This window comes from Eubalaena glacialis, chromosome 16, assembly GCF_028564815.1.
Source record: "Eubalaena glacialis isolate mEubGla1 chromosome 16, mEubGla1.1.hap2.+ XY, whole genome shotgun sequence".
In the NCBI taxonomy this organism is placed as follows: Eukaryota; Metazoa; Chordata; class Mammalia; order Artiodactyla; family Balaenidae; genus Eubalaena; species Eubalaena glacialis.
Window position 1 is genome coordinate 5,434,231 of NC_083731.1, and position 144,179 is coordinate 5,578,409.

Sequence of the window (144,179 nt, forward strand, 5' to 3'; positions counted from 1 at the left end):
TATTAAATTTAAATTTGCATTTCTCTAGTAATTAGAGAGATTTAGATGCTTTTACCAGTGGGTTTTTTTTTGTATCAGCTGTATTTGTTCTGTATATTGCTTGTTTATATCCTTTGCTTATTTTTCTACTGAGTTGTCTTTCTCTTATTATTAGAAACTCTTTCTATACTAGAGATATTAATGCCCTGCTTGCTAAATATTGCAAACATTTTCTCCCAAAGTTTCGTCTTTTATTTATGTACACATATATATTAACCTATTCATTTACACCACTGTTTCTCAAACTGTCGTTGATGGAGTGCCTGTAAGAGAATCATGTGGGGTGCCCACTAAAAATGGAGATTCTGGGGCCCAAGCACTCTATGAGAATCTCTTGGAAAAGGACACAGGATTTTGTATTTAAAACAAATATCTAGATGGTAGAACCACTGTTTCAGTCACTTATTTTTATTACTTACATAATTATTAAATACATGACATTTTATGCTTTTGCATATATTTAGACTTCAATCCATCTTAAATTAATTTGCTTCCTGTTATGATGCAAAAATCTAAATTAACTGTATTTTAGTTTTAATGTCCTTATTTTAATTATGCCAGCAGCATTTATTAATAAACCATTCTTTTCCCACTAAATTAAAGCATCACCCTTACCATAGATTAGATTGTAGACTTTCTCACATTTCCGTACTTTTAAAAAGACACATCCCTTTATTCTTTTTGTAAAATATTATGTGCTTATAATAGAGAATTCGTGACATGCAGAATAATAAGAAATTAAAAAAAAAATCCAGCTGTAGTAGCTTGAATAGTATCCCTCCAAAATTCATGTCCACCTGGACATGTAACCTTATTTGGAAATCGGGTCTTTGCAGATGTAATTAAGATGAGATCATACAGGATTAGGGTGGGTCCTAATTAAAGAATTAGTATCTATACAAGAAGAGGACAGATGCACAGTGAATGCCATGTGAAGACAGAGGCTGAGATTGGAAGGCACAGAACGTGAAGGAAAGCCAAGGCTTACCGGCAACCACCAGAAGGTATGACAGGGGCATGGAACAGATCCTCCCTCAGAGCCTCCAAAAGAACCAACCTTGCCGCATCTTGATTTTGGACTGCTGGACCCCAGAGCTGCAAGTGAATAAGTTTCTGTTGTTTTATGCCATCAGTTTGTGGTGCTCTAGGAAACCAATATACCAACTAATCAGAAACAACTAGCTTTAACATTAGATGGTCCTCATTACAGATGTGTGTACATATGTATATATACATGTGTACATGTAATAGATTGACAGAAATATTTCCAGTAAAATGAGGTAATTCTGTACATTCTGCATTATTAAACATTATTTTACTTGAATTTATCTGAAGAAAAAGAATAGATTTGTCCTATTAGTCCAGTGATGGTTTTTCCTATTTCTGTGCTAATATCTTGGTGTTTAGTTTAATTTTTTATAGGACAAACGCTTATCACTCTTCTTTTTCAAGGTCTTTTTTTTTTAGAACTCCACAGTGAAAGTGTGGAGTCCTAACCACTGGACTGCCAAGGAGTTCCCTTCAAGGTTTTCTTCATCATTCACAACCATGTGATCTTCCCTTCAAAATTTAAAATTAGTCAGTTCTAACTCATCCTCAAGAGAATCTGGAATTCTGATGGGAATTGTGCTAATTTTCAAATTTGGCTTGGGAAGAATTGGCATATTTTTGGTACTGATTTCTCATCCACAGATATGGCAGGTTTTTCATTTTTTCTGGTCTTGTTTCCGCCTTTCAGCAAAGAGCAAGGGATTTCATCATCAGGATCTTGTAACTCGTTAAACTTTATTCCCAATTATTTTATAGTTTTTGATGCTGTTGCAGATAAAATATTTTTATTTTTAACAGGTTATTGCTTTTTCAAAAGGAAAATTGCTAGTTTTCCCTCTGCTTCTCTCCCTTGAGTTTTAAGCCTTTTACTGAACTCAGGTTTAAAGCGGAGGCATTAGTTTTCGCACTTGGCCGTTGAAGCCCTACATAAGCACTGGCCTCCATGTATCTCAGTCTCCTTTGTACCCTGTGAGCTTCACAACCACGTCATAAAGCGTGGTGTCTGGTGTCTCCACTGCGCAAATGAGGGAGCTCAGCTCAGAGAGGCAAATGATCTGCCCAGGGTCTCTCTGACACCATTTTGGCCTGCCTGACAAAACCAGTTCCTAGGATACAATGCAGTCAGGAAGTTGGTACCGAGGCACGATTTCATTCGCACCAAAACGGGACAGGTACATGCTTACGGTGTCAGCATCTTACCAGAAAGCAAAAAGTGCTCTAGAGCTGAGGCGAAGGACTCCCGCGCCCGCGCGGCACGCCGGCTCGAAGCTGGCGGAAAGAGCCGAGCGCGCTCGGAAGCGCTCGTCACGCCTTCCGCAGGAAGCGTCAGGGGGCGGGGCTCGCGTGACGGCGCGTTGCGCGCGGGGCCTTGTGGGAGGGGCGGCCGGTGCAGCCGCGGCTGCCATCTTAGCAATTCCTGGCGTTGCGGCCTTGTCGTTGGAGGCGGCCTTCGTGGCGGCCGTCGGCCTCAGGGGGAGGCAGAAAGTCAGCTCGCTGATAGCTCTCCTTCCCCCGGCCTCGACAAGATTGCCAGCCCGCTTCCGGAAGCGGAGGCGAGGACAGCCGGGCACGTGCGGGGCCCGAAGCCAGCGGTTAGTCCCAGCGTCGCCCGGAAGGATGGGCCGGTCTCGGAGCCGGAGCTCGTCCCGCTCCAAACACACCAAGAGCAGCAAACACAACAAGAAGCGGAGCCGGTCCCGGTCGCGGTCTCGGGACAAGGAGCGCGTGCGAAAGCGCTCCAAGTCCCGGGAAAGTAAACGGAACCGGCGGCGGGAGTCGCGGTCCCGCTCGCGCTCCACAAACACGGCCGTTTCCCGGCGTGAGCGGGACCGGGAGCGCGCCTCGTCCCCGCCCGACCGCATCGACATCTTCGGGCGCACGGTGAGCAAGCGCAGCAGCCTGGACGAGAAGCAGAAGCGAGAGGAGGAGGAGAAGAAAGCAGAGTTCGAGCGGCAACGAAAAATGTGAGCGCCCGCGGGGGGAGGGGCCGGGAGCCGGGGAGGCGGCGGCGGGTGCGGGGTGGCGGGGAGAGGGGAGCTGATTGGGCCCGGGGGGAGTGAAGGAGGTGAGCGGGGTCGCAGGGAGCGGCCCCGAGCGGCTGCAACCCTGGCGTATGGAAAGCCTGGGGCAGGACAGACCCACGAGTTGCCGGGGAAGGGCAGTAGTGGGGATGGAGCTGGAAGGGCTTGGAGCAGAGCAAGCGTTTTGGCGCGAGAAGAGGAGGAGCGTCCCGGAAGTAGGGGGTGGAGTTCCGTGTGGGGTTGGAGGGTGAGGAGCAAGCTGGCCCCGGGAAGGGGACGGAGGACGTTGGCGGGCCCCCTGCCGAAGAGCGTTCTCGCCTTGCACCCTAAACGCGGGACAGGGATTCTCGGAGGTGAATCGCTTCAGGTGGTTGACACGTACACGCACCCAAAACAAGTCCTTTTACTTTAGTGTACTCCTGCTGTTAGAGACGTCGCGGTCGCTTTTCCTGTCTCGGGCCTGCTCGTTTTGTTTTCTGAGGTGTAAAAACAGAATGCGCGCAGCTTAAGTGTGCAGTGAGGTAACTGAATGTTGACGCTTGAGTTCACCTGTGTAGCCAATCGAAGCCTACTCCGTCTTTTCACTCTTTATTAGTTATGGTCTGTAGGTCTCCGTAGCACACTTCGGTGCAAGACTGTAACTCGTTTGCCTTTGTGGAGTATACGTGCTGTTCAGAAGATAGACTCTTCGCTTTTACTTTTGCATTGATCACGTGCAGAAGAGTCACCTCTCAGGTACCTTTTGGTCTAAGAGTAGGTGCAAATGATTCCAAACGAATGAAATTTTGGTTTTAAAGTGTGGAGTTCTGTTTTGGTTCAAGACCCTGGTACTCTGATGCGCTGGGTATTCTTTCCCAAAGCCACGTTGAAAGGTAGATTTGCTAACTCTCCCTGTTGAACCAGCCATCTTCCTCAGTTCTTCAGTGCATATTTAGAAAGTGCTCATAAGGCAGGAGAGTTACTGAATGTAGAATTTTCCTGAGACAGATTTATGAGTACTGAACTGTGTAGGCGTTTTCAGTCTTTCTGCAGTGTAGTTTGTGTTATGTTCCAGCAAAGCTTGTTTCTGAAAGGAAATCATTAAGAGGTAGGGGACTGGAAAACTAACTACTATTAGTGGAGGAAACAGTACCTGGAGAGCTCTTTCACTGCGTTTCTTTAAAACATGCACCACGCTTGCATTTTTCCTTTACTTAGAACTGTCGGTGGGAAGTATGAACACCGAGTACAAATAATTGTGTCACAAGAAACCTTGATTATATAGAATCCAGTTTTTTTGGTCTGGAACAAGATCCTTAACTGTGAAGATATAGCTCTCAAATAACTGTCAACAGATGAACATTTTTAGAAATTACCTAAGATAATTCTGAGGTAGTATTTCCATGAGAAAACAAAGAATACCTCCAAAGAGTAATGATTTGCCATTCATTAGAGAGCTGAGACTTACGGGGAAGAGTGAAAGGAAACTTGGTATACAAGGAATAGATAGAAGCATTTAGCAAGCTACACACGAATAGCAGAGAAGAAATCCAGGGATGAAATGAGAAAATAGAGCAGTTATATTGTCCTAAGTTGACAGAGGAAGCACACTGCCGTTAGCATTTATGAAGGGAGGAGGGGGCAGAGCTAGCAGCCACCTGTACACTGAATTCATGCGTGTTGTGCAGTAGGCACTACTGAATACGGTCTAATGCCTAATAATGCAGAGGAGACGATTGAAAGATCTAGGTTTTGCAGTCATGGGAATGGGCAGAAGTAGTTGTCTATTTACAAATCCTGTTGGTTAGTTCATTCAACTGATACTTATGGAGCATCTTAATAAGTGCCAGACACTATGCTAGGAGCTGTTAATCTGAAGATGATTGACCCCTCCAAGGTCTCGATCTAGCTTGAAGACAGGTAGGTAGATAATAATACAGTGTGGTAAATTCAGTGATAGTGATGTGACTGTAAAAAGGAAGCATCCTGGATGGGTAAACACCTTAGTGCTCCTCAGGAGTGAGTGGCAGGTAAAAATAGGATTCTGTCAGGCTAAGCGTAGGAGGATGCATGTGGACCAAGGGAGGGAGCCCCCTCCACCCCTGCCAGAATAAAGGGAGGGGTGCAGTATGGTCTTAGGTGGAGTAAAGAGGTGAATATTGACCGGAACATGAATTTCTGTAAGTATTCAAGTCATGGAGTGGCTGGAGAGGTAGGTAGAGGCTGGGAATCATGGGAAGGGTCTTGCCATACTAAGGAGCTTGGATTTCATCATAGAAACCAGAAGGGTTTTAAGCAGGCAAATGGCGTGGGATTGTAGGTTTGTTTTTAAACAGAGCATGTACTGCTGTGTAGGATAGAAAGTTACAGTAAGTCCACATAGGAGTAGTGAGGGAGCAGTTGTTGGAATGGAAAAGAGGAGCAGATTTAAGAAGCATTTAGGGCAAATAAAATTGGATGTGAAACGTAAGGGAAATAAAGCATTGTTTTGGTTCTCATGTTTATATTGTGGCTATTGCATCTCAGCCACCAAATGTTTAAGTAACTGCTGTCGGTCAAACACTAGTTAAAACGTCAGAAACCTAGACTTGGCATTTCCAATGTAGGCACTAGATTTTGGATATAGTGAGTTCATCCAAGGTTGATACGGGGGACTGAAGCCTGGGGGAAATCTTGAGAGTGGATAGAATGGCCCAGGCAGAGAGTGGAGGGAGAAGAGCAGTTGGTTCATGGGACTGAAGGAACCTTAGGGAATGTCTGGATGTACAGCTGGACAAAGGGAGACAAGCGCGTGGTGGGGCAGAGAGCAGAGAAGGTACCACAGGAACACGCACTGTCAAGTGTACCTTCTAGAGGTCCAGTGTGAGGTGAAGAGAGACAGCAAAGTTACAATCTCTTGGGCTTAACCAATTAGAAAGTCTCCTTAAGGTTGGAAACCAGGTTGTTTTGCCATTTACAAGTCTGAGGCCTTGAATAAACTACCTACCTGTGAGCTTGATTTCTTATCTGTAAAATGGAGATACCTGTTTTGCTTATTGTGAAGATTAAAAGTACTTAGGTGATACTTGACATGTATGTAATGAGAGTCAGTAAATAATGTTGTTTAATTTTTTTACATGTAGGCAGATTGAACCTGGTGATTTTAAGAAGTGATCTTACAAGTTAAAATCTTGATGCAATAAAAGGCAGACCTTAAAATTTATAAAAATTTTTTTTCCTCACTTTTGAAAAGTTCATTCCTGTGGTTGAAAATTTAGTTCGAAAGATTTCCTTCTCCTCCTTATGTCCCAGTCATTCAGTGTTGCGCTCTCGTTCCTCCTCGGCACCCTTACCATTTTTCATATGTATTATTTTGAGACTCTTTATGCTTGTTGTAATAACTGTTGGAAAAAATGAGTGGCTGAAAATGACTTGCAGAACATCAGGATAATATTAATGGCATAATAACTTACTGTAGCCTGTGGTATCTAGGGTCGCGTATACTTGGTGTTCAACTGCATGGCAGATCGAGAGCCTTCTAAATCAGTGTCTAAAGTGAACTGGGATCTATGTGAGTGATTCTTAGAAGAATGCTCATTGTGAGAGCAAATTCATTATATTGGAACTACGTACCTCAGGGAGGGTAGGGCTTTGAGATAAAACATTAGGGCATAAGATCAAGCTGATGTTGGTAAGAATTTTATCAATTTTTTAGGTAATTATTTTGGTAGCTAAATTTTTGTGCATACCTTTTGCCTTTAACGTTTGTCGTGGAGAAACAGTGCAGGGTAGTAGCATGCTTAAGGTCGTTATCTTTAGAGTTGCCTAGGTTGAGGGTCACCTCTCAGTCACCTGTTTAGCCTCAGGAGCCATCAGAGCTGTACATGATGCTGTAGAGTATAAAGCTTTTGGCAGAGTAGTTGGTGTCTATTCAGTACTGAGTCAATACTGTTTGCTAGTATTATGAAGCAGTTCCTAGAAGGACACTCCTAGGGTTGAGTTTGTACATTTCAAAGACTTAAAAATACTATTAACCGATGCTCTGTACAAAGTCACACTTGCATTTAACGATGGACCCTTGCCGTTTAATAGTTGCCATTTTAAAGTTGATTGTGATTAGTGTTCTGAGAGCATGGAGAAAATGAGGACCTACTCTTATCTATTGAAAAACTTCAAGATTATCATTCAACCCTTTCATCAGTGTCAGAGATTGTTTGTTTTGTTTTTGGTTGCGTTGGGTCTTCGCTGCTGCACGTGGGCTTTCTCTAGTTGCTGCGAGCAGGGGCCACTCTTCCTTGTGGCACGCAGGCTTCTCATTGCGGTGGCCTCTCCCGTTGCGGAGCACAGGCTCCAGGCACGCGGGCTTCAGTAGTTGTGGCACGTGGGCTCAGTAGTTGTGGCGCACGGGCGGAGTTGCTCCGCGGCATGTGGGATCTTCCCGGACCAGGGCTCAAACCCGTGTCCCCTGCATTGGCAGGCGGACTCCCAACCGCTGCACCATCAGGGAAGCCCTCACAGATTCTTAGCAAGGGGATGGATTCAGCAGAGGAGCCTGAGGAAAAGATTAGAGAGAGAAAAGAATATCAAGAGAGTGACAACTCCTATGACAACAGTTTTAAGGAATGGCTAGGTAGTCATTTTAGATGACGGATCTCTCCTAAGATACTAGTGGCAAAAATGGGTTGTTGGTTTTTTTTTCTTTTCTGAGAAAGTTTCAGGGCCTCTTAAGAAAGTTAGCCCAGTAGCTGCCTTGTCATTGATTATGGTAATAAGTTTGTCATCAATAAGAATGCCCTTTTTTTAATTTTAAGAGCCACCTATCCCTCCCACCCTCCTTCGGCTAACTGGTAGAGAAAAGCTATGTTGTACTAAGTTTCATTCATTTCTATACATTATATGTTTGTGCTTTTGTGGGAAAAGACAGACCAAAGAAGAAAGACACAGGGATACAGAGATTGCTGAAACAGGCGGAGAATTTTTACTTATCATGTATGTTAATACTTATATTTAGCTGTAGAACAGAGTCACAGAAGTATAGGCTCTATTAGTAGGTATTAGCGGGGTTCAGGTTTCTAGCACAGCATCTAGTGCATAGTAGGTGGTTCAATAAAGACTTGTCATATCTCTCAAGCGCTTAATTCTGTTGTTCGTGTGCCCTTGGTTTTCTGGATCCAGGTGTGTGGGGGGAAGGGGATTAAAGCAATATCCGGCTCTTAACTTTTTCAGCACTGGATCTAAAAACTGATTTAAATTTTTTTCTGAGTGCTGAAGTAGCAGTTTTAACCTTACCGAAAATAACAGCGACAACAAAAATTACATCCTTGATCGTGCTTGTAGGGGAACAGCTCTGCTGTGGTGCCCTGGCCTTGCCTGTCTCCTTGTGTAGGGTGCAGCAGCAAGGCTTAATTACAGTCCTGGGGGTGCCCCGTGGTTCCCTCAGGAACAGAGGGGGATGAGCAGCCTTGTAAGAAACTCCACAAGGCCACTTCTCACCCTCTGGGCTTCAGCTGGGCTTGGGAGTTCCCGCTTGCCCTCCCCTTTAGGCTGGAGAACTGCTGAGCCGTACTTAGAACGGACTCCTTAGCAGCAGCCACCTGTTGCCTGCACTGCTTATCACCCTGTACGGCCTGTCACACGGCCTCTCTGGTTTGGTGTCCGCCAGTGGGAGCAGAGACACAGGGAGCTGACAGCATGCTGACCTGGCTTCTGCTGTAAGTAAGAAACCGGATTGATGCGAGCTCGTTTTCTCCTTGCTGACCAGATCTGTGGAGGTGTGGTCCCACTGGCCGTTGTGCCGTATTGCTGTCCTTTAGGGACTGTTTGCCTGACAGAAGCCCTGAGCATGTATCAAGTCTCTTCCACCTTTGCCAAATTCCTGAGTTAATTAGGCAGCTTTTCTACTGATACACTAACCCAAAGCCTTATCCCATTCTTTTCCCTCATCTTTTACTTTGTATGGAAAGTTTTAACTGGAACTTGGTTTACAGTGTTCTGCTTTAAGAGTTGTACCATTTTTGAAATTTTAAAATGAGGTTTCTTTGTAGACATCGCTACATTTACTAATTTTATAAGAACCAACTAACAGAAGAAAGCGTGGGGGGGGGGTGTGTGTACGCTTCTGAAACTTCGTGTCATGAAAGCTTTCCAATTCAGCAAAATAGGGTATTAATCCTCATACAGCTGTCATCCAGGTTCAGCAGTTGTTAGCTTGCTTGTTTCATTTCGTATTTCTGTCTTTCTCTTTGGATGAAGTAGAGAAACAATATTTTTATATTTGGAATGTAGTTTAATTTCCATTGAAATCGCTGCCTGATTTCTTTTAGGTATTCCTGGCCATTCATTTCTAGCGTTGGGGTGGATATCTCTTCTCTTTTACTAAGCTGCTATAGGTAAAGGCTTATTGAAACTACCCTAATACTATATTTTATTCAAAGTTAAAAAAGGAAAAGGAGTATAGATAGAGAGTACATGTTAGGCTTTCGTGGGGTTTTTTTCCCCCAGTGAAAATCACCAATAATTTAGTGTTGGGGAGGAGATATTTAAGAAACAAGCAACAGAGTCTTCAGAATGATTATTGCAGATATTTAGAACCTAACAGAAATTATGACTTCTCAAGTAGTTACTATCTCCCTGACAGAAATATGTAGAGATTATAAATGCAGAAACAGATATGAATCAGAATACTAGAGGGACTTCCCTGGTGGCGCAGTGGTTGAGAATCTGCCTGCCAATGCAGGGGACACGGGTTCGAGCCCTGGTCTGGGAAGATCCCACATGCCGCAGAGCAACTGGGTCCGTGAGCCACAACTACTGAGCCTGCGCGTCTGGAGCCTGTGCTCTGCAACAAGAGAGGCCGCAATAGTGAGAGGCCCGCGCACCGCAATGAAGAGTGGCCCCCGCTCGCCGCAACTAGAGAAAGCCCTCGCACAGAAACGAAGACCCAACACAGCCAAAAAATAAATAAATAAATTAATTAATTAAAAAAAAAAAAGAATATTAGATACACTGGTGTCAGTATGGTAACACTGTGAATAAATAACAGGAGTTGAGAATGAAAGCACTTCAGTGGGAATTGAATCACCCCCCAAAGGAGAGTTGAGTTGAAGTGGACTGGGTGTTTAAAGGTCACTTAGAAACTGTGAAGTCTTTACTAAACAGATAAATTGAATGATTCTCATACATATTTATGAGTCATCAAAAGATAGAAGGGTTACAGATTCTGTTTAATTTCGTGGATTGTGAGACATATGCAGCATTAATAGATTGACCTCTTAGGATTTAGGTATATTTTCAGAGTCTCTGCATTCATTCCAGCACAAATTATTGTCTCAAATAATGCCATTCAAGAGAAACACAGTGTGAGACACATTAAAAAGGAACTAGTGAAATTGATTTTAATATATTCCCAATCTGTCTCAAAATACTGTCATTTTAACATGTAATCAAATAAAAATACTTGAGATCTTTTATATCTTTTCTTCTTACTAATCTTCAATTCAAACTAGACACATGTGGCTAGTGGCTATCATATTGGAGATCACTGGTATAAAATGTGCAAGGTTTCCACTATAGTGCCTTGATAAATGTCAATACCTTCAGCACAGAATTTCATTTTGAGTGAAAAAGTTCATTTATAATACCTAAATGGGATTAAAATAATTAAACAATATCATACTTCATTGAACTTTTTAGAAGTGATACTAATATATTTCATCCACTTTGCCATATCTAGAAGAGCTTTGAATTGAAAGTCAGTTAACGAAAGAAAAGGTGCAGTAAAGGGTAAAAGTTTAGAACCTGAATAAGTTTGTCTGTATTTTTGCTAAAAACTACAGTGTGTTGCTTTAGCAGTCTTAATCTCTTTGAGTCTGTCTTTATTCTGATCTTGCTTGGGGTGGGGGAGGGGAGAATGAATTTAGCTGGTCTGAACTGCTTGCTACATCATAGTTTCTCCTGACTTCTCTGTAGCTCAACCCTTAGACTGAATGGATTGACAGATGAGCAAATCATAAATTTAATAGCTTGTCCTTTCCTTATGAAGCTGGTAACGAAAGTAGATTTCCTGTTTCAGATTCACTCTACAGTTCCTAAAACTACTGCATTAATAAGCTCTTTGTATATACTAGTCTTTTTGTATTTACTTTAGAAAGTGACAAAAGAAAAAAACCATGATTTTATATTTATTTGAATTTCTGTATCACTTAATCTTTTGGTATCTATCATTTCCTTGAATGTTACATGAAAATGAGTTGTAAAATCTTAGAAATATGTAAGCAGACTCAGTGTTTTACAGACTCACAGCTAGTTTTATTTCAATTCTTAGGTTTATTTCTTACATTATCTAAGTCCTTTCCCCACTTTGTTTGCTAGTCGGCAGCAGGAAATAGAAGAAAAACTCATCGAGGAAGAAACGGCACGAAGAGTGGAAGAATTGGTGGCAAAAAGGGTGGAGGAAGAATTGGAGAAAAGGAAGGACGAGATTGAGCGAGAAGTGCTCCGAAGGGTCGAGGAGGCCAAGCGCATCATGGAAAAGCAGTTGCTCGAAGAACTCGAGCGACAGAGACAAGCTGAGCTTGCAGCGCAAAAAGCCAGAGAGGTAACGCTCGGTCGTTTGGAAAGTAGAGACAGTCCATGGCAAAACTTTCAGTGTCGGGTGTGCCTCCTGCGCAGTTCAGAAAGAGATGGAATGCAGACCAATTCCTTTCTCATCTAAACTTAACATTGCTGCGAAAGTTAATTTTTTAGCCTATTCAGATGTGCTGACTGATATTTAAAAGCTATTTTCATAAAACTATCCAAGGATACTTTTTGATTTAATGGAGCTGGCTTACATATTTGAGAAGTGTTTGAAACTTTTGCCATGGCTGCAGGACTTACATTCTTTTTTTGGGAGGGTGGGGGGAGACAGGGAGTGGTAAAGGGAAAAGGTTAAAAATCCACCTGTGGTTACGTGTTCTTCTTTTCTGTTTATCTCTCTTATTGCCTAGACTGTGAGAGGCTTTTTGCCTTCATTCAGATTAAAAAGAGCAGGGCCTAACATTGAGTGATAGCACCTGCTTTTGATAAGTAGGTTTTCTTGCTCTTCTTTTATCCCTCACCCCCCTACCCCAAATCCTGCCTCAACACAACGGACTAATTCTAGCATTCTGATCATAAGGCCCTCCATTTTCCTAATGTGTTTCAAAGATCTTTTTAGGAAAAATGTCCAGATTATTCGTCCACTTTTTTAGTATCTACTAACAACTCCTTTTTTTCTCTAGAGAGTTATGAAGGAACAGGTTGTCCTTGTCTGGAGTCAAGCTAAACACATGATTTGTTTTATCAGCAGCTGGAGCAGAAGTTGAAAATGTCTTTCTGTGAGACAGTAATTTGCTACTGAAGCTTTATGGCTTATTTGCACTGATTACTCCAGGATCCTAAAACTTACTGAAAGTCACTGGAACACTCAAGGCAAATTACTTTACAGCACTGAGTGTCCCTCAACATAGTTTGCATAGTGACTGTGAATTCCATTGGTGTGTGCCATAGGAAATCCCGTGGTTATATTTTCTTGAAGTTCAATGTTTGACTCAAAATATGTGACTCATTGTCATTTTTAATCTTGGCATTATTATGGACAAGTTGACATCTTATTAAATCTCTTGTTTCCCAGTAAGCTTAGCTTTTCAAATGCATTTTCCCTTGTGCTGTCTTTAACTAGATACACATGTCTATATTTGGTGGATATCACAAACTCTGTGCCATTGAGTATATGAAATTTTTGTTAGTGCCTTTAATAATGATACTTTTGGAGTAATGGTGCTGTCTTGTAGCGAGTTATTAATCATAGGAAGATTTTTTTCTCTTCATTTGCTTTTTGTTTCATATTAACAATTTTTTTTTTACACGGACACAACCCTCTGACAGTCTTTCCAAATATTAAAATCATTTGAATATGTATGCTGTGATCTGAACACTGCCCAAACCATCAAGCAATCTTCATATAGTTTGCATTATAAAATCTCATTAAATTCTCCAAGAAAAAATAAATTACAGAATTTTATTTCGTGACCATGCACCCCCTGGATTCCTGAATTTCAGTTCAGATTGTAGATGACAAGCTGCCTTTAGAAATTGTCAACATCTGAATGTTAAGTCCATTCTCCCCATGGAAGAAGCCCTTAGTTCCATGAAGTATGGATTACCATTTGTATTTTTCACTAACAGTAAATGTATTTTTCTTATTAATTGTTTGCCTTAGGAATGATGAATTACATTTTTTGTTCCTTCTTACCATAAACATCTGCATTCCTCAGCTCAGCCTTCCTTGTATGTTGTTTCTTTATAAATGGTTGAGCTGCTGATGCAGGTATTGCCAAGCTAACAGTACAAATCATTTTAAAGAGGAAGCTGGCGCGTATGGCAGCCGAGGAGCACACTCTGCAGGACACTGGACAAGACAGTAAATATTCAACTTTTAATGCTGATTAAAGGAGTATAGGTAAAGAATACGTAGGTATACATAATTGGTGAGACAAATATTCACTTTATTTATATTTTATATATTATTTTTTTAATTTGGTAAATACTATCCAGTTTTGTAGTTGTCCTTGTTGATTTGTGTGATGTTAAAGTATTAGTAATAATTGCCAGGAAACTGTCATTAGGGAGGGTTTAGTTGGTTGCTGTTTGGACTGGGAGGGATGATTTAAATTTAGTACTAGAAACAAATTTTAGTGGCTGCGCAGTTTATCATTTGTCAGACAGAAGGTAGCTATAAAGCTACCCTGTTTAGTCAGATCAAAAAAGTTCAGAGGAAGATTAGTAAATATTTTATCAATAAAAAAAAATTTATTTTTCTAACATCTTAACATGTCCTCCCCTTTAGGAGGAAGAACGTGCAAAACGTGAGGAGCTAGAGCGGATACTAGAAGAGAATAACCGAAAAATTGCAGAGGCACAAGCCAAACTGGTATGTATAAAGCATTCATGAAAAATATTTTAGAGTTCTCGGGACTATTTTAAGGGATTTGAGGGAAGAGTAGGAATAGTTGACTAGATTTTAGCTACTATCTTCTAGAGGAATCTGTTTGGGGCAAGCCAGAAATTCTGACTAATCTGGAGAAAATTCCAAAATTCACAGTGGTTTAAAACAGGTTTCCTAGGGGAAATTGTACTATCCCCATCCCTAATTTCTTCTGCACCTAAAAAAACAAAAACGTGAAGGTTCTTAATTAAGCCTACTACTATGCAGCGTTTCACTTGGCATTAGTTGCTTTGTTACCAATTAGTAGACAGAATAAGTAGAGAGTATGTATTTGATAGTAAGTATACCAGATTAATAAATTTTTTTCATATTTCATGTTCATAATCTAACAAGGAACACAGAGACTTAAATAATTACAATATGAGATACAGGTGTAAAAGGAGATACAATTTTTACATTTTAATAAAGAAGTCAGTATAAGAATATTGAAGTAAATTTTTTAAATAGAAAAATGAATACATATCACTTCTATTTTTCTTTCCCATTCTGTATTTTAGTACTTCTGTTTGTTTGTTTGTAGCATATACTAACATTTAAAATAGAATTTAAAAATAGAAAATATTTTTGGTGTAGTAGGGTTTTCCCAATTAAGAGTATGAATATATTTTGCAGCATTCTCAGTATGATGAAAAAGAAAGCTAGAATTAAAGGACTATGGATATAAATAAAAAATGAAGGCTAGTCAGACATTATAAGGGAAAATTTTCTTTTCCTTATGAAGATGGCATATAGGATTCTACTTCAAAGTAAGAATATAAATCAGAGATAGAGGGAAATTTACTTAGGATGAATGAGGATTAGTGGTATTTACTGCCCAGCAATGAAGACATGACCCTAGAGGGACTCTTGGTTATAGACAAGTTTTGTCTAGTTAGAAACGTGTTGAGAATAATGCAGCCATAGGAAGACATTTGCTGCTAAGTCATACTCTTGACGGGGGGAGGAAAGCAAGATGTAAGCTCCAGTTAAGTGCTTCAGAAAAAACAAATTCTGTGACTGTGTTTATAAAGGCACAGAAAAAGATCTGGGAGGATCTAAGTAATTAACAGTGGATCCCACTGGGGGGTTGGTGAAGGAGGACTGTAAATAATTGTTTTATAGTGAATAAGAATGTGAAAGTTAAAACCACCAGCAGTTGGTTCTAGAGTATGATCTTTTAAAAGATAATCTGCCCCAGATAAGAGCCAAACTAGAAATACCCTAAACAACTTACTGAGCATGACGCAAGGGATTCTTAGTATCACTGTCCTGGTTACCGTGAAAGCCACAAGGAAAGGGGAAGACCTGCTCGTGCTTTACCAATGAAAAGACCTTAAAATCTGCTTAGGTGGAAGAAGCACCATGAATATGAGGTGGGTGAGAAGTCATAATGAGATGTATCAATACATGCTGATTAATACATACGTGATAATGCTTTTTTTTTTTAAGTGATTCCACATAAGGAGAAAATCTCAGTGCAAGTGCGAGAGAAAGTAAGATGGGAAGTGTGCATCTTAATTTTAGTTTTGAAGGTTGAGCTTTGAAAGGTAGATATAGTCTTGTTTGTAAGGCCATGGATATTTGCAGGAGAGATGAACAGTATAGTTGCTGCTAGAAACATTGAAGCAAAATTACCCAGTACGTGGGATAGAATTCCTCTTAGAACGTGGTGTAAGAGACTGTATAGAGGGAGTTCAGTTTGCGGATGTCCTGAAATGCCAGATTGTGACTTCTAGAGCAAAGGTTCTAAACTTGGTGTACCCTGCCAAAGTCTTGATCCCTTCTGACCCCGGGGTAGCTGTCTGAGTGCCTAGGGACAGCTTGGCCTCCTTATGTTCCTCCAGTAGCCTTCTTTGTGTACCCAAACGAACCATAAAAATAGGAGAAGATTAGCAAAGCATATTCAAAAGCAGTGCTTTTCAAGTGGTGGTAAAGTTGCCCAGATTTTGTTTTTGTCTTTTAATCCCAGTTTGTCTCAGACCTCTACTCTTGCAAAATACAGTTAAGATGAATTATTAGAAAAATGAGGTCAGATTGCTATAGAAGTTTCTAAAATGCTTATTCTTGGCTTCTGCATATCTTATTGTCCATCAGTTACAGTTTGCACTGTCATTGGTCCATGGGCCATACTTAGAGTAGCACTGCTCTAGAACCCTTGAATTTGACTTTGTATTAATAGACTGTGCAGTGACGCTGCTCTGACTGCATGTTATCAATAAAACTTCAGTGAAAAGGTATCTTAGGGAAAAAGAAGCTTGAATTTGAGGAAAATTGGTAAAAATCTGGACATAACTAATTTGCTTCTTGTATTCAGTAATGTTGGAAGCATAAAAAATTATTGTTCCTGTTGGAGAGAATTAATTTTTATTTGGTTCTGTTGGTGGCCATGTCCTTGCAGGGAAAGTAGAGTACCCTTTGTGTAGGAAGAGACAAGAAAATGTTACTGTATAAACATGCAAGGCACACTATTGCAGTTTCTCTCATTTTTATCGTCCTTTCCCCTTCCTCTCAATTTTGAGCACAGTTCTTTAATCTTTATACACGTTTCCTAGTATTTACACTAGGAAATACTACATAGAATATATTGAAAGTCTTGTTAAAATAATAGACATATGAATAAAAAACAATTTGGAGATAAAAGTAGCCAAGATGTTAAGTTCTCTTAAAGGCTTTAGTGTATTAATTGTGGAGACAAGGACAACTCCAAGAAAAGTCAGCTAATGATATGGAACTATTTGGTAAGTGGTATGAGTTACATGAGGTAACTGACATAATTGCCCTGGGAACCTTCCTGGAAGAGATACCCTTGCTCTGGACCTTGATGGACAGTTAGAAATTGAATTTAGGGTGAGGACAAGAGGGTGAGGAAATGAAGAAGGGCAGAGACCTTTAGGGAAGTAGAATTAGAAAACAAGCAAGAATGTGTGGGATCTCTTGGGATAAGCAGTAGTAGTTGTAGTAAACCCACTTTATGTGTAGTCAGAAGTTCAGGTTTTGAAAGCAGATTAGACAGGTTGGAAAAGAATGTACCCTGGGGGAGATTTCTTGTCTATAACCATGAAAGAATAACACAATGATCTCTTGTAAATCAATAAAGGAGACCAACTTCCTGAAAGGGGGGGAAAAAAAAAAAACTACTTCGAGATGTAAAAGAGGTAATTTCACACAAGTAAAATGAAAAGTAGCTGTCATAAATTCCTGAAAATAAATCCCAACCTTAATGGGAAAGCAAAGAAATGCCCCCTCTCTTTTCCTTTTTCTCTAATACTACATACCAAATTTGAAAAGACTTTTTTTTTCCCCTGTTAATACCAAGTGTTGGCAAGAATATGATATAAAGAGACCCTTTATATAGTGCACTGTCCTGGAAGTTTAAATGGATGTGACCATTTTAGAAAATAACAATAAATCAGTATATACCAGGAACCTTAAATTTTAATTCTGCTCTTAAGAACTTACCTAATGGAAACTGAATCCAATACAAATCAATTCACACACAAAAATGTTTTCCCCTTATTTGAATAGTGAAAATTGCCCAGGTTTTTAGATAAATTATAACACATACATACAGTGGATTTTTCTGTAGTCAAAAAGCATCTGATAATACAGGGGAAGTAGCTAAATACAAAACTTACATATACATTATGATTTTCCTAATTTGAAATGTATATTTGTACATTTAATAGAAAAATATGCCAAAGTACTGAGAATAGTTATCTAATTGGTAAGCCTATAAGTAATTTTATACTTTTCTCCAGTTTCTACTTTTTTTTTTTTTTTTACAAGTAATGTGTGTCACCGTTATGATCAGGTAAGAATAACTAGTAAAGAAAGTAAACTTAAGCCACACTTAGACTCACTTTTAAGTAAGCCCTCATGACAGAACTTCAAAGATTGCTCCCAGTAATGTCTGTAATAAGGAACAGATGAGCTAAGCCATACGGACTCTCATATATGATACATGTTAAGTGGTCTAGACCAAGAGTAGTTTTTGCTCATTTTAGTTCCAAGTTGTTTATCAAGATACTTGATTTTGGGCTTCCCTGGTGGCGCAGTGGTTGGGAGTCTGCCTGCCAATGCAGGGGACACGGGTTCGAGCCCTGGTCTGGGAAGATCCCATATGCCGCGGAGCGACTGGGCCCATGAGCCACAATTACTGAGCCTGCGCGTCTGGAGCCTGTGCTCTGCAACGACAGAGGCCGCGATGGTGAGAGGCCCGCGCACCGCGATGAAGAGTGGCCCCCACTCGCCGCAACTGGAGAAAGCCCTCACACAGAAACGAAGACCCAACACAGCCCAAAAAAATATATAAATAATATACTGATGTAGTGTTATTAAAAAAAAAAAAAAGATACTTGATTTTATCTGTCCATAAGGAGGCAAGAAAATATTAACGAATATACGTATTTGATTTATAAAATCAAACAAAAATTAATCCAAATGTGGATTGGCTTGACTTGGCTTTTTGGCAGATTGGTTCCTAGTTCTTGGGTTAGTATTGGCATTGCACAGCTATCATCAAACATTTGAAAGGCTGTTGTTAGTACGATGGAGAATTTTAATTTTCTTTAAAATGTTAAAAGTAGTACTTAAAATTTTTCAAAGTCCTCTTCTTCACACAGTTTTTAGCGATGCGTCTGGGAAAAGCCCAGATACTATTCTGAAATGTATATGAATCTTATTCAGAACGGGAAACAGACTAAATGAAGGTGGTAGGTGTTGCCATGGAATGAAATGTTCTAGGAGGTTATGTCAGTAGGAAAAACGACCCCTCAAACTGTCCCCTGAAATTCTGGGTCTATAGTATATTTCCTCTCTTTAACATTGAAATAACTTTCCCCTTTTCCCTTGCCAGTTAGGGAGATTTAATGTGCTCATTGTGCTATGTAACACGTGGTATCTCACCAGTTTGAGAGATGAAAAGATAGTACCATGTTTACAAGTTGACTATATATGAAATGTATTCCACATACTTAAGTTTCAAGTAAACCAGAGTTCACTTTGCAATTAAGAGATAGCTCTGAAAAGAGTTCTTAGGGAGATGTAAGAAAGAATTTTTTAATGTTTGTGTAATAGACAGAAAAATGTCTCCTGCCCCCCAAAAAAGACATCCATGTTCTGATCCCTAGAACCTGCGAGTGTTACCTTATATGACAGTTAAAGAGTCTACACAGATGTGAATAAGTTAAGGATCTTGAGGTGGGGAGTTTATCCTGGATTATTACTGTGCCCTAAGTGCCTTTACATGTATCCTTATAAGAGGGAGATGGAAGGAGATTCTACCACAAAACACACACAGGAGAAGCCAAAGACAGAACAGAGAGAGATTTGAAGGTACTGGCCTTGAAGACTGGAGTGATGTGGTCAGAAGACGAGGAATCCTCTGAGCAGCCACCAGGAGTCGGAAGAAGCAAGGAACAGACTCCCTTAGATCCTGGAGAGGGAGCACAACCCCTGCTGACACCTTGCTTTAGGTCCAGTACTCCTGATTGTGGACTTCCGGCCCGCAGAGTAATCTTGTGCTGTTTTGAGCCTACCTAGTTTGTGCTAACTTGTTACCTAAAAATGTGGAAGTTTTTTTGGTATTGGACAGTGGGTAGAGGCTGGAAGAATTTTGAGGTACATGATAGAAAATGCCTAGACTGTTAGTAGGAATATGGACTTTAAAGGCACTTCTGGGGACTTCCCTGGTGGTCCAGTGGTTGAGAATCCACCTTGCAATGCAGGGGACGCGGGTTTGATCCCTGGTCGGGTAACTAACTAAGATCCCACATGTCGCAGGGCAGCTAAGCCCACTCGCAGCAACTAGAGAGCCCGCGTGCCACAACTACAGAGCCCACGCGCTCTGGAGCCCATGCGCCACAACTAGAGAGGAGCCCGTGTGCTGCAACTGAGACCCAACACAGCCAAAAATAAAGAAAGAAATCCCTTTTTTAAAAAGGTACTTCTGGTTAGGGTTAGGAAGAAAATGAAAGCATGTTATGCAAACTGGAGGGAAGGAATTCCTTGTTATATAGTGGAAGAAAACCCAACTGAGCTGTGTCCTACAGTTGTGTGAAAGGCAGAACTTATCTAAGCAATGAAGTTCATATATAGCTGAAGATATTTCTGAGTAAAGTGCAGTCTGGTTTCTTCTCAATATTCATGTAAAATGCAAGAGGAGGGTAATTGAGGAAAGAACCAAGAAGTAAAATAAATGAGAACTTGATGTTTGGAGAAATTTTTAGCCTATTTAGATTGCAAAAGATGGTAAAATTAGATTCACTATTAGAAAAACTTGTTCTGGAAAGAAGGCTAAGGGTATGATTGGACATCCTTTTGCTAATGCTGAAGAGTTTATGCCTGTGACCCATAGGTTACCTCAGCCATTTTAGCAAAAGCCAGGATTAGATGAGATTATCCAGAAAAGACCTGTGGAAGAGCCAGGTCTAGTGGCCTGTTGTCCAGTGGTCTAGTGATATACATGGGAGACCTACAGTGTTTTTGAGGATGTTATATCAGCAGAAACACTGCCAACATGGACTGAAAGGGAGAGAAGGCCTAATGATGAAAGGCTTTCAGACTCCACTAACATAGGAAAAGGTGATATGAAGTCAGAACAGAGATACGAAGGTACTGGCCGAAGGAATGTGGCCCTGGAATATCAACACCTTGATTTTGTTGCAGTGATACTGATTTTGGACTTCTTGCCTTCAGAATAAACTTCTGCTGTTTTAAGCTATCCAGTTTGTGGTAATTTGTTACAGTGGCTACAGGAAACTAACATAGTTGGAAAGAGAATGGGGCATTTATGCTAGAGTGAGTGTATTATGTAAGTTGAAACAGCACAGTACTTAGGATGGCTAGTAATGACATATTTATACATTTTAAGAGATAGGAAAATATGGTATGGCATCAAATGTAAATGTCAATTAAATATTTTAATTTGGAAGAGTGGGCAAATTAGGTAAGGATTTTAAATCATTGAGGGGCTTGTTCCCAGTTGATAAGGTAGAAAGCTGATTTAATGATGTTAATGTATTCTTGGCAACAATCTTTTAAAAACTTTTTGGACATTAATGTATTGACATTGTGTGGGGTGGTGTGAAGGATGGAGACTAGAAACAAGAAAGCCACTGAGGTCAGTGAAAAAGATGGGCGCTTGATTAGGTGGGAGTAGAAACAGTAAAGAGAGAATAGTTGAACTTGGTGAGAGATAAGGGTGTACAGAGGGAGGGAGAAGAGGGAAAAGGAAGGAAGGTAAAAGTCTATTGTGGGAACCAGGGAAGACCTGATGTAATCGTGCTAAGAGCCAAGGATCACCAGGCATTTAACGAAAACTTTCACAAAAAGGAATGAATACTGAATAAGACAAACAAAAGAACTGAGTAAAAGAACAGAGAATTTAGGCTACAGAAGATTAAAAGAACCACATCTAGAAGAGTACAGTTTTTTTGTGAAATTTATAGGACGTGAATGGTAAAATCCTGAAGGTATCAGATTTCTCTTTTGGCGGTAACACAGAGCCACTCTCTCCAGAGGTCTGGAAGGCAGGGAGTTTTGTACCCAATGTTTCCTTTCAAACCAAGCTCAACTATCAGTCAGTTCCTTCTTGAAGCAATTGTTTGTACTTTAAGTAAAATGGAATTGCAGGAGATGTTATCTAATGTTGAAGTTTCAAAAATACATTTGTTATAAAGGTAACAAAGGGGAATTAAAGTAAATTGAGAAGAAAGGGGGCTAGAAGGAGTGTGGTGGTATGATTTCTCTTTAGATGAGTAGCTAATGATATCCGGTAATGATAGTTAGTGTATATCCTAAGGAGGTAACTATCAGAATAACTAAATTGCCATGGCCCCTGGGGGAAAAGAGGGAATTGCTTTTTTCAGTCCTTCTTTGTTATTTTCTTTTTTTAACCTTGTACATGAATAACATCATGTATTAGGGTCAAAACTAATTACATTAAATTTCCTTTTAATATTTTTTTTACTCATTGTTTATCTAAAAGGGGGCATACATTATGCTTGTTATGGAGGGGAGGGTGCATTAAAGAAACAAAATTGCAGAATGGCAGAGTGAAACAGGAGGTATGTTTTGGGAGGTTAAAATGCAGAAATTCACATTTCGGAGTAGGGGCATGATTCCTAATTGTAAGATTTTTCAGTTCTTCCCATCATCCCAGTAATCACTCCTGATAAATATTTATATCTTTAGATTTTTGGGGGGGTAAAAATTCATACATATTCCACGTAGAGAGAGTAGTAGATTTCAGCATCACCATTTGCTAAAGAAACTGCTGCTAAGGACCTTGATCTAAAATTATAGACAATGTAAGGAGAATGCTTAGAAAAGAGTAATTTTTCAAAAGGCAGTAGGATCTCTGGGTAAAGTGGGAGGGGGAGACAAAAGATACTGGGAAGGGGGTTAAGTAGACCCTTCTACTATAATGGTATGTTTTGCTCTTGTGTATTTCATCTCAACAGTCATTCTTTTTGCGTGGGGTGCAAGGTTGAAAGCCTTTCTGAGACCAAACAGGGTCCTGGGTGTAGTGGCTGGGAAGGACTGCCCCACTGTAATGGCTCTAGTATGGTGGGTGTGTTACCTTTCTCTTTGGCCTCCCTGATGTCCACCACATTAGCCTTGTAGGAGAATTTAGTGTTGTTCACCTGTATGAATACGAATGTGCATACCCTGCCCCCATTTGGAATAATGCTTTCTTTTGCATACATTTGAAACGAGGGGAGAGGAACAGTGTGTATGTGCCAGCAGATGGGATCACCAGGAACAAAGCAGCCTATCAGACAGTTAACTGCAGAGAGAGGTGGGAGGCAATGCTTTAGAAGAATACCTAGCAAGTAAGGTGTAGAGTCATTTCACACTTACAGATGGATAAGACAGTTTTTCATCACTTGAAAGCCACTGTATTAAAATGAGAGACGGGTTTGGCTTTTCTCAACTAGCCTGTTTTTTTTTTTATATATAAAATTTACTTTTATTGTCAAGATTTATCATTTTACCAAGACATTCATTAACTTCCAGTTGAAAAAGTTTTTGTAACTTTCAGTTCAACATAGTTTTCTTGTTTTATTTATTTTTTATTTATTTATATTTGGCTGCGTTGGGTCTTCATTGCTGCGCGCGGGCTTTCTCTAGTTGCGGTGAGCGGGGGCTACTCTTTGTTGTGGTGCGTGGGCTTCTCATTGCTGTGGCTTCTCTTGTTACGGAGCACGGGCCCTAGGCGCGCGGGCTTCGGTAGTTGTGGCTCACGGGCTCTAGAGCGCAGGCTCAGTAGTTGTGGCTCACGGGCCTATTTGCTCCGCAGCATGTGGGATCTTCCCAGACCAGGGCTCAAACCCGTGTCCCCTGCATTGGCAGGCAGATTCTTAACTACTGCACCACCAGGGAAGCCCCAGTTTTCTTACTTTAGAGCTAAAATAATTGTTTTCCTTCTCTGGTCACTGTACTTAGGCCCTCAGATGTTTTTTGTTTGGTTTAAAAGGTAATTTCCAGCATTTATAAAGTATTGCACTTTACAGTGTGTTCTCTCATAAGTATCTTATTTCATCTCGTAATTACGCTGTGATATAATTAGTCTGTGATCATTTCATTGTTATTGTCATTGCTATTAGAGCCACTCTTTATATATATAGTAAGGGTCAAAAAAAATAAGATTTTCCCAGGATTATTGAAGTATTGAAACTTAAAGACCAACTATGCATGTCATAAAATTCTTCTTTGTTTTACAAAAGCATTATGAGTGTTAGTTTTACAAATAGGGAGTCCTCCCCTGATGTATTAGAATTGTTAAAAACTTATTACAGGCTACATTTTAGGATACATGTTTTTTTACATAAAGTAAAGACACTTGTATCTGCATCATTCTTTTTACTTGAAAATGTCATTTTTTGTTATTCTTATTTTCTGCAGTTTTATTGAGATATAATTGACATAACAGCACTGTATAGCATAAAGATTTGACTTACATATGATTACTGTGATAAGTTTAGTGAAAATCCATCATCTTTTTTTTTTTGCCAAGGTGTAATTGAATATGCTTAGTTTAAAGCTGTAATAGAACAAAATACAAATATTTATATATAAAGACAGGAAAGACCTGCTTGATTTCATTTTTAAAAACCATTCCATTGTCAGGTACTTGTAATAGGCACTATGTGCTTAGCACTGGGGATAACACTTAGCTATAACCCCTGGTTAATTACAGCTCTCCCTCTAAACACATAGACACGCTTTTGTCTCCTGTATTTGTAGACTTCAATGAAACTGAACCTTTTTCTTCACTCAAATCTAAAGATAATTTCAGTGCAGTAGAAATAGTATTTTCTGTCTGTGAAGGAAGTTACTTTTTAAATCTTGTTTAATTTTTTGATCAGGTAATATCACATGATTCAAGATTTAACAGCTAGACAGTATTTTCTTTTATATATCTTCCATAGTGTATTTAATAGTCCATATTGATGAATATTTGGGTTTTTCCAGTCTTTTACAAACCATGTTGGAATAAACTTGTTCAATTTTGCATGTATGCAAGTATGTTTATAGTATAAAATCTAGAAAATTAAATTGCTGGATATAAAAGTACTGTGAAATGTAGTTTGGGGTGGATAGTGCCAAAGCAGTTTTCATAAATTTCTCAAATGGGTTGAGGTTGTGATGTTCAAACCCTTTAGTCCCCAAGCTTCTTTCTAATCTGCTTTCCTAGGGGCTGAGTTAGAACCTTATGGAAAAGTGAGTCTGGGGTGTTTATCCTGGAAAGAGTGTCCAAAGCACAAGCGTGCCCCCTAAGAGTCTTTATTATGTCTTGATTCAGTTGCATGTGCCATGCTCTTACCCCAAATGTGGGATGATTTATTAAAACTGGATAAATTTGCATATGAATTTACTAATGGTGATCAGAAGCAGATGATTATTTCTCTTGTAATTATCAGTGAAAGTCTAAACAAGAGAATGGTGATGTGCAGTGGACTTTGACACACAGGTGGGATTGTTGTAGGAAAGAATGGCGTGAGCTGAGCTGGGGGGGGGGCAAGAGAGAAAGGATATGGGAAGTCATAAATAGTATGCTAATCCAGCAAGTTAGGCCATGTCTGTGCACAGTGGAAATCATTGGAAGTCTGAGGGCAGGAGAGCACAGTGCCCAGGAAGGGTGAAGCCAGCGGCACTGTGTAGGGTGGACTGAAGGGCAGAGACTGGAGACAAGAGCATTTTAGGTCTGTGGGGGGTCTGGGGCCCTGAACTGGCACAGTGGCAGAGGGAAGGGACAGAGCTCTAGGGGAGAGAATATAAAGGAAGAGAGGATATAAGGGGAGAATTGACAAATCTGAGAGCTGTTTGGTTGTGTCAAGGGAAGAGGGAGGAGGGGAAATAAGCTATACTAGATGCGTGGCAGTAGGGAGGCTAGAAAGGGCTGGTTCAATTTAGGGTTAGGCTTGAAGAATTTAAATCTTGAACATGTTGAGTTTTGAAGGTATTGAAGAGGTTTCCCAGTTGGATGTTCATCAGCCAGCTGGAAATGTAGCTTAGGAGAAAGGTATGGGAGAGGTACTTCAGCTCTCTGTTGGGTTTCCACCTTATGAGAATACAAAGATACAGAAGTTTGTGAAAATCCACTTGCCCATCTTGCCTGCCCACCTAATTCCCGCTTCTTCAGTTTTGGGTCTTCCTCACCTCTGACCGTACTTGGTAACAGTGGATTTGGCCCACTGTCTTCCACCTTTTAGGGTCATTATCCTTCCCCTTACTTGCTCCCCACCCCACCGGCCTCCATCTTAAAGTAAAACAAACCTCTTTTTGGTGTGACTTATGTATTTAAAAGTTGGGTTGGTTTTTTTTACCTACAAGATAAAATGTAAACGTTTTATTAAGTTGAATACCAGAATTTGTTACCTTTTCCATCTTCTGCCGTAAAGCCTATAATTCAGTCACATTGACTTTTAGTACTACTGAAAAGAAAAACCTATCCATGGAGGACCTTAACCTTTTGAACCTTAGTGTTTCATTTATGGGAGGAGAGAAAATTTTTAAAAGACAAGTTCAAGTGAACAGAAGAATGAGTAAAGGGAAAGGCCACTAAACTTATTGTTAGTTTTTGACCATCTAGAAAACAATTTAAGTAGAATAATGGAGATGGAAGCAATGAATTTTTAAAATTTGCCTTTGGAAATAAGGCATTCGAAGGATGCAGTGCGTATTTTAAGATCAAGGTCAGATAGGGGGGAAAAAGGACAACTCAGTGATAGCTGAGATTTAAAAGTCAAGGGTTAGAGCAGGTTTCCTAAACCTTGGCACTGTTCATCTTCGGAGTTAGATAATTCTTTGTTGTCGGGGAGGGGGACTGTCCTGTGCCTTGTAGGACGTCTGGCGGCCTGTTCTCTGCCCACTGGGTGCCAGGAGCGCCACCCACACACACGCCACACGGCACACACACACGCCACATGCACACACTCGCACACAACACACGCGCACGGCACGCACACGGCACACGCACACACGAGACAGCACACACACCACACGCATGCACACGACACGCACACGTGCACACGCCACGCACACACGGCACACACGGCACACAGACACAAGACACAGCACACAATGCACGCACACACCACATGCACCCGCACACACCACACGCACACGCACGCACATGGCACACGCCACACACGACACACGAGACACGCCACACGCACACGACACGCACACACGAGACAGCACACACACGACACATGCACACGCCACACGCACACACACGAGACACATGACGCACACACGACACGCACACACGGCACACGCGCACACACGGCACACACATGCACACACACGACACGCGCACACAACACACACGCACACTATACACACGACACACACGCCCGTTGTGACAACCAACCACACACTTCCTAATGTCCCCTAGGAGAGGAGTAAAATTACAGCTGGTTGAGAATTAAGGGAGTGGACATGGAATCTTTGGGGAGAAGGAGCAACTTGATGAGGACGGAGCTCGTGAGAATGACCTGAATTTTCTTGGTACAGAGGGGAAATCTTCTGTAGAGAACACAGGAAGGAAGTTGGTTGCTTGAGACTGAAGGAGTTGTGAAGGAGTCAAAGGCATTGCAGGAATTTTATTGGTTATCTATTTGAAATTAGATAGCATTTTATAGTTAGCCAGGTCAAAAAGGCATCATTTTTCTCTCCAGAAAAAAACTTATTATTTCATGGTTGTATATTGACAATATAATGTAGCTCCGTTGAGGATTTTTGTCTATAATTTTTGTATGCCTTTCTAATTATAAATTTAGTTATAGTAATTGGTAATAACATACTCTGAAAAATTCATGCCTTGATTCGTAATTGACAGTTTGTTAATCTGGTGCACCGAGGGTGTAGATAAAATAAAAATAGGTAATAGGACAAAAATGTATACTGAGCTCGACATGATTTGTAGAAACTTCTTTTCATTTTCACAATGTTGAAGTGCTTTCCTACAATTTGTTCATATATTTTTCATAAAAAACAAAATCAGAAAATGTTGGAATAATTAATAAGGAGTTCTTTTCTAATTCCTAGGTATTTTTTCCTGGTACTTTCTGTGTGATCTTAGGCAAGATTTTTTAAACATATACTTTTGTGTGCTCCTGTTGATGAATTTGTCACCCAGTTTCTGGAATATTACTAATAGAAGACATGAAATTCTAATTTTTTACTTTTACCTTTCAGGCTGAAGAACAGTTGCGAATTGTTGAAGAACAAAGAAAGATTCATGAGGAAAGGATGAAACTAGAACAAGAGCGACAGCGTCAACAAAAAGAAGAACAAAAAATTATCCTGGGCAAGGGGAAGTCCAGGCCAAAACTGTCCTTCTCATTAAAAACCCAGGATTAAATTGCAAACTCTGAACTTTTTACAAAGAAAAATGGAAAAACTTTGTATGGTAGCTTCATGTTGAAGTGGTTTTTTTTTTTGTTTGTTTTGTTTTTGTTTTTTTAATTTGGAAAATCTGGAAAGTTAGCTTGTTCTAATAGGGGCTATGCTCTGCAATTCCTTTTTTTTCCCTCCCCCCCTTTAATGTCCATTAAGTCAAATCCTTATCAGATCATTGTTATCTTCCAAAAAGCGATATTTTTTCACCTGTTGGATTCTGTATTAGTGATCTGAAGAAGAGCAGATCACTTTGTAAACTATGGATGGTCTGATAAGGTTTTTACTGACCCACTGACTTCAGAGTTATACTCTGTTTACTACACATCATAATGCTGGTTTTGCTGACTTTTTGTTTTTTTATATATTTATAAAAAAAGAAAAAGTTGGTAATTGCATTGGAAGCGCCCAGGGTGTTACTGGACCTTTGTGGTGTATTGTTAACCAGTGTCCTCGTGATACTGTTACTCTTGATGTTCCTGACACAGGTAAGGAAACAGTTGGTCAGCTCTGATACAAAATATATATACAGTTCAGTATTGTCTCTGTTCAACTTGTTTTTATTTCATTGACGAAATCAAACCAGCATTCCCCATTGTGTAAATAAATGATTTTGCTGAATAAAGTAAAGTCTTAAATTCATATGTTGAAGCAATTTTTTTTAAAGTTCTGTTAAGTCTTAAAAGAGGGTGGTTTACTTTTTGATGGTCAACAATCTAGAAATCCTAGGACTATGCTGTATATTTCTTTTCACTTTTAACATAGGATTTATATGTACATTAAATATACTTGAGAATTAGTATTTAATAGCTATTTTACAGATATCTAATTTATGCTGATACAACAAATTATGACAACAGTATTACCGTTAAGAAAGACTGAGCACCCAGAAAAAGATTTAAATTCTCAATCCTGTGCCTCTATTTTAGGATATAAGTATTATTACCACAAATTATACTTAATAAAGACTAGAAGAATGATTCTAAAAATTTATAGTATTTTAGATTATTTTCAGAGTGGGCCATCAGAAAGAACTTAGCTTTGTACTTTTACAGAAGGCTAAGGTAGTCAAATCATCTTCAGTGTAGGATACCTGCACGTTTTTTGGGGGGACAAACACATTTAAACTTACAAACTTTTGTTTTGTTTTTGCATGTTATATCTTATGGATGACTTTGATACACTAAAATCTGCCTCATTTATCTTTACATATGTTTAAGTGAACTGGTATTAAAACATTTATTCAAGAAAAGGATATGGATATAAAAATGCTACCTGAGATGCATAGACATGTCATCAAAGTAGAGAAACTTTCCAATGTTTTTGAGACAGTTTGATCAGTCTTTTAAACGTGAAATCATAAGTTCATGAGATGACTAAATGGTAGATTATTTTGTTTGTGCATGCTAAGAAAAATGCTGTTGCTTTAGTTTGAGCTCTTCCATAAGTCTAATTGTAAGGAACAATAAAATAGGTTTAAATATCTTTAAAGATAGAATTTTAAATAGGCATGAACTCTAGTGAGAACTGACTTTTAGTAAACATGATACCTATTACTCTAAAACATTCACTTTATTTACCTGAAGAATTTAGGTTAGCTTTAATTATTTCATGATTCTTACACTTTTTTTTTTAATGTAACCTTTTTTTTTTGGTGCAGATCCATTGTACCTAAGTTGTATATGCAAGTTTTTGGAAATGTTTATTTAAAAGTTGTTTTGGTATACAAGTGTTCTAAACATTGTATCTAAGAGAGTAACCTGGACTTAAAAATATTAGAAATCAGCTTATGCCTGCCTTTTCATTTTTAAAAAATTTCTTCCTGCCACATATGGTGTGAAATCACAGTAAGTTGCTTAGTAACGGGCTGCAGTATCTGCTTGCTGTTGGAGACTCACATCAGATAATGGAACTGTTCCTGTGTCAGGCTGCAGGAAAGAGGATGTCATGGTTAATAAAACGCACCCAATCCTTTCTGTGCTATGGCGATGTGTAGTCATTTGTTTTCTTTGTTTCCACTGCTTTTGTATACATATTATAAAAGTTCAAATTCTTTCCCAAACTATTAGCAGCTCAGATGTTCCCTAATTTATTAAGTATGCCTTTATTCACAATTTGTTTTTTAAAGTTGCTCTTAATGCATTATAGAATTAACTAATGACTGTTTATTTTTATTACAGTATTTAATATATGTAGTTATTGCCATTTATATTGTGGAGTTTGCAGAATTAAATCAATTGTATAAACTAAACCTTTAAATTAGCTATGTGTGAGGACTCTTTAATGCTTGCAAAGAGGGGAAGGGGATTGTAGTTAAAGATTTACTGCTCCAGTTTCTCTTACGAAGATGTAGCAAATTAGGCTCTCTGTGTCCTCAGTTAATTTCTGAGTTAGTTGTGCTAGTAACATGTCCATAGCTTTTCTGTATGGCCACCAGTACTTCAAGAATTTCCCCCAAAATAACAATAGTTTACAAAAAAAAAAATTGCAAAAGGAAGTTTGTACTTTTTAATTTTCTGAGGTAAAATAAGTATAGAATCCTGGCCAATTGAACTCTATATGTTGTTTCTAATGCCTCATTTTATATTCGGGTCCTTCTTAACTAAAATTTCTCCAAAGCTGTTAATAAAACCAGAGCTTCTGTTATCAGTTGTCCCAGTTTTCTGCTCCTTTACCCCCAGAACCATCCATCTGTTTTGTATTGGCCATAAGAAATTCTGAGAACAGTGTATTTTAATTTTTGAGACTTGCCAGTCCCTCCAGGGGTCTTATAAACACTCAAATACCAGAGTGTTATTAATTAGCAGAAGGAAGGTAAAAAATCTAGGACGGGTGTTGAAGCCCAAGCAGGAGGCCCCAGTCTTTCATTTGTTCAATTGCCACTAGTGGCAGTATTGATTCTTCACCATCACCTTTGTTATTTGTAATGTTTCTTGTTTACTGTTATGTTTTGAGGGTGGGTTTGTTGTTTTTTTAATGTTCTGTTGTCCATAGGGAGTTGCTAGTGGTGCAGTAATTTGCTAATAACACTGCACTGTTTTGTAGCAGATTTGCCATAATTGGTTTTTAGATGATTAGATGGCATTGTCTGATCTATTATATATGGTGTATCTATAATTACTAGAGTAAGTGACTTGCAGCTAGGAAGCAATGGAAGGGGGATACAGAGGGCCCAATAGAAATTAAAGTTGGTGTGTGTATGATTGAAATTCATGAGAAGTCATTTTAAAAGAAGATTGTTCCTTACTTGAGCCTCCAGTGGTTGACCAGAGGATGTTGGAACAGTCTTGTTTTTTATACATATTTGTTTATCTTTCCACGTCTGAAGCCAGTAAGTTTCAGAGTAAAAGAGTAAAATCAACGTTCAGTAGTTTTACTGTCACTCAGGCAAAGGTGTGTGTTCAGTAGTGTCAGCATCTTCTAAGATTGATAGAACTGCTGATCACTAAACCTGGTTTATTAGGGTTCGAGTAAAATGGGCTTGTTCTTTGTATACATTTACATGATGATTGTTGCCTTCCTCATTTTCTAGGCTTTCACCATCAATTAAATTTATGACAACATGAATTAACAAAGGAATATATAATTGCAGTTGGTTCTGTTGAATAGCTTATTGTAAGGTGGAATAAAGGAGTGAAAATGGTTTGATGGACCCATAATAGGAGATGGGTCGTCTCCTTATGACTGCTGTCAGTAATGCCCCTTCTATGCTAAGAGCAGAATTTAACTTTATTATAACATACAGTATGTCTATATCATATCAGTCCACAAAGTGGGAGTCACAGAAATGCTAAAGTTAATGAGTGATAAAACTGCACAGCTAGCTGTTACCTGTGTGTTTATCGCCACTGAACTACCTAGGCCAATTTGGAATGGTGACTAGAAATGGCTGGTCCTCTCAACTTGTTGGTTTGCAAATAAGGAAATGAGGTCTTGAGCCAGGTACCCTACCTAGTTGGAGCCAAACCTGTGTTCTTTCCACATAGGCTGCTTTTGCATTAATAATGTTATAAAAGCAATGATAATTTGAGCTAGAGATTTAAATTACTGTAGTGGAAAATAATGGTTATTTTGATTCCATAAAGAATAGGTATGGTCTGTAAGGTATGAGTTACGAAACTTCCCAAAGGGAAAAATGATTCTTTTGACCAAGAGCCCCGTGTAATGACTAATACTTTTCCTACCAAACTAATAAGTAGATACTAACATGCTACAATGTGTAATAATAGGAATTTTAGAAGCAGATGGACAGAAATGTATGGCGAAGTTGATCTAAGAAAGAGTTTTATTTTACTCTTGTTTTGAAAGGTCTTTCCGTGGAATAAACCGAGCAAAGTGTCATTTGTGGGAGAGTTCTAAAAACTTCAGTGACTTGTATGAGGTAAACTGCATGCAGTTTAATAGTCTTCCAGCTATGTAGAAAGTTCATGGCTTGGACAAGATTTAATCAACATACATAAATCAAATGACAATTTTTCTGTAATGTTACATTTAGATAAGGCTTTTGTTATTTTTATAGGAGTTAAAGATGTCTTTCGAAGTACATCTTAGAATCAGTGGATTACTGTACAAGGAATATGTAAGAAACAACTATAAGTTCTAAAGACCAAAGCTTGCGTATGGATTCAAAAGGGGCAGAAACCTGACTAGTAAGGCACACTTACTTGGGCAAAATACATTGCCCTCTTATTTTTAAAACTGGAACTATCCAACTTTTACATTTGCCACTTCATTCTACATTTATTCAAATTTATATCCATCAACTTTTATACTTGGCTATGTCTCTGAAATCCCCCCAATTTTTATTAATTAGGCTTTTAGAAATTTCTTCCTTAACTCTGAAAACAGTTGAAGTAGCTTTCTTTGCTGAAATAAGATCTCATTTTTTGATGTCGGGTTAAATATGTGATGGTAGAATTACAGATTTTCAAAAATAACCACGTTTCTCCAACAATTGTAAAACAAAAGTCCAAATACAAAGAGGTATTCAATTGATATGACTGAGGATTTAAAGTTTCAACTTTGTCTTGTACACGCAGATGTTGATTTTTTTTCCCAGCATGATATACGTACAATAGATACAAGTGGCTTGAGGTGATGCTTTTAATTACTGAAATTACTCTCTAAAGAGCAGTGGAGTTGCTACTGCTGATACTTTTCACATAGTTTCTACAGCTAATTATATTTACTGAAAGTAAGTTAATACATATTCACACACTAAAGTTATGCAATAGGAATCTTTGTGTAGGGTTTTACTTTTTGGTCAAATACTTTGTTTTAAAAAAAGGAAGCAGTTTAAACATGTACATTTACATTTTTCCCAAGGTAAAGTGCTTTGGATTTGAGAGTATCAGATTGACTAAAAATGGGAGCCAGTGTTATTTTCAGACAATGCAAATTTCCTTTATTTCCTCCAGTTTACTTGGCGAGAGAGGATGTAGGTGCTAAGAGTTCACAACTTAAATTTCACAATATAGGTTTGCTAAATGTGAAACAGCTACTGAGATACACTCAGTTTTAGTTCTTTTAAGAGTATATTAAACTAGCTTTATATTAAATTTCAAATGAATCCCTTAAATGTTGTAAGCTTATTAGAAAACGACTCTTTTGCCTTTGTGAAATAATACCGCCTGCTCCTTCCTGGTTTTTCAGTCCTCTGGGAATCTGACGATGACTTCGAATCGGTTTACTGTCTTCGAGCCTTTAAAGCAAAATGTTTCTTCAAAGTGGAGGCTTTCAGTTAAAACTAGAAATTGCAGAAAATAAAGTTGTTTTCTTCTTTCACAGATCTACTTGGAATAATGTGAATGTATTCGGTACCTCGCGTGCCTTAGTGTTTTCGGTCTTAACAAACTAGTCTTCACAAGTATGTAACACTCCCAGTTGAAATGTACATTAACTTACGTTTAATGTTCAAAAAACGAATACTTAACTCACCATAAAGCCCTTCAAAAGGTATTACAAAGAAGAGTGAAAGGAAAACTAATAAGTATCTAAACAAGATGTTTTTACCATATATATTTTCTCTTTTAAATTTAACTTCGTGGATAATTTCCCTTAAAAACAAAAAGAATTCATAGGAATACTGGCCGGTTCTTTGCTTTTAAAACATTAAAGAAACCCTGGCGTAGAAAGGAATTTTTTTCAAGTATGTTGCAGGTATACGGCATACTGTATCTTTTTTCAAACTGCGAACTGTTACATTTGTACTGTGCCTTATTTCTGCCGAGCTCTCCCTGCTGTTGGTCAGGTCATTTCTGCCGACTCTCCTTCGGACCCTCTGCGCGGTTAGCTGCGCGGGCTCTGGGTCCGGGTGGCCCGAGAGTCGTGCTCTCGCCCGCAGAGCGCGCAGGCCGGCCGCTAGCGGGCGCTGTGGGTCCGCGGAAGCGGCGGCGCGGTGGCGCTCGTCCCAGAGGCTCTTAGGCGGGCGCTTCGCCGGGAAGCCAATGGAAGAATTCCTGCCGCCTCTCTGTTTCGGCGCTATTCGTCACGGTCACCCCTAAATTCCCGGTCACTCTGGGGAGGTATGAGCGCGGCCCTGAGGCTAATTAAGGAGAAGATCCCGCGGCGGGCGCGGGTGTGCCGCCGCGCACTCGGGGGAGAGATGCTGCCTTCGCGGGAAGCGAGGCGCGGAGGGAGCGGAGCCCGGGCGGCCGCGCCCCGCGAGTCGGCTGCCCCGGCGGCGCCGCGTCCCCAGGAGTCGTTTTGCGTCTCCCGGCCCCACTGACTTAGGTCGGGCCCCAGCCGACGTTCGGTACCGAAACCAGGTGTGAAACGCATCACTGAGAGGCCTGGTGGGCGCGGCGAAGGGCTGCGCAAGCGGGGTGTGAGCCAGTCTACGCAGAGGGGGCTCTGCAGTGAGGGAGGAAGACCCACGGGAAGCCCACTACCTTCCGCTCCGCAGGGAAAGTTTCGCCCTCGACGTTGTCCCTCTGCTGAAGTTTGGACACTGGCCGGGCAATGAGAGCGCGTGCTGGGCGCGGGGACAGGTGGCCCGGGCTGTCCCGCTCCCCACTCGCCCGCCCCTACCAGCTCGGGGGTCGCCGGGTGCACGCGCAGGCCCGTCTCCTTCGCGGGCTCCCCCGCGCGCCGCTCGCGCCGCCGCCCGGGACCGGGGGCGGGGCTCACCTGTCAGCCGGCGCCCCGCCTCGCGGCGCCCAATGTCGGGCGGGGGCGGCTGACGGACCGGCCGGCCGCCCAACCGGCTCGCGGCTGCCGAGCGGCGGGCCAATGGGCTGAGCGGTGCGGGGCGGGGCCCCGCGTTTATAGTGCTCTGACAGCGCGCCGGCTGAGCTGACTCTCCTCGGCGGGGACGGTGGCGCTGGCTGGGGCGAGGAGACGCGCGCGGAGCTGGTCCCGGCGCCCTCCCCGCACACAAAGGCCCGCGCGCATCCGGCGCCCGCGGCGAGCACCGAGCCCCTCCTGCCTGCTCCGCGGGCTGGGAGCCGCGAGGACTGTGGAGGCTCCTGTGCGCCCGGAGACGCCCCTCGCCGCCCGCGCACCGCGCTCCGCGCTCCGGGACATGGAACCGCGCCGAAGCGGCGCCCGCGCGCTCGGGCCGCTGCCCGCCCCCCTGGATCTATAGTGCGAGGCGGCCCGCCGCCTCCGCCGAGCCGTCTCTTGGCCTTTGTGTCCCGGCCGAGCGCCCTCCCTGCCGCCCCGCGCCCGGCACCCTGGAGCCGCACGGGAGCCGGCTGTCCGAGCTGCGTCCGGCGCGGCGCCCCGGAGCCCCGAGCCCGCCGCGCCGCCGCGCCCCTCGCGTGCGCTGCCGCCCCGCGCTCTGAGGGCCCCGAGGGGAGCGCCACCGGCCTCGGCGCCCGCTGGAGCTGCTCGGCGCGCCCCGGAGCTGCCTGCAGTCTCTCCCTTGTCTGCCCAGAGGATTGGGGCTCCCGGCCCGCACCTTGTTCCTCCGACGCCAGGAGTGCGCGGAGCTGGGAGCGGCTTGGCCATGGCCGTGAGGAGGGACTCCGTGTGGAAGTACTGCTGGGGAGTTTTGATGGTTTTATGCAGAACTGCGATTTCCAGATCGATAGTTTTAGAGCCCATCTATTGGAATTCCTCGAACTCCAAGTAAGTCGCGTCCACGAACCCCCTTGATCGCCGCCCCGGGGTCCTCCGCGTCGCGCTGTCCCGGCGGGAGGAAGGGTCGGGCCGCGGAGCCTCGGAGCCTGTTTCTGGACCCTCGATTCCTCGCGCCCCCGGGTCCCCCACCACATTTTACTTCGTGGAGACTCCGCTCGGCCTTCCAGCCGGAGCGCCGGCCCTAAGGGGCGCTCTCCTCGTCCTCCTTCCCCCGGGAGCTCCCCGGCGCTAAAAAAAAAAAAAAAAAAAAAGCCACTGTTGACTCGGGTGTCGCGTCCGGGAAGGTGTCCGATGGCGAGGCCTGACCCTCACTTCCTCCAGAGGACGGGAAGCCGGGCCACCAACAGGCTGAGCGGCACGCAGGGGCTGGCGGGCTCCGGAGAGGCAGCGATGCTGCGCTCCCGAGGAGCGGCGGAGCGCGGGCCGGGGGCAGTGGAGCGCACCGCGGAGAAGGGAGCCTGTGCTCCCTGGCACGCCCGGAGCTCGCGCGCCTCGGCGCCGCGCCGCCTGCCCGCGGGGTGCGCGGGCAGCTCGCCTGCTCGGGACAACTCGGGCGGCGGGCCCTTTCCTCCTCGCCCGGGAGACGGGCCCTTAGGCGGCTCCCGGGGAACCCTCTGCAGGTCGGCCTCTCCCTTCGCTTCTGAACCGATGGCCCCGAATTCTGTGGCCCCGACAGCTAACTTGATTTTTTTAGGAACGTTTTCTGCAAAAGCTTAATTAAGGCCCTGCCCAGTCGAGGCAGCTCCTGAAGCCTTCGCGCTTGGGGAGCCTGGGCGGGAATGGGATCCTTGGATCCGACTTGCTTTTATCAAACAGTGCAGCCGGGAGAAAGCCAGGCCTTGCGGAGATTTTCAGTCCGAGCAACCAGAGTACATTTAGAATTTAGAAGAGGCGATCCATCCATGAATACATATGGCTGTGACTCGTAGTCATCTGTGCATTCAGGGTTGCATATTACCTCATTCTGGGGATACATTTCGAATCCTAGCCAAAAATATTTTACAGAATCATGGAATTTTAACCTTGGGAAACTTGGGGAAAGTATGAAGACATTGGCTGTTCATACTTTGTCAGAAGCAAAATCAATGACTTAATTTAAGTTGAGCAAATCGGCCATGGATTTAGAAATAAAGGGATGGGGGATCGATTTAAAGATCACATCGTAGTTAAATAATTACATCCACTCTTAAGAGTAGTCAGTTTCAAATTCACCAACATGTTAAGCAAGAATTCCCTATTAAAGGGCGAAAGACGTCACCGCTGTAAATGGGATGAAACAGAGATTCTTGCAGGATGCTGGTTGGCACTTCCCAACACTGCTCCTGTGTGGAAGTTACTTAATGCAGCCTCCTTCCCTGGAGCCTGATCTTGGATGGACTTCTTTTTTTTCCCTGGGTGTAAGATCATCGTAATTGCTGAGAAAGTCGCGGCAGTGACGGCTCTCCTCCACCACCGCAGCGTGAGGCGCCGGGTGGTGCGGGAAAGCGCGGGGCTGGGACCTGCGGCCCGGGAGCTGGGGGAGCCGGGCCGGGAGCCGGGCCGGGAGCCGGGGGAGCCGCCGGCTTCGCTTTCTGCCTCCAGGGGTCACTCTTTCCTGCGCGATGCTCGCCGCGCCGGCCGCGCCTCTGCCCCCCAGGCCTCCTGCTCTGCTCCGCTTGGCGCTTTCGCTTGCCGAATGTCTTCGGGAGCCGGTTTCTGGTTTGGGGTTTCCCTCCCCGCCCCCCAACAGGACTTAATTTTTACATTTCTATCTTGTTTAAAGAAATTCCCATTAATCCCTTCAGCGTTCGGCTCAGTAGACGTTATCTGGTTTGTAGGATCACAAATACCTACTTGGAGAAAAAGAAAAAAAAAAAAGGTAGAGCAGTCATTATTTCGGCCTCAGGTTTCGACACGAATGTCTTCTTTCCCTCGTGCGCTGGGGGAGGGGAGTGCCTGATATTTACTCACTAGCCTCCTGTGAGGGTCGGGCTGTTTTTCTGAGCTGTGGCCACTGATTTAGACCCTCCTGGAGGCCTGCTTTTGGAGAAGCCTCCCTCCCCGCGCAGACGACGTTGCCGTTGGCGTGATTGCTCCTGCCCTCAAGAGTAGAATTTCTTTTAAAATTCGCACTTAATGGCTGGCCTAGAGGAAGGGATAATTTGTCCCCTGGAAAAGGTCCGCTTAACAGAGTTATGCAGCTGAATGCTAGCTTGAGAGATCAGAAAGATTTCTTCCTGGGGGAATGATATGACAGAGCCTTTTCTAAGTTTGAGAATGAATTTTTAAAAAAACCCAAAAAACCCGGTGCCAAGGAGTTGCCCTATTTGTTGGGGGAGTTTCATGTTTATTTCCAGGAAAAAGTTTCGGTCAGTAAATGGGATGTGGCAGGAAGGTAATCAAAGGCATTGAAGTTGCACATCAGTTCCTCGGAACTGTGGAACAATTCATTTGTAATGAAGCAGCCATCAGTAATTAGATTTGTTTCATTCCGAGGTCAGCTTTTTTAGCAGGTGGTGGAAAGAGGGAGCGAGCAGCAGCTGTTTGGATACAGGGTCCAGAAAATCCTTTGTAAATTCACCGTCTCCATAACTACTTTAATCACACTGTCTGCCTCTCCCACCCCCGAGAGTTTTTGCAGTAGTGGGAAGAAGTTCCAAGTACTGTAACGGTAATCACTGCACCCATAGGTTCTGGAAGAGTTGTGTCAGTTGTAGCCATTCAGGGTGTGTAGTTTGTTGTTTTTTTTCTGTTTTTCTGGGTTTTTTTTTTTTTTTAACTCTGTAGAGAAAAGCAAAGCCTGGCTTAGCATTTCAGTAGAACAATTTTTTTCCAGCACGATGTTTTTGCCAAAATAAAATGGTTGGCTCTTTTTAAAAAAAAGTATTGGTATGGTATTCTAGAGTGAATTACACTGACTTTGTTGAAAATTTCAGCAGAGCTTTCATTTCTTATGTCTAGGGGTGCTATTCCCTAGGCACCATATACTAGTTAGCCAAGCGTTTTGCTTTTCCCAGGTCATTTTTTCCTACATAATGGTGAATTCCTGGTATTGATTGCCTTGATACAAAAGAATGGCTGGATAATATCCAGATAACCTGTAATACATGGGCTCCACCACAGTCAGGCTCTGAATAAATACGGACCTGTCAGAGATTGATAAAATAAACTACAATGGATAGTGCTGTTTAAACAGTCCATTCAGTACCATATATAAGCCAGCCTGCCTTCCATTGTGTCTGAAATTCTTATTTTTGTAGGTAAACAAATGCACATTCAGCACGGATTGAATAGCTCCTTGAACTGTGCTCCCCAGTTTGCGTTTGGGTTAATCTTGTCGGTTTTAATATAGAGAGAAAAAAAGCCCAAAGCACCAAGGGGTGGAATTGTTAGTGCTTTCACATCCACATTCCTCACATTTTGTCAGGATGATAAACTGTAGGTAATGGACTGTCGCTGTTCCGCGGGACGACTGAGCGGGGAGAGCACAAAGGCAGGGCTGCCGCGAGGTCGCACAACATGTTTGGGAGCCGTCTTTTCAGATGAGGACAGAATTTATTTGGGAATCGTGTGTCCAGGGACTGTACTTTGTAACCTCAGCAATTACAGCTTCGAGCCTCAGAAACGGGGAGCTGGAGGTTAAGATGATTCTGTCAAGCACTTGCTTCTAAATCTTTCACAAAGCGCAGCTCTTGACACTTGTCCCAGGATGCAAAGAAATGCAAATGACTCCAGCATTCCGAAGTGTCCCTGACTCCCAGGCTGAAGCAGGGAGACAGGTAGATTAGCTATCAAGCCCCAGACCAGCTGAGAACTGCCGATGGGCATGGTTTCTCCATACAGAGTCAGCTGGAGAGTAAACGGTATGTTTAGAATCATTATCGGTAAAACCTCTTATCTGGAAATTTACAGAGAGGAATCCTTTGGTCGGTGGGTCAGCGTGATAATTACCTGCAGAGGGGCATCGCTACCTGGCCTTGCACTGAAATGCTTCAGGTAGCGCCAGGGAGGTTGAGGGTGACACCCACCATCTGGCAACGGTTCCCAGCGAGGTCACCTAATGGGAAATGATTTGAGATCCCAGCATGACTGCAGTGACGCGTCACAGGAATAGGAGTGGCGGGGGAAGGAAATACAGACTGGAGACCCTCGTCAGAAAAGAAAAAAAAAAAATCTAAGAAGGACATTTCTTGAGCATTTCATGAAAACTTTATTCTTAAACTCTCCCACTGCAAATTAGACAAAAAGAAGGGCTCTTGTAAGGAAAATAATCATTGAAATGGTACTCGGGCCCACCCAATCTCCGCCTTTGCTGGCTGCTGACCTAAAGAGCCTGTTTTTCAGGTCATCTATCATATATCTACATAGATTTGCTTATGAGCTCGCCCTTTGTGTGGTGGAGTAGAGCCTTAAATAGGAGTGTTCAACTGTTTAAAATATTTTGGTTAAAATATGCAGAACCCATAGAACTAGAAGCTTCTAGTCGGGAATTAGTTCTTTCAGGGAAGAGCTCCCCCCCACCCCAGTTTTTTTTTTTTTTTTTTTTTTTTTTAGGGGAGGAATTAGAATGAGGCTGGGAGAAGAGTAGAAGAAAAGCAAAGAGGGAAGGGTAGGGTATGGGACAGGGTTCCGAGCAGCTTGGAAAAAAACTCCTGTGGCTTCATTGTCTCTCTAAAGCCAAAGAATACAAAGACATAAGCAATTCAGCCCTTCTCCCATGATGGAAAATGTAAACCGTGGACATGGCTCTCCTGTTTGACTTGTTTAATTCTCATTTTAAATTCAGTACTATACGAGCCGTGTGAACTCTGAAGATTTCTTTAGTAATCCATTTTGTAGTTCCGAATCAAAAACAAAGTGAAAGGGTCTGACACAATTTGCTTTTATTTTTAGGCAAATCAACCCTGGTCATAGTTAATAAGGGGATTACAACCCAGACTGGGTCTTTACAGATGTAATGTAAATCAAGGGCAGAGTATAAAGAAACTGATCCCTTTTGATTGAAGTATGGTAAAAAGGCATAGAGAAACTAGCAGCGGTAATCTGATTGTATGGCAATAAAACCACCATTTTCTGTCTTTCAGATAAAAATAATGTGGTAAATCCATGCAGTTCATAAGATGTAAAGGCAGATAAAGGGTGAAGCCATGGCAACATATAGATTAGCTGGATGTGGGCAATGACATGTCTCTGAAAAGGGTGTAGAAAGGAAGGCCCTTGCTCCAGGCTGTTGGCTATTATGTGTGAGCCACACAGACTTGGAAACTCGGATTAGAAAGTATGAAAGCCCCACTTGTGGCCCGGGATGGTTGAAGCCGGGAAGAAAAGATGCTCAGTTCTTGCTCATTGGTGGCGGATAATATGGCAAAGGTAGATTCCATTGACTGCCTTTTCCAGAGGTTGAGACTGGGGGCTGATTAAAACTTCAGATCACTGCAGTTAGTTCAGGCCTGCAAGGTTTTCCTTTTTAGCTCCTGGCCTGACAGTGGCGGCCGTTCTGTAGGATTAGCTGCAGTTGGCGGTGCTCGCCTTCATCTCTTTGGGCTCCAGGCAGGGACCTGCTGGGAAGGAACAGAGCCCAGAGGGGCTAGGTAGGCCCAGAGGGATCCGAAAAGAAAACACAGACCTTTTGATTTCAGCCATCTTTCAGCCCCGGAGAAGCCGAGGTAAACATTATACATTGTCCCCCTCCCTCTGTCAGAGAGCTCTCCTCTGAGTTTTGTCTCTCCCACCCTGGAAAAAAACATATAATAAAACAAATAACAGGGGGAATTGAGTTTTCATTCAAATCGGTAGTAATCCAATATGCCCAAACCAACGGGCCCTGTGGAGATGGTGTTTCGCTGCTGTGAGTTAAGCTGAATGGGACAGGCCCCCTTCGTGTAAACGATAGGATTATAAAAGTGTGAGTGCTGCCAGCTTGAAAGTTAAAAACAGCAGAAGCTCGCCAGGCTGTTGAATCTTATTGCCCTCTGTCCTGGACAACCTTGTAAATAAGCTGGGCTTTTGTTTTGGCCGTCCACACTTTCCATTTTAGTCGTTACCCAAAATCAGCCATTGAAGCTGTCATTGGGTTCCGGGCAGAGTGGCATTGCAGTTGCGTCAAGCCGGAAAGGAGATTTGTGCTTTATTGCCCCCTATTTGGGGCCTTAGAAAAGTCCCAGCGTTTCTTTAGGAAAGTCTGAACTCTTTAAGACGCTGACAATACTGAAAGCTTACAAACACCCCAAGTGTCTGTCTTGCTGGCGTGGATGGAGGGGATTCAGGGCTGGTCTCTGAACGGCAACATGGGGACTTTCTAGAGGAACACATTCTATGTCTGAAGATCTTCACTAAATCCTAAATATTCTATTTCAGACCCATTTCGTGGATTTTGTTCCTAATTCTCAGAGAGCTGACTCAACTGTTTGGAGCTATGGATTTATTGCATTTGTTGCCTATTTTTCTGGTCATTACTGTGTCGCTTTCACCATTTAAAAACATTTAAAACATTGCACAGAGACCTGCCCTACACAGTGCTAGCTACTTTACCTTCCTTTCTAATTTAATTCAGAAAACGTATCAAAAGATCCAGTGCATTTGTCCAGATTCATCAAAGAGAACGGACACTCCCTAATTTACAAGCTGGTCACATCCCAGCACCTTGCATTCTACATCTGACAATGATTGCTAATGGTCCATTCAGCCAAAGTATTTGCTTGTTAGCAGGGAACAGAGCATGATAAATGTCCAGCAAGCTTGCGGCCTCCTTCCGCCTTTCACATGCAGACTGGTGCATATTTATGGTAGGCAAAGGACAAAAGGAGGGGCTGAATTGCCCTGGCCTCCAGCTTTCTATGAGGGACAGGGTTAAAGTGATTAAAGAAATGATATAGGAAAGTCCTGCCACTTGCTTACAAACCGGCGTCCAACACGTAGCTTTGCGTTCTACCTGCAAGAACCTATTGCAGGAGCATTAGGGATAAGGATGGTTGGATCCGGCGAAATGTTTTCCATGCACACTGAATGCCAGATGCACCAATTTCTGTGGCTCCTGCAGAGAATCAGCAGAGGCTCTTTATTTCCCTTTTCATGTATAGATATCAAATATGTAATTCTAGTCCAAAGCATTTTGTGGTTTTGGACACAGACATGCTGGTTTCAAATGAAAAACCATAGTAGGAGAAAGCGCCATTGAAGGAAAACAAGTTGTTTCTGCTCTTAGTAATCCTACAAACAAAATATGAAGAAAAAATTGGCAGTAGTGAAGTGTTAATAGTTTGCTGTTTCCATTCTCGAGAGCATGGGTAGGTAAATGTTCTAACTGCTCAGTGGTGGGCAAGCATTCAGGAGGCTATGCGTGAACCGTGCTTTGAAAACTTCATTTTCTTCATGTTTTCTATATGAAACTCGTAAACAATCCAGTTCATTTTCTCAATTCACGTTTGGTTGCATCCAATTTTAATTACGGTCCTTGGATCCTTCTACCAGTATTTGCTAGTTACGTCTCTCTTGCCTCTGAGGCATTACTCTGTGCTTTTCACATACTGATGACTCCCGTATCCCGCCAGAGTAGTGATGAGTGCTACCCACATACCCCTGTGCACATCAGAAGCTCTGACCTGCGGAGCCCGTGTCTGAAATGCCACCTTCCAGCCTCACTCCAGCCTCTCGTGTTCCAGCTGAGGAACCCGAGGTCCAGCGTGACACCACCACCTGCTGAAATGCTTCTGAATCTCGGCCCTTGCTTTTTCCCCCTGTTAAGGTGGCTCACTCTGGTCTGAAACGTTTGTCCTGAATGAGAACTGTCTGATGAGTGAGTGGGGCTGAGCCAGTTACGTTCAAGTCCCACTCAGAATGCATCTACCTGCAGAAGTTAGAAAATGCCAGTTTTCACTTAGCTTACCGGAACTATATTTGGGGTACATTTTAGATAAAAACAGCCTCTCCTAAGCCCTGCATCCCCCTTTGTCTATGGGAAAATGGATCTTCATGAGAATGGACTGTCCTTAAAGTTCACGGTTTCCCTGAAATGACTGCTCTCTCTTTATGGTGTAGATCAAACATAACTTCTTTAAATCTTTTCTCTGTGATCCCACGGCACTTTAGTTAAATACCGAGGGCATTGGAGGAACATGGTACATGGCGCTGTCATGATTCATATGCAAGTCTTAATCCCCTTCACCACCCTGCCTATCCCTAAGAGGCAGGCACCAGAAGGCTTTCATGTCATCGGTCTCTGCCGGCGAGCACTGACATCCAATGAGTGTTACTTGGAAGAGCAGACACAGCCCAGATGTCTGTCTCTGGCCGCTCCCATTAACAAATCACCTGCTACTGGAGCCCTACCTCCAGCCCCGCGGCTCTAGAACTTTAGGGCATCAGAATCACTTGTGAAAACAGGCTTGCCGCCCGCCCCCAGAGATCCAGATTCCTGAGGTCTGGGTGGGACTTGAAATTCACATTTCTAACAGGCTCTCAGCTGATGCTGCTCTGAGACCACACCTTAAGAACTGTTGCCCTGGATCACATTTTCTTGGGTAACAACTTTTTTGGGGTAACAACTCAAGATTAGATCATCATCCTCTTAAAGGCTGCTGTGGATTCCTGAAGAAATCCGTGGCCCTTGCCTCCCTACTCTCGGCCTCCGTTCTTGCTTGGTTGATTGTTGTTGGTAGATAATTCGTCGATTTGTTGGACAAGCATTTATGAACTGTGACCTCTATTACACTAAGCTCTGAGAATACAGTGAAGAGCGATCTCTACCCTCACAAGACTTAAATCCTAAGGGAGTAGGGGGACTCCCTGGTGCAGGAAACACATTCTGTGCCGTGGTGCTTGGCAAGTGTGGCCATGAGAACAGAGGAAGGTGGGGAATGGAGTTCCTCCCGGGCGAGGGGAAACTGAGGCAGGAGAGACAGCGGTCCAGGGAGAGCTCCGAAACAAAAACCACAGTAAGCAAGTCAAAGAAACACATTTCAGGTAAGGGAGGCGAGTATCTACACTGTACTTCTGTAATCATCTACATTGTTTCCTACAACTGAGCAGAGCTCGAAGACAGATTCCCACAGATGAACAAATAGACCCTGTGGGAGAACTACCCCAGCGATTTCAGCCGCCTTATCCTCACGAGAATTAGCAGTACCTTTTGGTTTTCAGAAGGTCTGTGCTGATAATGGAAAAGGTCAGGTAGGTCAGTTGAGCAAAGCGAGCCGGGCCAGTGCTATTTTTGTTTAGTGAAGAGGACGTGCCTTGGAATCTGGCTGTATGAGCCTACTCCCAGGTTTGTCATTTTTTTAGCTGTGTAACTTTGGGAGCAGAATCCTCCGTGTCTCTCACTTGTCCCGTCTCTAAAATGGGGACAGTAATCTAACAGGACTGAAGAAAAGCAATAAAACTGTGGTCAGGATTTAAAGACCTTAGCTCTGGACTTAGCACAACAAACCAATAAATGTCACCCCTTGCTGTTGAAAGTTAATTGAGCATCTACTGTGTGCCTGTCTCTGGTTCACTTTGCCTTCTACATACAAATGCAGAATAAATAAAATGCTAGTAAAGATTATGCCGTGGCACCTGCACCTTTTCAAGCCCCTGATGTTATATGGTACCTTGTTTAGCTGCCAGACTTCCACTCATTCTTGCAGACCTCTCTGCTACAAGAGGCACCTTTTTATTTCCCTTCAGCTGCCAAATTAGATGCTCTCTCCTCTGCTTCCTACCCTGATGATTTGTTGTAACATTTGTAACCCTGAATTCATTCAGCTTCTCCACCGTGGACGGGGGAGGGCCTGGGCTGAATCCCCTTTATGTGCAGGGTACAGTAAGGGCTTGGGTTGTTCAATGAATACACGAAGGCAACCCATAGGGATGAGCAGTGTAGCCTTTTTGCATTAATGTCACATGCTGTTTCTTATTAAGAAACCTCCTTACCTGGTGGACACAGTTTGTTTCATTTAACAGCGGTGGTATAGAGCACATACTAGGGACCCGTGGCTGTTCCAGCTGCTGCACAAATACTGACTCATTAAACCTTCATAATAACCATCTGAGGGAGATACTTTCATGATCCCCAATGGGGAAACCAAGGCAGAGACTGGTTCATTGTCTTGCCCAAAGTCATATAGCTAATAAGTGGGTACCGTCTGTATCTGAACCTGAGTATGCTGTTTCTGGGATCCTTCCTCGTAATTCTCCAGCTCTCTTTCTTATGCTGTTGCATGGAGTGATTAGAAATCACATAATTAAATGAAGCCTGTGTTTGCTCAAAGCAGTACATACGAGGTGGATTAAAAGAAGGTTTTGCGTATAATTCTTCCCTTGTCCACCTTGATTTATAATCTTTCCTATGATGGGCATGCGATTCTAAATGGATCCTTTGAATCTTTGATAACGAGGTTCTACCCGGTGGAAACTAGATAGTTATGAAAGTCTATCATATTAATGCATTTATTGCATGTTATTCCTTTGACCCTTAACATTTTCCTTTTAAAAATGGAAACATCTGACTGTTTCTTTGCTGGGAGAAGACAGGGTCAGGTTTCGGAGGAGAGTTCCATGAGGTTCGATGCCACGCGTGTGTCAAGCTAAGGAGATAGTATGACATCTTTTTTAGAGTCCAGTCACAATTAAATGCCATTTTATTTTGGATTTGGGGATCTGTGCCAGCTTCCAGCTTGTCAGAGCTGAGAAGACTCAAATCAAGTCCAGGCCTATTTCTACAGCAAACTGGGCTTCTGGCTCCCTGCCTGTGGATTCATTCAGTGTAGCCCATCTGGCTTTTGATGTTCTGCGAGTTTGGAGCAGTTTGTTTCAGGAAGCAGGGCGGGGAGGATAGGTGGGCCTGGGGTGCTCTTGACTCCTGAGCAGCCGCTGGTTGCATCCCCCCAGGGCTTAGGGTCTGCTCACCTGCAGCCCTCAGGGGTCTCACACCACCAGGTCCTCCTTCCTTTCGGAGCCCAGGGCCTCGGGCATCCTCTTACCTCCTCAGGTCCAGTTCCCCTCCCTGAGTTCAGTAGCAGCCTGAATAACTCCGTTGTGTTTGTTTTTTGGTCAGGCTCATTCCAGGCTGCTTGTGGCAACTGAGCAGGAAATGTATTGTCCCCAAAGTTACAGTGGCGCACCATTCACATTTTTTTTTTCTGCTTTATGCAGTTTGGGGACGATCTGTGTAGGAGTCAGTCTCCCAGTCCGGGTTTTCCTCCTTTTTGACGTTCACAGCGCAGACCTGACTTGTGGAGCTGCTTTCTTTCTTCTGTCTCCTGCCCCTGCTCTCTGGGCTGTGGCAGAGCCAGGAGAGGTCCAGGGGAAGGGCTGCTGTCACCCGCCCACAGCAGACCCATCCCTGACCCTCTCTGGAGCCAGGAAGAAGGAAGTGTCCAGAAGGCGGCCGAGTAGGTCGCTGTGAAGGGCTAGTGCACCACCGTATAAATTGTGTTGGTAGATTATGCTTGCCTGGCAAGGGGGATCTCCGCTTATACCAAGAGAGAACTAGAGTCTTGTCTCTTTTTTAAACCTTACTTACGAAAGTGCTCCTTCTATGATTCCACAAACACCCGTTTGACGCAAGGCACTGGGGTGGGGTTCCCGGGGTCCAACGGGGAACAGGACAGGCTCAGTCCTGGGGTCACACTCCAACCTGGAGAGCGGGCATCACATCCCCTTGGTACTTGTACTTTCTTTCAGGGCTGTTTTCCCCACCAAAAGGAGAGGTGTCATTCACCCATAAAACATGGATGAATGGCCTGTCTAAATAGGCAAGATTCTTTGAAGTTTAAAAAAAAAAAAAAAAAAAGTGTTGATGGAAATGAAAGGGATGAGTAGTGTTGATGGAAAAGATGCTCCTGAGCGCTCGATTGTAATACCACGCGAAGATCTTAAGTCCATTTCTTCAGGTTCTTAAAACGCCAGTCCGTTTCTTTCTGTATGATGTCCACATGCTTTTCCTCCCTGCAGGGCTCCCACTCAGGTGGATGAGCACAGGGGTGTCCACACTTAGGTCTAAAACAGCCGAGAACCAGCTCTTTCTATAGGAAAGCCAGTTTTCTTTCTGGGGCCTCACCTATGAATAATGAGAGTTCCACCTTCCTTTGTAGACTCTTGCTAAGAGCATGGTTTGGTACAAGACAGTACAGGTGCAAACAAATTACACTTGGGAAAGAAGCTTGCACCGTCTCTTACCTCCGAGGGTTATGAAATCCCCGTTTGGATGATGGGGGTGCGTGGTCAGGCCAGCATGACAAAGGTTGGCCTCCGGGATTCACTCCCCAGCCACTTTCCCAGTGCACATCTCGGCATCCCAGCCCTCCTTTTCCAGCCCCCCCCCCCCCGACTTTTGCCTCAGCTAGCTACGACATTCATGGCATGATTTTTTTTTTTTTTTTGCAAAGTTTTGAGGGAGGAGATGTTTGGATCACTTTCACAAATAAAGACCTTGATTTTTTGTTTTGTTTTGTTTTGAGGTAGGTGCTTGATTTTTGTTTTTAATTCCATGCCAGAGATTAACTAGTCTCTGTGAACCTGGGAAAAGAAAACGATGATCTCTGCCCATCACATGCTTAAAGTCTGACTTACCAATGAAGATATCTATTCCAGCGTCAGCTCGTTACAGGCGATCCCTCTGTGAATTGGAGGGTTTTGTTACAGTGGAAATTATGGTACGAATAAAAAATTAAATACATACTTGTGTTATTTTCCTGAACGAAAATTTAAACAGTGAGCATCTTATTTATCTTTGAGCATTGGAAAATGAAATTTACTTTAGCCACCAGTGTTTTGAGCATCATATCGCAAATAACAAACAAGATTAACATCACAAGGAGTCAGCTTCCATTCCATTGTGCGGCATTGTAGGCTGTGAAATTTGATATTATTTTGACTTGTATGGTAATTGTAGAATGACAGAGGGAAATGGATTAAGTTGAAATAGAAGGATACACCGCAGGGCACAGAGACTGCCCAGTGCAGGTGGAGGTCATTGGGCCAAGAATGGGGCCCCTGAGCGCTGTCCCTGCAGATCAGAATTTTATAAATAAAACTTTGCTTCATACTGCAGCTTACGGTTCTTTCACGTGTCTGCAGAGATGAAGAGGCCACCTCCCCGGGAAGAGTTGCAAAACCGGATCAGGGACCTAGAGGCTCACAACACCTGTGAACTTCAGTGCTTCTCATCTTTCCTTGCCTTGAAAAGATGCTGCTTGTCGGTGTGAAGTTTGAAATGCACCCTGCCCCCCACTCTCAGCTCTCAGATTTGGAACCCTGTAATGGTCTAAATTGTAGAGCCTGCTTTTAGGCACCTCTTCTTTTCCTTGAATACATCAGTTTCATGTTGCAGATGATATTTGTTTTTAGAAAAGTGTGAAAGAAGGGGCACCTGTGAAAACAGACAATTGTCCCAGCACCCATACAGCAGAAAATGCCAATTAAAGCCTCCAATTACTACCTTATTTCTTGGAGCTTTAAAGCCACTGAGAAGATAGTGGTGCATTTACTTGAAGTTTTAAGGTAATTACTTGTTCCTCCAAGCGTGGTGTCTGGTAACCTAATTCTGTATCCGCCTGACACCCTATAGCGACACCCCACTATCTCTCTGGTTTCAGAATAAGTTTGGGCAGAAACTTGTTCTGATATGAAAGTGCAAAAGGGGGCAGTAAAGTGCTATCCACAAAAACAGAAAAATTGTTTCCCCCAGTATTTCTTATGGCCGATATTACCTGAGTCTTTCTTGGGCCCCAGTTTTATTCATTTATGACAAACTCCTCTGTTTGGGGCATTTGGAGTTGATCTTATTAAACCATAGCAGCAATCTAATGTTAAACAGAAGTAAGGCAAGCCCAAGTATCCTGCCTGTTTATGAAATATGCCATCAAGTTCACATACTTGTGAATGTAAGTCATTTTTTTTCTGGGGGATTTATGTTCCCAAGTGTACAGAGCATTTCTGAAAGGAATCTCGGGCTTCTGTGTAAATGTTGTGTTAGCTCCACATAGAGCTGGAAGGCCCCAAGTGCATGGGGAGGTTATGGGGTCAAGGGTTTGGGCTCATCCCTAGCGGCGAGCATCTTTTGTCAGGAAGGAACTGGGAAGATGAGCCTCAGTGACAGCAAAGCAGCAGTGGCTTGTCCGCATTCAGAATTTCAGACGAACCAATTTACAAACTGACTGCTCTTCCTCCGCAGCCTTTGACATTTAATTAAAACTAAAAGCATTTTCTGGGAAAAGTGCATGTTTTCCAAAGTGTGGTAAACTCAAAGTGTACTTAATACAGAACTCTGGCTTGAGAATAAACCTATTCTTTGGTATAATTTGGGGTGTGCCAACTGCTAGGATAATAAACTTGTTCCTAAAGCTGGAATTCAGGGTCCCTGAAATGTTAGCCAACTCCCAGATCTGTGCAGTTGAATGATTAAGCATAAACTGTACCCCATATTTTTCATCTATTTGAATAAACTAGTTGTGTGTTACTACAGCTTTTGTAGACTCAAGAGTTGATTTGTTAAATGGACCACAATTCAGAGAAGAATAATTTTATTTAGTTGCATTCTCAGAAAATACATCACAAAACAGTTTAAAAAGTCTACAGGCCATGAATATTCTGTTTTAAACCAGAGTGATGAAAGATTGCTCAAGAACACGATGGTTTGTTCTTTGAAACTGTACATTGAAACGTAATGTTCCAACCTGATCGCAAGAGCATTTGATGTTTATTGCAGAAAATTATGAAAAATACAGAGAGCTAAAAATTACCCCAAGTCTACCATCCAGTAGCCCAAAGCAGCCGCAGATAAAGGCTCCGTGTCTGACCAAATCTGTGTCTGTATCGCCAGCAAAATGAGCAGAACAACACACCACCTACTGTGTATGTGTGTATATTTTCAACTGAACTTAGCCATTTACTTCAAATAATCATGTACTCTAATGATGGAGTTTTGAAACGAAAGGAGAAATCAGTTCTCCATGGAAAAGTAAAGTCTGTTCCCTCAGACACTGAATCTTCTTTTGCTTAGCGGTTTGCTCCAGAGGGAGAAGAGTAGCATCTGTAGGTCTCTTTCCCCCCAGTTTGCACATTGGCAGGATTTGCATTGGTCCTGTTACGTGAGTAAGATGGTCCTCTTTCTCAGGCGGATGATACCTGCCATAAGTATGCGGAAATATTAGATATTTAAATAGATATTACAGTTGTACGTGTACAACAGTGCACAGAAATGGCTCTGGATCTGAGCTGACACTCTTTAAATGAAAAGCACTGTGACCGTGTCTGTCTGGAGGGGGTTTACGTGACCCATTTATTTGTTTGGACACAGAAAGTGGTCATTCCTGTCTACATCCTTTCATTCTGATCTCTCTCATTCTGTGCCAGTTTGATATTTCTGCATTTGGCTACAATATATTGATTTGCCCTTGATTATATGGTAGTTTGGCATATCCTTCAATTATATATCTCCACGTAGTATTTCCCTCAGGAGAACAAGACTTCTTACTTCAAATCTCCTTTCACAGACTCTTTCAGCATCAAGGGACCATAGTGATTTGGCTGTTCTTCTAGGTTCACCTACATATTTTTGGCAACCTTGAAGAAAGTGTAAGAAGTCATTGCACGTTTGTCCTGAGGTGCATGTGTTATGATCAGGTGCAGATGCAGGAGCGGGAAGGGGAAAAAAGAGAAGCAAGGAAAATGGGGCATCCATGGGGGGGTTGGGGAGAGCAGCTGTGGCTCCACTACCCAGCGGGCCCCAAGCATCTCAGCTCCTTGGTCCTGTGGATCTTGCTGTTCCATTGGGCCAGGTTCAGAAGTCAATCAAGCAACCATTGCCCCCATCTGATTTACCCTGTGACACCTGGGGATGCGATGCTGGTCAACAGAAGGGTCCAGACTTGAGATCAAAACATGTGATGTTCTGATCAGTCAAAGACAATTGTGTGTCGTGACCCCTGAACTCTTTAAGTGGCAGGTTTTGGCTTTAAATGCATATTATGCTAGTTTTTGAAACAAGCATGTGTTCCTAGAGTGGGTTAAAACATTAAAGAATATTGTGTCGCCAGGGAACTCTAGTCAATATCCTGTGATAAACCAAAATGGAAAAGAATCTGAAAAAGGATGTATATGTATGTATAACTGGATCACTTTGCTGAACAGCAGAAATGAACACATGGTAAATCAACTCCAACAAAATAGATTTTAAAAAAAGAATGTTGTGTCACATATGGCTGTATTATTTTAGAAGTTCCTACAAAGATGAATATAAAGTTGAAATGTCTAATTGAGATTATTAGAGATCTAATTTAGATTATTAAAGATTAAACTCTAATGTGTGTTATTAGATTGATTCCCTGTGGAAGTATTAGAATCTAGTTTGGTGAATAACTTTTAAAAACTTGGATTCAGGTTGATAGGTAATCGGAAGGTAAAAACAGATTCTAATGATCAAATCATTTCATTTCAGGGACTTCCCTGGCGGTCCAGTGGTTAGGACTCTGAGCTTCCACTGCAGGGGGCGCAGGTTCGATCCCTGGTCGGGGAACTAAGATCCTGCCTGCCACGTGGTACGGCCAAAAAAACAAACAAACAAACAAAAAAAACAATCACTTCATTTCAGGCAGGGAAACTTTGGAAACCCTACTCAGAGTTTCCACTTTATTCCATGTTATACTGTCTCTGGATTTAGTTCAGAGTCATCACGTCTTATTGTCTTGCTTGGGAATGATTCACTGGGAAAAACCATAGGAGTTGCCTATTTCTGCTCAGCACACCCCACTGCTGTGGCATCCCAGGGAAGCCCTCCAGTGAGAGACACGAGACACAAAACCACAGCACCAATGCCCAGGAAGCAGTCCTGACCCCAGACTCTCTTGATGGGGAGGAAGATGCAGCTTCCGCGTCCCAGGAGCACAGCAGGGTGACGTGCTCAGACTTTGAGTACGTGGCCCAGAAAGGGATCTGGCCTCCTGTGTCCGCTCTCTTGTATAAGACAAGAGGCACTGTGAGTCTCCTTTGTTTTTTGTTTTGAATTAAAAACCAGCAGATAGGGCTTCCCTGGTGGCGCAGTGGTTGAGAATCTGCCTGCCAATGCAGGGGACACGGGTTCGAGCCCTGGTCTGGGAAGATCCCACATGCCGCGGAGCAACTGGGCCCGTGAGCCACAACTACTGCGCCCGCGCGTCTGGAGTCTGTGCTCCACAACAAGAGAGGCCGCGACAGTGAGAGGCCCGCGCACCGCAATGAAGAGTGGCCCCCGCTTGCCGCAACTAGAGAAAGCCCTCGCACAGAAACGAAGACCCAACACAGCCAAAAATAAATAAAAATTTAAAAAAAACAAAAAAACCCCCAGCAGATATTATTAAAGAAGACTTCTGACCACTTTTTTTTTTTTTGGATGTGGTTTAACAGAAACCACCTCACCTCTGTGGTATGGGTTACAAACATGGGCATTTTCCCCTAGGTGTCTTTGGCCACAAAAATGGACATTATCTCATCATACAAAAAGAAATCTGCATTGCATATTCACTAGGCAGAGTCAGTGTAGTAATTGAAAATTAGCTAGTTGTCACCACCCTAATTATTCTTTAAAAAAAAAAAAAAAAAGAAAAACATTTCCAAAGTCAATAATAAGACAAGTCTTATTGACTATTACCAAATATTCAGGGCATAGATGTGCTATGTGGTCTGACTTGTTAAAGCCTCTGAGCAATCCTGAGGTAACAAAATCCAAATATAAGTGACCTGGCTTCAGAAATAGAACTCTGCGGTTACTGGCTGGATTTTAACCTACAGGATGCATTGCTTTCCATTCGAAAATGATATTATTAAAAAATTCACCCCGTTTCCTTTCCACGTACATTCTGCAATTCTCATGAATTGTCTGGATCCATTTGTAATATTACATTTAAAACACAAGTTCCATGTGTGGTAAGTGTCTTCCTCACCCTTTGGTCCTTGGCTTCCCAGGACATGGCAGGGGTAGCAGATGGCCGCCCTTGTGATGGACGAGAAGATGTATCCATCTGGCCTGAGTATCCTGATCTCTGAAGCCTGGGCAGATGCCTGCATGTGGATGGACTTTCTCTTAATTTCCCTTAACTTCATGGCTTGTCTATGAAAAGCTCAATTTAGGAAAAGCTGCATTTCCCCAAACCAGATTTATGCTTTAATGTGATGCAGCGAGAGCTGAGAAGTGTGCAGGCAAAGGGGCTTTTCCTGTCGCATCTCGCCTTTGCCCTGGCGTGTCTTCATCTGGTTTGCGTGTCAAGCCACGTGTGCAGGGACTGAAGGAAGACAGTGGTGGAAGGTGCTTATCGAAGAGTAAGTGCTCGAAAGCAGCAGTGCTTCTGTTATCAGTGCTTCTGGAGGTGGTGAATTGCCTTGCATTTTAACTAGGAAGGGATTCCGGAAAACTGCCAATATTCATAAATCCTGAGAGAACGGGTCCAAAACTCCATCCGCAGTGCTCCTTGCTGTCCAGAAGCACCATCATACCGGAGGTGATCCCGCTCTGCTCTCAGCAACCCCCATCCCAACGCGAGCTCATCCTATCTTCAGAATTCCTTCCGTGCCTATGATCTGCAAATATCGATAGTTCGTGGCACTAAATTTGACTTAAATTTATTGTGTGTATCTTAGCTGCCATTGTTCTTTCATATTTTAAGCATCTACCAGACGTCAGACCTTGGGCGTTCAGTACTGAGTCAGCCGCACGTGGGACCTGCCTGCCCTCAGGAAGCTAGATTGTAAAGTCCTGACGATCCAGATCCTAGTTTTCTGTCACTCAGAGCATCTGGTGTGGAGGTGCCTTAGTTGTTACACTCACATTACTCTGTTTGCTCCCATGTTGTGAAGCACGTGGATAGACCTGGAGGGTATCATGCTTAGTGAAATAAGTCAGACAGAGGCAAATGCTGTATGTGATCACTTATATGTGGAATCTAAAAAACAAAGCAAACTTGTGAATGTAACAAAAAAGAAACGGGCTCACAGATATAGAGAACAAACTAGTGGTTACAGTGGGGGGAGGGAGGGGGGAGGGGCAAGGTCAGGGCAGGGGATTAAGAGGTACAAACTATTATGTATAAAATAAGCTACAAGGATATATTGTACAGCACAGGGCATAGAGCCAATATTTTATAATAACTATTATATATAATATAATCAATTATATGTATAATTAATTATGTAACAATCAATATTAATATTATTATATGTTATATAATTGATTATAATATATAATAATTATTAATATTATTTAAATGGAGAACTTTAAAATTTTTGAATCATTATGTTGTACACCTAAAACTAATATAGTATTGTAAATCAACTATATCTCAATTAAAAAAAAAAACTGTGAAGGCTCCTGGGGAGCAAAGAGACTTCTGGGCTTGATGTACTTAGTGATAACATAAGAAACCTACGATTTGGGCTGTCAGCTCAACCACAGCCTTTGTCTACTGAGAAACCATAATGTCAGCAATTAAAGAGACTGGTGTGCTAACCAGCTTGTATGTCTGTATACCTATATATGCTTAAAAAGTAAACCTCTAAATCACTCAAATATTGGGTTCTTTTATATGGATTTAAATACAGAAGCAAAAAAAAAATTTTTTTTTTTAGTTATCTGTTTTACAGCTATCAGTGTATATATGTCAACCCCAATCTCCCAATTCATCCCACCCACCCCCTGCCCCCGCTTTCCCCCCTTTGTGTCCATACGTTTGTTCTCTCGAAACCATTTTTCACGGTGAAGGAGCAAGTCCTTGCCTAACTTTTTGCCACAGTGTCTTCTGAAAAGTGAACTAATGCTTTTCAAAGCATTAGGAATAGTGGGTTTTATCAGGATTCACTTTTTATGAGTGTATCAAATGCGCTTATTGAAATTGAGATTCCTCCCTTTCTCTTTTATTTTGAAAAGCCATCCCACGGGTTAACCCCTCCGCATACCTTGCTCCCCTGTCACTGACCGTTAAAGCTTTTTGGGTGATTAGTACCTTCTGAAAATACAGACTGAAGTTCAGAGATCCTTGTAGCCAAACCAGCCCATGTGTCCTCTGTTCTTGACTTGACCCCATCAGCCCCAGCAAAAACTAGAACTTGGATTTGGTGAGTGAAGAGAGAGTCATGAGGTTCTCACATGGGCGGGGAGGAAATCAACAGCGAGTCTTTGGTTAAGCAGGAAAAAATAATCTTCGTGAAGGAGACAGGATCTTGGGAGCATTTTGAATGAAGAAAGAGCTTGGTGAGCCGAGCTTCAGACGTAGGTGTGATGTGGGAGAATTCTAAGATGTGCAAAGACGGTACACAGCTTGGTGGTGAGGGCAGGTCTGATGCATTCTCTTAGAGGAATTGCATGGATGGACAAGAAGATGGGTCCATCTGGCTGCTCAGGATCCTGATGTCTGAAGCCTGGGTGGGCCCCCGGGGGAGGTGGTCCAGGGTGAAAGTCGCTCAGTGTGGAGATCAGAGCTGAGAAGAGGCAGGTACCGGTGTCCAGGCTGCAGACTTCTGTTGTGATTCAGGAACACTTTTCACTACAGCTAGCATGTGGTGCTTGCTCTGTGTTGGCTGGTAAAGGAGCCGGTTTAGGAGAGAAGATGTTTGGAACGGGGGTGGGAAACCCCAGGCAGAAGCTGGCCTCTGGTTCTCGGGTGCAGTGAAGATTTCCTAAGAAGGTCGAGGAGTAAGACATGAGGAGAAGGATGTGTCAGGAAGGTGAGCCGTGTAACACTCACCATATCTAATTTATATCGACTGCCAGGCACTTTGCCCCTGCTTCCCAAGCCCAGCAGAATCCCTGGGGCACGGGGGCGTGGGGCAAAGACTAAAAAGCCTCAGACATTCAGATTCAGTCCTTCAGTCTGTTGATCAGAAACCAGAGCTGTGCTTCAACCACAAAGATGATGGAGACCACTGGCCTTCGGGGGGCAGGGAGAAGACCCTGGAGGCCTTCAGTCCTCTGGAGTTGAATTTCCCATGCGCCTCCCCAGAAAACTGCAGAAATGGCCAAGAAGGTCACAGAGAGGCTCTTACTAAGTGGTGATCTACATTTGTTTACAGTTCTAGAGAATTCTGTAAGGGTGCACACATGATTGTCTGAAATTTGTCATTGTTATAAAAAATAGTCATTTTGAGTTCTACTTCACAGAAAGATTTTGTTAGGTGATTCTCATTCACTTTTCTTTTTTAACTTTTTTTTTTTAAAATAAATGTCATATATCCTTGCTTTAGCAAGCTCAGTTTAAAAAAAAATAAGAAAGAAAGGGGGCCGCCCTCCCTTTGGGATTGTAAAAGAACACATTCCCAAGGAAGAGTGACAAGCCACTGTGTTCATGTATTTTTTTTCCCTGCCATAAAGAGTATTGGTTTTTAGTATAAATCTGTAGTGTAATTTCTGTTATGTTCTATGATGCTTCATAATCAACCTCATGCACTTTTCAGAAAAATTAATACCGTTCATTAGCATTCATCATCATCTGTTCCCTCAGTATCAATTTGAAAGTGGCGATGCCCATCATCCTGGTTTTCTCCCTCTCCCTCTCTCCCTCTCTCTCTCTCCCTCTCTCTCTCCCTCCCTCCCTCCCTCTCTCTCTCTCTCTCTCCCTCTCTCTCTCGCTCTCTCTCCCCCCCCCCTCCCCGTGAATTATGACCCATTCATCGTCATGGCTGGTGGGCTTCCCTGGTTCAGTAAGAGGTTGGATTGGAAGGATTCAGACGTGATGCTTTGTTCTCCGGCTTTAATATTTTAATGAGCCTGCAGGCTTGGCTCCTTCGGAAGGAACAAGATGGGATTTCTAAGTGTGTTTTTAGTGTTAGCACTTGTAGAAGGATGTTCATTAGGAAGCTCTTGTTTCAGTTTCTCCGAAGAACTCCCCATTAGGAAAGATCTTTCAGCAGCATGGCTGGGAAGAAAAGAGAAGGGGGAGGAGGGGGCTGAGAACTGTAAGCATTAAGGGGATAGTGTGTCAGTAGCTTGGGTTCAAGATTTGCTTCGGGACTTCCCTGGTGGCGCAGTGGTTGAGAATCTGCCTGCCAATGCAGGGGACACGGGTTCGAGCCCTGGTCTGGGAAGATCCCACATGCCGCGGAGCAACTGGGCCCGTGAGCCACAACTACTGAGCCTGCGCGTCTGGAGCCTGTGCTCCGCAACAAGAGAGGCCGCGATAGTGAGAGGCCCGCGCACCGCGATGAAGAGTGGCCCCCGCTCGCCGCAACTAGAGAAAGCCCTCGCACAGAAACGAAGACCCAACACAGCCAAAAATAAATAAATTAATTAATTAAAAAAAAAAAAAAGATTTGCTTCTAAGAATTAATTGGAGCAAATACATCTCGAGGGGGGGAAAAAGGTTTGTGGGGCAAGGACAGGGACAGTAGTTGCTGTCTTCGCGAGTCGGGGACTTTTCATCTTGCAGCTGACTCAATACTCCAACTAATTATTTCTGGTTGTCTTTTATGGGTTTGTAAAACGTTTCTTTTGTTCGTGGTAATAAAAAAACCCATTATTTGATCAGTGACTGACTAATTATGATAAGTAATTTGAAACATTCTTGATGAAACTTGTCTGTTAATTAGCATCAACAGCAAATGGAAACTAACAGAACAACAAAGTCTTAGTGCATCCACTGTTGCCTGGAATTGCTGCCGTCTTTCTGTGGCATGCCCAATAAACTGAGGCTGCCAGTGGTTCAAAAATAACGAACAGATGGGAAGGTCTGACTCACCACCAAGGAAAAGTCATTGTGAAGTTACACAAAGGAGCACTGAAATATTACAAGCGAGGGGGTGGTAAAGGAATGTCAGTAGGTTGACTTGATCCTACTGGGGAAAGTCAGGAGTGTGGTTTCTTTCTTTTTCTTTTTTTTTTTTCTTTAAAGCTTAATTCCTAAATACATTCATCCCATGCCGATCTGAACTCAGATATGTTTGGTCAATAAAAGTGTGGCTCTATAAAATTGTAGTTTGGAATTCTTGATGTTGTCTGGCTATATTGCCATTATCATTAATGCTGTTAATTTTTTATCAACTCAATGGCGCTTTTTTTTTATGCTTTTAGATTTCTACCCGGACAAGGACTGGTACTGTACCCACAGATAGGAGACAAATTGGATATTATTTGCCCCAAAGTGGACTCTAAAACTGTTGGCCAGTATGAATATTATAAAGTTTATATGGTGGATAAAGACCAAGCAGACAGATGCACTATTAAGAAGGAAAATACCCCTCTCCTCAACTGTGCCAGACCAGATCAAGATGTAAAATTCACTATCAAGTTCCAAGAATTCAGCCCTAACCTCTGGGGTCTAGAATTTCAGAAGAACAGAGATTATTACATTATATGTAAGTATAATTCTATTCATTTATTTTATAGAAATTAGGATAAGCTAAATAGGTTTGTATCAATTTTTGTTTCCTTAAAATTATTACTGTGGCAAATAATTTGGTGGGAATCTTTGCTGAAAAGTTTTTTAAAGAAGCCTTAATTGAATGAGGGACCCCCTGTACTAGTACTACTCATTAACATAAATACCCAAAGAGAAAAAGTCTCCTAGAGTTTTTGTTGTATTGAAATAAGTGGATATATATGAATATATTCAGCATCTCTACTGACAAAACCATTTTTAAGAACCATTGGTGAGATTTTGATAGGTGAATCTTGTGCAATGACTTTTCTCTTCATCCATCCATTCATCCATCCATCCATCCATCCATCCACGCGTCCATCCATTCACTCATTCATTTAGTATTTACTCTGTGCCAGAAACTGCATAAGTGCTAGGGGTTCAACAGTGAACAAGACGGTAAAATGGTACCCATTCCTCATGGAGCTTGTAGGTTCCAAGAATGGGAGTTACAGGCAACCCACACTAGTGCATGGGCACATTGAAACCAGGTTCAGAAGAATAAGAAAAAACTTGGGTTTGTTCAATGAATTACTTTTTTATTTACCTATACAATAATTTGACACATTGTTTTAGGAACAGATACTGTGTATCCTTTGGGTCCTATCTGAGCTACTGTTCACTCCCGAGGCTGTGAAATCCGATGAAACACGTGCCTACTAGGTGCAGGTCACGAGCTGGCACAGTTAGGATTGTTCCAGGCCCAGGGTCTGTCAGAGTGCAGTCTGGGTGACTAGGATAGCTGTTCACATCAGGCAAGCAATGAAATGGTTTTTCTTGGTTTCTTTGGTGGGAGTCTGCACTCACTCGTCATGATGAGCTCCAGGTCGTCAGAGGTACTGAGCTGCTGTCTACTGGGTGTGCTCTCCCATCTTTGGGTGATCAGGTTGAAACTGTGGCTTTCTCTACCTCCTAGCTGCTCTTGAGAGTGCAAAATCAATAATTCATTGACTACTTATTAAATACTCAACAATGTACTATCTTCTATTTTTTATTACACTCATTAGTAATTAAAACAAAGATGGTCATAGCCATCTAATCCTTGTTCTTTGTAGTTTTAAACCAACGTGATGTACAGAGAGTGGCTTAGTGAGAATAAGTAACAAAAAGAGAAAGTGGTGAATTATAGATTTAAAAGCACAATGATCATAAAATGAAAATAAAAGCCTTTTGAGGGATGGGACAAGCAGATGGGGTGGTAAAGTGTATGAAGTAAGAGGGAAATCTTTGAAAATATAAAATAGTCATTAGGCAAAATAAATGGAAACCTTAAGCTTTTGGAAGTCCAACAGTGTCTTTAAAAAAAAAAAAAAAAAGAGGCTTTGTAAGTAGGACTGTTTACCAGGATGCTAATGTTTTTAGCATAGCATTTATAGGGAGCTGAAACCCACCCTACTGAATTCATTAAGCAGGTTAAGACCCCTGAATAGGGTGGGAAAAAGGACGAGGGGGTGCCTGAAGATAGATGTTCCTCAGAGTTAAATACGTCTCTAAAACTGTGCCTGCAGCCCTAGCTGCCGACTGGCTCTTCAGGGAGGTAAGCCACCAGACCCAGGTCCCTCCTCTTCCTTTAGCTTGTGACTTCATGCAGATGCCTTTGTCGACCCTAAGTTCCCCCTGAATGCAAGTGGGATTTCAGCAAACATTGTGGGTTTAGTCTGAAATGATACGCAAGAAATGCAAATAAATACCTGGCTTATCAACATCTTTGTGTCTGATGGAGTGAGCACGTGATAACGACTTATTATCCACACCTGACAGGTTTGTATTTAGAAGCACAATTTAATTTATAATTATAATATTAATCCACACAATAACGGCACATCTCATTTTTCTTTCTTTGAAAACTCATCGTTAGGCTCAGTAACAGGTTTACCAGCAGGTAGCTGAGCTACATCGACCTCCAGAACCTTCCCTGGAGGTGTGATTTACCACGGAAAAGCACGTGGTAGCCCGGGATAAAAGAATTGTTCTTAAAATAGAGATGAGGGTTTCAAGTTTGAATGCTGCTGGTTGGGTGGTTGTTACAGGCTGGGTGGGGAAGGGCCCAGGGCTCAGAGGGTGGCCGGGAGCCCAGGGGGACTCAGAGCACAGAGTTGAAAGACTTGCGCCACGTCACAGACATAGGAAGACACTTCAGATACTTCGGGAAACGCAGGCCCTATTTCCCACCCATCCTCCAGCAAAGCCAATGGATGGACAGCTTTCCCTGGAAAGGGAATGAAGGATGAGAAGTACAATTCTCAAAAGAGTTGAAAAAGTTAATGTTGACTTTCCATTGCTTCTTTGAGAATCACAAGGCACCCAGACAATTAAGAGATTTTTCAGAGTCACTGCTTTCCACAGCCAATGATCACTCACACATACACACAGAGTCACACTTCACTTAAAACACTACTACACTAGGTGGCATGATGGAACACTGCCCTTAACACTGCAAATCACCACTTCAACTTTGAGAGAGTTAACAATGTTGGTATTTTTGAGTTGCTACAAAGTATATTACATGTGTTTAACTCCAAATCTTCCTGTCTAGCTAGTAAGCACCTTCATAACCAAGAGTATTAGTATGAACAGCATCGTTATTGTGTCCTGGTTTCTTTCCATAGGAGGGAAGAAGAGAGGTGATAGTTGGGAGCAGTGCTTCATAACCCCAGAGGCGAACAGTCCAAGTTGCCAATGGACTGAATTGGAATTGGTGTTGTTCGGTCATTCCCTAGATGAACTGATTCCAGGAGCCCAGAGACCTGGGTTCTAATCCTGCTGTGTGAGCTTAACGAGAAAGTCACTTCATTTCTTTGAATTTTGATTTCTTCTCTAGAAACTGCTTTTACTGTTGTTGTTGTTGTTGTTGTTATCCTGGCTAATGATGGAAGTCTCTAGTTCCAAACCATTTTATGGTTAGACATACACATCCAGTATGGGATCTCTTGTCAGGGTGGCTCTTCTCCAATTGAATGGACAGGATCTGCTGTAAACTCTTTAAAGACAGTGAATTTGATTTGTAGTGTTACCAGATTTAAAATACAGGCATCACACTTTTAAGTTTTAGAAGTCATTATTAATTTTAAATTGGGAGTGTATTTTTGAACCTACCGAGTATCCACTAAATTCCCCTAGGAAATGACATGACAAAATGATATGCATCCTCATTTGTTTTTCTCCTAGATGATTATTTGCTTTGACATGTGGCAAAATGATATATATGGGTCTTCTTAATGTTGAGAATTGACTTTTTCAAGTGACCCGTTTCAGTCATTAGACTTGGGTTTAATTTGCATAATAAAATCTCCTGGTATTAAATGATCCAAAGGTGGGGATGCTACGACCATTTGGTCTGTTTTTCATTACATTCAGATTCTTAATTGCCTTAAAAAGAAAGTAAACATTTTATATAACCTACAGTTATTTTGATCATGTCTTTAAAAATTTTTTTAAGTTTATAAAATAGCTATCTGTTCTGAAGTGGCCCATTGTCAAGGGAAGCTCTGTCTTAGAAAAACACACCAGTTAATACAAGGCAAGCGTTCCTAACTGCGTTCTCAGCTTTCATACATAATTGTGTCAAAAACGTTTCTTGTAGACGCTTTCTGTGCTTGGTTTCCAGTTTCTTTTTAGAAGTGATAATCGGGAGCTGAATGAGTCAGCAGTTTTGGTGTGGAGGCCCTTCGCAGTATCTACCCTTACGAAGGTTCCATGGGTTGGTCATCCAGCCTCAGCATAAAACCTTGCAAAATACCTACAAAGAGGTTTTCATCACACTACCAAAATCATGTGAGTCAGAGATGGATGAAAATGAATGCCACTGTGTGGATACTTTTTAAGTGAACCATGGGCACAGCCTAGCTGTCAGAAAGAACACCTTATGCCCAAGGCACCTCCCAATTTAGCTTTGTGTGGTTTTTCACATTATTTTACCTCAAATCTGTAGCCAAGACATGGATTTGTGGAATAGTCTAAAAGTCATCATTTCTAATGATTGTTTGATTAAACGTTGCTCTGAAACTACACCCTGCTGTGTTTACAGTGGTCCTTCCAAAAGCCACTCCTTGCTTTCCTTGCCTGGGAAAGTCTTCCTTGAGAAACACTGAATGAATTTGAATGAGTCACCATTTCATAGGCCCTTCACTGGTTTCATTCTCCAAAGCAATTTTTAAAAAAAATTTTATCAGAGCATATAAAATTAGAAAACTCCTCAGTCAGCTTTGCTGTTTTTTAGACATAAACTCCACTTCTGAGCAAAAATGCAAAATAAATTAAAATGTTTGCACACAAATATAAGGAAACACTATTCTTAAAGAATCAAAACAGAAGAACAGCAGATTCCATTCCTGTATTTTTGTTGAGTGTTTTCCTTTTTTTGTTTGTTTGTGGTTTTCTTTTCTGTTTTTGATTTACTTATTTCTGCGAGTAAGTGTAGCAAGTGGCACTAAAATATACTGAATGTACTGTAAGCCCTTTCCCTAGCAAAATGGTTATGGGAGGTTTCAAATGTACTTTTACATATAGATATCTTTTATTTTTTTAATTTTTTTTTTAAATTTATTTATTTTTGGCTGCGTTGGGTCTTCGTTGCTGCACGCGGGCTTTCTCTAGTTGCGGTGAGCGGGGGCTACTCTTCGTTGCGGTGCGCGGTCTTCTCATTGCAGTGGCTTCTCCTGTTGCGGAGCACGGGCTCTAGGCGCGCGGGCTTCAGTAGTTGTGGCACGCGGGCTCAGTAGTTGTGGCTTGCGGGCTCTAGAGCAGAGGCTCAGTAGTTGTGGCGCATGGGCTCAGTTGCTCCGCGGCATGTGGGGTCTTCCCGGACCAGGGCTCGAACCCGTGTCCCCTGCATTGGCAGGTGGAATCTTAACCACTGAGCCACCAGGGAAGTCCTAGATTTATTTTAGAATATATGTGTGGCCTCTGTAATGTGATTATGTGCTTTGATTAATGAATTATTTATATGATAAAGGTAGCAAAATCTACATTTCCATCACTAAACATCATCGAGTTCAAGGATGTTACAACATCAGCCTGTCACTTATCTGACTTTGAGGTGGGGATTTATGTTCGATACCTTGCATATCATTGGTGAATTCAAGCATTTAAACACATTTTTATTTTTAACCTACGACGGTTGGCTTTGTAATAGAATGGTCATCAGAATCTTGGGTGTTTGGAGGATACACACACACAGCACTTAGAGCGACAGATGAACATGGTAGTTAGCTGAGAGTCCCAAGTCAGGCAGACCTCGGTTCTTGAATGCCCTTCAGCAAGTAACTTACCCAGTCTGCCTCAGTCTCTTCATCTGTCAGCTGGGGATGATGTGCATTTAAATGGGGTGATGTATGTAAAGTGCTTGCTTCCATGGCTGGCACCAAATAAGGACAACTGAGGGTCTCTTTGTGGGGAGGCAAGGTGGGGGGCTGGTGTGAGACAGCCTGTGCTCTCCTGAGAGCTGGCGGGCGGGGAAGATGGGCTCAAAAAGTGTCACTTATTTGAAATGCCATCCACAAAATGAAATTCCGGAGATTGTCCAAGTTTCAGTAATGCTGCGTAACTTAATTATAAGATCTTCCCTCTTTTTTGTCTTCTTGGAGTGTTATAAAAGTTCTTTTGTCTTTGGGCTTTCCTTACCAAGAAACACGCATTTATGGATTTTTTTGTTGGTGGAATTGCCCAAGCTTGTTAGCAGATCCTCCCTAAGACTCAAAAGAGACATACTGGGAGGAGACTTCTACACATGTAATCATTTCCCCACTTACCATCTCACCAACCTTGCCAGGGCCTTTTCTCTGTTCCCTGTTACACAAAGGAAAGGTTTATTTTTATTGATCATTTCAGCAGCATTCCAATGTAGTATACATATTCTTTTAGAGAAAAAAGTACATGTCAGGGTTGCCTTGTCACTGAGACAAGCTGGGACACTACATCATTTCACTAGTCTGGTAATGAGAAGCATCATTTTTTCTTTTTCTTTTTCTTTTTCTTTTTTTTTTTTTTGGCCGTGCCGCGCAGCTTGTGGGATTTTAGTTCCCTGACCAGGGACTGAACCCGCACCCCCTGCAGTGGGAACACAGAGTCTTAACCACTGGACCACCAGAGAAGTCCCCCGGATTTCTATTATTTTTTAACTTAACATAAAATCCTTTTCTGACCGTATTGAAGGCTCTCTCCTAGAGTATATCAGTAAGGCTCCTTGTTCAATTTAATATGAATACAGCTTAAATTCTTTATACTTTAAGGAATAAAATCTCAACTTCTGATCAATTGGAGCTTGTGCTGAGAAGCTTCTGGCTCGCGGGTCTGATGGAGTCATGGCCACTGGGATATTTATCCCGTATCTGTCAGGGTTTAGGAGGATTAGGCTATTGTAGATTGAGACTCTGTTCATATTCAACGGTGTCACCTAGGCAGTAGTGACAGCTTATCTCATTTAAAGCTAGACAGAGATTGCCCTGTGAGCGCTATTCCTTATTCCCAAAATAACTCATGAACGGACAAGATGACTGGTTCTTAAAGCAATGGGGAGAGACTGAAAACCTCCTATGTAAAATAAGAGCAGATGAGAAATGAAGGCGATTCCTTGGGGAAAAAAAGGATTATTTAGGAGTTGCTCAGAATAAAACTGCCTTTACTGTTTCATAAAATACATCTTAGTATCTCTAGCACCTGTATTTATAGCTTTTTCAAAGTTTACTTAGACTTGTAAATAACTGAACAGTCCTGGAGACTTCTTTGTACAAGCATGAGAATGAGTTTCTTTCTTAATAGCCTTTAAATATTTACCATGAAAATCAAAATTTAAAGCAAAATAAAGTACTTTAAGAAATAGCCCAGAGTCATTAGACAGACATGAAAAGATTACTTGGCGAAAACTTATTTATATAGTTTTTAAGAGTCCCACGTTTGTCCCTAACAGTCTGAAATCTCAGGCTGGGTGTTTGATCACTTAGAGGGAAGTGTTATGGCCTCACACACTCTTTGAGACTGTCACTTTACAGTCTCAAAGGACAGGTGACAGAGGAATTTTTATCACTGTGAGAAAACAGAACTTGGAAAGTGTGAGTAGTTTAGTACAGTTCACACAGCCATGAAATGTCAGGGGCAAAACTCAAACCGGGTTGTCAGGCCCTTAGACCAACGTCGTTAGTTTATGACAGTGCCTCCTGGGTCACCAAGCATATACATGTATACAAAGCAAGAGGAAAGATAGTCTAGTCCAAAGCACACTACTTACAGAGTATGGTAAAGAGAGTATGAGTACATACACGTCACATACATAGTGACAGTAAAGAGAGCATATGTACATACATAGTGCATACATAGCGATGCAAGGATGCTACTCGAACTGGATATCAGACAACTCTGTGTTTGTATCAGACGTGTTGGGCCAGAGGCCCTGTCCTTTGTTGTAACGTATAACTAACTTCAATCATGTGCCCCAAAGTTGACCTAAGAAATTCTACAGAGCAGTAGGAAAGGAGAAAGGGCCATTGGTTAACGGTGGTTGTAATAGCAATTTGTCAGGTCTCCTGAATTTTCTTTTTTCTTTTTAGAGCTACTGTCAATCAATTCCATTTCTTCAATAAGACTGTGCTTTGTGTTTTATCGAGTACAGTTGACCCTTGAACAACACGGGTTTGAGCTGCTTGGGTCCACTTACACGCAGATTTTTTTTCAGTAGTAAATACTCCAGCACTGGACTATCTGCTGTTGGTTGAATCCGTGGACATGGAATAACTGCGGGTACGGAGGGCTGACTATAAATTGTACTCGGATTTTCGACTAGGTAGGGGTTGGTGCCCCTAACCCCCATGTTGTTCAAGGGTCGAATGTACTTTGAGCCCCTCAATGGGAAGTGGCTAAATAGTAAAATAAAAAATAATAAAAATCTCTCTCAAATGTACAAAAGAGGTAGTAAGAAACTTCAAATTTCCTTAGCCAAGTACAAGTGCTACAGTTTGTGTGGGTGGATGGATGGATGGAGGGAGGGAGGGAGGGAGGGATGGGCAGATGGATGGATGGATGGATGGATGGATGGGTGGATGGGTGGATGAGTGGATAAATGTATAGATGGATGGATGGACAGATGGATGGATGGATGGATGGATGGATGGGTAGATAGATGGGTGGATGGGTGGATGAGTGGATAAATGTATAGATGGATGGATGGGCAGATGGATGGATGGATGGATGGATGGGCAGGCAGAACCTCTGTCAGGAGCATAGTTGATCACTTCACAGAGGAGCTAGGCTGTGTGTTGCTAAAAGACAGTCCTGCTTCGCCAATGGCTTTTTGCATTAGTGGAGTAACCCAGTTTCCTTGTTCCTGTTGTTAAACCAGGAGATGAAGGTATTCTTTTATTGAAGCAAACATGTGGAAAATTGCTCTGGCTTCTTGGAGCATAGAACACGTCCCCTGAACAGAATTAGGTTCATGTGTAGGGCAAATTCGGACAGGGCACTTTACCGGGGTTACCACTGGTCTCTAGATGGTCAAAGCAAATAACATCATGTCCATCTAAGCTATTATGCCATCAGAGTGGTGCATTTTCTCATCTACAGTGTTATGTTCTAAACTGTCAGCAAACATTAATTCAGTCACTGGTGAAGCCCTACCACCCAGAGGTGAACTCTGCCTCAGATGGAGGTTTTCCACTTCGGTGCCGCGGTCTCCCAGTTACTGGGTCATTAGTATCACTGCGGGCGATTAGTGACAGCAGACTGAGCACGAGGCTTCTGGGATGTGTGCCCTCCCCACTGTGAACTTTTCACTCTGACCCTTCGCTCTCTAGACATTTCCACATCGCCACAAAGATATTTCAATGATGAAGACCGTCAAAAACTCGGGAGTGGGCTAGAAATTGTGTGCTAGAAATAATTCATGCAAACACATGTTTTTTCATGGCTCAGAATGTTTTTGTTAGATGTTATCACTATCTCTTGACCAGGAAGTCTCATTTTTTAAAAAAATCAGAATGCTTAAGTAAAGCTAATATAGACAATAGGGAATTATGTTTTATCTTTAGAACTCTGACATCATTCTTTTTTTTTTTTAATGTGAGTTTGGTCATTATATTGAAGTGGTCATCTGGCCCCCTATTTTTAAAACATGATTCTTCTTTCTTAGTAGGTTTCAGCCCATATTAAGGTTGACTCACGTGTATAAAGGTAAATTATGCTTTAACCATTGACTATCACATTCTCACAATTCATTCTGAATCACTGTGACAGTAAGATTAACTCCCTGAAAGCACGCTAGATGTAAAGCTTTTTTATGAAATCTTGTTGAAAATTTTTTTTGCTTAATGAGAGATTCTACCTGCATAAATCATCATAACTTGTAGCAATAAAATTTTAGACTCAGAAAGGGATGTTTTCCTGCAACAGAATTTATGAAAAATCAAGACATCAAGGTGTTGCAAGCAATATTTTGAGGGGAAAGAAAGTAAGCCACTCATAAATGATCTCGTGTGTTTAAGCATGCCTCTTGTAAAAGGAGGGGACAGGTGATTTATTACCAGGCCTGTTTGATCTTTCTCAGGAAAGTGTCAGAGCGCCCACTGAGCCTGGAAGGTATTTCTGTCACTGACATATCCCTGCTATGTGTGCACACACTTGCACACACACATTTACCGCCTGTTCTTTTCCACTCCGGTTGTATATAGTCAGTGGCTTTTCAGGGCTATCTCGTCAAAGATGACTATGGCTCTTAGCATCTTCAGTGATTGTCACTACCTTAATTTTTGTACACACTTCTTAACGGTGAAGAGGTTTAATGAGCAAGCTGTGATGGAATTTCATATGTTCTAGGGATGGTGTTTATTACCGTTCTCTCCATAGGCTGACCTCCCTCAATGTCCAAGTCTCGCATAACACGGGAGATAGGAGATATACTAACATATATTGGCACCTTTAGACTCAGGTCTTTGCAGTATCTTTGTATCTTCCCTCTTCCCAAAAGAGTGAAAGTGGCAAAGTAATATGTCATCCAATCTTTTAGTGAATACACAAACAAAAGCAGTTGACACAACTGTTTCAAGGTTGTTGCATTTCTCAAAACTCTCATTTCTCAGCTGTCAGTAGAATATCCTGTCATTGCTTGTGGTGAACATTTAACATTGAGGAAATAAAATTACACCATTTCATTCAAGAACATCCGTTTACACTGGATACTTGGTATCTTTACTCATATTTTAATATGGGAGGAGGGGCTAAACTGTGACTCTGGTTTTTTAATTCATTTTTCCAAATCGTTCTGTCTAGTGGAGAAACTAATTAATTGTGCTGTAAAGAAGTCACTGGGGCTAAGCTAGTTGTTACCTCTTAATGCCTGATTTACTGCTTTCAGATTTCAAAACACAACCAGAATGATGTGGGTTTAGTTCAGGTGATTCATCCCATTGTTCTGGAACACTGTTTCCTTGGGTGAAAAACACCCACATCCTGTAACTTCCTTTGTATTTTTCTTTCGTCAAATCGAGGCCATTTTAAGAAGAATCTATAAAACTTTTACTCTAAGATCAGGCATTCTGGGATAAAATGCCATATGTGTTGAAAGACTGCTGAACTTTTTTTGATATTACACCAAGCAAAATAGTGAGGCCCTTGGAAAATCATGGTGGTATATTCTCATTTCTTTGACTATAAATCCACAGAGAAAAGCATATAAAAAGGAAGAAGTTAGAAGAAGTGATTTTTTTCATCGTCCTTTCGGCACATTATACAGATGTTTTTGCTTCAGGAGTTGTTATTAATCAAAGAAAAGGGCATTTATTTTTGGCATTCAGGGGTTGTTGTCATTTCCATGGTTAGAATGTTTCTTCTAAGTTGGTATCTTAAAGGATAACTGTGATACCCAAGGCATTGAACTATACTGAGTTCTAGAAATGGAATTCCTGTCTCTTTAGTACATATTTTGAATGTGCATCATATATTTTGAATTTGAATTCGTGTCAGGGTGTGAAGTAGGGTAGATCTTAGCTTCCTGAGATGTATATTCACAATAAGTAGTTATATTTTTATCAGCCTTCTGGTTTTCAACTTACATATCTCAGTTAATTTTTTGTTTTTAGATACTCAAAAATTTGTTAGCCCTGCTAGAAGAAAACAGTAACCTAGTTTATGTGTCATATTTATTTTAATGTCATGGCTTTACTTTTCACGTTTCTCACTTGGTTCTGCTTCTTTTATTTCCTAAGTTTGCCAGGTAATAGGCTTCTAGTTCTTCTGGTTCTTGAGTTGAGTTTCGGGAGACTGATGTGTTGAAAGGCTGCCCTGAGAAATCAGAATTAGCAGGGCCAGCATATGACGACATGATGGACAAGAATAGTGCCAAGAAGATGATAGAGGATTTCATAAAATGCTCTTTGTTTCGTAATCAAATAAGAGCAAATTTTGTCATGTGCAGCTTATATGAACACAAAGTTTTCATTCTTACTAGAAAATTGAACTCTCTCATTTTCCTGACCCTGTATGCTTATTATCTGTGTCTCTTTGGTGGACCTCTTTGATGAAGTTGATAAAAACTATTAGCTTTGGAGTGTCCATCAACCCCCCACCCCATCCCGGCCCCATCCCAGTAAGCCACATGTAGTATAGAGACTTCCCTGGCGGTCCAGTGGTTAAGACTCCGCACTTCCAACGCAGGGGGTGCGGGTTTGATCCCTGCTCAGGGAACTAAGATCCCACATGGCGTGTCGCACGGCCAGATAAATAAATAAACAAATAAATAAATAAAATGGTATAAAATGTCCTCCATAGTATATTTTGATGTTTCATTCTTTCCATGATAACCTAAGAATATTCCTTCATAGGGATGCATTTACTCTGTAGAATTTTTTTCTGCTGCCCTCATTCCTAACCTCTTTGTGCATGGGACCCATATTTTCGGCACACATCCAGCAGTTAATTCTCCATCTGAAGTGATAGACTGAAATAAAAACAGCCAAGATCCAGGGCAGCAGCTTACGCTTCCCGGGGTGCAGAGCAGTAACAACCGAATGAAGACGCATTAAAATGCGATAGGACCTCCTCTCCGTGGGCACAGTCTAAAAAACACAGCCAGAAATATTCCTGCCCTTTTGGTCTGCTTTGCCCACTGGTTCTCCTTTATTCTACTCAGATAACCAGCACACTGCGGATAAGTTCGTGTACAAATAAATGGGAACGCACGGATGTTGGTGGAGTAGTTTTCGGATGTGATGAAGAGAACTTTTAGGCATTGTGAACTCAGGGTACCTTTTTGCTGAGCAATGAGCTCCACCCACTTAAAATCAGGCCCTGGGGGAACAATCTAGTGATTTCAGTACACTCACTACATGCAGTTAGATCCCTGAAGCAAAAGCTTTTAAAAGCAGGCTATAAAATGCCCATGTATCTTTATTAAACCTCTTTTCTAACTAGATATACTTTTCTAGTAATTTTTCATTTTATAAAGTCTATTTTTTCCCTGGGCCAAGGAAAAAAAAAAAGGCCGGGCACTAAAAGCTTAGATACAACAATGTTATTTTTTCTATCTCTAAATGATTAAATGCAGTTTCATCCATGTAGTACAGTAATACTGTGATTGCGGTGGCATTAGATGCTGCTGCTAGAGAGATGCAAAGAAAAACTAAGTAGAACGAGGTTAACCGTTTGTTTTTACTTTCTCCAAGTTAAAAATTCCCAATACATTCAAATCAACAATAAGAATAATTTCAAAACCCTCTCCTGAAATGGAAGTAGATTTTATTCCCAAGCATTAGCAATTTCTTGTTGTATTTCAAAGTCAGCCACTAAGGCTTTTAAAGCTTCTTGGTGACTGGCTATTGCAGCAGAAATCAGAATATTAAGCTTGGGGCTTTATTGTAGAATTCGCTGCCAGTAAAGAGGCGCCGTGAGGACGGAAGGCTTTCAGCTGTGCCATTTCTCAAGGTGGGGAGGTGGGGAGGCAGCCCTAGAATTAGGCCCACGCTCTGTACTCTCCATGTTAAGCAGATCGTGGGGAAGAGACATTAATTTTTACGAGGAGATCAAATATAAAGGAAGTTGAAGTTACTCTGAGTTATTTTATGATTGAACTTGCTATGAAGTTGACCTTCTGAAGTTTCTGTTGGTGCTCACATCTTAAAACAGGGTTTTCCGAAATTGAGTTATTTGTAGTGAGGTGGATGGACCTAGAGTCTGTCATACAGAGTGAAGTAAGTCAGAAAGAGAAAAACAAATACCGTATGCTAGCACATACATATGGAATCTAAAAAAAGAAAAAAATGGTTCTGAAGAACCTAGGGGCAGGACAGGAATAAAGACGCAGACATAGAGAATGGACTTGAGGACACAGGGAGGGGGAAGGGTAAGCTGGGATGAAGTGAGAGAGTGGCATGGACTTATATACACTCCCAAATGTAAAACAGATAGCTAGTGGGAAGCAGCCGCATAGCACAGGGAGATCAGCTCCGTGCTTTGTGACCACCTAGAGGGGTGGGGTAGGGAGGGTGGGAGAGAGACACAAGAGCGAGGAGATATGGGGACGTATGTATATGTATAGCTGATTCACTTTGTTATACAGCAGAAACTCACACACCATTGTAAAGCAATAATACTCCAAGAAAGATGTTAAAAAAAAGCAAAAACAAAAACCAGGGTTTTCCCTGACTGCTTACATCATACCTAACTTGGGGCAAAAATCTTTCATGGCAGAGCATCTAACCGTATTTTTTTTGGGGGGGGTGCTGCACCACTTGGCTTGCGGGGATCTTAGTTCCCCAACCAGGGATCGAACCCCAGGCCCCAACAGTGAGAGCGCCGAGTCCTAACCACTGGACCGCCAGGGAATTTCCTCTGAATTTTAAAGTTTAGCCCCCTTTTAAACAGCCGAGTATTGGGAATGCTGTTTTGATGTTAGGAATGAATTTTTCAATCTTCCAGTAGCCTTTGCAACTTCCAAGTTGACTTAAAGGGGAAAGGTGCAGAGTCCAGAATGTAGCGGAAGAACCCTCTTCACTCACAAAGTTCTGCCTCTTGGCCTGCCCTCCCCCTTCACCCCTCATCCTCCCCCATCCCAGCAGTGGCCTCGGCCTCCAAGAACTCAGCAAAGGCAGCATTTTCAGATTTCCTTCTGTGCACCTCCAGGGCTTGAGGGGTTTTTTCCTCCCCAAGGCATAAAAAAAGTTTCCTCTGTTAAAGATGCAAAGCAGTTTCATTTCACACTACACAGTTTTCTTCCTACCATGTATAGTTTGTGGATGTTAAATTATAGATTGCAGTTTAATTTGAATACTTTTGGAGTTCTTTACATTTGGGGGTTCTTCAGACATCACTTTGAGTAAACCAAAGGGAGCTCTCCACGAAGGCATTGGTATTCAGAAAAGGCACTGACCTACGAATTAAAATCAAAAGAAAAAGTCACTCAAATTATGTGCACCTCTTGCACTTCCAGACTGACAAAGTAGAAGTCATCTGTAGTTTCTGCCTCTGCAATATGCAGTTCTGAATTATATTTACCAGGGACTGTTCTCTGCCATGCCTTGTCTATCCTTTCTCGTATTCCTTTATTTTTTTCTTTTAGACCTGAACCTTTTATCTTTTTACCTCAAGGTTAAAATAAATATTCAGTAAATCTATATTCCTCCCCCCACACACCTTTTTTCTTTCTGGGTACCACCCTTCAGATCTTATTTTTATCATTTGTTAACTTAGTGTTAAACTTTTAGCAAGAAAAACTTAGTCATTGAACTTTGCATTGGGGTGCATTTATGTGTACATGAATTAGAAAACATGGAGATGCCACTTGAATTAAGTAAACTAAACCTTTGAAACTGTCAGCCAGATAAAGACATCAGCTTTCCACTGTTTTTTTTCTATATAAAAGCATATCCTACATTTTGAGAAAGATCAGATGAGAAAACTGTGAATAAGTGAAGATTATAGCACTGCTCTGAAATTGCCCAGAAAGAGTGCCTGCTTGTAGATATCCATACTGTTCTAAGCCTTTAGGAGGAAAGGATACTTTGAAATTTAGGTACATGTCTGGAAGAAACAAAAGGGAAAGAAGATGGAGAAAAAGGGGGAAAAAAAAGATGATTTTTTTTTTTAAGAGTCGCAGAAGCATGCAGAGTTTTTAGGTATTTGTTCTAATTTATCTGCCAAACATTTTCTCAACAGTCTACAAGAGGATACTATCTACTTTTCACCCTAAAAAAAAAAAACCATGATGGCAATTTTTGCCCAGTTTCCCAGGAGAAACTCAGTGTCAGCAATAGAAGAGGAGTGAGATATGATTGTGAGGCTGGACTTTAAGGAAACACTCAGATAAGCAAAGAGATATTTTTGCACACAAGAGGCAGCGATTATTATTAAGGAAAACAGAGAAAGTAAAAGTCGCTAACTCGAGAACACAAAGACAAGTCAATCCTGGCCTTGTTTTCCAGCCAAGATAATTACCCACAGCATACATATTTCCATGCATGCCTGTCCAACTTGTCTGCTGCCCCACCATTTGGAAAACAAACAGCCCATTAAAAGAATGTCTTTGGATGTATTTTTTTCAGAAAATCTGTCCCTTTTTCAGTGCTTTTAAAAGTATAGAGTTAGTTGACAAAACTTTGATAATTAAAGTAGAGAAGGATTTACCTGGCAGAATTGTTTATGAAACATTTCCATTCCCTGCCCCTTGAACTGTGGAGGAATGAAAACGTCTAACTCCCCACCTCCTTTTCTCTTCTGGAACTTGACCTGTAATTTAAATCCTGTCCCTCAGCAAGGTACCTGGCAGCCTATCTTTTTACAGCTTTAGTAACAGCGCTCTTCAGAGAACTCACCGTCCTAAAGAGATAGAACAATGGGTTGAAACAGAGTAAGGCATAGGCTGTTGGATAAAAGCAGACACTGAAAATGGTCAAATGTTCTGTCTTTCCTCCTCCTCCTTCTCGAGGTGGAAAGGGCATCAAGCTGGTGGACCTAAGCCAAGTCCTCACCTTAGGTCCTGAGCCGTCCCAGGCCCCTCATAGAGCAGTGGGCACCTGTGAGTCCCTCTGTGCATCCAGAGTTCTTCTGCACCAGGGAGCTTGGTTGAAGAGTTTGACCAAGGTCGATGTTGGTGGTAATAACACATCCGTTCTTTCGGGTCGAGTACAAAATGATGGAGGAAAACTCCAGAATTTGAAGACTTGCATTCTAGGACAACCTCTTAAGCTCAAGCAAAGCTGAGGAAAGAAAAGGGGCGTGGGAGTCTCCTCTCTAAGTGTTCATAGAACTTGGATGCTTGACAAACAGGGAGCATCAAGGTAATTGTTCTTGAGGCAGGAAATCTATAGTAGAGGAAGCAGGTGCTGTGTGATGATTACCACGTTTTGAAATTACCGTATTTACTATTCTGCTTTTAGGAGGTTTGACTCCACAATAGTCAGGTTTTTGGAAGATGCTGTCCCTTTTATCTGTAGAATCAGACAAAATTCGTTAATTATAAAGGGAGGAAAAGGCACTTAAGTACATTGGAAACCAGAGGTCATACGTGCGGCAGTGTGGACGATATCCATCTTTCTTTATTTCTTTATTTTTTTCGTTTTGCCTTTCAGCATCCCATACTTTCAGAAAACTTGTGACTAAGAGTGAATTCTTATTTTCCAAATTGTTTTCAGACATTTCATGTTCATGTAAACTTGGCTTATTGATTTCCTGATTTTTTCTTTATTTTTTTGTTTTGTCCATTTTATTTTTAATCAGCTACATCAAATGGGTCTTTGGAGGGCCTGGATAACCAGGAGGGAGGGGTGTGCCAGACAAGAGCCATGAAGATCCTCATGAAAGTTGGACAAGGTAAAGACCGTCTGCTGCTTCACGGAGCCACTGATCTGGTTGAGCCCCCAGCTAGTATGGCGCCAGCGTTGCCCACACGCGCCTTCACTCACTCTGCAGTTTAGTTTCCAAAGTAAACTTTTCTCTGCACCTTGAGCCACTGACAGATTTTCTCAAGTTGTTGCAGCCCACTTCTTTTACTGGAGATACTTCTAAAAGTTGAGGTCAGCCAGGTACAATGTCTATTGCCATGTCTGTATCCACAGATATATTTTTCCTTCTTAAAAGCAAAACACCTCTTTGGTTCACCATTAAAATATCCAGAATGCAAACTAAGTTTCTGCCATTTTGCCCATTTCTGCATCTTGACTACAGAAGACTTGTGTTCACTGAGCCTTTTCACACAGAGATGACCTCTTGTGCAGAAAGAAATATTCTTCTAATTAGAAATTGGGATAGTAGTCAGTCAACTCACTCAGTTAAATTAAAATGTCATCTGCAATGCTCTGCCTGCCAAATGCAAGAATCCCTATAGTTTCCACAGATGGCCTCACCATCTAAACCTCTGAAATAACTAGTAAAACTGTTTTGTTTTCAAAGGAAAATTATATTCTTGCATCTCACAGTACTTTGCATAAAGAATCTTATGTTCATTTCTATTTGTGCCTCTTGAGATATAGATCCAGCTCCTAAAGCTAGAGCCCATCAGATGTCTGTGCTGTAAGTAATCGCTTGTTTTTCATATAGATGCGAGTTCCGCTGGGTCAACCAGGCATAATGATCCAACAAGACGGCCAGAACTTGAAGCTGGTACAAATGGAAGAAGTTCAACAACAAGTCCTTTTGTCAAACCAAATCCAGGTATAGCAGCGTGACCCATGTGTGTCTAGGTGTGTGTGTCCCACACTGCTTGTATCACAGGGGGTAGGACAGAGTCCAAGTACTTCTGCATCAGGAGGATGAACTTGTAGCTCCCGCAGTCAGTAATCTTCGCTCTCGGTTAGTTGTTGTCAGTTACTCAACCAGAATAAAATAATTAATTCCCACAAAAGTCTTACATTCAAAAGAGTAGAATTCATCAGATGTAAGTGAAAATTATTAGCACTGCTCTTTCAGATCAAAGCTATTTTCATTGGCTGACACTTTATCGTGCTGTTTGCAAACCTAGCTTCAAGCCAGTGTTAATGTATATATAATTGTACCAGTGCTTCATCTAGTTATATCTAATCCACAGAGAGCCTGACTGATCCTCTTCTACACTTAAGATGGTAACATCTTAAAATATTGCATAATGCCACATTTTTCAGGTGGTTTCGTCAAAATTTTTTTTTCACATTTTCAGTGTAAAATAAAATATTAAACGGATTCCTGGCAGAAGTTTAGAATACTGGATAAAATTGACTACCGTTTAACTTCGTTTTTTTAGCAGTCTTTGAACAAACAGCTATGTGTTTGTTACCACGGGAATGAATTTTTTATATGGTGGTCGCTGAGCAGACGTCAGCAGTTCCGTATTAGGGATCCGCATGCCTGGTTGGTAGTCGTGCAAATTTAGCATCTGTAGCAATATTCCATCTCTTTCCAAGCTTCAAGGAGGGAAGTTGTTATTTCTAACTTTCAATGACAAGATGTGTCAAATTCTTATGACAAACTGATAAATGGATAATATAATGATGCCAGGCAATTTTTTAGTGCTTAACATTTGGGTTGGCAGTCTGTTCCGTGTGAGAGTTTCTGCTGCCTTCCAAATATATTTTAAGTGTAAATCAAATAATACAAACGAGTTACGGGTTGAACGTTTTCCCAGGCCCCATCCCTCTTTGCAAGCTCTGCAGCCAGCCGTCGGCAGGGCTTGTCTTTAAAGGCAGGCGGTTTGGAGCTTCCCATGAAGCCACCGTAGCCAGAGAGGGCACGAGAACAGCGTGGCCTGGGCAGCAAATGCTGACCTGGAGAATCGGCCACTTGCCTTCTTCCTCCTGGTGGTGGCTGCAGGCTGGCTGACCTGGGTTAAGACGTGGGGCAAGATCAAGGGCTGGCTGTCACAGTCTGTCCACGCAGCTGATGGATGATGATGTATGGAAGGGAAGCGATGAGGTCTGGGAGCAGCTTCAAAGTCCCACCTGGAGTCCCACCTCCCCAATGGCTGGCTTCTGCCATTTGCATTTAGCTATTTTTTTAAATTGAAGTATAACTGATTTACAATGCCGTGTTAGTTTCAGGGGTACGGCACAGTGATTCAGTTATATATATATACATATTCAGTTATGTATATATATATTGGATATTCAGTTATATATATACACATATATTCTTTTTCCGATTCTTTTCCCTTATAAGTTATTACAAAATATTGAGTAGAGTTCCCGGTGCTCTATGGTAGGTCCTTGTTGGTTATCTCTTTTATATATAGTAGCGTGTATCTGTTAATTCCCAACCTCCTAAATTTATCCCTGCATTTAGCTATTAAACGAGGTGCTTGGTTTGCCAGTCTAGCTGCCAGGGAAGTCTGTGGCCTGCCAGCGGCCGGCCAGCCCTGGGGAGAGCGGTGACTCTTCCGGCTGCTCTCTCCCACCCCCCTGCAGGTTCCAGCACAGACGGCAACAGCGCCGGACATTCTGGGAACAATATCCTCGGTTCCGAAGTGGCCTTATTCGCAGGGATTGCTTCAGGATGCATCATCTTCATCGTCATCATCATCACGCTGGTGGTCTTGCTGCTCAAGTACCGCAGACGGCACCGCAAGCACTCGCCGCAGCACACGGCCACGCTGTCGCTCAGCACGCTGGCCACGCCCAAGCGCGGCGGCAACAACAACGGCTCGGAGCCCAGCGACATCATCATTCCGCTGAGGACTGCGGACAGTGTCTTCTGTCCTCACTACGAGAAGGTCAGCGGGGACTACGGGCATCCCGTGTACATAGTCCAGGAGATGCCGCCGCAGAGCCCGGCGAACATTTACTACAAGGTCTGAGCCTCGGCGGTGCCTTCGCTTTCCCGGAGGAAACTTACTGTCCTGCTGCCGCCCGCGGAGGGTCCGAGGCCCCCTGTGTCTGCGACGGACTGACGCACAGCGGGGAGAGGGGACACTCCTGCTCGGGAGAGCCCTGTGGAGTCGGACAGCTTACTAGTCTGTAGCGTTTCGGCCGCGGTGACGAAGGATGCGCCCCGGCAGCTGGAAGACTCGCGCAGAAGATGCGCGTGGGGACCGCGCGCGCCCCGCCCCTCTCCTCTTTCGGGTACCACGGGCGTTCGGGCCTCCGCAGGAGCCGAGGGGAGACAGAGCGGTCGGTGGGCGGGAGCGAGAGCTGGGAGCATCCCGGGCAGGTGTCCCAGGTGCCCCAGGCCGCTGGGCCTGGAAAGGCCGTCCTCTGCCTCGGGCGTGGCCCTTCCCCCCCCCCCCCCCACCCGAGCTGCACCCCGGACTTGTCTTGTCGCACAGACTCTGGCTGCGTGAGGCTTTCGGAGAGCGCTAGCTTTTAGTCCTCACTGTTGCACACACTCCTGTCATCCAGGGCTCTGCAGGCCTTCACATGAGATTTCTTCTCACGCCACACTGCGTATCACTAATGAGACATTAACGTTTGGCGTCTCCTGCTTCATCCGTTTGCAACAGCTACCGCCGAATGGGCGATACAAGGATAGAAATTGCGTTTGCTAATAAGGAGCCTTCCAGCCAGATACTAGGCTGTCAGCCCGGGAAGATGAGGAGCTCACGGAAGGGAGGGCCGGGGGGAAAGGCCGTCTGCAAAGGCAGTTCAGCGCTGCCACCTCTGAAACAGAGTTGGGAGGGAAAACTCCAATTAGATAGCACAGCACTTTGGTTTTGCTAAGATTTTAAGAGGCAAGTAGGAGACACAACGACACACACAGTAGATTAGGGTGCATTTGAAGGAATTCACTCTTATCAAAGAGCAATGCACAGGAAAAAAAGAAAAAGAAATAGTCCCTCTATGCTGGGTGGAACAAAGGGGCATTGTTGGTAGAGGGCCAGGCTTGGAGGGATGGATGGACACCGGCAGGACTGTCGTGGTACTGGCAATAGGATGTACAGTGGTGAAGCTGTAGGAAAGTCTTCGGTCTGCTTTGGGTGATGTTTAAGGCAGACTCAGCTGCTATACTTATCACATTTTATTCAACACAGGGAGAGCATTTAGGAGATTAGCAGAGAGCCAAATCTGACCAAGAAGTTTAAAAGCCAAAGGTCACACAGGCTGTAATTCCATCATCATTGACGTTATTAAGGCATTCTCATATATAAAAGGTAGGTCAGACTCCCCAGTCCCCCCAGCGCCCCTTCCCCGCCGCTCCCCTCCCCATTGCGCCTTACGACACTTTGGTTTATGGCGGTGCTGTCCCGGCCCTCGGGGCCGAGGGGTAGGTACTGAGCGAGGCCACAGCTCGGGGCCCTGTATCAAGGTGAGGCACACATGGCAAACCTCTTAGAGTCCTGAGGACCGAAATAAATTATCATGTCGAGGGGGAGAAAGAAGGTAGGATGTATTTATAATAGGTATATAGAACACAAGGGATATAAAGTGAAAGATTTTTACTAATATATATTTTAAGATTGCACACAATCCACACCGGAAGATGGGAAATTCATTTGTAGCGATTAAGTGGTCCCAATGCTCCGTGCTTTAAAAAAAAAAAAAAAAAAAGGACAGCTACTTCTGGGAAAAACAACATCACTCCAAAAATAACAATAATGGGAGCAAACACAAAAATAACCCAGTCCTCTGAAGGCATCTTGCGTCACCGTAGATTAGGAAATGCAAGCCCCAAATACCAGGAAATCGGTGTTACTGCATCGTTTTCAACAATGACAAGATGTGCCGGCATTTATTTTCTGTGCTGTGTTTTCCCTTGCCCTATGGGCTGAAGTGTTCGCTAGAATCCACCGGGTCACATCGAGGGGGTTTCAGCTGAAAGTTCAGCCTGACCCCCTTCCTTCCTCTCTCCCCCTCCCCTCTCCCCCTCCCTTCTGGGAAAAGAAGTGAGTAAACAGGAAACCTACTTTTTATGTGCTATGCAAAATAGACATCTTTAACATAGTCCTGTTACTATGGTAACACTTTGCTTTCTGAATTGGGAGAAAAGAAAAATGTAGCAACAGCATTTTAAGGTTCTCAAACCTCCAGTGAATACCTGCAAAAATGAGTTGTCACAGAAATTCTTCTCTATTTCCTGAACCTGAAAATGATGTTGGTCCAAAGTGCGTGTGTGTATGCGTGAGTGGGTGTGTGGTATACATGTGTATATATATGTATAATATATATCTACAATATATATTATATATATCTATATCATATTTCTGTGGAAGGTTGCCATGGTGATCAGCCACAGTACATATGTAATTCTTTCCATCACCCTAACCTCTCCTGTACGTGCATTCATACAAGATTTTCTTGTAAGCCATCAAAAATTACCTTTAGGATGGGGGAGAGGGGCAAGAAGGGGAAATATGGGAAATAGTCTGATTTTAATGAAATCAAAGGTGTGTATCATCGGTTGGCTACATTTTTGGGTATATGCTAAACTGTGAAAAATCAGATGAATTGTTGAAGAGTTACCTGCAAGCAATTGACCAGTGTTCTGTGCGTCTGTTTTGTGTGTGGTGCAGAATATGACAATCTACCAACTGTCCCTTTATTTGAAGTTGGTTCAGCTTTGGAAAGTTACTGTAAATGCCTTCCTTGTATTCTCATCCCTAGTCATCTGACTTTGGAATTTGCACCATAATGTTTAAGTGAAGATGCTGTAAATAGGTTCAGATTTTACTGTATATGGATTTGGGGTGTTACAGTAGCCTTATTCACCTTTTTAATAAAAATACACATGAAAACAAGACAGAAATGGCTTTTCTTACCCAGATTGTGTACATAGAGCAATGTTGGTTTTTTATAAAGTCTAAGCAAGATGTTTTGTATAAAATCTGAATTTTGCAATGTATTTAGCTACAGCTTGTTAAACGGCAGTGTCATTCCCCTTTGCACTGTAATGAGGAAAAAAAATGGTATAAAAGGTTGCCAAATTGCTGCATATTTGTGCCGTAATTATGTACCATGAATATTTATTTAAAATTTCGTTGTCCAATTTGTAAGTAACACAGTATTATGCTTGAGTTATAAATATTTTTTCTTTTCTTTGTTTTATTTTGATAGCCTGTCATAGGTTTTTGATCTGCTTTAGTTCCACATTGCAGTTGGCCCCCCGAAAATGAAATCCGTGAAGTCACATTCCAAATCTGTTTCAAACTGAATTTGTTCTTAAAAAAATAAAATACTTTTTTCCTATGGAAAAAGCGCCTTCAAAGTATTTTCCTTCTTGTTTTCTTTTCCTTTTTCTTTCTTTTTTGTTTGTTATTTTAATTTGCCTTCTCTGTTTCTCTGTGATTACAGTTATCGAGACCCTTCTGCCCACGGGCATGTGTGTGCCCATTTTTCAAATCAGGCCGTGCACACACGTGAAGGTTAATCTTTCAACGTTGCAGCATGAGCCCACTGGTTTCCCCATAAATCTTTTGAACTCACGTTTTAGCGTAAAGTTTTATAAAATCCTCTTCATCCTGAGCATTTCGACCTGCACTGAGTGAAAGTAGCCAGGAGAAAAGGAGGGACTTTTATCCCAACGCTTAGTTCCGAGATGATGTAGTTTCCATTCAAGCAAAGCAGTATTCTGTCTACTGCTTTACTTTTCTTCACAAAATAATCCCAGGAGGAAGGAAAAAGTCAAACGTTCTTTGTAAAAATGTAACATGGGTGAAAGCGTGTGTTGTGATGCTGGATTGAGGCAAGCCAGGGGCCAGTGGTGAATTTAACCACCTTTCCATTGTTGCCTTCCTGGGGAAGGTGACCAGGTGCCCTGAGTATTTTCCCCGCTCTCGTGGTCTTCGAGGTCTTAAGATTGATCATCAGACACCCACCCTCATCTTCCTTTGAGATCTGAGGGCAGAGCTGTGGTCAAGGCAGAAGCACCTACTAGTCACCATGAAGTGCTCAGATCTCTAGCTGCATTAACTCTGGTTAATCCTTACCTTAAGGAGTGAAGTGTTTTAGGTTGGGAGGATGAGAAAGGGCCCCTGAAGTAAGGAGCCAGAGATTGTTCCAGCCCAGACTGATTTGCCCAAGATCACAGCCCCAGTAAATGAAGAATCTGTGTGTTTCAAAAGCCCCTCAGGAGATTCTCATGAAAGGCTGCATCTCTGCAGCACTGGCCCAGCAGGCTTGTACTAAAGGAATGTTTGTCGAATAAATGCTCTCCTTCCAAAAAACAAAAACAAAATTCTCCAGAGGCCCGCAGTTTCAGCTGATGCTTGAATAGTAGTTTCATTTTCTCCATTACGTTATTTCACTGCCCCTAACTGCCCGTCCACTGCAAATCCAAGTTTCGGGGCACAGTTTACAGCCACGTCACTAAGCGGAATCCTGGACCCCCACCTACCAGGGTCACAAATGATCAGTCTGAGTAAAAGAAAACAATGACGAAATATTGCATTTACAACTTTGACTTTGTGACCCCTGTTACGATTTAAGTGATCAAATACACAGTGTCATCTTTTCCACCTTGTTTTTGAAACCACACTTTCCAAACTGAATAAGCCAACCTCAACTGGGAAAAATAAAATGTGCCCGGTGTTTATTCTTTTCAACCAGCGAGAAGGAATCTCACGTACAGAAACTTCTCGCAGAGGTTGTAAAAGCAGCTGCCCCTCGTTCTATTTGAAAAGTGACCCTGCTGTTGGAACATCCCTGCCCTGCCTTGCTAAGTGTTGACCGGCCAGCTGGTAACTCTTCGGAACATCTCTCAGTGTTGTCCATTTCCTTTTTGGTAAAAACAGTTGCCCATTCAAACACTGTGATAAAGGTTCACAATGGAAATGAGAAAAAAAAATCAATAAAATATCAGTCTCAGGACTCCGCAGCTTGCTGTCAGTCTCTGGATGCAACCCAGAGAAGAATCAGGGAAAGAAGAAAAAAAATAAAACCCAGAGGAGTAAAACTGACTTCCTAATATATGCAGAAAAGGATAATGACCCCACTTTTTGGTTGGGTAGCCAATAGGTCTTCAGGTGGCCCAAAAGGAGACATAATTGCTTCTGTAGTACAGACAACCAGGATGTTCTTTTGGTTTTGTTTTCAATGAATTTGGGATTATGTTTGTGATATTTACACAACAGGCTTTCTCGAAGGCAAATTTTCCTGTGTTGTAATAGAAGAGAGTATTTCCTACCCCTCATTTTTCCAGGTAGAGAATGATTCATCAAAGATTGGGGGGATATTAAAATATTGTATTTTTGTAGGAAAGTATAGCATACCAGGGAGACGAATCAATTTTTTAGTGATTAAACTGTGCCCCCAAAGCTGAAGATATATTCATCTCAAGATTTTTATACTGTGGTAAATGGACTGACTAATGGAACCTCTTAGAAACAATTCTTCATATGAAGTTAATTATATATATATTTTTTAATATCTTTATTAGAATATAATTGCCCTACGATGTTGTGTTAGTTCCTGCTGTACAGCAAAGTGAATCAGCTATATGTATACATATATCCCCCTATCCCCTCCCTCTTGAGCCTCCCTCCCACCCTCCCTATCCCTCCCCTCTAGGTGGTCACAAAGCATCGAGCTGCTTTGGTAGTGTATATATGTCAATGCTACTCTCTCACTTCGTCCCAGCTTCCCCTTAATTATATTTTAAGAAACAACCAACCTCCTCATAAAAAATCTCCAGAGACATAAGTACACAGCGTGAGAAATAATGATACCCACACAGTTTATGGACAATCATAAATTGTTGATAAATGTGTCCAATGAATGAAAGTGAGACCTGGCTTCCTGCTCTCTTCCTGCTACTGTTGTCTCCATGGCCTTTTAGCAAATTGCTTTGTGTTCCGCGCCCCAGATCCTCACCTATAAAGTGAGAGGGTGGGCCTCTAACACACTGAAGGTTACTTTCAACTTTTTATAGGAATTGAAGCAAAGCCATCAGTCTTTTCAGCTGTTCAAAAGCATCTCGATGCAAGCTTCTATTTGTCCTGGCATCCCACGGGCAAAGCTCTGAAGACTGCTCACAGCCAAACCCCACCCCGCTTTGGGCTGCACTTGACCGTTCACCCCTCCCCATCAAGAGCCCGCATCCGGACTCTGAACTCTGCTGTTCTCCACCCCTTCCTTGCATTAAATCTCAGAAAGATCCAATAACCAACAATCTACACATACTGATTGAACTGGGAGCCCTGCTCTTGTGTTTTCAGCCTTTTATCCATAATTTTTAAGTACAGGCACACCTCAGAGATATTTCGGGTTTGGGTCCAAACCAAAACAAAGCAAATACCGCAATAAAGCGAGTCATATGAATTGTTTGATTTTCCAGTGCATATAAATGTTATATTTACACTATACTTTAGTCTAGTAAGTGTGCAATAGCATTATGTCTTAAAAAATGTATAGACCTTAATTTAAAAATTGCTTTATTGCTAAAAAAAAAGGCCAACACAATTATAATGGTAACATCAAAGATCACTGACCACAAATCACCATAACAAATATAACAATAATGAAAAAGTTTGAAATATCGTAAGAATTACCAAAATGTAACATAGAGACCTGAAGTGAGCAATGCTGTTAGAAAAATGGCTCCGATAGACTTGCTTGACTCAGGGTTGCCCCAGACCTTCAGTTTGTAAAAAAGGCAATCAAGCCAAGCGCAGTAAAACGAGGCATGCCTGTAACTCTTTTGTCTTATTTTAAAACATCGTCAGGTCACCGCGAGCAGGCCCCCAGCTTCTATTTAAACATTTCTCGAGGGTCCACCAGGGGCCAGGCAATGTGTCAGCTGTTGGCAATGTTCTCTTCCACCAGTTAACTGAGCCCAAGTTCACTTTGTCTTCCCTGCACTTGAGATTCATTTGTTTAGTAGTCATGCTTTCCACACTGGTATCTGGAACCTTATTATTTATACCTCCTTTATTATTTACACCTCTGATTCTGTAGTCTGTGGCAAAGAACTGCATGACTAAAAAACATCCTTTGGTTGATAATGGAACTATTATTTCCTAAGTGCCACTCATGCTTAATAAAGAGATTAGAGTTTTTGTGTGTGTTTTGTTTTTAAAGCCATCGTGGCTCTATCTTAAATTAAAAAGTTCAGGAACAGTAGAGGAGATACAGGTCATCAAAGAAAACTGCTTAGAATCGACTGAAACCTTAAGCCAAACACAAGACGCCTCTGAGGTATATCATTTTTGTATAGTAGCTTCATTAATGCAACATGAAAAGAAAACCAAAAAAGTAGTGGAGATGAATGTCTAGCTCCAGGATCTCTCAAGTGGGAAAAACAACAACGTTACAGGAAAAGCTCCCAACTTGCTACATCCTTCACTCGAGTCTGTAAGTTATTTGGTTCTTTAGTTCTTTATCACCTGGGAAATCTGCATGTTACTCAGGATGCTGAGAAAGGTATAATAAGTTTCTCTAAACATAACCCCAAATGTCTTTGTTTTACATGTGCAATTTACTGTATTTGGATTCCTTTGCATCCTTGTGATGAAGTGTCATTTGCCTGAGAGAAAGCATACACCCCACGGAACTGGGGACCCCTGTCTGGAACTTCTGGCTCCTTGTATGACCCCCAGGCAAACTGCATAGCTGCTCCTCCCCTGAGGCCAATCATCTGAACTTGGATTCTTTGGGACACTCACGGAGACTTCCTAAGGTTAAACTTAGTTACATGCATCTAATTTTGAAGTGTAGCTTATAAAACACAAGAAATCAAAAAGTATTATCTCTGTAGCTCATCCGCAGTGAACACTTAAGACACAAAGGCAGAAGCACCACTGGCTTCAGCCATTCTCAGCGAGAGCCTTTTCATCAGACTGGTCCAAGACACTAACAAGAGGCCCACCCAGGCAGACCCTACACAAGTCTAGAAGCTTCTGTCCAGTGAACACCCACACACACTTAATTTGTTCCCTTACCCATCATGCATCTGTTTAGCACTTAATATATGCCAGGCAGCGTCCGAAGCCTTGGAGAGGGCAACATGAAAGACAAGATTCCTCCTATTGGGGACCTCACGGTCCATTCGGCAATTCAAAACTTACATGAATAAAAATGAAGCATCTCAAACATGTGTAAAGAAAAGAAGTAATAACGATAATAACCACTCTATGTGTTATTCCTGGAGCATCTTTTTTAAAAAGTATTTGTCCATTAGTAACCTATGTCTTTGTTACTGTGGTTTGCATTTCTTTCCTTTTAAATCTTTCATTACATATATGCCAAATGGCTGGTTCGGATGCTAAATTTAGTATAACGGTTCTTCAAAACATCTTTGGAGTTTGCTTAAGTGCCTGCCTCTGGCCTTAAAGGGCAAATCAAAACGTTTCCAATTGGTTTCCAGCCCACATTACAATGTGTATGTGTATTTGAAAGACTGTTTCTTGGCTATAATTGGTAGTTTTCTTGTAGCTAGGTCTGAGGAAAGAATTGCAGCGAGCTTTATGTCTGCTAACAGTAGTGAGCACTGAGCTCAAAAACAGCAGGAAAAAAAATGAAGTCTGAGCATCTGGGATGTTTGCCAGACTGACCTCCAAGTTGCGTGCTGTAGAAGAATTCCAGCCAAGGAGACACAGGGCCCTTCCTGCTGAGACCTGGGTCTCTGCCGTTTAACTTCTCTCCTTGAAGAGAAGAGGAAAAGATAAGGGGTGCCTACCAACTCCCTTAACTACCTTAGATAAAAATAATGACTGTGTTAATCTCACTGTAATTGACACACACGGATTCCGCCATACTGCTGTCGAGTGTCAGAAAAAGACAAGAACACGCCAGTGTGTTCTTTCCAGGAGCACGTGTGTCAGGTTCATTAAAAGGGTCTCCAGCACGTGGTAGAAGCACCACTCACCACCCAAAGAGGAAGCTACGATTCACTTCGTCAGAAGATGGAAAATACCCCTTGATGGTTCCTTCTCTCCGGCCACCTCGGCTCTGTGCCATGGGGACAGGGTTTGGTTGCAGCGAAATGAATGTGGGAAATATCAGGGTTTGCATGGAACGCAATGGGCAGGACTCATAAAGCTCTGTGTGCGGCATCATCAAGGATGCAGAGAGAGGCAGCTGTCAACTCTGATGGTGGCATCCCTGCCTCCCCGAGAATGACCTGGAGGGACATACCTTCTCCGTGAGTCACCACCACCCCAAGGACGCAGAAGAGAATGGATTACAGTCCTATGGCTTTCCATCCCCCGTGCATTTGTTTTTAAGAGTCTCCTTTACATTAACTTGAAGATCAGATTCCAGAAAAGTGTTTGAAATAGGGCAACTGAATTTTTCAAACAGCAGCTCCAGCCAAGCAGGTACCACGTTTATGGCAGCGATGAAGCAGTTTGAAGGGTCTGGTTTTGCTTAACAAGGTTGCCCAGCTTTTTATAGGCCTGAACAGAAATCCTTTTAGAGAACTCCTTCCACTAGACCGTTGTCACCACTGTTTCCTGTGATGTGTCTTGATTTCAGATTTTGATGCCTGATTTCTGACGTTTTAATATGGCAACCTCTGAACTCCATCTACCTCAGAAAGACAGGAGATTCGTGAAGCTCTCTGTTCTTAGGTGCTAAACGTTTTACCATTTCATTTCATTTTCCTTAGCTTTTTACTTTGAAAATGTTCAGATATCCAGAAAAGTTGAAAGAGCAGAGTTATAGGTCATAAGTTATATGCAGATATTTGCCTGTGTAGAGGGCCATTGCCCCTAACCCCTGTGTTGTTCAAGGGTCAACTGTACTAATTTGGAGAGTTTAAATGCTTAGAAGTATTTAAGTAATAATGTTTAAATGCTTGAAAACTTGTCTAAGTGGTTAAACCTGAAAGTTTTCATTTATTAGTTGTTAAAACAATTTGTACATATTTAGAAAAGTGTTAATCACTTACTATCTGAAGAACTATTCATTTGATAAATTTAAAAAATGAATTAGTACTGTGCTTGCATCTGGGAAAAATTATGTTTCCTTTCCCATTCCTTCCTCCATTCCTTAAAGCAACCATCATAACCAGAGTATTGTCTACCTCTTTCGAAAGATATTGTATGTACATACTCGCATCTATCTATCTATCTATCTCTCTCTATATATTTTTTAAATGATGTCTCTAGAGATCACACTATTCACATTGTTCATGCTTTTTTGGTAAATAATACATCTAGGAGATCTTTCCTCATTGGTACGTTCAGATTTACTTTTTTTAAACCACCACAGTTCATTTAAATCATCACCCACTAGCAAAATTTGGTTTTTAAGCTCCTACACACAATACATCATGCGTATCTCATGGTTAATGGCAGAGACAGTGGGGGTCATCAGGTAATTCCATACTCCTCTGTTTTCCTCAGGTTCACTTGCAATTAGGTTGAGGGCAATGGGCCACGATGGGGATGTTGTGTGAAGGACAAAAGAGCAGGTGTGGGGTCCCAGGCTCCCTGCCCCCCTGCTGCTTCGATGAGGATGTCACAAGTTCCGGAGGGCGCAGCTCAAAGGCGGTGAAGGCTCGGCTGCCTGGGTCCCGAGTGATTGTACGGAGCAGAGCCGCCTGCTGGTCTGCCTTACTTACTGTGCTCTGCGTGTGACGACTCCAATTTACGCGGTAAACCAGAAGATCTGGGGCGTTGTCTGTTACCACAGCATGTGCTGACCTACCCTAACTTACTTATACATGCTCACCATTGTGAGGTATTTTTCCAAGGATATCCTTAAGGTAAATTCCTAGTGGTGAAATTGCTGTCCAAAAGGAAATGCACATTTGAAATTTTGATAAATACTGCCAGGTTGCCTTCCAATTTCCTTCTTCTTTTCCTTTTTTTTTTTTCTGGTTTAAATATATAACTTCTGCTCCGCTCCATTGCCTCCTTTCTCCAGTTTGTTTACATTTTTCCTCTGTGATGTACTTTAAAACCTACAAGAGGGGCTTCCCTGGTGGCGCGGTGGTTGGGAGTCCACCAGCCAATTCAGGGGACACGGGTTCGATCCCTGCTCCGGGAGGATCCCACGTGCCGCGTAGCAACTAAGCCTGTGTGCCACAACTACTGAGCCTGTGCTCTACAGCCCACGAGCCACAACTACTGAGCCCTCGTGCCACAACTACTGAAGCCCACGCACCTAGAGCCCGTGCTCTGCAACGGAAGAGGCCACCACAGTGAGAGGCCTGCGCGCAGCAACAATGACCAAACACAGCCAAAAATAAATAAATAAATAAATAAATATTTTAAATTAATTAATTAATTAAACCTACAAGAGGCAAATGGGATGAAATAGATTAATACCACCAGGAGCTTTTTGTTTGCATGTATGGCTGTATTTAAAGTACCATCTCTTTAGGCAGCAATTGTTAAGACACTAAATATTGCTTTGGTGCCAAGCTCTGGGAATTAGAAATGTCACATACATAAATATACATATTTATATTTAATATATATATATTTAAAACGAACACAAGACCCAGTATTTGCTAGTGTGTCCAGAACCTGTGGTCTCAAGCTGAGATCACGATGTAGAGAGACATATTTTGCTTCTAGTAAGAAGATGCTTAGGTACAAGTTGCTTAATCACAGTTATCACGTTATCTTGGTAATGCAAACTGTACTAAGTACCCAGGATCGAACAGAAATTTCATCTGGTGAGGTTTAGGTAGTAATTCTCTCATGAATTTGATATACTTTTTGCTTCTGTTTCTGTTTTTACTGTACACATGCGGACTGGGATCCAGAACCAGTTAAGATTCTGGATGTGTTAATAGTTAAAAATCTCAAGACACGGGCTTTATTTAGTTCACCCCGTATTTACTGAGTGTCTCCCCCAAATGATGCTTGCTTGCCTAAAATCGTGCTGGAGGCTTTGAAGGAGAAATGGAAATCACCTAAGATAAAGGTGCAATTCAAGTAGTAATTACAGCCCAGTACCTTAATTTAGTACAGGAACATATTTTTAGGAAAATAAATTTTGTTTATTAAAAAAAATTAGAACAATAAAGAATTGTTCTAAGAATTATGACTCTCCACTGAAGTAGTTCTGTAAACTTTGATGCCCCATTTTAAAATAGAGCTTCCTGTACCTGAAACCAGAGGTTCAGGTTCAATAAGGGCTTGAATGTGACCCCGAAATCCTTTTTTTCCCAACAAGCATGAAAGATCTCTGACACACACATGTCTGATGTGTTTCTTCTCGCATGGGGGTATCAATATTTCCTTTTTAAACAAGGCTCAATCTCTTCTGTTAAAGGACATTAACTCTCTAACATAATTCCAGTTATCAGATAAGAAGGAGGAACAGGGATGAGGAGATATGGGTGTGTACATACATTTTTTCCTTGGACAATAATTTAGAACACCTTAGAGCTAGAACTTAGATCTCAAACTCCCTAGACCACACTGCTTGTGTGGTTGTCCACTTGGTCTTTTTTTTTTTTTTAAAGATTTATTGATTGATTGATTGAAAGCTATGTTGGGTCTTCATTTCCGTGCTAGGGCTTTCTCTAGTTGCAGCAAGCGGGGGCCACTCTTCATCGCGGTGTGCGGGCCTCTCATTATCGCGGCCTCTCTCGTTGCGGAGCACAGGCTCCAGACGCGCAGGCTCAGTAGTTGTGGCTCACGGGCCTAGTTGCTCTGTGGCATGTGGGATCTTCCCAGACCAGGGCTCGAACCCCTGTCCCCTGCATTAGCAGGCAGATTCTCCACCACTGTGCCACCAGGGAAGCCCCTCCACTTGGTCTTGAGTAAGGCTTGTCCTAAGACTCAAAAGTCTCCATTTACGGGCAGACACCTCCTCTCCAGGCCTCTTCATTGCCCACCTGGGCCTCACCTGTCTGCACGTATTACAGATGGTTCAGAAACAGAGATGAAGCCAATAGATCAGAGACTTTACACAGAGGGGTCGGCAAGAGGATCAACCCTTAGAAAGACAGCGAAGTTGGTTCTGAAGGAGTTTAATGCCCCTCTGCTTCATCTTCCCCCAGTAAAGCGGGCTGGCACTCCTCCCCAGGGACCCCTTCATCCCGTCACAACGCTTCCAAGTTCTCTCTGGCACGAGCTGTACCCACTGCCGTCTCCCTGTATCTCAGTTCCTCCACCCCCAAATTTCAACTGTCTAATCTGATGAACAGTTTCTAAAAGTGAGAAGGCCTTGCTCAGGAAACACATGGTTTATTTAACGCGGGCCTTCTGAAGACAATGCCCCTGGTTTTCTTGTTTCTCCCGATAAAAATCAGCTCATAGCAAGCCAATACAGAATTATTTTTTTGGCGACAAAAGCTTCTCTGTAACATTCAAACTATGCCTTTCCCCATCCAGACGTATGATTGGCTTTGGCCATGGTTCCCTAGAACAGTGAGGAAAAGCATAATCATTTTTCTTTCCTTCTCTCCTCTTCTCACACTGTGGACACTCCCAACTTTTTCATAGAGGCATTAGAAACTGGGTGAGGCTTTTAACTATTTCAGAAACACACACAATCCATAGCTAAACGTGATAACCAAGAAGAGAGAAAATGAGGTCTGTTTGTTTTCTTTTAGGCTCTTTCCCTTTCTTTTTTGCCAATTTCCACAGGCAGGGAAATAGCTCACAGGGCTTGTGCTCTGTGGATCTGAGCTACAGGAGGTTGAAACAGAGCATTAGCAAAACACATTAGGAAAAGATCACATTGCAAGAAGAGCAGGTTGGAGCGGCCAGGGCTGTCTCCTCCTGAGTTCGGAATCCAGGGGTATGCAGCTGGGTGCAATGGGGCTCATCATCAAGAATTTCTCCCTCCCTGCGTTGTGCGCAGAATCCGCCAGGGGCAGCCTTCCTGTTCAATCCAAATTATACTATGCAGCATCTGATACGTAAATAGGCTCTTTCAGAAATGCAGTGCTGTCACCTCCACAGCTTTCGTGAAACATCGCTCAGAATGAGTTCCCATTGGCTACGGGTGGCGGTGGGAACCTGCCCCCACTGCTGATTGGCTACGCGTCTTGAGAACGATACATAACCTCCTGGAACCTCGCTTTGTCCTTGGAAAGAGGTCTATTAACACCCACCTTGTGAAGATTACTGGAAATAACATAAGTAAATGGGTCTAGAAAAAGAATAGGTCCTCCACAATGATCTCTGAAACGTGTCTGTATCAAACAGCTGATCTCAAGGCTTGGCTTTGAAATGGATTTTACTCTTGACCACAAGCCATCCCATGTTGCTGACTTTTTTTTAAAGCTGTACCTTTCTCAATGGACATACAAAGCGTTAATATTTTTTTTAGTATTTGTTTTTGTTTTTCTGTTGAGCGGCATGTGGGATCTTAGCTCCCTGCCCAGGGACTAGGGATCGAAGCCACGCACCCTGCAGTGGAAGGGTGAGTCAACCATTGGACCACCAGGGAAGTCCCCAAAGCCTTCATATTAACATTACATTATATGTAATTCAGAACATCTTTGGGTGTCTCTAAATGAAGGGGAAAACCCATTAGCAATTTTTTTCCAGAGTAAGGAAAGAACAAATTTTCTGTGCACCTCACTTTACTGCCTTGACTTTCTAAGCCAACGCTGATGATACGTATAGACTTTAAGTTGCTACTGATTCAGATCCAAAGTAAGATCTTGCTTTTCTGGTTTATACGATAAACCGAAATGCGTGGTAGCTACAATAATATAAAGGTGTACATTGAATGTACCCCTGCTAAGATTCCTGTTCATCTGTCGGTGTTCTGCATTTGCTAGCTGCAGCCAGAAAGCAGAACTTTTCCAAACTCAGGTAAGACCAAGCGTGAAGGTGTTCACAAATAGCCACTGAGTTCCAGAATTAGCGAGAAGGTGATGGGTCTGCTTCTGGACATGGCCACGGTGGTGCGATTCTCATACGTTGGTGGAGAATCTGACCATTTACATGCTATGTTTAATGGGTGTACAAATTCCTCTCTAACCAGGAAGAGGAGAGAAGGTCTTGACAGAGGTGATTAGGTTAAAGTGAGGCCATCACGGTGGGCTTGAATCCAGTAGGACTGGGGTCCTTCAAAGAAGAGGAAATTAGGACACAAACACACACAGAGGGAAGACAACGTGAAGACACAGGGAGAAGACAGCCATCTGCAAGTCAAGGAGAGAGGCCTAGAACAGGTCCTCCCTCACGGCCTCAGAAGCAACCAACCCAGACTACACCTTGATCTCAGACTTCAGGCCTCCAGAATCCTGAGACAATACAGATCAATCGTTTAAGCCACCCAGTCTGTGGTACTTTGTTACATCAGCTCTAGCCAAATAATACACCAAATCTCTCCCTCAATTAGTTATTGGTCTGAAACAAATTCCTAGGCTCCTTGTCACCTGCTTTTTAATAACATACAAAGCCACGGGCTTCAGCCGATATAAGGAGAAAAGATGTTTCAGTAGAAAACGGGGCATTATCTAGAGCAGAAGTTGGCGACATTCTCTGTAAAGGGCCAGATAGTAAACAGTTTAGGCTTTGCAGGCCCTCAGGTCTCTGCTGTGACTATTCGATCCTGCTGATATACAGTGAAGGGTGTTGCAGACCATAAGTACACGAACGGGGGTTGGGCTGTGTTCCCATAAAAGTCACAGAAACAGGTGGCGGGCTGGCTTTGCAGATGCCTGGAATAGGGCACACCACCCAGGCTGCCTCATTCACGCCTTTCCGTGCCTTTGAACTAGTTTATAGCAACATAAGTGACAGATAACAGATAGCAATGCAATGTTGTCTAAAGACATGGAAATAGATTCTCTCGGGTAGAGACAGGAGTTCAATGGACTTTCCTCCTCGACCATGGAAGAGGCTGGCTTCGTTGGCCCATTCATCTCAACGTTCCTGAGCTAAAGTTGTGCCTGTCCTTTGTATCCTCTTTTAAACTGGTTGTTGCATCTTAATTCCCTCATTAATGAGTTAAGTAAAATCTTTAACCCTGCGTCCAGTTTCATATTGATTTGGGAATCACGATTCAACCTATTTTGGGAACACTATGCTTTAACCCTGGGTAAAGGAATTATGTTACCTGGGCAGATTAAAACATTGACTATATTGTCCTACAAAAACACCAAGAAGCCCCAGTGTAACAGGCAGTGAATTATAAAGTTTTAATGTAAGGCTGTCCCTTGGTGTTGGGTTGCTGGATGCCGGCCTGGAAGCTGGGCAGTCAAATAGAGTGATGCACAGCTCAGAGCAGGGCCTGGAATTCCACAGATCTTGGCCTGCATTCCAGAGGACAACTTAATTGTTTGTGACCTAGGGCATCTTTCATAAGCTCTGTAGCGCTAAGTTTTCTCACCATAAAATGGCCATAGTTGTAGTAAGTACCGCATGAGGTGTCATAGGACTCAAATGAGTCAATGAATATAAAAGACATCATATTCTAAGAGCACGACAAATAACAAGTTAGCTGATTAAATGCAGGCAGTTATTATTTTGAAGGCAGAAATGAAGACTCACAGAGTTTGAGGGGCTATGCAACTTAGCTAAGAAGAGATTTTGCCTATCCATAATTTTGTCTGGGGTAGCAGCATCACACATTTGGGGAGGATTGTGCAGAGAAAGTGTTGTCACGGCCAAGGGTGTAATCTAAGTCTTCCATATCTCCCAACCTGATAACAGCCGGGAACTTCCTTGGAAACTTTCTGCCAATGATTCATACTTGCAAATTTTGTGGTAAATATGTAACAAAAACACACAGTCACAAGGCTATTCCCACAAAGGGTTGGGATGTGAACAGGCTGTGTTGCTGCTGGGTCCAGCAAAGGCAGAGAAGTTTCTGGGTCCTGAAAACATACGACGGTCAGGTTGCAGCATTAGGCGGAAGCAGTACAGCTTAAGAGGACACAAGTTTTGTCTTCTTCAGGGTTGCTTTCTATCTTTTAGCTTAGATCTATGCTGCTGATGAATCCATCAAGTCTCAAAGCATGTTATGTATCAATTGCTTCTTATGCATTTCTCTCAAGTAATTACTCATTCTATTTTTAAAATTATTCTGTTCAAATTGTGTTTCAAAACGTCTGCACACACCAGAAGCAAAGCCCCTCAGATTCAACAAATATGCAATGAACTGCAACCATGCCAACTTCGAAGCCAGGGGCACAAGGGATACAGGATGAAGATAGCTTAGCCAATGGCCAAGAGGCTTTCAAAGCTCTGCAGGGATGCTCCTAATTATAACTCAAGGGAGGGTGACATAGGTCCTCCACGAGGGCTGCCACGCCTGGGGCAATGGCCGCCAATAAATTACACTTACAAAGGCTCCTACATAGTGCAGTCTAGCTGCCAGGTTAGTGAGAGTTGCTCTAGGCTAAATGTAGATCTGTTCAGGAGGGGTGATCAGAGGGAAAAGGGCAGGAAAAGAGCCCATTGCCACAGCTCCCTTGTGATCACCATCATAAGTGAGTCAGGCTGTGTGTGTGGTTTCGTTTCTTGGGGTTCTGTGTTTAACTACGCCATGAAGATAATAGGCTACCTTGGCTCTCACCAGGAAAGAAACAGACAGATATATGTCATTGTGCTCCAAAGGCAAAGGGATACGATACCTGAGCTCAGATGAGGATAAGGACCCAGTTAAGCATTTTCAGGCAGGGTCCAGTTAACTCAGCAAGAGCTCAAACCCTCACAGGCCTGCCCCAGGCTGGAGAGACTGTTTGTAAAGTTCTTTTGACTGTAACCCAATGATACGTTACATGGCTATTTAACACACACACACACACACACACACACCTGAAGAAAAGGTTTCATGAAACATTCACCATTGGGATGTAATCTGCTATTTGCATACCGTGTTGTTCTATTTCAGTTAAAAAAAAAACTTAACTCAATACATCTATTTCACAACTTTTCCCAGCTTCCAATGGGGTCAAACCCACAATTTGAAAATCACTGGTAGAGGTGTTTTATGATTCTCAAAAGGAGCTCAGAGTAATCTGAGCATTAAGGTAAGGTCATCAGAGCAGTGAACAAAGAGAAATATTCTTGCATGCACATGGTTCTACTTCTTAAATCTTGCCTCATAATGAGAACAGGTTTCTAATTGGGCCTGGGCCTCAGTTTCCCCATCTGTAAAGTGGGGCAACTAACAGTACCAACTTCATAGGGTCATCGTGATGGTAGATGGGTTAATAAAGCGCTTAAAATAATACTGTGTATAGTAAGATTGTTAGATTTTATTGCTATTATAATTGTTGTTATATTCCCATGCAGCAGATCTAGTGAATTTATAAAGATGCAAAAAGTTATTTATTTATTTTTATGGAAGCATAACTGACATATATTAGTTTCAGGTGTACCACATAATGACTTTAAAAACCAGAGCTAAGGATGAAATCTCTTGCTGCCTTAGGCTTCTCATTAAAAATTGGGCAGCCATTAAAAATTGCACTTACAACGCCTAATAGTAAATCAGCAGCTTCCATGGGGTTTGTCTTAATAATCGTTACCAACTTACAACCGACACCATTTCCAAATCGTCTATTATTATCACAATATGCCAATGAAAAGAATACTGGCAAGCCTTCATTTTATAGAAACCACAAGTTCCATCTCTGTTATGAAGACCTCATCCAAAGGCTCCACCAACTCTGTTCTCTGTTTAATTGAACTTTAGGGCAGCTGGAGGCTGATTCCAGGATTCTGCTTCATCACCCATGCATGAGGTGTTACCAGGCCTGGGCCTGAACGTCACCCCAGGGTGCGTGCCCCTCTAGGGCAGCTCGTGGGCCAGGGGCACTGGCTATGTCTACGAGGAGCCGAGGAGTTTCCTGGGAAAGGATCACCTGCAAACCAGGAAGAGGCGGGGCTTGGCAATTTGGTTCAAGGCCATGGGCCAAGGTCCCAGGGGAGGCCGGATCCAGAACGTAACACTCTGCCTGCCGCAGAGCCCCCTGGCTTAACCCTCACATGCTCCTTTCAGAGTCCTGGGCAAGGGGATGAAGTCAAAGCAATGTACAAATTAGAAGAGCAGCTTGGGGGCTTCCCTGGTGGCACAGTGGTTGAGAATCCTCCTGACAAGGCAGGGGACGCGGATTCGAGCCCTGGTCCAGGAAGATCCCACGTGCTGCGGAGCAGCTAAGCCCATGTGCCACAACTACTGAGCCTGCGCTCTAGAGCCCACAGCCACAACTACTGAAGCCCGTGTGCCTTGAGCCTGTGCTCCGCAACGAGAGAAGCCACCGCAATGAGAAGCCCGCGCACCGCAACGAAGAGTAGCCCCTGCTCGCCGCAACTAGAGAAAGCCCGCGCGCAGCAACGAAGACCCAACGCGGCCAAAAATAAATAAATTAATTAATTAATTAATTTAAAAAGTTTATTAAAAAAATAAAGAAAATGTGTTGGTTACTCTCAAAAAAAAAAAAAAAAGATACCAATTATATTGAAATAGAGTTATCAGGCAATTCCCTAGTGATCCAGCGGTTAGGACTCAGTGCTTGCACTGCAGTGGCCCAGGTTCAGTTCCTGGTCTGGGAACAAAGATCCCGCAAGCCTCACAGTGCGGCCAAAAAAAGAAGAAAAAAAAAAAAAAAGAGATAGAGTTATCAAAGGAAACCAAATATCAAGAAATACAATTATCAAAAAAATACAAATTGAAAAAAAAAGAAATACAGTTATCAAAATATTAGAATAGTTGTGATATATTATAGTAATCCCAGTGCCTCTTTATTAACTCATTAAGTAGCAAGACCTGCATGTAACTCAGAAGCAGTGATGAGTGGTGATGACATTTCAAGGTATTTGCTCAAGCTTCGATGTGTTGTGAAAATAGCTGCGTTTTCCATGGGTGATAAAGTGACACTTCATGTCACACATTCTTTCAGGGAAAGAATGGTGTGTTTCCCTGCTTCTCAGAATAGTATGGTACTCACAGGGAGGAGCTCATGAAAAAGCAGCTTTCACTGAAGCTACTGATGCACTTAAAGGCAACCATTCCATCTTTCAAATTAATAACTACAAGGAGGAATGTTACTGTACAGTAACATTAAAGATGACTTGAACACATTGTTTTTGTTGAGTTAAGGCGCTCAAAAATATACCATGGGGAAAGGACCATCTCTTCAATAAATGGTGATGGGGAAACTGGACAGCTACATGCAAAAGAATCAAACCGGACCACTCTCTTACACCATTTACAAAAATTAAGCCCAAGTGGATTAAAGACTTGAACATAAGACCTGAAACCATAAAACTCCTAGTAGAAAACACAGGTGGTAATCTTCTTAGCATCAATCTTGGCAATGATTTTTTGGATCTGACAGCAATTCAAAGGCAACAAAAGCAAAAATAAACAAGTGGGAACGCATCAAACTGAAAAGCTTCTGCACAGCAAAGGAAACCATCAACAAAGTGAAAAGGCAACTCACTGAATAGGAGAACACGTTTGCAAATCGTGTATCTGATAAGGGGTTAATATCCAAAATATATAAAGAACTCACACAACTCAATAGCAAAAACAAAAAAACCCAAAACAATCCAATTAAAAAATGGGCAGAAGATCTAATAGACACTTCTCCAGATAAGACATACCGATGTCCAACAGGAGCATGAAAAGATGCTCAACATTATTAATCATCAGAGAAATGCAAATCAAAGCCACAATGAGATACCACCACACACCTATCAGAATGACTATTATCAAAAAGGCAAGAAATAACATGTGTTGGTGAGGATGCGGAGAAAAGGGAATGCTTGTGCCCTGTTTGTGGGAATGTGAATTGGTGCAGCCGCTGTGGAGAACAGTACAGAGGTTTCTCAAAAAATCAAAAATATAATAGAGCTACCATATGACCCAGCAATTCTACTTCTGGATATTTATCTGAAGAAAATGAAAACACTAACTCAGAAAAATACATGCACCCCCCCCCCCCCGTTCATTGCAGCATCATTTACAATAGTCAAGATGTGGAAAAACCTAAGTGTCCATCAATGGATGAATGGATAAAGAAACTGTGGTGTGTGTGTGTGTGTGTATATACATATATGTATATATACACACAATGGAGCATTATTCAGCCATAAAAAAGAATGAAATCTTGCCATTTGTGATAACATGGATGGGCTTCAAGGGAGTTATGTTAAGTGAAATAAGTCAGACAGAGAAAAACTAATACCATATGATCTCACTTGTATGTGGAATCTAAAAACAAACACAAAACCCCCAAGCTCATAGATACAGAGAACAAATTGGTGGTTCCAAGACATGGGATGGTGGGGTGGGGTGGGAGAAATGGGTGAAGGGGGTCAAAAGGTACAAACTTCCAGTTATAAAATAAATACAAATGTGTTGGGGCTGTGATGTACAGCACGGTGACTATAGTTAATAATACTGTGCTGTGCATTTGAAAGTTGCTAAGAGACTAGGTCTTAAAAGGTTTCACCACACACACAAATTTTTTATAGCTATGTATGCTGACGGATGTTAACTAGACTTATCGTGGTGATCATTTCAAAACGTGTACAAATATTAAATCATTATGTTGTATGCCTGAAATTAATATGACGTCAAATATACCTCAATTTTAAAAATTATTAAAAATTTAAAAGGAGTAGGGCTCGATCGTCAGACTGCTGTAATCCCACCTCAGCCATCTACTCCCTCTGGAACCAGAGATAAGTTCCGTTCCTCTACCAGCCTCAGTTTCCCCTTCTGCCACACAGCAACCCTTGGAGAGTCGTTAAGAGGAGCAGAAGATTATGATCCGAGGTGCTAAGCCCACAGCTGAGCACATGCTACACACCCCATACGACCTACAGTTTTGTTTTCTATTGTCCAGATAATAAGTACACAGACTCAAGTGGGCCAGAATTGAAGGAGACTGTAATTTGCTTATAAATTCCTATGCGGGTGTTCTACAAAAATGGACTTAACCGACCTCATGTTAGAGGGTTCATCATGGGAACAGCAAGGGTGAGTGGTCTCCAGGATCAGAGGGAGAGAGAATTCAAGGAAGGAAAGGGGCCGAGCAAGGGGGAAAAGAGCCTCAGTAAATATCAGAGACCCAAAGTTCAGCTGCAGATCCCGGGGGAGCGGCGAAAGATTTGGGGTCCAAGCACAGCAAAGCAAAACAGAAACTGCAATGGTCACTGGCATCACCAGAACGAAGAGACACTTCATCTTTTCAATGAAAATATTTTCTTTGGAGGTGGGAAAAGGGATGCTTATAAGGATAATGCATTCACCATTTCCATTTTAAGGTATTCAAAGCGAAAAGTGTTTTTGTTTGTCCTCAAAACAATTCATAAAATGAGGAAAACTGGGACATAAACAGCAGGGACCAAACTGAATAAGCTCTCCCTGCCTTTCAGAGTCTCCACTTCCTGATATTCACAAAGTTAAGCCATTCCAAAACATAAACAGCATTACCATAGGGTGAGATACGGTGGTCTTTTGTGTCTGTTTATTTCTATTGTGGTTGTGATCAGTAAGATTTTATTTGCAAGTAAATAAAACATGTAGTTATTCTGGAGGTTTGGTCTGAAAAGCTCTTTTCAAAACTAAATTTGTATGCAGCGGCTATAAACCCAGAATATCTAACACAGTATTGAAGGAGAAGAACAAAGTTGTAGGATTAACACTACTTGACTTCAGGAATTACTATGAAGCCTAGTAATCATGACTTCTCCTTGGTAATAGAATAGACAAAACAGGCAATGGAAGAGAACAGACAGCCCACTCGACCCACATAAATACAGCCAACTAATCTTTGACAAAGGAACAATGGTAATACAATGGAGAAAGGACAGTCTTTTCAACAAATGGTGCTGGAACCACTGGACATCCGCATGCTAAAAAATTAATTTAGACCCAAACCTTACACCCGTCACCAAAATTAACTCAAGATGAATCACAGACATAAATGTGAAATGCAAAGCTATAAAATTCCTAGAAGATAACATAGGAGAAAACCTAGATTACCTTGGATTTGGGGATAACGTTTTAGATACGAAACCAAAGGCATGATCCATGAAAGAAATAATTGATAAGCTAGACTTCATTAAATTTTTAAAATTCTGCTTTATAAAAGATACTGCAAAGAGAATGAAAAGACAAGCCACAGACTAGGAGAAAATATTTGCAAATGCCATATCTGATAAAGGACCGTTATCCGAAATATACAAAGAACTTCTTAAAACTCAACAATAAGAAACAACTCAGTTAAAAAATGGGCCAGAGGCTTCCCTGGTGGTGCAGTGGTTGAGAATCTGCCTGCCAATGCAGGGGACACGGGTTCGAGCCCTGGTCAGGGAAGATCCCACATGCCACAGAGCAGCTGGGCCCGTGAGCCACAATTACTGAGCCTGTGTGTCTGGAGCCTGTGCTCCGCAACAAGAGAGGCCGCGATAGTGAGAGGCCACGCACCGCGATGAAGAGTGGCCCCCACTCGCCACAACTAGAGAAAGCCCTCGCACAGAAATGAAGAGCCAACACAGCCAAAAATAAATAAATAAATTAAAACAAAACAAAAAAAAATGGGCCAAACATTTTTTTAAAAATTATTTATTTTTGGCTGTGTTGGGTCTTTGTTTCTGTGCGAGGGCTTTCTCTAGTTGTGGCGAGTGAGGGCCACTCTTCATCGCGGTGCGTGGGCCTCTCTTGTTGCGGAGCACAGGCTCCAGACGCGCAGGCTCAGTAGTTGTGGCTCACGGGCCCAGTTGCTCTGTGGCATGTGGGATCTTCCCAGACCAGGGCTCGAACCCGTGTCCCCTGCATTGGCAGGCAGATTCTCAACCACTGCACCACCAGGGAAGCCCTGGGCCAAACATTTTAACAGATACCTCCTCAGAGAAGATATACAGGTGGCAAACAAGCATATGAAAAGATGCTCTGCGTCATTTGTTATGAGGAATATGTAGATTAAAACAGGGGGATGCTATTACACACCTTTCAGATGGTCAGAATCCAGAACACTGACAACACCAAATGCTGCTGAGGATATGGAACAGAAACTCTCATTCGTTGCTGCTGGGAATGAAAACTGGTACAGCCATGTTGGAAGACAGTTTGGTGGTTTCTTCCAAAACTAAACATACTCAAACCAGACTATCCATCAGCTGTGCTCCTTGGTATTCACCCAAAGGAGTTGAAAACGTATGTCCACACAAAAACCTGCCCCTGGTTGTTTATAGCAGTTTTACAATTGCCAAAACTTGGAAGGAACCACGATGTCCTTCAGTAGGTGAATGCAGAAATAAACTGTGGTCCGTCCAGACAATGGGATATTATTCAGTAATAAAAAGAAATGAGCTATAAGCCATGTTAAGACATAAGGGAAACTTAAATGCATATTACTAAGTGAAAGAAACCAATCTGAAAAGGCTACATACTGCATAATTACAGCGATATGACATTCTGGAAAAGGCAAAACTATGAAGACAGTAAAAAGATCAGTGATCACCAGAGATTTGGGGGGCTTGGGGATGAATAGATGGAGCATGAAGGATTTTTAGGACAGTGAAAATACTCTGTACAACACCATAATGATGGATACATGTCATTATACATTTGTTCAAACGCATGGGATGTACACCAAGAGTGAACCCTAATGTTAACTACAATCTTTAGGTGATTATGATGTGCCCATGGACATTCACCCACTATAACAAATGTCCCACCTCACTGGGGGATGTTGACAATGCGGGAGCTGTGCTTGTGTGGGGAAAGGGGTTTTACAAGAAAGCTCGGTACTTTTCCCTTAAATTTGCTGTACATCTAAACCTGCCTTAAAAATAATAATAAAGTTTAATAAAAACAAATGGAACCCACCTTTTCTTCCAGAGCACTCTTCTTGAGTTTTCTCCATTTCTGCCAGTGGTTTTAATATTCTTGTAATCGCCCAGGCTCAAAACTGTAGTCAAAGGACGGCACAAGGAAGCAAACACAAATCCAAAGTATGGGGCCTTCTAGAGGCTAAGTGACAGGGTTTCCACACAAGTCAATGATACAAACAAAGCAAACAAACAAACAAAAACAGGGGAGATGGCTCCGGATGAATGTGACTTACAAGTCACAGCAATCAAATACAAGGTATTGACCTTGTTTGGACCCTGATCTGAACAACCCAACTGTAAAAGGACATTTTTGAGACCGTTGGGAAATTTGTTTATAGATTGGGCATTAGACGAATCAAGAGACTATTGTTGATGCTGTGGGGGTGTGTGTGTGTGTGTCAGAGAATCAGTGTGCTTGTCAGAGGTGCAGAATGCAGTGACATGTTCTTCAAGATTTCCTATAAAATACTTGAGCAAAGAGAAAAGTGCAAATAAAGCGAATATGACAAAATCTGGATAATTGTTAACTGTGGAATGAGTGTGGGTGTTCATTACACTATTCTGTTTCGGTGTATGCATGCAAAGTTGTACAATAAAAAGAATTGTTAATTCTTCTTTGATTTTCTTCCCCCTCTCTGTTCAACTATTTCTCATGTTCTATCAAGTTTGATGTCCTAAAAACCTGGCAAATTGTCCTCACCTTTCCTCTTTCACTCCTGTGCCCCAATTGTGTCCCTCCTGACTGGTCTGGGCCCAGGACCAGCTGGCGTCCCCCTCTGCCGGGCACCTGTCCCTCCCCTGCCCTGGAGCCCAGCAAGGCCCAGCTACGATCTCATAACTCTCTTTTTCAGAAGAATAAAAACAAGCTTATTATTATTATTATTATTATATTATTGACGTATAGTTGATTTACAATGTTGTGGTCATTATTGCTATACAGCAAAGCGATTCAGTTATACATATATATACATTCTTGGTTCTTTTTTCTTTTCATTATGGTTTATCATAGGAACTATACTTCAATAATAATAATAATAAAACAAGCCTAAAAGTCGATCAAACAAACAGAGACTAATTTTCTCCACATTCAGGTTCTCTGGAAAAAGAAAAGTTTGTATTGCATGTAAAAATCTGGTCTTGACTTAGTGACATAGAGCTTATGTCACCTTAGACTTACAAAGCGAACTACTCTTTGAAGTTGCTGCTTTTCACCTTTGAATTCTTCAGTTTGTCCGCAAATGAAGAGCTGAATAATCACGCCGTCGCTCTGATCAATGTCAAGGCCAGTCCAGACTGAGCCCTCCGTACGACTTTTAGTAGCAGCGTCTCATTCAACCCCAATTACTGATTACTGACCTGCTGGTTCTCTCCTCTCCCGGGCACTATCTCGGCAGGCAGCCTGCAAGAGGAGGCCCTGAGACATGAGTAGAGTGGGTCAAAAGCTCTCTTTGGGCCAAGTCAGGAGCCTGAGTTTCTCCATGGAGTTTCCCAGGCCCGGCTTCCACGCCGTTATGAAGGTCAAAGTGCTTTATCCGCAGTAAAATCATCCTGTGTTGTGGGATGCCCTAATCGTGGCTGGTGCCGGGGGCTGGACTCTTGGTTGCAGGCGGATTTTGATGGAGGCTCCCTGTCGGCCGGGTGATGCCCAGTGCCCAGAGGAGAGTTCCAGAAGCATCTGTGAATGTGCCCACACGCCTGCAAGGACATGGGAGGACTGCCTGCACCCTCATGCATAAAAGGTGGCAAAAGTGCTTCACACATCAGTTTCAGTTTCCTGAAGAAAAGGAAGCTTTGACTGAACGAGGTCTTGTCTCCAAGGCAACGCATAAAAAGAAAATGGAGAAGAATCATGTTGTTAGTTGTTAGGATAATTTTTTTTTTTTTTTTTTTTTTACTATTTGTCAACATTTTTCAGTCTAAAACATATTTTGTCTTGGATCCCAAACTATCAATGTGTGAACTTATTATTTCAGAAACAGACATACTGGGAAGGTACAGGGAACCATACTTGAGATCGGGACCCAGAATGATGCATTTCCAACGTTTGTAGGAAAGTCAGGTCTGAACTTGCCCTCATATTCTGGTCACATTCTCCCTGTCCCCGGAGGCAGGAGTTTTAGGGACAGCTGGCCCTGTCAGAGCTCCCGCCTCGCCTGTCTCCCCAGGTCCTCTAACTCATTTTTGTTGCTTCCGTGTTAACTGCTGTCTCTCTTTCCAGATCTGGCTGTGTCGCCCCATCGGAGGTCGCTGGTGGGCGGTCTCTGTGCCAGTAGTTGACAGGTGGCTAGCTCAGTGGAGCAAAGTGCTAAGTGAAAGTCACCATCATCACCCTGGCTCCCAGTCGCCTCCTCTGCTAGGCTGATGCTTCTGAAATGTTCTCAGCCAAGGCTGCAGGCCCAGATTGGAGAATTGGGGACCTGTGGACCCCACCTTCACGTTGGCTGGGGGGCCGGGCATCTGTTGCAAAGCTAGGAGGTTGGCACGTGCCCGAGGCCACTAAAAACCTGGCCTTTTCACTTGCCATACAATTCCGATAGTGAGGAAAACGCTCTGATTCAAACCTGTATCTTTCTGCCGAATCATTGACTCAGGCGGCTGGGTTTGTCTACGTAGATCATTTGGGGGAAAGTTAAAAGAAGTCTTCCATGCGTTACCCGTGGGCTCCAACTCTTGTTTGGTTTCTGAAAGAACAGCTTTGAAAGCCCCTAAAAGGGAAAGGTTGAAGGTACCTCCTCCACCCCCATCCCCACCCGCAGAGGGGAGATGCCCGCCAAGTAAAGGGCAGGTCACAGGGGTCAGCAGGGATAATGCAATTTCAGAAACATTGTAAAGGAGCTGTCAGGCCCAGGCAAGCTGAGAGCAGAATGAGGTCCGATCCCTACAATCTGATGTCCAGGAGTAATGAAATGATGGGTCTATTTCACACAATGGACCTGTCAAGAAAAATAGTGTTGCTTCAAGAGAACTTGGAGAGCTCTCCTCGAAGGCCTTCGAAGTATCAATTTTCAGGTGCTAAGTGGTAATTAAAGTTAGCAAGTTATAGTAGCATTCAGTGAAATTAGATCATGTCAATGACAACGGAAGGCGTCAGGATGAGTGTTTGTTCCCATGGATGGAACATTCCAACCACGCTTATGTTTACAACAGTGGAGAACACTTTTAGGTCAAAAAGGAGAATGCATCTTTTTATCTCACTGAAATGCTCTGTTCTTGTGGGTTAAAATTCTCCTTTGAGGGAAGGGTCTGCTTTGTCTTTAATACTCAGAGAAATAGTTCATTGTTGAAAAAAGTTTTCTCTTCATTGAACCTTTTTTTTTTCCTTAAAGTTGATTGTAGAAATTTTTTTCTCCAAATGAACTAATATGATTCTTTTATTTGATACTTAAGTCACATAACTGGTATTAATTCATAATCGCTTTTTTTTTTTTTTTTTTGGCCATGGTTTCTGTGAGGCTGAGAACTGTTAAAAGCACCACCGGAATAACTATGGGTTATTTAGCCTTAGTTTTTTTAGTACAATTATCCCTCACCCTCTTCATTAGCTGATTTTCACTCTTTCTCATTTGAATTATTATACAATAGCTGTGGATTTCTTCTGAGTTTTTGTTACAGAAAATAATTTACGATAGATGAGCTGCATTAATAAATAAGTAAAAGAATGAAGTCGTAGTAAACTAATACAAGTTAAACTTGGGCAGCAAAGTGGGCTAGGCCAGGTCCTGCCAGCATGGGTGTTGACGGGAAGCCTGTTTGTTTTATCCAAGAGTCAGAGGAGAGAGATGAAAGCCAGAGGCAAGAGGAGAACTGAGGTCCCAGGCTAAGAGAAGGGGAAGCATGCATCAAATTGGGATGACAAGGAAAGGTATAAACAGAGATTAGCGCAGGAGAGCAGTAGCCAAGGAGGTTGGAGAAATGGAACGGGGAGCCAGGTGCAGGCTAAGTGACATTTGACAGTTGGGGAACTAAATCTTCCAGTGTTAGACACCCAGTTGGGGCTTTCTTTTATGTAGCCCGGGCCAGATAACATCTGTATAATATCCTCATTGCTGGCTGGTCAGAGAAAGGCCCCCCGGAGGCCGACGGGAGGCATGGGGTGGCTGCATGTGCATCCATCACGTGAGCTGTAAGGCTGGGCGGATCTGGCAGCGCAAGCCCCGCCTGCTGGAACCGCCAGTAACCTCCGGCCCGCTGGTACCTGCGGGAAGGGGATGCTCAGAATTAGAGCAATAAGAATTTTCATAGGAACTCTCTGAGTTACTATTATATGCTGCCTTGAATGTATGAAACTGTGCAGGCCAAATATCAATAAAAAACCATATCTGTGGACTGTATATGGCCCCTGGGCCACCTGTCTGCGTCGTGAAATAACAGAGCTGTGTTTTGGAGTTGAAAGAACTGGTCCAGTCTGGTCTCTGCCACCTGCTAGCTGTTTGACCTTGGGCAAGGACAAGGGGGCCCACGGCCCCCTTGGAGTCCTCCTTATCTGTACCTGTGCCTTGGTTTCTATCAGTACCCCTGGATGCTTTTCCATATGCTTATGTCCAATGTGCCCAAGTGTATTTTGAGGTCTGGGAAGACAGGTATTGTGGTTTACATTTCTTTGAATCTCCCTTTCACATGACACTGTAACTAACACATAATTAGAGCTTAACAAATATGCATTGCTGTGGGTGAAATAAATTAAGAGTTTGGGATTAACAGAGATCCACTACTATATATACAATAGGTAAACAACAAGGACCTACTGTATAGCACAGGGAACTCTACTCAATATCTTGTAATAACCTATAATGGAAAAGAATCTGAAAAAGAATACATATATATATATATACACATATATATGACTGAATCACTGCTATACTTGAAACTAACACAACATTGTAAATCAACTCTACTTCAATTAAAAAAATGCGCATTGCTTAGTGGATACCTCCTTGAATTTCCAGAGAGTATCGAGCTATTCATTTTTATATCATCAAATTTATCTTCTTCCACTCTATAGCACCAGAACTCACAATTTTGAACAAATGGCCCCTGTCATTTTTCCTCATTTCTAATTTCTCATGTTCTAATTAGGTTATTTTCTTACGTAAGTCCTAGCTGAACATCCTTTTAAGTCATCCTTTTAAATGATAGTAAATAAAATACTGAACAGTAAAATCTTGTCTTATTTTTTTTAAAAATGGGTACAACAAAATGTGTGGTGACATTCGGGGATGATGACCTGTTCCCCACCTCTCCAGATGGGAAATCCCAAGTCTTAAAGAATTTTCAGAAGGGAAGTTTTCCAGGTATATAGACTACTTCTTATCTTTGTCCCAAATGAGAAGGCTGTATATGCCCTTCTTTCATCTGTTTGGTACAGCGATTATAGGGAATCGGAGGAGTTCTAATGTTCTGACAAAAGAAGTTCTAAACCCTGATATAACGTAGCATTTCAGCGTTGCCCTCAAACAGCAATCAACTGTGGGTTAGCCTCAGCACAGCCCTAAAAACATCTTTCCTTAGTGCACAAAGTCTTCATCATGCATTTACTTTCACTACGGCGGCTGCCAGCGCTGCTCCTCTTCGTTCTGAGAATGTCTGTAGCAGCTACGATGGGCACAGAGATGCTGCTACAACGATGGGCACGCCGTCTGAGTGCATTCCAACAACAAAAGTTTATATGTCGTTCCCGCTTCGTGTCCTTTTGGGTAGACTGAAGCTCTGCTCCCTTTGCCCTGGGACCCGTGATGAAGAAGAGGCCCCTGTGTGGAAAGTTGCTGGGCAGATGGAAGAGAAAGACCTGGTGAGCCAGGGGCTGGCTCTTGAAACTAACTTATGCTTACAAATGATGCGCGTCACTTTCGACTCACAATTTGTTGGCAAAAGTGCACAGGGTCAGAGAAGCATAATTCTCCCACAGCGAGGGCTACCACAAGGAGGGCCCTGCAGAGGGGCCACCAGAATATGTGGCGAACTGTAATATGATCAGCTCTTTCCCTTATTCTAGCCCATCATTCAGACAGATGCTGGTCTAAACCGTCAGGCATCCGTAAGGTTTGGCAGACTGAATGGCCAGCTCTCTTTTTTGTTAGGAATTTCCAAAAAATACTGATGTATTTTGTTGGGAAGATAGATTGATTCAATATCTTTAGAGAGCAAATTGGTAATTGTTGTTAGAGTTTCAGATAAGATATTCCACTTATAGGCGTATATCCTGGACAAAGTCAAGCTTTTGTGCATAGGGAGACATGAACCAGGGGATTCACCACAGCGCTGCGAATGGATGGAAAAAAATGGCAACGTATTTATATGATAGAATTAAAAAGGATATACAACGATTAGAGTGAGGGGACTAGATTTGGCACATTCATGCTAGGAAGTTGAAATGTACACCCAATAATTGGAGTAAATAAGACGGCTGTGTATCACCATGAATAGATATCAAAAACATACTATTGAACCCCAAACAGCAAGCTATAGAATCATGCAGTACAGTACAATAATATATAGGTATACTTTAACAAGCAACACTATCTCATTTGTGTGTGCCTGTGTGTGTGTGTGTGTGTGCGCACATGCGTGTAACCTGGACAGGAAATGCACATATCAAATTCCCATAATGATTGTCTCTGAGGAGGTAGGAAATGGGACTCAAGTTACGAAAGGGAAGGGACCATTCACATTGTCAAATGTGTCATTACTTTCTTAAAAAAATTAAAACCACAAATGTTGATATTTGTTGATTCTGGGTAGTGGCTGTACAGGAGTGTGTTTTATTATCTTCTGTGCTTTCCTGCAGTTTTGGGGGGTTTTTTCCTGCAGTTTCTTTTTAAACATCAAGTTAGTATATTTGCAGATATTCCCCACGCTTTTGCTCTTATGGGTCGCCTCCTACACTGAAGTTTTTTCAAAGTAGACAGCTTCGTCTTGCTCCACGGATTTCAACTTTTCATCTGGGTGTCATCAGTGGACTCCCCCATATTCATTATCTGGAATCTATCACCTGCCTTTTATTCTGCTGCCTGAAACTTTAGCCCTTCCACCCACGGTCGGGGCTGGCAAACACTCGGTCTTACTGCATCCCGCACTCAGAATCACACGTATTTCATTCTCAAATTGCAGAGTGTTTACCCCCAAGTCCACAGCTACTCTTAGAGACTGAAGTGAAATACATCAAGACTTGTCAGATACATGGATCTGTGGCCCAAGAAATGATTTTATTCCTTTTATACCCATCATGCTTCCAAGTGTGTAAATTATACCACTTTCCCAACCTCCCTGGCAAGCACACGGAGCAGGAAGATTCTGGGATTCATGCCAAGAAAGCACCCCCCATGCTTCAGACAAATGCAGCTTTCTCAACACGCTTTGGTAGGCAGCTGAAGGGATACAGGAGGGTAAGAATTAAGGCTTATGTGTTACTCACCACTTTCAAGAAAATCTTTTTTTTTTTGAGGTTAGTGAATAACACTCTGATAAATTTCTGGGTTTTTCTTTCTGCTCTTTGGCTGCCCTTAGTTTGGCAAAACGAAATAAGCGTGTCACCTGATGATCAGCCTAATAGATGACTCCACCCATCATAATTGGCTTCTAAACCTTTTGGCTTTGACATTGCTATTGAAACCCCTGCGGCCACTAGTAATGTAAGCCTCACCGCAAGGAAGCCAGCGGAATTTAAAAAAAAAGAGTATAATAAATATGCTTCCTTCAACATTGCCCAGCTAGGGGGGGAAAAGAGTTAGAAATGTGAGCTGTGGGTTCATTCAAAATCATTTCGCCTTATCTGTCCCTTTCCAATCAACCAGCAAAACTCTCTGCATTAGCCAAACTTACACTCAACACAGTCTGCGTCTTGGACAATCAAAAACTCCCTGCGCGTCTCTGAAACTCTACTAGTCGCCAGGGCTGTGTCCTCACTTGGCTGGGTTATGCGACCCCCTGGCGCTGAGCATCCTGTTTGGGCTCATGATCTGATGGAGAGACGAGATGTGTCTTCAGAACTGCAGATTTCTATATCTCACTGCTGAAACCATCTTCATCCAACTGTCCCACAGGTACCAAAAATCCAAGAAGGCCCCAAACTCACTTCATCAGCTTTCCAGCCAACCAACAAAAAGCAAAGAGAAACGAACCAAGCTGGTTCTTCATTTTGTACCTGCTGCCTCTGGTGATGGCACCACGTGCTCCTGCAATTTTTCTCTCCCTTACAGTTACGTGCCGGAAAGCACGTGAGCCTTCCACTTCCCAAAGCGTGTTTCCATCCCTGCGTACTTCAGTCTGTCATCATCTCGGGTCTTTTTTTTTATAAATTTATTTATTTATTTATTTTTGGCTGTGTTGGGTCTTCGCTGCTGCGCACGGGCTTTCTCTAGTTGCGACGAGCGGGGGCTACTCTTTGTTGCGGTGCGTGGGCTTCTCACTGCGGTGGCTTCTCTTGTTGCAGAGCATGGGCTTCAGTAGTTGTGGCACGCGGGCTCAGTAGTTGTGGCGCACGGGCTTAGTTGCTCCGCGTCATGTGGGATCTTCCAGGACCAGGGCTCGAACCTGTGTCCCCTGTGTTGGCAGGCGGATTCTCAACCACTGCGCCACCAGGGCAGTCTCTCGTCTCCTGTCTTGACTACATAGCAGACAGGATTTACCGTCCCTCCCCCAACCCACCACTCCCGGAATCCATACTTGCCTGGTAACCATAGTAATTTAATTAAAACTCAAATCTGCCCACAGCCAGCCTTCTTCCCAGGGTCCCCACTGTCTAGGGGCTAAAGTGTGGTTTGGTTAACATGTCATGGAAATCCCTCCAGATTTCCACAGTTTTCAGACCTCACCTCCTTCAGAAAATCTCCCCGACCCCCTGGACCAGGCATGGGTACCATTTTTTTTTTTCTCTCCCAAAATAACACTCCTTTTCTTTGTTTCCCTTCAAACAAACTTCTCAGGCACTTTCTAGCCTTCATGTTGCTAAATCCAGTGGTTAATGCCATGTCTCCATCTTATGTTAAATTCTCAGCACCATTTCACAAGGCGGCCCACAGCTTTCTTCTTGAAACCATTTCTACCCTTGGTTTCATAAAATCCTTCCTTCCTGGTTTTCTTTTACTTCCATCTTCATTAATTCCCCGTCTAATCTGCTGACTCCTGATTCTTGCCTCAAACTTTGAATATGGGGATATTCCATGATTTAATCATACCCCCCTTTCTCTGTTTATCCTTCTCTCTAGAGGGTCTCATTCTCTTTCTTGGCTTTAAAAAAAGGTTCTATATCTTCATCCAAAGCCTCTCCATGAGGTGTATCTCCACTGGCACAACTGCGTCTCTATTTGACATCTCTGCTGGTAGGATAGTCTTATGTGTCAAGGCGGCTAGACTAACAGTACCCAGCTATTTAGTCACACATTTACATAGGTGTTGCTGTGAAAGGGTTTTGGAGATGTGGCTAATGTCTACAATCAGTTGACTGTAAGTAACGCTGATTCCCCTTAATAATGTGGGTAGACCACATCTAATTAGTTGAAGTTGTTAAGAGCAAAAGCTGAGGTTTCCAGGAGAGGAAAGAATTCTGCCTTAGGATAGTACCACAGAAATCCTGCCTGAGTTACCAGCCTGCCAACTATCCCTATATATTAAGTCCCTTAAAATCTATCTATCTATCTATCTATCTATCTATCTATCTATCTATCTATCTATCTATCTATCTATCTATCTATCTATCATCTATCTATCTCCGTCCGTCCATCCATCCATCCATCCATCCATCCATCCATCCATCTATCCACCCATCCATCCATCTATCCATCCATCCATCTGTCCATTCATCCATCTATCTCTTTCTGGTTCTGTTTTCTGGAGAATCTGACTGATAAATAGCTGTCTCACCTCTACCTCTAACTCAGCCCACCTCAAACACACACAGCCTGGTCCCCTTCCTTCTCCGGGTCACTAGTGCCAGTTGCCCCACCCCAAGCACAGTCATTCTTCACCCCTCACCCCCTCCCCTCGCCCTGTATCCTGGTTTGCCTGGGACAGTCACATAGATTTGTCGATCCAGGGTATCTATTTATAGAGCCCCCTTTCACTCTCACAGTTGTTGTTTGAATAATCAATTACACACTCTATTCCATCAGCAAGTTCTGTGATTCTTCCTTTAAATTAAGGCACCCATCCATCCACCTCTCCTTCTCTCCTCTGCTACTCCTCTGGTCCATGGGAGTCTCATCTCCTGCCAGGCTCCTGAGAGAGACTCCTCCATGCTTCTCCTTCCTTCAATCTTGCTCCCTAACAATCCCTTCTCATCTTGGCAGCTTTGCCAGAACGACCTCTGAAAATGCCTATCGGATCATTTCACCCCTTCCTTGGGATCTTCCAGTGGGCTCCCATTATACGTAGAAAAAATGAAACCCAACATTCCTACCCTGCAAGGCTTCACTGGTCTTCATCTGACCCCTCTTGGTCCCCACCTCCTTCCCCTCTCCCCTCGTTCACTAAGCTCCAGCCACACCACATTTCTATCCAGCCCAGCTCATCCCCAACCAGACTGTGTTCTTGCCTCGACTTCTGTCTAGAGCCCTCTTCCTCTCCATCTTCACCGGCCGTTTCCTTCCTATCGCTGGAGTCTGTTTCAGGTACCACCTTCTCAGAAGTGCTCCGTCGCAGGTGCTGTTCTCTAACCCCTCCCCACCAGCATCCACTTCCCCTGTGTCTGGGGATAGCTGTGTGATGTGACTGTGGTCATGACAGGCAAGTGGAAACTTGGAGGGTGTCCCTTGGCCGGCAGACATCACGGGTACTGATCCTGTCCCTTCCTCCCTGCCTGGAGCTTTGGCCGTCTGTCATCTCTCAGTCAATCCATAAATGTGTATCAAATGAATGAATCAATGAACACTGTCTCTCATGTATTAATTGGTCTGTGCTCTCCCTGTGTGGATAAAACAGATAAAAACAAGAGAAAATAAAACAAATGTTTTAAGATCTGCTGGTATTTATGATTAGCTCCTTCAGCGGCAATACCCTATTTCAATTTAGAAACAGTCATCTCCTATCTACTCTCCCGCCACCCCGAACCTTACACATAGATGTAAAGCTCTAGATAGATCCCGACAGGCTCCATTTATTGCCTGAGCTCTCCACACAGCTCACTGTTCCAGAACCTCAAAGTCTAACCTGGGCCAGCATTCTTCACTCACGCTAACTTAATTACAGCCTACTGACAGCCAGAGAATGTCCTTCTCCCCACTCGGACTGGAGCGTCTTGAGCCCTGAGGCCTTCGTAGATGGAAGCCTAAACGGCCTCATTAGACATAATTATAATGCTCTCAATCTTTTAGACTCTCATACCTTTCAAAAAACTGGCTGAATTTTGATTAGAATTTTTTTAAAGGGACAGAGAATATTTTCTCCCTAAGCTTTCCTGTTAATTAGGGCTGAAAAGGCAACTAATAAGGGAAGTTTTACCTTTAGGACACTCCTCCTAGAGAGCCAGGACAAGGCATTCCAATCCCTAGGCCTCACGAGGGCTCCATGATTCTTGGAAGAAGTAGAAAGAGCAGGTAACACGTGAAACTTCGTAGGCACTCTTTTTTTATACATATAGATTTTTTTTTCTCTTGGCCGTGCCACCTGGCATGCGGGATCTTTGTTCCCCGACCAGGGATTGAACCCATGCCCCCTGCAGTGGAAGCACGGAGTCTTAACCACTGGACCGCCAGGGAAGTCCCATGAAACTTCGTACGCGCTTTTGTCTCTCTGTGTTCTCAACTTATAAAAATGATGCTAACGAAATCTATAAACTCTGAACACCTGTGTTTTGGATGTGAGCCTATGTAAGACATTTACCCCAAGCCTGTAGGATAAGCAAACCAGAGCCCTCCTACCTACTACCTAAACTTGCTCATGAACCTTGAACTTGTGAGACTAGTGAGAAAGGAATTGGAGCTTGGCTCTGTTTGGATGTGAGTAGCCAGCGAGAACTTCAAAAGCTGACCTCAATTAAAAGCAGATTCTGAAACTGAGCAGGAGGGACCCTATGGGGCCCTCTCAGGTACAAAAGCCCCTCTGTGTCCCCCATTTTTGTTTGTAGAAAAAGTCTTTCATGTCCTAGGCCTTCCCTGAGTTCCAAGGAGTGGGCACTAATTAGGGAAGTGAGGGAATGCAGAAACAGAGGAAAAGCAGTTACACAAGAACAGTGATGACAATAGTTCAGCAATAAAAACAAGAGTCCTAGTTCTTCGAGGGATATATATAACAGTCTGACAGGTATCTTTGAGTCATTCTTCAGGAACTAAGACCATACCCCCCACTCCAACGTGTCCCCTGCTGGCCTCTTGTTTTTAGAAGCCTGGCATCTCTGATTCCACATTGCATCCATCTCTCCTGCTGCTTTAACCCCTGAGTCATAAGCCTCTTCTCAGCCCCACACGTAAACACGTTGGTCACTAAAGGGATTTTGCCTGCAGCTTGGGGTGTATGTGATAGCCCCCTTTTAAAGAAACTCTATCTCCCCCACAGTGATAAGGAAATATGAACAAGAAAAATTAATATTTGCCTTATCCAGTTCTGTAGGAACATCGTGACCAGACCAGGTGAATACCAACTGGAGTCCACTGACCAAGAACAAAGACCTTTCATAATCCCCCTCGGCTGCAGCTGACGCCCGGTGTTCACCCCCTGACCTCACCTCCTCCTGCTTCCCCCTTCCCGGGCATAAAAGGAGCTTGAATTCTACCCCGAATTAAGATGGTTCTTTAGGACATTAGTCCAACATTTTCTCAGTTTGCTGGCTTTCCGAATAAAGTCAGCTTTCTTGCCCCAAATCCTTGTCTCTCAACTTACTGGCCTGTCGAGCAGCGTGACTGCCACAAGCTGGGACTCGGGAACGATTCCGTGATGGTCTATGCGGCATAATTTGCAGAATGCCAGGTGTGCACCCTAAACACCTTTCCAATTTCCTGTTGCAAAACCTGGTGCTTCACCACAAGATTTCAAACTGTTGGACGAAAACACCAACTTTCCAAAATTTTAATCTGAATTTATATTAGATTATTTCCTTTGCAACAAGTAGCTGAAGTTAGGGAACTGGAAACTTGCAGAAGAAATATCTGTTGATTTTAATAAAGTCAAGATGTAGAGATTTATTTCCTTTTCTCAATATTTGTAACAAACGTGCCCTTCTGGAATAAAGAAACATTAAGCTGCTCTGAATCATCACCCGGGAGTTTTTGGTTCTGCTTTGTTATCATGGTGTTTGTTGCTACGGCTGCCACTGCCATAGTGGTTGCAGAGATGCTCGGGATAGTCTGTCTGGAAGCACCGGTCCCTTCTAGGAAGGGAAGGTCTGTGTTATGGGCTGAACTGTGTCCTCCAAAAAAGCTCTGCCCGGGTCCTAACCCCTGGTACCTGTGGATGTGACCTTATTTGGAAATAGGGTCTTTGTACATATAAATGTGTGAAGATGAGATCATCAGTGTGGTCTTTAGTCCAATATGACTGGTGTCCTAATAAAAAGAGAGAAGGCCATGTGAAGACAGGACACACGGGGAGGAGGCCCTGTGACAGTAGAGGCAGAGATTGCAGTGGCGGGGTGGAATTCTGAAGATTGTTAGCAACACCAGATTCTAGAATAGGCAAGGAAGGATTCTTCCCAGAGTCCAGAGGGAGCGTGGCACTGCTGACACCTTGATTTTGGACTTTGGCCTCCAGAACTGTGAGATGATAAATTTCTGTTGTTTTCTCCCACCTGGTTTGTGGTACCTTGTTATAGCAGCCCTGGGAAATTGACACAGCACGGTCCGGATCTGGAAAGACAGCAGTCTGCAGCCCTGCACATTGGGAAAGAAAGGGGCTGGAATGGCTGGAGGGTTGAGGGGACATGATATTCACTTTTGCTTCTATCATCATCTTACCTAAGATTAGCACGGCATGAAAGACTAACTGGGAAGTTGAAGGCTGGATAAGAAATGTGCAGGGAATTTCCTGGTGGTCCAGTGGTTAGGACTCTGCACTTCCACTTCATGGGGCACGGGTTTGATCCCTGGTTAGAGAACCAAGATCCCGCATGCCACATGGCATGGCCAAAAAAAAAAAAAAAAAAACAACAAAGAAAAGGAAATTTGTTCGTTCATTCATTTATTTACTCATTCAACAAATATACTCTCAGTGAACACCAAGCACGTACCAGGCATGTTGTACATCCTCCTTTCTGTTCGCTTGACTCTCTTCTGGGAATGCAAGCTAATGGTGGATAGAAATAGTGGGAAGAAAGTAAAAGAAGGAAGGAAGTTAAGAAGGCGCATGTACACACGTGTGAATAGGATGGATCCTTCCACTGTTCAACGTGGCAAACATGCCAAGCCCCGCAAAAGGGGACTTTCCAGTAGGACTTGGAAAATTCAGTATGGCAAGATACTTGGCTCCAAGAAAGAGAACTTTTTGAAAAAGTTTAGCAGAGAAAGATGTGAGGAAAACCAAATTGTCAGCTGTTCTCAGTCAGATGGCTATTTGCGTTTATGTCCTTAACAAAATAGAAATATAGTTTTAGAAGCTTGATATATAATGATTTTAATTATACAATAAATTTATAATAGCTAGAAAAATCTGATTAGACTTTTTTTAGAGCACTTTTAGATTCACAGCAAAATTGAGTGGAGGGTTCATTATGGTCTCCCCCAGAATGAACATCCGCCACCAGAGTGGGGCATTTGTTACAATCGATGAACCTACACTGACACATCACTATCACCCAAAGTCTGTACTTTTTACAACAGGGTTTACTCTTGGTGTTGTCCATTTTCTGGGTTTGGACAAATGTATCTAATATTATGGCATCATACAGAGTATTTTCACTGTCCTTAAAAATCCTCTGTGCTACACCCACTCATCCCTTCCTTTCCCCTAACCCCTGGCAACCACTGATCTTTTTACTGGCTCCACAGTTTTGCCTTTTCCAGTATTATATATTTTAATAGTTTGAACAAGGTAGCAAGTAAACAATGCCTACCCCCAAAGCAAAGTGAAATTTTTATAACAGTTGATATTATATTAAACAAAAATATTTCTTTAAGCTCTACTCACAATAAATTTTTATAGCACAGGATAACAATTTCACAATGCCACATGAGAAATATATTGTGACTAAATTAAAAAATAAATGCATATATATGGCTAATAAGGATTGGTTCCCTTTTCTAATTATTTTGAACAAACTTGTTTAGAAAGAAAACGTCTGGGATAAAGAAATGTTAAGCTTTTCTAAAACATCCGAACATCTAGTTTCAAATTTTTGCTACTTTAATTCAAGACATTTGTACATGTGGTTGATTTAGACTCATTATGTAAATATTACTTAATCTTATTGTTTTCTGGGTTTCTGCTCGATATTTATTTTCAGGTACTAACACAGATGTTGATGACTTCCATAGCCACTTTCAAAAAATTAAATTTAGAACTTGAGAATCACAGTAGTTTCATCTACTAGAAAAATGTGCTGAAGGAAAGAAGAAATACTATTGACTTTAGTAAAGTCTAAATATAAAGATTCTTGTTAAAGATGGCTTCATGTGATTATTTTCATAGGGAGATTTCTTTAAATGAGTAAATATCACTAGCAAATAATTATTTTAAGTTTCTCTTTCTCCTTTATTGCAGTCTTTGCCATCAAAAAGATTAATAGCCTAAGTTCCAACATTTTTATTTCCCTTTCTTGGAAGACCATTCATTATATTTTATACCCTTAATGAGACCCAGTTTGATTATTAGCTATATCCTAAAAATTAAATCTGAAAAGGCATGTACATTAGTTTTATTTGCAGATAAAATGTGTTTAAGACCCAAATTCTAACTGAGCACTTGTTTTTGTAGCATTTATGGGGTACCTTTTGGTGTTCTTAGTTCCTTGTGATGACATCAATGTAACATATTCACATTATTTCCATTATGCACTTTTATAAGTTCAATGATTTGCTGATTGTAACAAAAAGTGTTAGAATCAGGTGTATGTCTTTATTTTCATGCTGCCATCCCCAGTGTCCATATGACATTGCTTCTAATTTGAATTTCTCAAAATGTATACATAGATACATTAATAATGTATTAATGCATACATTAATGTATAATAAGCTGTATACATACAGCTTATTAATATAAATCATTTGTCACAGATTTGCTGAAGCTCAGAAAGGCTAAATATGATGTTTTTATGCTAGAGGATGCATCTTACTAAAAATTGCTGAAACATTCCTTAATTGTTCTATTTTTCCATCTCCTATTAACGTGTTTAATGGAACATTATCAAATTAAAATGTTATCATAGGGTTTGGCTAAAAAAAATAAGTAAAATAATAAACAGCAAAGTATTTAGTCATAAGGATTTTTTTCCTGCTTTTCAGCTGATAAAATAAGTAAGCCTGGAAAGTAGATTAAGAAAATAATCAAAAGTATAAAACTAACAATACACATATGAGAAGAATTAAACATTCCTGGACCAGTGCAGACTTTCATTTTAACAACTATCCAGCATGAAAGAAAAATTGTTGAACTGATGAAGGACGTGAATTGCTATTTCATCATTGCCAAGTTCAGTTCTCTAGTCTGTTGCAACAAATTATTACACCTTGAAAAACAAGCCAGGCGTTTTACAAAGTAAACCAGCCCTCCAGTTTAACCTTGCTCGATGTGTACCTAACGTTGATGCGCAGGCACCTAGGGCAAGACCCTTTCATCATTCTGTAATGACCCCACGTTCAGAAATGTTGGTAGACCACTACTTCCTAAGTGACTTTGAAAGACTACTAATGGCCATTGAAATTATCGTACGGTACAAAATGCTTTGACCCTCGGAAGGAATTTTATAGCCTTGCACTATTTCTCCTAGCAGCCCCGTGGCTTTGGGCAAAAACTCCATCTCTGTGGAACAGTTGAGGAGATAGAGCAAACGGAATTCACTCCTGGGCTTGGAGTCCACAGTGGGGGAAGATCCTAATCCAGGACTGTGGCTCCAAGATGACAGCAGAGTCAGGCTCTGACCCTGCAGATGGGCTTCCCGTGGACTTGGGGGATGTGGCCAAGCTCTTTGGGAGAGATCTGCCCTCTGCAGCTCCTGTGGGAGCCCCCCCACCACCACAATCCCTGTCCCTGATGCCTTCCTGCCCCAAGGGGAGCCCGAGAATCCTGACCAGGCCTGATGGCAGCCCAGGTGTTGTGCTCCAGACAGAGGGTTAGTCACGGAAACATGATGATACGGTCACACGGCGGATCTCAGAATCGTCAGGGAACAGGGAGGGGCGCATGCCTCGCCTTGGTCTCACCAGCAATTTGGACAAGAACCTTCCCGTCCATTTCAACTTTAATGCTTACTCTCCTCCAAGGTCATCATTCTGCATGGTTTAGGTGTCTCCTACACTCATCTGAAGGAACGAAGGGGAGCCAAATCTCCCGTTCTGGCTCCAAACATCAAACCTTAGAGGCTTGGGAAGGAGAAAAGTGCCTTCCTTCCTGCCTTCTAGTTGAGCAGACGATGTGGCTTTTGTCTGGTTTGGAGAGACATTCACTCACCAGGCCAAGCCAGCACCCCAGGCAGGCGGCCACTCCTGGGAGAAAGCACCTTCGCTTCCCCTTCGTGCGCTGTGGGTGTACCACGCTTGTCGGGTGAATTAAATGAGTAACTCGGTGTGTGAACACTTCTCTCTGGAGAATTATGCAGTCCACGTGGAAACCCATTGATTAGGTTGTGTTCACAACTCACGAAAAACTGCTTTAACGCTCCCTTCCAGGTTGCTGAGCAAATTTAGTTAACGTTACTTCCACTTGCTAGACGGATCTTTACTGAGAGATTCTAGTAAGTAGAGCATTTTTCTAGGTCTTGTGGGGGAATAAGAGGGTAGAAAAGAAGAACTCCGGAGAGACCTTCAAGATGGCGGAGGAATAAAACGTGGAGATCACCTTCCTCCCCACAAATACATCAGAAATACATCTACATGTGGAACAACTCCTACAGAACACCTACTGAATGCTGGCAGAAGACCTCAGACTTCCCAAAAGGCAGGAAACTCCCCACGTACCTGGCCGTGTAGCTGACAGGGTCTTGGTGCTCCAGCTGGGTGTCAGGCCTGAGCCTCTGAGGTGGGAGAGCCAAGTTCAGGACATTGGTCCAGCAGAGACCTCCTGGCCCCACATAATATCAATCAGCGAGAGCTCTCCCAGAGATCTCTGTCTCAAAGCTAAGACCCAGCTCCACTCAATGACCAGCAAGCTCCAGTGCTGGACACCCTATGAAACAACTAGCAAGACAGGAACACAACCCCACCCATTAGCAGAGAGGTTGTCTAAAATCATAATAAGTTCACAGACACCCCAAAACATAATGATCAAGGGATCAATCCAAGAAGAAGATATAACAATTGTAAATATTTAGGCACCCAACATAGGAGCACCTAAGGCAAATGTTAACAGCCATAAAAGGGGAAATCGACAGTAACACAATAATAGTAGGGGATTTTAACACCCCACTTTCACCAATGGACAGATCATCCAAAATGAAAATAAATAAGGAAACACAAGCTTTAAATGACACATTAAACAAGATGGACTTAATTGATATTTATAGGACATTCCATCCAAAAACAACAGAATACACATTCTTCTCAAGTGCTCATGGAACATTCGCCAGGATAGATCATATCTTGGGTCACAAATCAAGCCTTGGTAAATTTAAGAAAATTGAAATCATATCAAGTATATTTTCCGACCACAACACTATGAGACTAGATATCAATTACAGGGAAAAAAACCTGTAAAAAATACAAGGACATGGAGGCTAAATAGTACACTAGTAAATAACCAAGAAATCACTGAAGAAATCAAAAAGGAAATCAAAAAATACCTAGAAGCAAATGACAGTGAAAACATGACAACCCAAAACCTATGGGATGCAGCAAAAGCAGCTCTAAGAAGGAACTTTATAGCAATACAATCCTACCTCAAGAAACAAGAAAAATCTCACATAAACAACCTAACCTTACAACTAAAGCAATTAGAGAAAGAAGAACAAAAAAACCCCCAAAGTTAGCAGAAGGAAAGAAATCATAAAGGTCAGATCAGAAATAAATGAAAAACAAATGAAGGAAACGATAGCAAAGATCAATAAAATTAAAAGCTGGTTCTCTGAGAAGATAAACAAAATTGATAAGCCATTAGACAGACTCATCAAGAAAAAAAGGGAGAAGACTCAAATCAACAGAATTAGAAATGGAAAAGGAGAAGTAACAACTGACACTGCAGAAATACAAAGGATCATGAGAGATTACTACAAGCAACTATATGCCAATAAAATGGACAACCTAGAAGAAATGGACACATGCTTAGAAAAGCACAACCTTCTGAGACTGAACCAGGAAGAAATAGAAAATATAAACAGACCAATCACAAGCACTGAAATTGAAACTGTGATTAAAAATCTTCTCACAAACAAAAACCCAGGACCAGATGGCTTCATAAGCGAATTCTATCAAACATTTAGAGAAGCACTAATACCTATCCTTCTCAAACTCTTCCAAAATATAGCAGAGGGAGGAACACTTCCAAACTCATTCTACGAGGCCATCATCACCCTGATACCAAAACCAGACAAAGATGTGACAAAAAAAGAAAACTAAAGGCCAATATCACTGACGAATATAGATGCAAAAATCCTCAACAGAATACTAGCAAACAGAATCCAACAGCACATTAAAAGGATCATACACCATGATCAAGTGGGGTTTATCCCAGGAATGCAAGGTTTCTTCAATATACACAAATCAATCAATGTGATACACCATATTAACAAATTGAAGGATAAAAACCATATGATAACCTCAATAGATGCAGAAAAAGCTTTCAACAAAATTCATTTATGATAAAAACCCTCCAGAAAGTAGGCACAGAGGGAACTTACCTCAACATAATAAAGGCCATATATGACAAACCCACAGCCAACATCGTTCTCAATGGTGAAAAATTGAAACCATTTCCACTAAGATCAGGAACAAGACAAGGTTGCCCACTCTCACTGCTATTATTCTACATAGTTTTGGAAGTTTTAGCCACAGCAATCAGAGAAGAAAAAGAAATAAAAGGAATCCAAATTGGAAAAGAAGAAGTAAAGCTGTCACTGGTTGCAGATGACATGATACTATACGTAGGGAATCCTAAAGATGCTACCAGAAAACTACTAGAGTTAATCAATGAATTTGGTAAAGTAGCAGGATCCAAAATTAATGCACAGAAATCGCTTGCATTCCTATACACTAATGATGAAAAATCTGAAAAAGAAATTAAGGAAACACTCCCATTTACCATTGCAACAAAAAGAATAAAATACCTAGGAAGAAACCTACCTAAGGAGACAAAAGACCTGTATGCAGAAGACTATAAGACACTGATGAAAGAAATTAAAGATGATACAAACAGATGGAGAGATATACCATGTTCTTGGATTGGAAGAATCAACATTGTGAAAATGACTCTGCTACCCAAAGCAATTTACAGATTCAATGCAATCCTTATCAAACTACCACTGGCATTTTTCACAGAACTAGAACAAAAAATGTCACAATTTGTATGGAAACACAAAAGACCCTGAATAACCAAAGCAATCTTGAGAATGAAAAATGGAACTGGAGGAATCAGGGTCCCAGGCTTCACACTATACTACAAAGCTACAGTAATCAAGACAGTATGGTACTGTTGCAAAAATAGAAATATAGATCAATGGAACAGGATAGAAAGCCCAGAGATAAACCCACACACATATGATCACCTAATTTATGACAAAGGAGGCAAGAACATACAATGGAGAAAAGACAGCCTCTTTAGTAAGTGGTGCTGCAAAAACTGGACAGCTACATGTAAAAGAACGAAATTAGAACACTCCCTAACACCATACACAAAAATAAACTCCAAATGGATTAATGACCTTAAAGTAAGGGCAGAAACTATAAAACTCTTAGAAGAAAACATAGGCAGAACACTCTATGACATAAATCACAGCAAGATCCTTTTTGACCCACCTCCTACAGAAATGGAAATAAAAACAAAAATAAACAAATGGGACCTAATTAAACTTAAAAGCTTTTGCACAGCAAAGGAAACCATAAACAAGATGAAAAGACAACCCTCAGAATGGGAGAAAATATTTGCAAATGAAGCAACTGACAAAGGATTAATCTCCAAAATTTACAAGCAGCTCATGCAGCTCAATATAAAAAAAACAAACAATCCAATCCAAAAATTGGCAGAAGACCTAAATGGACATTTCTCCAAAGAAGATATACAGATTGCCAACAAACACATGAAAGGATGCTCAACATCACTAATCATTAGAAAAATGCAAATCAAAACTACAATGAGGTATCACCTCACACCAGTCAGTAGGGCCATCATCAAAAAAATCTACAAACATAAATGCTGGAGAGGGTGTGGAGAAAAGGGAACCCTCTTGCACTGTTGGTGGGAATGTAAATTGATACAGCCACTATGGAGAACAGTATGGAGGTTCTTTAAAAAACTAAAAATAGAACTACCATACGACCCAGCAATCCCACTACTGGGCATATACCCTGAGAAAACCATAATTCAAAAAGAGTCATGTACCACAATGTTCATTGCAGCTCTATTTACAATAGCCAGGACGTGGAAGCAACCTAAGTGTCCATCAACAGAAGAATGGATAAAGAAGGTGTGGCACATATATACAATGGAATATTACTCAGCCATAAAAATAAACAAAATTGAGTTATCTGTAGTGAGGTGGATGGACCTAGAGTCTGTCATACAGAGTGAAGTAAGTCAGAAAGAGAAAAACAAATACTGTATGCTAACACATATATATGGAATCCAAAAAAAAAAAAAAAGTTCTGAAAAACCTAGGGTCAGGACAGGAATAAAGACGCAGACATAGAGAATGGACTTGAGGACACGGGGAGGGGGAATTGTAAGCTTAGACGAAGTGAGAAAGTGGCATTGACATATATACACTACCAAAGGTAAAATAGATCGCTAGTGGGAAGCAGCCGCATAGCACAGGGAGATCAGCTCGGTGCTTTGTGACTGCCTAGAGGGGTCGGATAGGGAGGGTGGGAGGGAGACGCAAGAGGGAGGGGACATGGGGACATATGTATATGTATAGCTGATTCACTTTGTTATACAGCAGAAACTAACACACCACTGTAAAGCAATTATACTCCAATAAAGATGCTAAAAAAAAAAAAGAAAATAAAAGAAGGATTCCACCCTTAAAAACTCACATTCCAGTAAGGAAAGGTAGACACGTATGAAAACCATAAGAGGTAAAGTTGAATAATAATATAATATAATATAATAATGTAATGACTGGGGGGGTACTGACACGTATATAAACAGGTGACTACATGACAGAATGAATGAATAAATATTTGGGTTTCCCCCTGCTGTGCAACTTTTACCTTTGTAGATCTTCACAGCGAGTTGCAATTATTAATTGTCTTGTTCACAGCACATCCCATAGAGAAATGTTTTATAAAGACAAAGAAGGTTAACGCAGACTTTGGCTTGAGTAAGAGGCATGAAAATAGGCATTTTTCTCCTCCTCCCAAATCCTTCCTTGTTTGATCATCTGTCGTCTGAAGCTTGAATGGAAGGTTTGGCTCAACTGTGTTCTTGCAGCAAGTTTGAGAGATACTTAAACTCCACTGGTGTGTCCAGAAGTTGCCTCAAACTCAACATGTCCAAAATGACTCGGAATCTCCCAGGATTCCTCATCTCAGTAAATGAGGTGAGTGAATTGTTCACCCCACAAGCCAGAAATCCCAGCCTGTCTTCCCCCTACTTGCTCCAATCTAACTCAGCACCAAGTCCCAGAAATCTCACTTATCTATTTCCTCCTCTGCTCCCCATTGCTGTGTTGTGGTCCAAGCTGTTACCCTGTCCTTCCTGGACACCTGCAGTGGTCTAACTGGTCTCCCTGGGTCCATTTCCCCTTCTTTGATTCTCTACATGGTGGCCAGAGGGCTGTGCAAAATCCCCACTGATTGCGTCCTTCCCAGGCTCAAACCCGTCTGAGGTTTTCCATTGCCCTTGAGGTTGCTGAACAAGCCTGGAGTTGTCTGTCCCTGCCTTCTTCTCTGGCCCCATCTCCCTCCTCATCTTTGCACACTGATCTCCACATCCACGTCCGAGCCCCTCTGTCTCGGAAGCTTTGTTACCTGGGGTCCCTCCCACTCTGAATGCTGCCAACCCTGTCTCTCCCACCGCCCCATCGCCTGGAGAACTGTTTTCATCTTCATGTTAGGCTGATCTACATACTCCCAGGGACGACTTCTCTGATCCTCCCAGACCTGGCCCTCCTCTTACGTGTCATGGTTTGTAAGATATATGTGTGAACATTGATCAATGTCTGTTGACCCTTTTGAACTCTGGGATCTATGAGGCCAGGGCCTGCTCACTGCACTCAGCAGAGTGATTGGCATGTGATGGGTGTTCCATAAATATTTGCAAAATGTGACCATAATACATTGAGGGTGAGGGAACATTACTGTATGTGTAACTGACCAAGACCTTGTGGAGCTTTCCCAAGACAGACCCCTCCCCCATATCCTCTGCTGTAGCTCCTCTCTGAAGTACCCAGATCATAGTATCTCACGCATATTTCCTGAGTTGTTCAGATGCTACAAACTACCACCAAATGGAAGAAATTAACTACTTCATGACAGTGAGCACTTGCTCCAGACCTTCTGGAGCTTAAGGATTGATCACCCTGGGACCCTGGCCCCTCCCTCACAGGGCCTTTAAAAATGGTTTGCTGAAATCCTTCAGGGAGTTGGGGGGGTTTTTTAGCACCAGCCACCTGTTCTCCTTTCTCGGCCCTGCAATAAACCTTTCTCTGTTCCAAACTTTGACGTTTCAGTATTGTTTGGCCTCACTGTGCATCAGGCACATGAATTTGCATTGGGTTACATACACACTACTAACTAAGTTCCAGTGCTCATTTACTATGGGTTACAAAGGCACAGAAAGATGCTTGGAAGTAACTTTGCTCTTCCTCCCTCCCTCCCCCCCACCCACCTCCCTCCCTTCCTTCCTCCCTTCTTTCTGAGTTCACGTCTAGATACAAGTAGGGTTGGATTTGGCTTGGAGTTAGGGTTAGAGATAGGCTTAGATTGAACATTTTCCCTGTTTTTTAAAAAAATTTTTATTGAAATATAGTTGATTTACAATGTTGTGTTAGTTTCAGGTATACAGCAAAGTGATTCAGCTATACATATACATATATATAAGATTCTTTTCCATTATAAGTTATTATAAGATGTTGAGTATAGTTCCCTGTGCTATACAGTAGGCCCTTGTTGGTTATCTATTTTATATATAGTAGTGTGAGTATGTTAATCCCTGTTTCTTAAGAAACTACTTAAGTAATACTTTGTTCAACAAGCTCATTAAACCCTTTGTGGCCGGCACTGTGTTAGGAAGACAAAGGTCAATCAAGGTTGTGCCTGTCTGTGAGGGACCCATCATTTGGTCAGGGGAGAAACGTAAGCTAAAATGTCTGCAGTGTAAATAGTAGAGTTTTATAGTGTCCAGTCTTACATTTAGGTCTTTAATCCATCTTGAGTTTATTTTTGTGTATGGTGTTAGGGAGTGTTCTAATTTCATTCTTTTACATGTAGCTGTCCAGTTTTCACAGCACCACTTATTGAAGATGCTGTCTTTTCTCCATTGTATGTTCTTGCCTCCTTTGTCATAAATTAGGTGACCATATGTGTGTGGGTTTATCTCTGGGCTTTCTATCCTGTTCCATTAATCTATATTTCTGTTTTTGTACCAGTACCATACTGTCTTGATTACTGTAGCTTTGTGGTATAGTTTGAAGTCAGGGAGACTTATTCCTCCAGCTCTGTTTTTCTTTCTCAAGATTGCTTTGACTATTCGGGCTCTTTTGTGTTTCCATACAAATTGTAAAATTTTTTGTTCTAATTCTGTGAAGAATGCCGTTGGTAGTTTGATAAGGATTGCATTGAATCTGTAGATTGCTTTGGTTAATATAGTCATTTTCACAATATTGATTCTTCCAGTCCAAGAACATTGTATATTTCTCCATCTGTTTATGTCATCTTTGATTTCTTTCATCAGTGTTTTGTAGTTTTCTGAGTACAAGTCTTTTGCCTCCTTAGTTAGGTTTATTCCTAGGTATTTTATTCTCTTTGTTGCAATGGTAAATGGGATTGTTTCCTTAATTTCTCTTTCTGATTTTTCATCATTAGTGTATAGGAATGCAAGAGATTTCTGTGCATTAATTTTGTATCCTGCAACCTTACCAAATTCATTGATTAGCTCTAGGAGTTTTAAAACACTCTTTGACATAAACCACAGCAAGATCTTTTTTGACCCACCTCCTAAAGAAATGGAAATAAAAACAAATATAAACAAATGGGACCTAATTAAACTTAAAAGATTTTGCACAGCAAAGGAAACCATAAACAAGACGAAAAGACAACCCTCAGAATGGGAGAAAATATTTGCAAATGAAGCAATGGACAAAGGATTAATCTCCAAAATATACAAACAGGTCATGGAGCTCAATATCAAGAAAACAAACAACCCAATTAAAAAATGGGTGGAAGACCTAAATAGACATTTCACCAAAAAAGACATACAGATGGCCAAGAGGCACATGAAAAGATGCTCAACATCACAAATTATTAGAGAAATGCAAATCAAAACTACAATGAGGTACCATCTCACTCTGGACAGAATGGCCATCATCAAAAAATCTACAAACAATAAATGCTGGAGATGGTGTGGAGAGAAGGGAACCCTCTTGCACTGTTGGTGGGAATGTAAATTGATACAGCCATTATGGAGGAAAGTATGAAGGTTCTTTAAAATACTAAAAATAGAACTACCATATGACCCAGCAATCCCACTGCTGGGCATATACCCTGTGAAAACCATAATTCAAAAGGACACATGTACCCCAATGTTCATTGCAGCACCATTTACAGTAGCCAGGACATGGAAGCAACCTAAATGTCCATCAACAGATGAATGGATAAAGAAGATGTGGTACATATATACAATGGAATAATACTCAGCCATAAAAAGGAATGAAATTGGGTCATTTGTAGAGATGTGGATGGACCTAGAGTCTGTCATACAGAGTGGAGTAAGCCAGAAAGAGAAAAACAAATATTGTCTATTAATGCATATATGTGGAATCTAGAAAAATGGTACAGATGAACCTATTTGCATGATGGGAATGTAGATGTAGAAGTAGAGAACGGACATGTGGACACGGTTGGGGGGAAGGGGAAGGTGGGACGAACTGGGAGATTAGGTTTGACATAAATACACTACCATGTGTAAAATAGATAGCTAGTGGGAACTTGCTGTATAGCACAGGGAACTCAGCTCGGTGCTCTGTGACGACCTAGATGGGTGGGATGATGGGGGAGGGAGGGAGGTCCAAGAGGGAAGGGATATAGATATACATATAGCTGATTCACTTCATTGTACAGCAGAAATTAACACAACATTGTAAAGCAGTTAAAGTCCAAAAAAAAAAAAAGAGGCACATGCCACTTGCTATGGGAGTATAGCTGGGAAAGTGCCTAATACTTTGGGGGAGAACAGGGAAAGCATCTCAAAGAAGGTGAAGGTTGATGGAGTCTGAAATGAGGAGGGAAGGAGGAAGGAGGAAGAATCCAGGCAGAGGGAACAAGGTGCAGAAAAGTCCAGGTAGGTGGGGGCAGGGAATAGACGGGGGACCCGAGCATCTTGCTGGGGATGTTTTAGACATTATGGATTACGCTCAGGTGGGGAGGCACCAGGATGTCCTGCTGTGTTTTGTAAAACTACATAAAATATCCAAGAAACATGTAATTTAATGTTAAAGCAGAGAGCATTTTAATAAAAAAAAATTAAAGAAAGGCAAGTGGTAGTAGGTTCCAAAGATTTAAGAACTCTTTGTGAGAGAAAAGCTTAAAACATATATTTCCCAGCTGGGGAAGAACAGTCCACGGTTCAGTTTTTTAGCAGCAAAACCTGGGAATCTGGCCCTGGGGACTGGGTTGCTTTCAGGACGTGGAGCCCCCATGAGGCCAAGGCCTGGAAGGACCCCTCTGGTTTGCGTTTGGGTTTGCTTTGTTGCTTTCAAAGCTCACTGACCTGGGTGGGAACACAGCCTCCTCTGCTCTCACAGTCTGGCAGCCAACGCTGGGACAGCTTACGAAGGTCCCTGCGCAGGTGGGAACCTTCTGGAACAAGACACCTCAAAGAGCCCCTTTCTAGCATGTAAATGACTTCTAAAAAAATGCTTGGGCAATCTTACCCACTCCTCAGACTGTAAGAGCCATACATTACTTAGGAGTGAGAAACAAAATGGTTTTTTCTTTATTGTTTTTTCTGATTATTAAAAAAAAATGCTCATTATAAAAATTAAAACAAAAGAAAAATTAGGAATATAAAATAGTGAGGTTTTTCTCATACCTCCCCCTCTCCCAAGATAACCATGGTTAACAGATGTATTTCCCTCAGATTTAAAAAAGTTAATTAACTGACATAAAAATTATTATAATTTTTTAATCAAGATGGAATTCTACAACTGTTCTTTTTTTTCCTTCTTGACTAAATACCTCGGACAATTTTCCATGTCAGTATATAAGTCTAGTTACATTCTTTTAGAAATGTTATTACCTCATCTAGATTCTTCAACTTTTATTTGATTTTTAAAAATATATTCATTACATAGTAGATGAGTAACTGGAAAAAACAAAAACAACAGAGTGTTGCACAAATAAATCTAGTTTTATCCTTCAAGGTTTTTTTTTTAAATTTATTTTTGTCCGCACTGGGTCTTCGTTGCTGCACGCGGGCTTTCTCTAGTTGTGGCGAGCAGGGGCTACTCTTCATTGCGGTGCACGGGCTTCTCATTGCGGTGGCTTCTCTTGTTGCTGAGCACAGGCTCTAGGTGTGAGGGCTTCAGTAGTTCTGGCACGCAGGCTCAGTAGTTGTGGCGCACGGGCTTAGTTGCTCTGTGGCATGTGGGATCTTCCCAGCCCAGTGCTCGAACCCGTGTCCCTTGCATTGGCAGATGGATTCTTAACCACTGCGCCACCAGAGAAGCCCTCCAATAATATTCTTAACACTTGCTGGCTCTTTTTCCTTGGGTAAATTAATGACACCTTTCTCAACAGTAAAATGGAGACAATATTTCCTTAGAATGATTGTTCTAAGAATTAGAAAGAACAATGAGTTTAGTACCATGCCTGGGTTCTAGTAAGTGCACATAAAATGTCCCTGGAGTTATGAATGTAATTAAAGGATGCTCCATTGTCCTCTCCGCTCCTGCAGGAGGGCAGGATGTTGCTTCTGAGAACAGGTTGCAAAAATACGTCACTCTGCTTTGGGTGTCCTTCACCGGGGGTGGGTCTCACTCCCCCTTGGGTTGTTCCCTCTGGGGGAAGCCACTCCACGCACACTGAGAGGCCACAAGAGTGAGCTTGGGGACACATCCTTCAGCCACTTTGCAGCACTTTCCCTTCAGTCCCGACCAGATTGCAACCTTGAGCCAGAGGCAACCTGCATTCCTGACTCACAGAAACTGTGAACTAATGAATGTTTGTGGTTTCAGGATGCCAAGTTTTTGAGTAATTTGTTATGCGGCAGAGGATGACTGATACCCTGCCAGAGCTGGGGCTGTCTCGGGGCTGCGCTGCAGGCCTGGCGGGCACTCCTTGAAGATAGTTGATAAAGAGTATCATCAAAGGCTCTCTGGGTTTTTTTGAAAGGATGAAGACCAGACTCTTTCTTCAGTGCAGCCCTTCCTAACGTGGCCTATGCCTCCATCTCCTGCAGGCATACAGACCTCCAGCCGCGCTGCACATCACCAATCCCACCGCAATGCTGCAAAGTCTTGTGCGCTGTATGGACCCCCTTGCACCTACTCAAAGCGGAACTCAAGCCTCTCCTCTAGGAACACTTATCTGCTCTTCCCTCCAATGTGAAGCTGGTGTCCTGCCTTGCATTCTTTCTGCAGGCTCTGTGTATCTTAACTCTAGTTCTGATAACCGGTGCTTACCCAGCAGGTCTGGTATTTGATTCCCTCCACAAACTGTGAATTTATTTGAGGACTGTATTTCTTTAAGGCACATGAATACTTGGCCAAAAGGTGCTTAATTGATATTTTATAATGGATGAATGATTCCAGCTCTCAGATGGCAGGATTGTTTGCTGCATCTAACCTCTTATGAAGTATAAATATGCTTTCCTTTATATTCTTTTAATATGTGACATGAGGGTTGTACTTGCAACATAAACAGATCTGAAGAGAAAAGAGCCATTTACAGAAATCTGACTTGGTAACAGGATGGGGCAGAGCAGTTTAGAACTTGGATGGGGAGTGCTTCTTAATCATGCCAACAATGGGGTTCTGGAGGTGTTGGGGAATGCAACAGCTAGAACTACCTACATTTAATCTGTGAACCAGGATGGAGAAAGGGTCACTTATGTGTAGTGATTTTTTTTTAATGTTAAATCAGAAATCTATTAATTTATAGTAGGTTGAACAAGATTTAGCTGTTTCTGACCTAAAAAAATAGCATATTCTTATGATTCTATGATTCTAACACTCAGACACTTCACGTGTAGTGATTTTGCTCTCTTCTATTTTCTCTTTGGTATTTCCTTTTGTAGAGTTTGCAAATTAAGGACTGGCTAAGACATTTGTCTCCAGGGTTACAAAGTTGAAGTTGGCTGTGAGTCTTAATCTAGAGATGAGTTGGATCAGAGCCAATGGCAGGGTCATGGCCAAGACACATCCTTGTGACTATTGCCACATTCATCTCAGGTTTATTTTTTTAAAAAACTCTTAACAGAGCTTTCCCCCAAAACTCAATCCTAGGTTCCATGTTTCGTCCTCAACATAAGTTGGAAAATAGACTTTATAGAGTCTAATTGTAGAACTCCAATAAACTAAGACCAGTAACAATTCCCATTTTCACTTTCTTGTCCAAATGTGTGTTGATGATGAAGTTCTAGAGATACTTGGATGAAAGGCACTGCAAGTCCTTTAAGAACACAAACACCCACAGAATTAATTAGGATCCTCGTCTTCTAGAGTGGGAACCAGAGACACAAAAGTACTTAAGTCCGTTTTTCAAGGTGGAAAAGTGAAACCGAGAGTTAACCTCTAACACAGAAAAGGTCTTGGAAATTTGGCAAAGATCTGGATCATTTCTTTCGTTTTTTTAAAATTAATTTTTATTGGAGTTGCTTTACAATGTTGTGTTAGTTTCTACTGCACAGCAAAATCAATCAGCTATACATATACATATATCCCCTCTTTTTTTTGGATTTCCTTCCCATTTAGGTCACCACAGTGCATTAAGTAGAGTTCCCTGTGCTATACAGTATGTTCTCATTAGTTATCTATTTTATACATAGTATCAATAGTGTATATGTGTCAATCCCAATCTCCCAATTCATCCCACACCCCACTTCCCCCTTGGTATCCATACGTTTATTCTCTGTGTCTGTGTCTCTGTTTCTGCTTGCAAATAAGGTCATCTATACCATTTTTCTAGATTCCACATATATGTGTTAATATACGATATTTGTTTTTCTCTTTCTGACTTACTTCACTCTGTATGACACTCTCTAGGTCCATCCACATCTCTACAAATGACCCAGTTTCATTCCTTTTTATGGCTGAGTAATATTCCATTGTATATATGTACCACATCTTCTTTATCCATTCCTCTGCTGATGGACATTTAGGTTGCTTCCATGCCCTGGCTATTGTAAATAGTGCTGCTATGAACATTGGGGTGCATGTGTCTTTTTGAATTATGGTTTTCTCTGGGTATATGCCCAGTAGTGGGATTGCTTCTTAACAGATCTGGTTATGGATTTTACATTGACCAATCCAATGGAAGTCTTTCAAAATACATTATTTTTGGCAACAAAGCCTCTAAGCAAAGCGGTGAACTAACTTTGAGCTTCTGGTTGAAGTGGGTGAGGGTGAAGGGGAGGAAAGATCCTCAGGAACTACGTCTTATTCACCTTGGGTGCCACATAGAGGATCCTTGAACACAGGACCCTTAATTCGTGGTCCCAGTGAAAGTGCCATGTTCACTTCCAACTAATTTATAATTTAGATCACACCCTTAACAAATCCACTTTAGACTATCATTTGCAATTTATATCTTATGAAAGTATGACATCAGATTTCACGGTCTTATCCTGTTCTTGTGCGTGTTCCTTGGTTGCCGTAGTAACGGAGTTGCCATGGGTGGCGCTGCAGGAGCTGTAAGGGTCAGCAAAGACCAGAGCCCTGTCATTCAAAGGCAGTTGTCCCTGAAAAATGTGACTTGCTTCAATATTTAAAACCTGGGCACTGATAATAAACTAGAATGATACTTCGGTTAAAAACCAATAATTAACCTTGTCTTCCACTCCAGGTCACACTTGAATAGCGATTTCATAAACTGGACATTCCTCTGTCTTTCATTCCTGAAGTCTTAGATTGGTTTTAAATAATATGTCTCCTAGAAAAGTACACGGGTAATCGTTGCAATTTATTTTATGTCATGATCTAAGCCCTCAAGATCTTACAATCCAGGCTCTTCTCTCCGAGGTAATTGCACACATCTCGGGAATATGTGAGATGATGTTAATATTCAGGGTGTCACCTCTTTGAAAGGATTCACAACCTACAAAGAAACACTGTCTTGATGTCTTTCTGCAAAACTTATTTTTAGGCAAGTATAGGGTTTTTCCTTCCTAAAGAATAATTTTCTTCAAAATCACAGTCTTTGATGTCACAGATTTACAATATGTATCCTGAATAGCAGTTTTAGTTTCAGAGTGGGGATTATGCAGCTTGATTATATTATAATAAAACCTTTTGGATTATAAATTAAGACCACCTTTGAGGTACACAAGATGCCATCATTCTCTTAATACTTCTCTCTCTTTTTGCTACCTAAGTTGTTTTAAATTGCTGTAATGCTTTATTGCACTGTGGTATATATAGAGAGAGAATACTTAGGTGGTTGGTTAAATTTTTTAATACCAGTAGTGTGAAAATTATGGCACCTACATAAGAAACATGTCAAATGTTATTATCTTTTAGAGCAGGGATTTGATATTTCTCAAAATTTCAGGTAATATAGAAAAATTACCTCAGAAAATGGTCAAATAATGTTAAACACTTATTTTTTATAATCTCAAACAAACTTGAAATACACAGGTATTTTTTTCATATATGTAAATTTCAGTAGATTTACTTCTACCAAGATATTTGAAACTTTGTCACTTTAAAAAATGAATCAACTATAAAATTTTTAATTTTTTAAAATATAAGAATCCAGTTTTTCCTAATAACAAATGAGTTTCACAAAAGTTCTAACAGGCTGTGTTCAAATTCTTTCTATATTTATTTTTTAAAAGACTAAATGATTTTTCTCCCTTTTTTGTTTTTAGTGATCAATAAAATTTTACATGATGCCACATTCATTAGAGTTGGATGAACAACATTATTGATGGTAGAGAAGGAAATGATTCCAATTTACTCAATTATTAAATACATTGATTATATGACAGAAAATTATTTTCTTCGCGAAAAAGAAATTTTATTCTTTCTGTGAGATACAGAGAAACCCCAGGCAAGCTATTTGATTCACTTGAGTGTCTAATTATAGTCATAACTGAAAGCGTTGCGAGTGAGTTGTGCTGTGTTTTATCTAACTTGGAGCTTACAAATTCGTATTTCGGCAAGAGTGCAGAACACAGATAAACTTTGGAAAATGAAACTCAAATTCTTTATAAGAAGATTATCCTCCCCTTCCTCACCCCTCCCCTAGGCACCCCTTTCTCTCGGCAACAAGTTTTAATGAAGACGAGCAGATTGCCCATATTCTGATTAATAACCTAAAGACTGGACTCATTATTCTGAATTGTCAAAATTGCTTTTGCTTTGTATTCCTTTGGTTTCAGAGAATGAAAATAATTGATGATTTTCAATGAGTCTATGATGATATTACTTCCTACACTCTTGAAATACGTAGCTTTTATAGAGCTAGTTTTATGGATGAAGGATAGAAAGGTGGTCATATTTCCTCTGGATAATTGTATATTTACACTAACCTCATATTAATACTGCCTGTGCATTCTTTCAAAATTAGCTCCAACAAATATGGTCTTTGCAGCCCTAACCCTCCTTCAACTCTGTTCTCCTGCACTGTCTCCTCTTGTACACAAGGGACTCCCTTTATGTCAACAGGAGACCTTGAGTAGCAGAAAGAGGTTATTTAGAGGTATTAAAAAGGAATAAGAAAATCAAATTGAAGGTTCGTATCAATTAGCTGAGAACCAAAGCATGGAGTTCACCAGCTAATTATTCATTACACCAACATACTTACCAAATTTATATTTGGACTTATTTTAATTATGGGCATTATTCTTTTATTATTGTCCTTCCCCCCCCCCCTTTCGGTACAAATCTTCCTTGCACATTGGTGCAATCTCCTTGTTAACCTGTTTGTGACGGAGACCAATCAAACCTGGTTTTATACAAAATTAAGAATTCCTTAAAATCTCATTTTGTTTATAGGAAAGAATTTGATTGGAAACCAGGTCAAAGTTTTTAGGTTTCAGTAAGCACTTCCTAAAGAGGCTCTGAGGGAAATAGTACTCTTTTAAAACACTTATGCTTTTATCTTTCAACTGCCTCTTATTCCCTGACTAGCCTTTCCTTTTTTCTCTGAGGCCTCCAAGTAGCACTCCCTGAATGACATTTCAATAGAACTTTCCAAATACAGTGTAACAAAGAGATCAAGGCCCACTGGGGAGATGGAGCAGATTTTTTTTTTTAACAAAATGAATAGTTTTAATTATGTCTTTTCTGCCCACTCCATAGAGCCTCCCAGCCTCCATGCCCACACCAAATCCGAAGTCCGCAAACGTTAAGACACTCAGACTCATTGCTCCACACCTTTTTACCAGCAAGGTTTTAAAATCAGTTAGGTCTCCAGCAGGTGCACTGCTCCCTGCGTTCACTGGACGGGGTTCCCTGTCCTCGGCTAAGCAGACCTCCTACGGCTCAATTATGAGCTTGTTTTCGGTCAGGCCTCCAGGATCTATAGCAATCCCAACAACAGCTTGAAAAATGGACCTGTTTTAAAGGAAGAGCCAGCCCTGGCTGTGACGGATGACTAGGAAACCTCCCGGTATTCAGGCTTTCAGAAAGGGTCAACCCTTCATTTCCAGCTAGTCTTTTCAATACCTTGAAAACATTTAGAAGCAGTGATGTCCGCGTCAATTACACTCCTTTAAACTGTGAGCATAATTGCAGGTAAAAGCCAATTATCTCATAGCTATACCATTTGCCCATTGCCAATGAGCCAATTTGAAAAATCCTACATCAAGGGATTTCCAACATTAAAGTTTTCTTTTTTTTTTTTTAATTCCTAGAAGGCACTTTTGGGGAAGAGTGGTAAGCCCTGGTGGGTTGCTTGAAATATTGGTTTTTAAAATTTAAAAAATGGCATTAACGTGGACAAGTATTAACCACTAGGAAAAAAGCCATCCCCTAGAAAGCCAACTTTTGATAGTCTGTGAACTTTTAGTGGAAATAAATATTTTACGAAAACAAACCAAAAATTTTATCCAGTTAAAATTTCTTGGGCAAAACTCCCAATTCTCTTTTATTCAAGGATCCCTTCCAAAATTATGATAGCTCCTTCTTTTTGAGTCAATATTTATTAGTACATACATAATGTGATAGTATTATGAAGCAGAAACACTGTCTCCTTCAGAATATTCTTGTAATTCTATTTCCAAGACTCTCTCGCTGTTCTAAGCACGTTAGACCTTTGACTTAGCAAAACTCTGCTGCTTGGAGTGAGGCAATCGAACTTTCTGGGCCTCATTTTCTTTTAGCTCAGAAATCCTGTTAATCTGAGCTCGTCCTCAAATGTACACTTTTTTGGAAAGACCGAAGAATGTGCATACCACTTGAAGCTTCCACAACAACTTTTACTTAAAGCACAACTTTATGAATTTAATAATTATTAAGTTTAATGGTAGATTGAAGGAATAAGGCATGAATTTAATAGATAAATATTAAGATCATGATTGGACCATTATCCCTGAATCCTTATAATGTAATGTACAAGGACTGTCTCATTTGAGAAAAAAAAAAAAAAAGACGTACAGGGTGAAGTCAGCAAAATTTACTTCAATGCTCATTTGCCATCACCTTTATGACTTTGCTTATTTTTCCCTCCCCTTTGATTGAAACACACACACACACCACACTCACTCTCCCAGTTCCAATGTCCTGTGGCCTCAGGCTATTTTTTTAAATCTTAATTTGTTCTTTTTTTTTTTAAATTAAATTAATTTTATTTTTGGCTGCGTTGGGTCTTCGTTGCTGTGCGCGGGCTTTCTCTAGTTTCAGCGAGCGGGGTCTACTCTTTGTTGCTGTGCGCGGGTTTCTCCTTGCAGTGGCTACTCTTGTTGAGGAGCACAGGTTCTAGGTGCACGGGCTTCAGTAGTTGTGGCTCGCGGGCTCTAGAGCGCAGGCTCAGTAGTTGTGGCGCACAAGCTTAGTTGCTCTGCGGCATGTGGGATCTTCCCGGACCAGGGCTCAAACCCGTGTCCCCTGCATTGGCAGGTGGACTCTTAACCACTGCGCCACCAGGGAAGTCTCCCTTAATTTGTTCTTAATTGCAAGCAATAGAAGCTGACTCTTTCTAGTTATGTAAAAAGGGATTCAATTAAAGAACTATTGAGTAGATCACAGACATCTTGGGAGAGCTGCAAAACCACGTTGGAGGCCAAACCTCATGGAATAATGCCCCAAGCTGCAACCACAGAGGTAGCCGAATCAGAAGGCACCTCTGCTGCTTGGCTATGGGTACCATCTTTCTCCCGTTTCTCCTCTGCACCAGGAACTCCTCTGGACGACGACTGTGATATCACTGGCTTCTACGGGTGCTACCAGCTCAGCTTTGTTACCTCCAGCCCCTGCAGGGATGAAAATGCACAGCCTGTTTCCTCCTGTGGCTTGTTTCTGCACCGAAGCCTTGTGTGAGTCTATTTGACCAGTGAAACTCAGATCCCACGCTGTGTTCTTGTGGTACAGAAGACTGGAGAAAATTCAATTTCCTGGGCTCTACTTTGGGGAGTCAGGATTCTCAATGTTGAAGATTTTCCACTCAGAGCAGAAGTTTTCCAGAAAGTATTGAGCCTAACATATGTTCCCCATAGGTGTTGAAGAGCCTCACAATGATCCATTCATCCCTCTATCCATCCATCCATCCAATTTTTTAAAATTTATTTTTATTTTTTTATACAGCAGGTTCTTATTAGTTATCGATTTTATACATATTAGTGCATATATGTCAATCCCAATCACCCAATTCATCCCACCACCCCTCCCCCCCACCACTTCCCCCACTTGGTGTCCATACGTTCGTTCTCTACATTTGTGTCTCTATTTCTTCCCTGCAAACTGGTTCATCTGTACCATTTTTCTAGGCTCCACATACATGTATTAATATACAATATTTGTTTTTCTCTTTCTGACTTACTTCACTCTGTATGACAGTCTCTAGATCCATCCACATCTCTACAAATGACCCAATTTCATTCCTTTTTATGGCTGAGTAATATTCCATTGTATATATGTACCACATCTTCTTTATCCATTCGTCTGTCGATGGACATTAAGGTTGCTTCCATGCCCTGGCTATTGTAAATAGTGCTGCAATGAACATTGGGGTGCATGTGTCTTTTTGAATTATGGTTTTCTCTGGGTATATGCCCAGTAGTGGGATTGCTGCGTCGTACGGTATAATTTTTATTTTAACAAGCATTTATCGAGCACTTGCTATGTGGGGAAGGAGCTGGGAGCTCTGGGTGTAAAAACAATTAAGGTACAAAAGCAACTGTAAAGCACTCCTCATTGAATGGAAAAGGGAGATGAGTAAGCAGATGTTTTTTGACTCAGTGTGGTGCAATTATGGCCTTGATAAAGCACAGGTTGGGGTTGGGTGCTAGACTCCTATCCACCCCTCCAATTCCCGGTCTCCCTTGTAGCGAACTTGGGGCTGTGGGACTAGTTCTAGCCCTGGACTCTGAGCTCTGGCCTCCCACCAGGGGCCTCCTCCTCCTTCCCTTTCTTCCTTGATGTGGACACCGCAGAGGCCTGTGTTCCCGCTGCTGTGAACACAAAATGCAGGACAGAAACCAGGTCCACGTGGGGCTCTTTGTATAAACCGTTGAAGTCTTCAGGGCTTTTCAGTTGTCACAACTAGCATTAGCTCTCCTAAATAAAATATAGGCCACATGGCAAATCAGGAAAGTTAGAGTTCTCCAGAAGAAGAGGACTTGGAAATGTCCTCTTTAAATCATTCAGTTAGCTGGAGGCAGACAGATGAGTCTGGGGACGCAATCAGAGGCCAGACCTCAGAGGATTTAAGTCTGTCTTGCTAAGAATTTTTTTTTTTTTCCTCGAGGGTCTGGGGAGACACTGAAGAATTTTAATACCTTTTCCACCTTTCCACCTGGGAAACAACTTACCAATATCCTCGGCAGAGCTCAGCTAATGTGATACACTAAAATCTGCTTTGGCTAATAAAAAAGGATTGATCTTTCAGCCATCTTGACTTTACTAGTTCAAATATGAAACGCTTTAATATTATACAATTAGTCCTTGACTGTCAGGCTTGTGTAGGGCAAATGACAACTTGTGTTGAATCTGTGGTCCTCTTCAAATCATACATAGAGTCTCATTTATGAGTCAGCCCATGCATAGCACCAGCGTTGAGAAGGCCAAAGGTATAACGACAGATATATTTATAGATCTTTTAAAAGTGATGCTGAAGAAGCTGGACCAATTCACAGTGGCGTTCACCTGGGCTTTAAAGCATTTTATTAGGACTGTATGTTTTTCACATATAACACATGACCTGTAGAGAGAATGAGTTTTCATCCTTGGGGGAAAGGAGATCAGTATTAAAGTTATATTTTATTGTACAGAAAATGCATATGTCCTAAATATTTTGAGTGAATGTTAGAGGAAAAGGTATAATTTGAAAGACTTCACTTACTACAAGCAAAATAAATAACAGAATATTCAAATCATTTTAACATGTATATTTTATTAAAATCAATATCTTGTTGAAATCATAACTTCTACCTGAGGTTTAAAACCTTCATTTTATCACATCTTTCTCAAACCAGTTAAAAGTCATACGTACTAAATCAAGTTTGATGTCTTAGGAATTTTCTATTTGCTCTATTTAGGACTATCAGTAACTCTACTAAAGGGTTAACTTTGGAACATTCTTTACATTTAAATTCTAACTGTATTCTCATTGAGTTTATATAATTGGGATGAATCAATGTGTCTATCAGTCAACTATCACTAGATTATGCTTAGTAACAAACAACCCCGGAATCTCAGGAACAAAGACTTACTTCTTACTCACATTGCTGGCTCTGCATGTTTTCTTCATTTTGAATCCAGGCTGAAGGAAGGCCCACTCTCTGGGACATATTCTTCATTGGCTAAATCAAGCCAAATGGCCGGGCCTGGATGCCTAGATGCCTGGATGCCAGTGAGGGAGAAATACACTCCTATTTCAAGGAGGACAGAAAATAATCAGTAAACACAATCTACTACAATGTATAAAACCTTATGAAAATGTGAAAGAAAATAATACATTTTTTTCCTCTGCTGTATTAATTCACCTACTATCACTCTTCTTCTTTTTTTTTAATAATTATTTATTTTTTTAAATTTATTTTTATTTTTATTTTTTGGCTGCGTTGGGTCATCGTTGCTATGCATGGGCTTTCTCTAGTTGTGGCGAGCGGGGGTTACTCTTCGCTGCGGTGCGCAGGCTTCTCATCGTGGTGGCTTCTGTTGTTGCAGAGCATGGGCTCTAGGTGCGTGGGCTTCAGTAGTTGTGGCACGTGGGCTCAGCAGTTGCAGCTTGTGGGCTCTAGAGTGCAGGCTCAGTAGTTGTGGCACATGGGCTTAGTTGCTCCGCAGCATGTGGGATCTTCCCGGACCAGGGCTTGAACCCGTGTCCCCTGCATTGGCAGGTGGATTCTTAACCACTGCGCCACCAGGGAAGCCCAATCGCTCTTCTACTTCTGCTACTAATTTAGGACATCAAACTCAATCTAAACAAATCACCTAATACTGCTTACCTCTAACACTTGACAGAGGATGTTCATGAAGTGCTGAGATTGGGTAGGAATGTAAGTATCTTTCCTACAAAGATCCTGGAGGGTAGAGACTACCATCAGGACTGGTTAATTTGCATCATGAACTAGACAGACGCAGAATCGTAGACGTGTTGAGACTGACTCAACACTTGTTAGACAACGCCTATAAGTGATATCATAGGATATAGGTCTTTTGCTTTCCGACTTACCTCATGTTTTGTGATTATCTCCAGGCTCATTTGTGGTGACTCAAAGAGCAGTGTTTCATTGTTTTCCATGGCTAATATTCCATTGTGTACATGGACCACTTCTTCTTTATCCTTTCACCTGTTGAAAGGATAAAGAAGTCTCTGGAGTCAGAATCCTAGGAGACCAAACCCGGCTTTACCACGTCCTAGTTGAGAACCCTCAGTTTTCTCAACTGCAAAATAAGATGAATGATAGCACCTGCCTGTAATGAAAAAAATCCATGTAAATGGTTTAGCGCAGTGCTCAGTGTGTTCTTACAACTGGAGTGATTGTTTTCCTTTAGTTATTCATCCAACAAATATTTATTGCCTATTTTGTGTCAGACGCTAAGCCTGGCGCTGAGGGTATGGGTGGGAAAGTCATTGTTTTGACCTTGAAGAATTTTCCAGTTTAATGAAGGAGAAGAGTGAGAAGGGCAGGTGGTCTGATGGGCAGATGATGGAGGGCAATAAAAATGAGGTTGAGAAAAGCCTATCTGGGATGAGAAACCAAAATGTTTATAGACTGAAGAAAATACATTAAGAGAGAGGAAATCAAGATGTCATAGTATTTCATACCCTCAAAAGCCCAGGGAGTGGGTGTTAGTGTTTTTTTTTTAAATAAATAAATAAATAAATATTTATTTATTTATTTATTTTTGGCTGCGTTGGGTCTTTGTTGCTGCGTGCGGGCTCTCTCTAGTTGCTGCGAGCGGGGGCTACTCTTTGTTGCGGTGTGCGGGCTTCTCATCATGGTGGCTTCTGTTGTTGCGGAGCATGGGCTCTAGGTGCGCGGGCTTCAGT

At 42.0% G+C, this 144,179-nt stretch overlaps 2 protein-coding genes across 2 annotated transcripts; both read left to right on the forward strand.

Annotated features, from left to right (window-relative positions):
* The first annotated feature begins 2,468 nt into the window (after nucleotides 1-2,468).
* On the forward strand, nucleotides 2,469-28,623 carry ARGLU1 (arginine and glutamate rich 1). Its single transcript, XM_061171049.1, has 4 exons — nucleotides 2,469-3,053; nucleotides 11,439-11,664; nucleotides 13,936-14,019; nucleotides 27,781-28,623. The coding sequence occupies exons 1-4, from the start codon at nucleotides 2,707-2,709 to the stop codon at nucleotides 27,943-27,945; spliced, it is 822 nt and encodes a 273-aa protein (XP_061027032.1). The 5' UTR covers nucleotides 2,469-2,706; the 3' UTR covers nucleotides 27,946-28,623.
* A 6,954-nt stretch (nucleotides 28,624-35,577) lies between these two features.
* Nucleotides 35,578-82,461, forward strand: EFNB2 (ephrin B2). Its single transcript, XM_061170798.1, has 5 exons — nucleotides 35,578-36,051; nucleotides 59,051-59,334; nucleotides 76,089-76,181; nucleotides 76,908-77,021; nucleotides 78,743-82,461. The coding sequence occupies exons 1-5, from the start codon at nucleotides 35,930-35,932 to the stop codon at nucleotides 79,129-79,131; spliced, it is 1,002 nt and encodes a 333-aa protein (XP_061026781.1). The 5' UTR covers nucleotides 35,578-35,929; the 3' UTR covers nucleotides 79,132-82,461.
* Nucleotides 82,462-144,179: the final 61,718 nt, after the last annotated feature.

Coding starts and splice junctions, on each gene's coding strand:
- EFNB2 (XM_061170798.1), top strand. CDS start 35,930: ATGGCCGTGAGGAGGGACTCCGTGTGGAAGTACTGCTGGGGAGTTTTG. Junction 36,052..59,050: donor TGGAATTCCTCGAACTCCAA/GTAAGTCGCGTC, acceptor TTATGCTTTTAG/ATTTCTACCCGGACAAGGAC. Junction 59,335..76,088: donor CAGAGATTATTACATTATAT/GTAAGTATAATT, acceptor ATTTTTAATCAG/CTACATCAAATGGGTCTTTG.
- ARGLU1 (XM_061171049.1), top strand. CDS start 2,707: ATGGGCCGGTCTCGGAGCCGGAGCTCGTCCCGCTCCAAACACACCAAG. Junction 3,054..11,438: donor TTCGAGCGGCAACGAAAAAT/GTGAGCGCCCGC, acceptor TTTGTTTGCTAG/TCGGCAGCAGGAAATAGAAG. Junction 14,020..27,780: donor CAGAGGCACAAGCCAAACTG/GTATGTATAAAG, acceptor TTTACCTTTCAG/GCTGAAGAACAGTTGCGAAT.